The sequence below is a fragment of the Scleropages formosus genome, chromosome 7 (genome assembly GCF_900964775.1).
Source record: "Scleropages formosus chromosome 7, fSclFor1.1, whole genome shotgun sequence".
Classification (NCBI taxonomy): Eukaryota; Metazoa; Chordata; class Actinopteri; order Osteoglossiformes; family Osteoglossidae; genus Scleropages; species Scleropages formosus.
Genome location: NC_041812.1, coordinates 9,218,171 through 9,327,520, shown reverse-complemented (window position 1 = coordinate 9,327,520; position 109,350 = coordinate 9,218,171). Strand labels below are relative to the sequence as shown.

Here is a 109,350-nt window from a genome sequence, read left to right as displayed (position 1 = left end):
GAACTGACACTGTTTTACAAAAGCCACTGGAGAGGGCTTCCAAATGCAAATGTGCAGATGTCTCAGGTATAAACTACAGCCCACCACCTCCCTCCTGCAGTACTAGATAACTGGCTCAATACACAATACGTTGATTTTTTTTCTGTGTTGATTTTTTTTTTAATGAAAAATACAGAAGTATTTTCATTGATTAATGGTTTTGTCCAAATCGCTTTACAGTTTTTACCCACCGTTTTTTTTTTCTCTTTTTTTTTTTTTTAAACCCATTCATATTTCACTTGGCTCAGTGCTTTGACCAATGAAGGATACAACCCATTGGGCTTGAATTAGCAAATTTCAGGAATTAATATCATGTCTCAAAATGGTGCTCTGCTGACACACACTCTGATTAGTTCTGTGGCTTGTATAAATTTAAAGTCCCACCCTTCGGCTTAAAAAGTGCACCATATACGTTGAAAACTGAGGGGGTAACTGGAGCTCATCATATTTGGAGGGTGGGTCTGTTAATGCAAATGTTTTCTGGTGCATTTCAGTACTTTTTTTTTTTTTTTGGGACCTAGCACAAACCTTTGGCTGGCTGCACCCTGGCCAGTTGCACCAGCCATCCACTTGTCCAAGGTCAGCAATGCAACATGTGGGCAGCTGCCAAAGCCCTGTTAGTACATCAGTGCTCCACGCTAATGATATTATCAACATTTTTGTTCACTTATCAAAACACGCAGCGTTTGCATGACAGAGCTACTTGGGTTCAACAACAGGAATGTGTTCTTTGTGCAAGTATGCAAATTACGACAGCAAAAGTGACAGCATATAATTGTAATATTCACAATGCTCCACTGACAAAGCAAGTTTATTCACAAGTAGTTTTTGAATACATAGAGAGAACAAAAATATTATTCTGTCATTTCTGGTTGATATGTACAAACGGCTAGACAAAAATGGAGCGTATACAAGGGCAGCAGGCGGGGGAAATGGAATGGAGAATGAGCCGTCATCTGTGGGCAAAGTCAGACAGGCATCATAAAGTAATGATGATGGAAAATATAGAACCCACCGACGCCACCCCCTGCCCTTTGTGGTGGAAACGGTGGACAAACAAACAGCTTGACTGCAACGGTTGTATCCTTGGCTTGCGTGGAGAGGTCTCTGTAACGGTGAGTTACGGCTGCCTGTGTGTGGTTATTAATGGATTCGCAGCACCAGACACCGGAGAAACGATGGGCCGCAGCTCCGAGGTGAGGAGCAGCGCACGTCATTCGTTAATCCTGGCTGGAGTGATTTATCAGCATTAATAATTGCACATAGTACTCGCTCCCTGTCCTGGACCCTTGCTGATTTTTAATTCATTTTTTAACCAAGCACTATTATCTTTTTGAGCTTGACTATTACATTTAATAGCTAAAGGTACAATCTCCTTTTAAAGTTATTTTTAAAAAGTACATTTTTTTAGAACCTAATGTATGCTCCCAAAACAAATGACTATTGGACCTCAGTAATATAATAATTTATTACATTACTCAGCTACTGGAAATATATACATAACTACCTTGTATATAAATAAACTCTGTAAATAACCAACAAATACTTTATTACTTTCAGGGGTGCACAAATCCAGTTCTTCCTACTATAAACACGTCTCGCAAAGCGGCGTCGCTCACAATTACGTTGACACCTGTTAAATCCGTCAGAATTCTCTACACTTCCCCCTTGAGCGTTAATAAGGTTTTAGTCGGAGAAATCGGCAGTTGGTAACCAGGCTTGGAAAGAGCTGATCAAAACCACTTCTTCATGTAGGGTGTTGCTCCGCACCCTGGCGAAATGACCAACGAGAATTAGAAAAATCAGAATCAATAAATGTTTAACGAATTAAATGTTAATGTTGCTGAAGCATTTTGACTGCTTGTCGTTTTGATCAACACAGACAGAGCCTGTTGAAACTGGTACCAACGGCTCCAATGAGCCCAGCGGCCCCAGCTCTGCTCCATGTTCATTTTATCTTATCTTGAAGGTCTCATGGGCCGTGCGAATATCACCCCGCTGTTATTCTTCGGCTTCACTGCATAATGAAGTGAAAACCGTGGTTTGAACCAACAATGAAATGGCACGGTGAAGGAAGCCGTACATCACTTGAGAGAAGATTCCAGAGCTTTCAGGGTGCAGGGAAGAAAACGACAATAGTGCAGTCAAAGGAACCAAGCGGCAATATAACATCTGCAAACAAACCACCGTAATGGTTGTTACGGTCCAAATAATGTTCTACTTACACGCAGGTTCTCGTCCAAATGCCCGTTTACCAGGCTGCGGTCGAGAGCTGGGCCGCATGTTAACTGCTCACTATGTGTTCGATTGCACACGGATCCAAATAAAAGATTTCAAGATACGAAATACTAATTATTATATTGCTTACATTTCAATTATTACTGACATTTTTGTCTTATTCGTCACAATTTCAAACAAACAGTGATTGTGAAACGTGGTACACCTTGGAACTCCTGTACAAATGTAATATTTTATAATATTATGTGAAAACACGCGCGCCGTCACTTGGAGTGCTGCCTCCTCGACATCGTGCCGGCCGGCACCCATTTCTCCGACAAGCCAAGATTTATAGCTAGAGATCAGATAAATACACCAAAGATATGACACAGAAGAAACCAAGAGTCAAAATGTTCCTGGGTCTAAGTCTAAACAGGATACAGATTTCCTGACCACAATCATGATGCACACTCACAATCTAAATCCAGTTTTTTTTTTTCCTGATGCTTATTGTATTTATCTTACAGAACTAAAGTTTTCTAATAATTATTCTTCTTTAACCTCACAAGCTGTTCTCATTACAAGCAGTGAAGAGTCTGCTCCGAAGGAGGAGATGCACAGCTAAGAAAAGGTCAGGGTTCGACTTCCAGAGGCGGGCAGCGGGAGCGAGGGAGGAGGGGGAGGGGGCGGCCGTGACCCCTTGGGGGGGGAGGGGGTCCTCACTGTGGGAGGGCTTTCAGGATGACGTTCACCTCCTCGGCCACAGCTGTCAGCGCAAACTCAAACTGCTCCTGTGAGGGAAGAGTGAGATGAGCAAACACTTGATATTAGTCCTCCTCCTTTCCCTTCGTCTGCTTCCAGTGCATTAGGGGAGGGAATTATTAGAAACACGAACAAAGCCGGGGGCGGGTCGGACTCTGTGCAAAAGGAATAGGTGGAGAGATAAGAGGTGGACATGTGGGGCAGGGCTGAGGGGAGGGGAGGGGGGCTAAGGAATGAGAGCGCCAATAAAAGGGTGGGGCTGCGCAAAGGGCCGCACCCAGAGAAGGTGGGGCCTTGGGAAGGGAAAGGCCAACAAGAGGTTGAGCGCTGGGGAAGGGCCAAATGAAGGGCCACATTAAAATGTGTAACAAATCTGATTTCTTGTACCTCTTTGTAGAAACATATTAACAGGATTATTATCATCATTCTCATAAATTATATATATATCACAGCTAACCAAACGGCTTTCTTCCTTTGCAGAGAAGAAAAAAAAAGGTACCGATCACCAGAACTTTCCATCTCGGCTGAGGACTCCACCAGGGCTGAAGTTCAGACAAGGAGATCCATCAATATTTTATCTCCATATTTATCTTCATAAATTACTGTCGTTCTCCAGTCACTGTACTTTAGCATTAATCTGTTACGTGGAGCCCCTGAGGTGCGAAGCCCTCGCAGCTGAAGCGGAATCGCTATCAAGGTGGAAAGCCGACGTGTCGCTGACATATAACTGTTTATTGTACAATATGTGCCGCTATGATGCTACTGGATAATTAGAATAACACCACTGGGGGGAGACAAACAGCACATCTGGTGGTGTGTGTATGAGAGCAGCAGTGTCTCCAAGGTGTCCCATATGCATTTGGAGAGCGCAGGATGCTGTTTGGGATGGCACGTCTGGGGGGGGGGGGGGGGGGGGGGGGGGGGCTTAGTCTTCATTGTGTTATGAGAATTATAGAAATTTAACTGATTTACTATTAATTTAGTACTTCTCGCTGGAGTAGGAGGGGGCTGTGGCAGCGTGGTGGGTTCGGCCTGTGCCCGCTCTCTGGTGGGTCTGGGGTTCGAGTCCCGCTTGGGGTGCCTTGCAATGGACTGGCGTCCCGTCCTCGGTGTGTCCCCTCCCCCTCCGGCCTTTCGCCCTGTGTTGCCAGGTTAGGCTCCGGCTCCCTGCGACCCCGTATGGGACAAGCACTTTCAGACAGACAGACATTATTTTAACTGATTCCTTTATCCTGGGGACTAATGTGCTTTGAAAGTCATCTGGAAGTGGTAAACTGCTTTCCCTTGAGTACTCCATCGTATTTCTGTTTAAAATCTCCTCTGAGGAAAATGATCTGAGCAGACAACGGGATTCGGTAATTATTATCTGTCCCAAAATGCTAGTCGATTCTCATTAAGGCGGCATTGGGCAGCTATATGGGTGATGCGGAGGTATGCAGATATGGGCAGAGCTGGTGGCCAGAGCTGGGGGCCAGTGAGGGTTAGATGGGGGCAAAGTGCCAAAAACTCTTACCTTTGTCTGCACCATGCCCGGCCTCTGGTCCCGCAGGTGCTCCAGGGTGGCGGCAATGTCGATCTCCTTGGCCCCTGCAACCCAGCGGATCACGTCAAAGCCCAAAGTAATGCCGAGCCTCACTTCGCCCAACCCTTGCAGGAGCGGTGCAGCGACTGCGAAACCACCTATCAGGTCACTGCGCTGAGAGGCTCATGATCCTGTCAGAAGGACTGATGCGATCTATGGCACCCATGAAAAGAGGTGCACCCCGAGTTCATTTCCTCATTCTGCTTTGGAAACCCTCACGGTCACGCCTTAAACATTTACTCGACTGACATTTTTCTCCGATTTAGAATTATTTGCCCATTCGTACAGCAGGATCATTTGTACTGCATTCATTCAGGGTAAGTACTGTGATCAAGGGTAGTACAACAGCAGGTGGGATTCATACCCAGGTCCTGTAAGTGCAAGGTAGCAGCTGTAACCACTCCACCCCCTGCTGGCATAGACTGTACATAGCAACAGCATATTTTTACAGGAGTAACTGAGGCTGACGGGTTGCAGCTCTGAGAAAAATCAGTGCCTTTGCAATGGCAGTAAACGTCTTTTTGTAACAGATGCAAACGGGGACAAACGGACCGCGCCACCGCGACAGAACAGGCCTTTTCAGAAGCAAATACGGGAATAATCTTTTTTTATCGCTCCGTTGTGTCATTTTCTCACTTGGAAGCACATTTCTAACCGAGCGTTGTGTTCCGGTCGATTCTCCCCAGGAGCGAGCCCATTGTGCTCCCGTGTTCACGTCATTCTGGAGGAAACAATATGAGCAGCTCGGTGCTAAAACCGGGCGTCTCCCATGGAAAGAAAAAACCCTTTTGCCATCTTTAGTCTGAACAACTTAAGAGCCGGGCCATTATGGAGATTCTGATCGACGGGACTCCGCAAAAAACAATGTAATGACTCACAGGAGATTCACACACACACACACACACACACACACACACACACACACAGGCACACAGATGAACAAAGAAGCCTTGAAGAAGCAGTAAGAGAAAGGTCTCGGGAAGGATCCTTAAAGGCGTTTCGAAAGGCGGGAGAGTCGATGGGCGTACAGTAAGACTCCTTCTGGAAGCGTCTCATGCCGGGAGCCAAGCGCTCCACTCCGGGGCTCCCCTGCAAAGGCGTCCTTTTGGGACGAGCAAAATGGCATTCTCGCCTCATTTACAATTCATTCTGGCCTTTTGATCGCGCCGAGGCACGCTGGGGTCTCAGCCGGGGCCCCTCTCCTCTCAGGCCGAACAAAGGGCGAACGGGCCTAACGGCCCGGGTCCAGATTCCCCTCGGAACCGCCTCCCCTCTCAGCCCAACCCCGGCACCGGCCCCCCGATAGCCTGGGAACGGCCCGGGGAGCAGGGTGAGGATGGCCGCCACCCTTTGATCTGTCACCAAGGCAAGAAGCACGGGGCGACTCGGGAGATTTTACCCTCTTATGGACTCCCGGTGGTTGGAGGGGGGCGGGTCAGGGACAAATAAACGAGTGACCTTTGCGGATGGGGAGGGGCCTCCTGGGCACTTCTGGGGGGAGTTTCACACCAGTTACTTTGCATTATGCAACACCAAGCCCACGATGCGAGTGCAGCTGGACGCTGGACGTTACAATAGAGTTAAACAAATGGCTCTGCGTATGGGAAAGAGCTGCACGGAGAGCAGTGTGACGCCCGCCGTCGCTCTGGCATTTATAAATGAAGATGTAGAGAGGGGCACAATTACGCGCTTCACACACAGGTGCTCGGCCGATCTGTGTGAGCGGAATTTCTAAAGAGAGCCTTTCAGTCTGGTTAGTCTTGGCTTTGCAACTTCCAACCGTCTGTAAATATTGGTGCCAAATCTGGGTGCTGAGATAAAAAGGACTGAAATATAAACAGCGGAAAATCGGAACATTTTTCAGCCCCAGGATGTTTGCTCTGAGCTAACCTAGTAACATACTAACACATCTCCATGTGTTCTTTTCCACCCTCTTCGTACCCATTCAGCATGCAGTGAAATCGTCAGCCTTCCCATCATACACAGCGAGACCATTTTCCTTCCGAAAAAAACCCCAAGGTTTTAGCGTTGCCATGGTGACACCTCCACCCGAGCATCAAGAGGAAGAAAAGGCTGGTCTCCTCCCACCTTTAGCCATCTTGTTGAGGACCATGTCGATGAGAATGTAGGTCCCGCTCCTCCCGGCGCCGTCGCTGCAGGCAGAGGAGAGGTGCTGTGAGCGTCGAATGGACTTAAAACAACTTGTTTAGCAGTATATTTTTCTCCACTGAACTTTTTTGTGGGCAAACATAAGGGGCTAATGGGAAGGATGGGCCACTGTGAATGTGTGTTTATGTGCTCTTCATAGGTGTGCAAAACATCGCTGAAATGTGAGTATGGAGTTCTCCTTAGAATAATTCAATCTGAAAACATGTACGAAATATTTCATATACAAACATGAAAAATGAGTAAAGAGGGGTGCTTTGGGTGGGCCGTCTCTCCCAGATTATCATATGTATGCTGATGCGCTCTGCTCATCTTCTATTCTCCACATGCTTCTGGCTGGAGCTTAAATGACTTAAAACATCAGTGGCAACACTGTCCCATTCTCCATTATTATTACATACCACAAAGACACATATATGCACAGAACAAACAATGGTGATAATACAAAGATCATAACTTCCATATGAACGCTTGTTCGGCTAGATGGAAATTTCCCGCAAATGGGTGATGCAAATATCCAGTAATGAGGCTGCGCCACCTGCCTGGGGGGCGCTTTGGCATTAACTATTTATTGAACTGTGCATTAAGAACCAGAAACTCCAAGTGGCAGCGAAGACACTGTTTTGCATATAAATAAAGGTGTTGTTTATACTTGCCTGCAATGGACAATTATTGGGCAAGACCGACCCCTGTAGCACTTATTAACCTTTCTGCAAAAAAAAGAAAGAAGTCATGAGTTTTCTGTTAACATTTGAACCAGATACTCCTCAGATTCACCTTCATATATGACCTTTCATAAGAACACATAGTTAAACAAAAGCCTTGTTTTAAGCGTATTCAAACAATTGACCTACGGGTTTTTTTTTTTTTTTTTTAAGTAATACAAGCATGTTCGTCATTGTTTAAAAAATTAATTACAGATTCAAATTAAGAAAATCCATTAGAAAGACACTTCATCAGGGCTTCTCTTCAAAGCACTGGGGTGACACACCTTTGCATAATTTAAGACGCAACACACCCAACTATAGAATGGGTCCACGGGGTTCAGAAAGTGAGGATATTAATTTTAGCATTCTTCCGTTACTTTCATGGTGCTCCCATTTTAAGTGAATAAAATTACAGAGACGATTAATTAACTTTACTTAATTGTTCTAAAAACTTCTGGAGGTAAAAAATATGGAACCCAGCAATTGTAGAACAAAATCATTTCAGAAACAATTTTTTGGTAAACCCAATCAATAAAACATGTTAAATGCCTAAATTCAAAATGTAAAATATGGCAAATATATTATTTACAATATAATGACTAAATAAATTAAATTTTTTTCCAAAGGAAACTCAAGTTACTGAAAGAAAAACAAATCCCATTTTGGTTGGGTGCCCATTTAGATGCACCAAGGGTATATTAATCACCTTCCGGAAGAATCTATGACATAAACAGAGTGCAAGTCCAACCACACTGTTCAACAACCACGACTGGCTTTGAACAGCCTCAAATAATATAAGCGGAGGCAATTCACACACAATTATTTTCTTCAACCTTTAGTGATATCAAAGCTAGAGAAGACATACAAAAAAATAATTAAAGCATAAGGGCTGGTAAACCATCAAACGCACCCGGAAAAGATCACCCAAAGGCGCTAATTACTCATAGAAATTAGCTTTAGCTGGTAAAAATGCAAAGGGAAAATAATCATGCAAATCGTTAGCAAGCAAAAGGTCAGAGGTCGCCAGAGGCTGTAAAAAGAGACAGGGAATTCCCACAAGCCCCTGCAGCAGAGTTACAGTTTCCAATGATCACTTTTGTGACTATGCAACTGGGCTCATATTACTAGCTGCAACATCACAAAAATGACACTGGCAACCGCTAATTAGCTGGCAAAAAAGAGTCGAAATTTTTAAAAAGGCGTCCTTTCGCATTTGAGCTGTGTCAGTGAAGACTGCCATACACTTTGGAAAATGAAAGTGTGATTTATGTTCGTAAACGTTCTCGCTTGTACTTTTAATTGTGTCACAGCTTTATGATCTTACTTTAAAGTGCAAATTTGTTCCCTGTAGCCCTAAAAAAAATAATTGCGTATAACAAGTCATGACGAGCAAAGTCATCTACCGCCAAGAAAAAAAAGCACATAAAAGGAAACGGCGCATATGGTGGCGGACGGCTCGATTTATATAAAACGAATATAAACGAAACGTATAACTCGGTACTCTAACTATAGGAACCGTACTGGTACAGAACACAACCTGGGCAATGAGTTATAAATCGAAAGTTCAGCTGTGCGTGAGTGCAGTGTCTGTGTGTATGGCACCGGATGAAGCGACAGAAAGGCCTCTCTCCATCTGCTCACGTACCGCAGCCGCCCACAGAAAGTCTGCTTCGCTGACCCCCGTTACAGTCGCGACTTGCGCGAGCCGAGCTGCCGCCGAGCGTGCCGTAGCTCGTCGCTGCTCCGGCCCGTGTGTGTTTAGAGGCGTTTGAATCTATTTTGAGACGCTCGCCTCTTCGAGCTACGGAGCAGAGCATCTCTCGTCCTGTTAGCTGCGTGCAATGGACTTGCTCTTTCGGAGCATTTCGCATCCTTTCAAAGTTTTCAAAGGAGGACCCAAGATTCGAACGGGGCCGTCCGTTGAGGAAATTTGCGCGCTCGGATTTGAGCTCGTCCTCTCACATGCAACAGTGGGAAAGCTACCGGGCCAGCCGTCAAGTGATTAGCATTTAAAAAGCATCTTATACTTGAATGAGCAAGGAGGGAAGAGAAAAGAAAAGAACAAGAAGTAGAGTAAAGACCTCAGCGACTTGATTATTTCACAGCCGAGCACAAAAAAGCAAGCAAGTCATACTGAGAGACAGCTCTAGCTGCTGTACCTGCGGAAGTCCAGGAGAGTTCTACTAGATTCCGGAACATTCTGGTTCATCCAGGTCAAGAAGTGGAACTGCGTCACGGTGCGCGTCTCGTTGGTCTGCATGTTCTTCAGGTAGAAACTCCTCACGAGAAAGTCTTCACACCAAATATGCTCAGACACCAGGTTCACCTTTATGGGAAGAAGGAGGGAGAATTCTGTCCATTCATAGCTCTTATAATGAGTTCTGCAAAATTAACAAATATCTGTCGTTAATCATATTGGCCATCGGATCAGACATCTTACACAGGAGTTAAACTGTTGAGCCATTTTAAAACTTATGTTGTCAGTCTACTAAAAGTACAATCATGTTACAGAAAAAACTAAAAATAATGTACCAATACCTCTAAACAACAATAACACGTGGGACCAGTATGTTTCACTTTCAGACTGCGGTTCTGCGGTCCTTGTACGTTCACACACCTCGTAGATGTGATAGAGGTTCGAACCCTCATCAGGCCAGTAGTGGTAACACTGTTTTACTCCATTCTCTGTCAGAGATGTGAGCATCACGATCACCACACAGCCGTTCTCCCACACCATCTGTGGACGAAGAAGACAAGTGGTGCTCACACAAAGCTCACATGACATCGGTGAGACATGAACACAACTTCTCCGGTCACTTTGTTTTTGAAGACTTTTAAAGGTGATATATACCTGAATAAACCCCCTTAGTTCCGCTTTTGCCTACAGCCAAGGAATGGGGCATTATGCAAGGCCAAACAGTATGAGTTCCGATTGTAAAAGACCGTATTTTTTAAGATGCAACAAAGGTGTGGAGAATGTCCTTTTTCTCTTGAAAGCCATAAATGCTGCTAAAACTGGTCTGGACTCCAGCAGGAAAATTGAGAAAACTTGAATAGCTGTTTGGTAGCTTCAAAACCTAATTGTGACACAACACGAATCAATGTCTTCATCAAAATCCTGGTGCACTGTTGGCATTACTAAGCTATTCTAGCACATATTAAAACTTTACAACTATAATGACTATTTTCAGTTAAACAGTAAAAAACACAAATACACAGTGTTCAGCAGAATACTTCAATCGTTTTCTGCAATAGCATTGCTGCACTGATTTGTCTGATTTTGTAACATCTTAATGTACATTTTGGTATATGCAGAGAATTGCTAAGGTCATTATCAAAATGAGAGAAAACACTGACTTTATGAGTGCTATAAATGCAGTGGATGATTCTAAACCCAAGAGAGACATCTCAGTAAGTGCAGGCAGAGAGATTTTATATGAAATAATGAAATCATTCCATTACTGTCAAATGCTTTATTGAAAGCATTATATGTGTGTATATATATATATATATATAATGCTTTCAATAAAGCATTTAACAGTACTGTATATATATAGCACACACCACACACACACACCAGTAAGGATTTTAATGGACCTTTTGTTCATGTCAGTGAAATTTTATTTCCATGTTCTTTCTTTAACTTTTTAAATATACAGAATGCACCAGAGAGATGACCTCGGTGTGTAAACCAAAGTACACTTGCAACGTGATGCTGTGATATCGACAGTGCTGATGAAATAGGTTTTCACTCCTTAGTGCGGGAACTGGGGGTAATCTTGGGATTCAGAGTTTACCTGCCAGAAGTCAGCAACGGTAGATGGGAGGGGGCCTTGGGTAGCGATGTAAGCTGGGTTTCGTGGGTCATGGTCCATCTGAGGTACAGAAAAGGAAAGATGGGGCGAGAGTCCATGACTATTTCCCAGATCATAAAGCATGATGACTTACCAAAATGAGGTAGTGTCAAGAAAACAGGTCAGACTGACATTAGACAGTGTAGGCAGAGTCTTTTGAAGCTCGCAGTGATCATAAAACAACACCAACCGGCAACATGGGAAAGGATGCCAGTTACGCACTTCAGGAACACATCAAAGTCCCTGAGGGCCAGAACAAATGATATCCTCATTTTGAAAAGCAAAATTAACTATGAGCATGACCTTAACACATGGAAGGAACATTTTAAATTCAGCACTGTATGTTTCTATAGGATCAATGTCCTAGCCATAATGATAATTTTAGCAGAAGGCCTTTAAAGAAAGAGAAGCACAGAGAAACTCATAATCAGCAGCCCTTTGAAAGCACTCGCACTCCGTCGTCTGCACTTTTGGTTCATCTCTTTGGCTCTTTTGTTGGCAGGCTATCAACAGAGTGGCTGGTGAAATAAACCATTCTGTCTCTGTGTGTCTTTGTCTTTCCCTCGTTGTCCCGCTCTCTCGTTTCCTCTCTCTTTACCACTGACGATTTTATAATGGATTTTAATTATGATTAATACACAACAAGATTATTACGACAGGTCAGATCTGTGCATTTCCATTTAATTTTTAATAGTTCATTTAATGAGTCCTTTGCACCTTGCTTCAGGGACAAAGAAGACATGTTTAAGAAGTACATCATTATGGGCTGTCACTGTGAGTTAACACACTAAAAGAAAAAATTTTTGATTTTTCTTGCAGACTTGAGTCCTGGTTCACCATCTCACATCAAGAACAGTAGGATTACCAAGCATCAATGCTTAGAAGGATGCATGAAACACAGATCTGGTGGAGAAAGGAGTAAACCACTGTCATTAGTGCTGAGTTGAGCTCTCGGCTCAAGCAGGGACTGGTGTGAGTGAATCCGTCAATATTTAGTCAAAGAAATCAGTGCGTTTGGCTTTCATCAATTTTTGGTGGGCTGCATAGCACCTGCTGACAACCTGGAAACACAGCCTGACATGTCAACGCCTCCACACCTTGGGAATGCGGTCTGCACGTGGAGCAGTTCTGAGACATCACTTCAGCAGGAACACCTGGCCATTAGATGGAGGTGTGGAGGTGTGCAAGTGTGCTGGTTGGGCACGAAAGTAACCTACTGCCACACACACACACACACACACACACACACACACACACAAATGTGAAGTCCACCTATGGTTGCCACGGAGACGGGGGCGTTTACCTTCATAATTATATGCCAGCAATTCTGTTAACTGCACGGTTGTACAGAAACGGTTGAGGAACACCATCTGGTTCAGGGTCCATCTCCAGTTCCAAATGGAAAACAGTCATTATTGACTTGACAGTAGAAACAGTGTTGCGCACCGTTTGGGTATAGTTTCGGTCCCAGAGATTTGCAAAATCCCTTTCCTTCCTACTGAGGATGATGTCGAGCAGATGCTCCTGACATTCCCGAGCAACGGACGATAGCCTTTCTCTCTAGTTTGTGAAAGTTGCTTTTTTTCTCGTTAAGAGCAGCCACCACCCTGTTGTTGCTCAAGAACTGTCATTCGGCAGAGCGTCCCCGAGCGTCATCAGGATGAGATGAGTTTCATTGTGCAGAAAAACAGCTCACGCCAAAAGCATGTCTTTAGTTCAGCAGTGAAAAACAACAGGAGGATCCAGCCGGCTGGAAAAAGGAGACATCGCATTCGCTTTCACGCAGAGTCACCATTACTAAGTGCTGGACTGGGGGGGTGGGGAATGGAACCGGCAGCAGTGGTCTTTTTGCAGACAGCCTCTGTGAGCTGCTGTTTTCCTCTTCTGGTGGCGCTGAGAAAAAGCGGACGGCCGCAGAGCTGTTTGTATTTGAAATGCATGGTCTTCCAGAGCCTTTAATGGAATCCATCCATATCGGCCTCGAGGGAAATCATCAACCGCTGCTGCTCCGGAGCACTTAAATCTGGCCTTTACACCTTAAAAACCCAGCAGCCCAGGTGACCTCATGTTTTCAAAGAGCACATTGTGCCTCGTGATAAGAAGTTTGAATTCAAAAATGGCATTTAAAACAGGAAATTATGAAGGACTGAATTGAACACTGGTTCCTCAACTTATGAAGAAAACTGAACTGGAAGTTTGTTCATAACTCATTTTGTTTGTAACTCCAAAGTCACTTTTAATACTAAGTCACAATGCGTAAAATTTCAGTCACGCAAGACCTCCGTTTATTCACTGATTAGAAACAGGAAAAAATTCCGACATGGCCAGAATAAATAAAAATACTTATTTTAATATTCAAGTTAAATTAAAATTGATTTAAAATGGCTGAAAATTAAATCAATATTCCTGGTCTCTGCTAGCTGTTCACTTGCTCATTGTTGGCCAATTCATCCCGTAAACATGCTTCTATTGTCATCTTGTTATTGATCACAAGCACTCAAGAACACCACATATAAGTTGTAAACACCATGCAAGTGAGTTGAATCAAGGTGTTCCCAAACTCCTATCACATTTGGGTGCTCTGGTATCTACTGGCTTGGAGGTTAATTGCAGTCTGCATTTACTTCACAGCAAATTACAGTTTTAGGAAGTAGATAAGTAAATAAAATGTTATTTATAAAACAAATAAGAAATGGGAAAATGTTTGTGTCTTCAAGAATTCTTAACTTGGCCACCCGGAAAGGCAAATGCCGATGTATTTTCCATCCATCCATCCATTGTCAACAACTGCCTGTCCTGAGCGGGGTTGTGGCGATCTGGAGCCTAACCCAGCAACACAGGGCACAAGGTCGAGGGGGGAGGGGACACACCCAGGACGGGATGCCAGTCCATTGCAAAGCACCCCAAGCAGGACTCGAACCCCTGAACTGCCCCAATGTATTTTCTTTTTTAAATTTTCCCTGTTTTTTTACTAGAACGCATATGTACACTCTGGCATTTTCAAGTGCTAATCAGAGCCACAAATTCTTACCTTGGAGTATACTGTATGAAAGGATGCCGCTGCACCGAATGACTTTATTATGGTTCCGATCACCTGGCGCAGCAGCATGGGAAGAAACAAGCATTTGTGCATGCAGGGACACTCACTATTGGACTGGCGTTGATGTAGTCTGAATTGCCTTGGTTGTTTTCAACCTTCAAGGTTATCCTGGAGTGATCATCTGGAAAAAAGAAAGATGGAGAATATACAGTGTAATTTCCTCTCTGATGTTTGTTACATTGGTGACCACCAGAAAGGGTCTCCATGCATTAATACAGGGTGTCCAACACTTGCAGTTACAGAAGTGTCCGCACAGTGTCCATTGAGACAGAGCACACGTCCCAACAGCCTCCACATCATGGCTCTCATTCAATCATTTCAAATACTACAATGTGGAAAAAAGCTAGAGAAGGTACCAAGTACGGCTGTCACACACTGGTGAATTGTTCTGGACAGGGGTATTTTGGCCCCGTTGCTCTAAGCCCCTGTCTCTCCAGAAGGGCAGATGATGCAGAAGAGTTGGGACCAGCAGGACGCAGGGTCAAGACCCAAGATGGACAAAGGTGAGGAAAATGTAACTTACAGGCAACCACTGCACTTGAGCGGTTCTTCTTGCTGTTGCCATCCCTCAGGCCAACTGTGCAGGCGTTGGGCTCCGCCTGGTACGCACACAGCGCCTCCCACTCCTTCTCCAGGCGGTTCTTGTTCTTCAGATGGTCCTCCATGTAGGACTGGAGACACAACAGGAATACCAGGCGTTACTGTGTGTGGTGCCACGACCTGATCCATCGCACTGGTTCAGACCACACATCACTGTCCTGTTTCAGAGTGATCGTGTGTGTGTGTGTGTGTGTGTGTATACACATTACAAGGAGAGCAGAGAGGGCTGAATCATTGAGAATATTCTCCAGGCTAAAGACAAGAGTTCTGCCCCTTATCACCCCCATCGTGGCTGGCACTACAGAGATCACCACAGTGCTTTGGATAAGCAGCGGTTGCCTTGATTGCTCTGCCAACACGATGTATAGGAGGAACATCTCTTAGCAAGTCTGGCACCTGCTTGAGGGCATCTTTTCTACAGCTCGCTGGCAGGTGATGTTGTGGTAGGTGGTGCTGTCTTGTATTCAAAGGACCTGGGTTTGAATCCCACCTGCTGTAGTACCCTTGATCAAGGACTTAGCCTGAACTGGCACAGTAAACATGGCCTAGCTGTGTATATGGGTAAGTAGCTTAGTGTACAGACCTCAAATTTAAGCCCCCTTGGAGAAAAGCATCAAATAAATTAATAACTAATCTCAGGGGCTTGTTGGCGGCAATAAAACGTGTGTTACACATGATACTTTTCACATTTGCTACTAATGCCAGCGGTCGCTGATTCCCTGATTCTGAAGCAATGTAAAACCACCCGGAAATGAGTTATTTATGACCTGTAGAACAGCGATTTTAATGGTAAAGCAAATATACAACATTACAAAACAAAATACTGAATTACCAGTATTTATTTTGTTTGAAAATGTCTAACAGGCAGGAAAACAGAAACCAGGAATGAACTGCATACGGTATACCAATAGTGTTTGGGGGGCAAATCAGTGGGGCCTCTCCCCCAGTAAGGATGCAGTCTCAGTTAAAATTGAAATAAATTACGATTTAAAATAAATCACAATTTACAAAATTGCATCCCAGTTACAATAAAGTACAATGTATAAAAGTCTCCACTTTGAAATACAGCCCATCCAGAGGATTTGTCCATGCTGGAACACACACACACACACACACACACACACACACACACACACACACACACACACACACACACACACACACACACACACTTCCACAGTGCATTGAGGTCCTGAGCTACTCTGACCCAAACTTATTGATCACCTTGGTTTCTGAAATCAGTGTGTTTCTGTGAATGAGAGAAACTGAAAAGCCAGAAAGTGTGGTCCATTGTAATACTGGACTTTAAATTGGTGCGCTATTGATTGGGCGTGATGATTCACTGCTGCCCGGTTGGAGGTACGATACGTGAACTTTTCCGGCATCAATGACTTCAGCAATGTAGCCAGTGAGAATTATGGATCTATAGATCCCATCAATGTCACGATCCCTATACAACGGGAGTGTGTACTATACTCCCTCGGCTGTGTCCCTCAATTAGGAAATTCAATTTATATGACAAATGTTCTTATGGGACCAATAAAACATTTCAAATTAACATTTTAAATCATGGCCATTTTATTTTGAGAGGTTGACAGTGCAGAAGAACATTTTTTAAATGTTTATTTGTTCATCTGAATCTCTTTTCCAAGCCTTACTGTGTAGGGTCTGTACACAAAGCTACATACAATTACTTACGAATTCACACAGCAGGGTAATTTTTACTCTGTCAATTCAAGGCAAGTCTCTAGATTAAGAGTACTACAGCAAGATTCAAATTTGGGTACTTTGACCACAAGGTTAGAGCTCAAACCACTGCTCCACTTGCTGCCCAGAAGACAAATCTCCCACTCATTTGAAGCTCAGGCCCGATCAGCTGAGGGTTCCGACACTGAGACAGGAGAAAGGACCTCATCCGGAGGCTCCGATTCCTCTCTGTGTCACCGAACTGACACTTTTTTGCCGCAGGAACTTGCCACAGTGCGGTGCAAATGTTGCACTGATTGACCTGCTTGTACAGCAGGGTATTCTTGCTGTGTCAATTCAGGGTATCTGGTACCTTTACCAGCTGATAGCACTATGCCACCTGCTGGAAAAGATAGCTGTGAATGTAGCTGTAATTGTGCCTTGTACCTTCCATGACTGTTCTCACACTGATATTCTAACACGTGCGCGCGCGCACACACACACACATACACACACACACACACACACACACACACACACACACACACACACACACACACACACACAATGCCTCCTGCTATGGTTTACCAAGATAAGTGCAAAAGGGTGCGAACCACACTGCTATCTTCTTACCCAGACAGCACAAGGTGTCCATGAATCGGGGTTAAGGTGCACTTCCTGTCCAGATTGCCACTCCCCGGGCCAGCCGACAAACCCTTATTAAATTAGGTATCGAATGTATTGAGAAAGGGCTCCGTGTTTCTGGGGCCCGAGGTCCGTGACCCTTTCGCGGAGCGACGGCTCTTATCGGACTCAGGCTTTGGCCAGCGCCGCAGCTTCCCGCCTAACTCTGCGCTAATGCCAAATTAATGGGGTTTTGTAATGTGTAAAGGGATTAGCGCAAGCCAATCAGGGGGCTCTAGGATCACAGCGCGTTCGACAAACACCCCTAATCCGCCCTTGCGCTCGGCCCATAGCTGCCAAAAGGTGCTTGCCGCGGACCCCTGGGGGAACAAAGGCCGGACGACGGCTGGAAAGATGAGACTGCTGGGGACGCTGGGGCACGATGCGAAGGAAAGATATAGACCATGAAAGGATAATTCACACTCGGTACAGTTTCCTCCTCTTGGACTGAGTGCGATCACAAGATGGACTTCATAATATCAGCTGCACACACCCAGGCGACACACTGCGACACCCGGAGCTAATCTGTGAACAGTCCACACAGCAGTATCTACCACACCTGTCTGAGGGGGAGCAAAAGACCCGATAATGTCCTTAGTGTACACACACACACACACACACACACACACACACACACACACGCACACATTGTGTGCGTGTGTGTGTGTGTATGTGGAGCCAGTGAGAATGAGAGAAAGTTAATCCTCTTAAGACACTAATTCACAGTGAGCCCCTATGTGAAATCAGGTTATGAACAAGTCACATGGGATGAACCTGAGCCTTGTAATAAATAAAGCCCTCTAAAGCATATGGAACGTTTTCTGTAGATAAAATCTGAGGTTTAACTTGAGTTTTTTTTATATTTTCAAAACATGTCGCTGCATTAAATAGTAAGGCACAGAACTCGAACCCCTACCGGTTCTTACGGATGCCACGAATTAGGCAACCTCAGCTATCATGCTTCGCAGAGGTGGCCCTGCTCCACCAGTCTGTCCAGGTGCACTGGGGGGCTCCCTGATGGGATGTTGGCTGTACTTGTGATCGGGGGGGGCAGGTTTTAACCTAGATTCAGGAGCCAAATGGTGGGATCAGAGTCTAATTCATCAACAGCTAATTATGATCATGGGGCAGAAAAATTTTAAAAATCATCCAGAAAATATACCGTAAGTGTAAAGTGTATCTTCTTATGGGATTGCACTTGTGTTCAGTTTGGATAGCCGGAGAAGCCTGAAACACGGCGAACGGACAAACGCTTTTTTCCAGGGAGGGGTAACGGCTAACAAAGCTGTATAATGAGGCCGGGGGACACCATGTCCCCCGAGGGTCTCAGTGTCAGGGCACACGGAGCGAGCCGGGGGGGAATGAAGGGTTTATCGTCCTAGATGGTCATGTGGTCACTTCAGAGACAGACAAGCACAAGCGATCCAAGGTCCCGAAACACTCTGCCACTCACACACCATCAGGAACAGGAAGTAGAAGATGGGTTTCTCTTCATTTGCCTCTAGAGAAAAAAATCAGCAAAGACTTCTATTTGTGGCAGGAAAATTTCTGATTGCTGAGTCAGACTCTATAGGGGGGCGCGGTGGCGCAGTAGGCTTGACCGGGTCCTGCTCTCTGGTGGGTCTGGTGTTCGAGTCCTGCTTGGGGTGTCTTGTGAAGGACCGGCATCCCGTCCTGGGTGTGTCCTCTCCCCCTCCAGCCTTACGCCCTGAGTTGCCGGGTTAGGCTCCGGTTCCCCGCGACCCCGTACGGGACAAGCGGTTTCAGACAGTGTGTGTGTGAGTCAGGCTCTGTCTTTGTACAGCGGACAGAGAGGGGAGCCAAAGAATCAAAGTTGAATACGCAAAAATAGCGGGAAAACTCCAGAATCCCCAAAGGATAGCAGGTGAAAGCCCTCGTATGAGGGCTCGGAGTTCTAAGAGACACTGAGCTGAGAGTAGCAAGGACTAGACCTGGGTACTGAACACACTGGATCCTCACGCTACAAACAGTCGTGTTCCGTATTTTTGAAAACACAAAAAAAATTCCCATGAATTTTTAACTGCATTGTTTTCCAGTACTTTCTAGTAATCTAGTACTTTCAAAGTCTTTTGCCCATAACAGAGTCACCGCGACCGGTGTTTATCCCCCGAGCCAGTAGATGGCGGTAAAGAGCACTCGAAAGCGGCCTCCCTTCACCTCACTCCCACCGTGCTTACAGTTTATGTCTGGAGTTCCTCACTTTATTATATTTATTTAGCCGTATCAGAGACTTTTACAGAATTCAACCGAACCCTAACCTATAAGGCAGCTGCTGCACTGCAGGGTTGCTCTTGTGTTTTTACCCTCCTGTTCATTTGTCTGGTGTTTTCCGTGCCGCTCGCACAGCTGTACCAGTGGCCCGGTGAGTTTTGGTTCTTCTGCTTCTTGTGAATGCAGAGCGGCTTTTGAGCTGGTTCCTAGTTCTCTTCTCGTTTGGCTGCGGCGGGATGTGGATCTCGCCGAAGGCCGCAGCCGTGACAACGGCGGGGGTTTTACGTGCGCAGGGAGTCAGCTGCTGACCGTGATTGGGCCTCCTGTGCTTGTCCAGCAGAAGCTCCTGGACTCCTGAACTCATTCCGTTTGCCTCAAAGGCTCAAGGTAGATAAGTAAAACAAAAAGGAGCTGTGTTAGGATCTCCTTTGTCCGGAGAAGTCAGACATCTCCAAGGAAATGGGAAAGGCACTGTAAGTCTGAGAGGAGTCTGGGAAATAAATTTGTGATGATGAACCACCCATCACCCATCAGTGGGGAATCAGCTTTCATTTCTGAAAGGTCACTCATAGCAGGACTGCATCCCGTGTGTGCGTGCGTATCTGTGAGTGCGCGCGAGCGCGGTGGCTGCTCTTACCAGGATCATGTGACCGGTGGAGATGTCCATGTTGGACTGCACGGGTTCCTCACACCAGGAGGAGGTGCTGCTGCGTGCCGAAGGGCTGGGCATGGGCCCATCGCTGAACTGCGACGATACGCTGTTGATGCGCGACGCATGGGCTGCTTCCGGACGCTCCGACGTCTTCATGGCCATTCGCTGTCGACACAGCTCCTGGAGGGGGGGGGGGGTTAATACTGAGTTAAGGGCCGCGCCACACTACATTGTGGAAGGTCAACACTGTACTCTTTACCGTTCAAGACTTCAGGCAGTAATTCAAAGGAGCGCTGACGCACATCTGCAAACACCGGCAGACGCGCGCACACACACATACGCACGGCACATTGGCAGTTTAACACGTAGACAAAAGAAGAAATGCGTCATCACGCATTTATTACGTAATTATATATTCAGTTCAGGGCAAGTACCTTGATCCAGGGTACTACAGCAGGAGATGCGAACACAGCACCTTGAGAGTCCAAGGCAATGGCTCTGACCTTTATGACAACTCTGAAGATAACTGTCCCCGTTCAGTCTATTCTACCATATTTATGATTTATGATTTATGATTGTGAAAACAGAGCTATAACTCATTTCAGCAATGACACAGCGCAGAGAGAAGAGTGAAAAGGTAAAATAATTCAACAAAAGGCACTGCAGTAGAGACTCTTGGAAGGACGTGGACTCTTGAAGAAGGAGACGGACAGTGGATTTATCTGTTTAGCTCAGTGTGACGTGGAATGGAGCGTTCCAAGAGATCGTTTTGGAGGGAGCAGCGTGTCCACACAGAGATCATTCTGGAATGAAAGTTGTCCACACAGTCTCCACACAGAGACCAGCATGACCCCCCACCAGGTTCCAGACAAGCCCTCCAGACTCTCTGTGTGAAACCGACACGTCTCAAAGAACATCACCTCTTCGCAGACAAAAAATGGAAAAAAAAAATCAAAAGGAAAAAAAATCCTTCTGTGTTGAAGGTCAACACCACATTAAGCAGGAAATATTCATGCTTTGAAAAACAGGAGCCCATGAAGGGTGTAAGGTTTCATCTTTATTTATGATTTATTGATTTCCATCTACGCTCAGTTAGTCAGGTGATTATAGATCTTTAACAAATTTGGTTGTAATGTTTTCTTAGCTTGTAAATGAGGTTGTTGGGCAAGGTGAACAGTGACATGGGGGGTGGGGGGGGGGGTGGCTGTGAGCACAATTTTGTGGAGCCCTGGACTCCTTCAAAACACAAACACGTTCTTCTCTACTCAGCCAACATCAAACGTCTCTGTGCCGTATGGATGAGCAAATCAGACCGAAACTCCTTAACAAGCATCTTCTTCAGTGTGTCTCACCCTCGCTGTACCGCGGTGCAAAGAGAGGCGACTGCCATCGATTAAGAGGGAAACACGTGTGGAGGGCAATGCGGTGAGTTGAGATGGAGAGAAATGCAGAGTAACACACCTCCCTGATGCTTTTACAGAGTATCTATCAGTGTTTGCCAAGCATGAGGTAAATGGTGTGTGGTGCTCTGCGGCGCCTCCATCGAGACGCAGACCAAGGGTCACGTCGCTCCCGATCTGAGAGTTTCCGACGCGATGTGGTGATGCGACGTGATCTTTACACTTTAATTTATGACATTAATTGAAATTATCCATCCATCCATCCATCCACCCATCCATCGTCAACGACCGCTGGTCCCGAGTGGGGTCGTGGTGAGCCGGAGCCTAACCCGGCAAAAAGGGCGCAAAGCTGAAGGGGGAGGGGACACACCGAGGACGGGACACCAGTTAATTGAAATTATGACGTGATGCGTTCACCTCTCTCACTCACATGGTTCTTAACTTGTTCCACTTCTGGGTCTTATGATGAAAAATCACCTTTCAGATTACAGGCGCTTTTATTTCAGACCCCAAAAGCTGATCCCTTAAGACGTGGTATGATCAGCCCTGTACTTACTTAAAAAAAAAAAAAAAAAAAATTAAGAAAATAACACACAGAGACACACACTCAGACACATTCCAAAACTGAACAGGATGTAAATGTTAGAATTACAATTGCTCAAGCCGCTCACGTTTCCCACAAAGGCTGCACCGTCTGCATTCTCACCGCGCCGACGGCTCAGTCTACGGCACCCTTTCCTCTCACCTAGTCTGGTGCCGCGGAAAGCGAGTTTCAGCATCTCGTTAAAATACAACTTCAGTTACCCTGGTTTTGCTGTTACATCATTGTGTCTCAGATTAAATAATAAAGATGTATGCAGATTAATAGACTCAGAGAAAACTCCTCAACTGCTCCTCTACCCCTTGTACGCCGTCCAGGGACACAAACTGACAACAGCACAAGTCAGCACAGTACAGCATTGTACAGTACGGTACAACACGGTACAGTATAGTAGAGCAGCAACTCGGATCAGTGGACCTGCAGCGTTCAGCCTCGTCCCGGGAGCGTTTTTCCAGCAAAACGCTGATTCTGCCCTTTAATTACTCTTTTACGGTGCTTTGAAAAAGGTTTTACCTCCTTTTACATTTCCTTTTTGTGTCTTTTCTCAACCACTGGGAAAAGACCTTTAGCTTCATACTCTACCAGAAGGGACAAAAAAGATGAATCACATTTAATCTCAAAAGGCGGCAAAAGGCAGCCAGAGAAAACCGAAACACTTTACTTTTTAACAACGCTATTTCACAGCACTGTACTGTCAGGCTTTGGCTGTTGATACGCACCACTTTATCGGTGTATTAAAAGGAAATGTTTGCTAACTACAGTCGAGACAAGTCGTCCTCTTGTAACCACGACAACAGGTAACGGAAACAAAATATACGGTAGAGAGACCCTTTCGGCCCATTCCTTAACTCTGTTCTACAGAGCACCCTCTGCAGGCATGGAGACCTCCCATGGGTCCACTTTGAGCCCCAACACAGGCCTAAACCTACATTCCTCCTTTTATTTTTATAGGGGTGTGTGCCCGCAGCCACTTGTGAATGCAAACAGGCTCGGTGGTGATGCGTTCATCGGTACGTTGAGCGTGTGTGCTGCGCTTTCCCTCCAAGCCTTTCAGGGGTCGTGAGCCGGGCGTGGGCTCTCACTGCCGTCTGTGACAGCTGCGCTGGAGCGGCGGAGCTCATTAAAGCAGAGGGTCTTTAATTGACATTCCTCACCCTGAGAGTGCAACGCTGCGAGCGGAATGGAGAGGAGAGACGGCCGACGGAGGGAGCAGCATCACGTCATTAATGTGTGTGTGTGTGTGTGTGTGTGTGTGTGTGTGTGTGTGTGTGTGTGTGTGTGTGCAGACTCACTGGGAGCGGTCACCCAGCCGCTGTGACCGCACAGCTGTCTAGGCATCCCTCGGGCTGGCGAGGGAAATCCCTGTCCTCAGTTGACCCTCACCATGATGCAAAACAAAAACACTCATCGCTCTGTGATGTGTGAATATACATATAAGAATAAGTCCAATAAGGTATCTGCAATAATGTTTTAATTTTCTACAAAACATTATTGTGACTACTTTTCGACTTATCTTCGTATGTATACACCCACATCAGAGAGTGATGAGACTATGTTATAATGTTTTTACAACACCCTTGTGTGTGTATGTATATATATATACAGATACAGTGTATATATATATATATACACATATACACAGTATATACTCGGTATGTATCCATGTATTTGTTTTTCATTACACAGTAACTAAGTACTTTCTCAGTACCTTGTTTAAATGTAAACCTTTTATTCACTTTCACATGAAACACCGGTTCAATGCTGATCATTGACAAGTTTACCTTATAGACATATGCAGCGTTTCCCATCTTGTTATTGATCACTGAAACTCGGGAACACCAGAAACGAGCCGTAAACACTGCGAAACTGAGTTGTATTAAGGTGGTCACACACTCCTATTCTACTTGGGTGCTCTTTACTGCCATCTTTCAGACTGGAGCATAAATACAGATCATGTTTGCTCCATTTCGGAGGGAAATCTTATAAAACTGACAAGGGAAGAACCTTTACTAAAAACACACAACTAGATAAACTCCCTGTTGGACCACGTTTCAGAGTAATGTTTGAAAACCGAGCTGGGAAAAGAAATGGAAAAAGAGAAAATTAACAACAACTTTCCTCAGAGTGGCCACAACTTGTCTCTGCTGTCCACTAGGTGGCATAGCTGTTAAAAATGTATCAATACAGCAGTTACCTGCAGGTTGCTGGCTTCAAGCCCACTCTCAGTTAGTGTTTAATACCCTTGATTATGGTACTTGCCCTGAATTGCTCCGGCGAAAACCTGCTGTACGAACGAGGCAGATTCTGTAAAGTAAAAGGTTTGTGGCGCCCCCTACCTGGTAGGTGGCCGAAGGCCCGGAGGCGGTGTCTGTGGCCAGGCTGGTGAGCTTCTCCTTGAGCTTGTGGTGCGAGCGATGGCGCAGGACATAGACCACAGTGGAGGCCACTAGGACCCCGATGATGCACACGATGGAGATGACCGTGAGGATCAGGAACTTGGTCGACTCCGCTTGGCTGTTCCGTGTGGGCAGCTGGGTCAGCGTGCTCTTCTGGAAGAGCCGGAGAGAGACAGGAGTGTGTCAGTGTGCGTACGAACACACGCACACACGCGCGTGCTTTTGCTTCCACAAAGCTCTGTTTCAGAGCAGCTGTCTGAGACAGTGTTTCATATTAACACCCCATCACTATACGGGGCGGCATGGTGGCGCTGCCTCACAGCGCCTGGGTAGTGCGAGAGAACGTAGGTTCGATCCCCACTCGGTCCTCGTGGAGCTTGCATGTTTTTCCCCGTCCGGGGCGTACCCCCCCAGCTATGTGCCAGATGATGCCGGGATAGGCTCTGGATCACTGTGACCCTGCTCAGGACAAACTGGTTACTGAAACAGGATGGATGGATGAATCTCCTTCCAGGCTCTCAATAAGTGCATGAACATGTCAGGCAGACGTGGACCGAACATCACGTACGCGGTGATGCGATTGATGCTGTCGGTTAACTGAATTGAAAATTACACTTTATTTACATAAAAGAACCAAGGACAATAGGAGAAACTGACACGTTTCATTAAATGCAAACCATCGCAATTTCCCTTTTATTACAATGAGTGTGTGTGTGTGTGTGTGTGTGTGCGCGCGCGCAGCGGGCGGTGCGCGGCTCTGACTGTCGAGGACTGTGTGTTTTCGGCACATTTAACGACACTTTGTAAGGTAAATGTGGGAGGGTTGATTCGCTTGTGGCTGTGTGTGCATGTGCATGTACGCATGCCTGTGTGTGTGTGTGTGTGTGTGTGTGTGTGTGTGTGAGAACAATGTCCCCATAATTTACTCGTAACAAGCCCTTTACGAATTTCTGTTCAGCATCTCCTCCTTCGTGTGTCCAATTCAAGGTCCAGACTCCACACTTAACCATCCTACTTGGCACAGCAATCCATATTCATTCAGCCGCAAGGGTTTTGGTTCAAAGACCACTTCGGGTCAGAACCACAAGTGTGTCTATACAGCCTAGTGTGTACTGGTTCGAAGGCTGGCCTGGGGTGGACTGGTTTGGGTCATAACTGCTGGCTGCAGCCATTCACCCTGGTGGGTTTTGGTTCAAGAACTGCTCTGGGGTAGTGCGGTCCAAGTAAGAACTGCCAGCTGTGTCCATGACCTGACCCGCTCAGACGCCACACGAACACGTTACATAAACACACAACCTGTTGTGACACAGACTGACCAACACATTCGATTTCACGCATAAGCCGCACACTGAAATACCACATTACACACTTAATTCTGAACAAATTACTTGTCAGTCTCGTTTTGATTTATTCAACATTTTTAGTGTGTGGAGGGGGGGGGTTAGGGTTTTTTTAATGCACTTTTTACTTTAAATGAGATTATTTATTTACTTATTTATGGCCTTGCTGAAAATAAAAAGCTCCCAGTGGCCCAGATCACAGGGGGGAGTGTCCACATTCACACCATTTCACTGGACAGACGGCTCGCTGTGTTACTATAGTAACAGCCTGAGGTGGCTAGGAGTGACAGGAAGCCCTCAGTAGATACCTGGTTTACTGAGGTAAGGAGCAGCACACCAAATACAAACAAGTTGAACACGGCTGTACAGCATCAGTAAAAGGAGTAACAAATGGTACCAACGTATGTAAAATACCACACTGCATGTGCACATCATGTAACCCAGTTAGACATCTTGTTCATATGACTATATTCTTTTACTGTACCCACATCTTGCAATTTCATTCATATCCACAGCAACATATACGGGCAGTCACGTAACAGGCAGCACTTTTACCATGAACGCTCACTCAGACATGGTTGACAGTTATCTGCATAAATTTACATTTACATTTAATCATTTATATGACACTTGTCTTGAAGTTTTTACACTGAACTACTTACACCGATTTAGCCATTTATAAAGCAGGGTCATTTTCACTGTATCGGTGAAGGGTCAGTATCTTCATCAAAGGTACTACAGCAGGTGTGCGATTCGAACCCGAGTCACACAATTAACAGTTAAGTAACACTGGGCATGGCAACACATGGCAACCAGGGATGAATGATGAGTGTCTGTGTGGCTACAGGGATGGTGTGTTTTTTTTTTTTTGGGGGGGGTGGGTGGGTCAGCTGGGCTGTGAGTGTGCAGGGGGGTTAAATTCATCATCCCTTTCTGTCCCTACTTTGGCCTTGACAGCCTCCTGGACCCCGTACCTTGGACCTCAAACTTCAGGCCCCTGGGGAGAAGCAGATCCTCTCTTCCAAGGGAGTCCTCCAGGTGAGCCACCGGAGGAACAGTGTGAGGGACAAAACCGCCACTGCAACCCAGACCGTGTCAAACAAAACGTCAGAGGGTTGTTTCAGTCAATCCCAGTGTGTCTCAGGGTCCACCCCCTGCAAGTGTTTCGCTCCCCGAGTGAAATTTTAGGGGTTTTCGTTGCAGTTCAGTAGTCTGATGTCCCTAAAAATGCCTGACGATATACAGTACGTACACTGCATTAATAACGCGTCAGAAAACACGACAGCGGTGTCAGAAAAATACACACAGTGTGAGTGTATCCTGCGGGATTTAGGACGTATTTCGTTAAGAAGCAGGAGACGCCAACATCTGAGTAAATATAGGAACGACTAAAATCCACAGTGCAAATGATGTTCAACACAGAGTTTGACACTGCAGATCATCAGTCTGCTCAGTTTACACACACACACACACACACCTTGAAAGACAAGCCACATTTGTCCAGAAATGATCATTAAAATTCATAACACCTCTAACTCGTTTGCTCGGTCTCCCGGAAGGAGGAGCGCGAACCCTCTTCACGCCACTGGACTCTATTGTCCACCTGAATTTATGAGCAGTCTGGGAAGCCCGGTGGACAAAGAGTACTGCCCTCAAACCTGTTTCAAATTGACATGAACACTGCAATCACAGCTCATCCGCCCCTTGCCTGGTCACAGCTCCGTCTGGGGAGGGGGGGTGTTGAGAGGAGAGACACAGAGGGTCTCCCAAAGGCAGTACTGTGGCAAAAACAGTGTCTGGTGAGTCTAAGAGTGTCTACTCATGTGTGTAAAAAGGTGTGCATATTAATATGTACCAGAGTACGTATATGACTGTGGATATTAATCTGCAGCGGATTGTGTAAATGACTGTGGATTGCAGTGTGTTCCTACAGAAATGTTTATATGGGTGTGTAAGAGCATAAACTAGTGTGCATGTATTAGATTGTGCATATGAGTGTGTGTGTATGAGTGTCTCATTGTGGATATCGGTGTGTGGATGACTTTGTACTGAACTGTGTGTGTGTGTGTGTGTGTATTGGAGTGTTTACACTGTTCTCTCACACACATCTCTATCACACTATCAGATACTATCACACATTGTGTTCACATCATGTTCATCTTCAGGATCGTGTGACCAAATGTTTAATTTTAATATATGGTTGTATAATTTTTAAAAACATATAAGAACATATTATAGTCGATCCCCCAGGAATTAGTCAGTGTAAGTCGCTTACAATGATGAAACACACAGCGGTAACAAAGTGAACAGGACAGACCATATATATATATATAGATATATATACACACACACATATATATATATATATATATATATATATATATATATATATATATATATATATATATATATATATTTAGGTATAGTGGTACAAATATATACAAAATGGTAAATAAGAGAAAAGTAACTATAAATCTGTAAATCATTTTAATAACATGAGTGATAAGGACACATGAGGAAAAGGGTTGTGCTGTCACTCATTATCTCATTTTATTTTTTTAAATATTCCATAATGTTATCGGAGTGATATTAAATATGATTAAATATAAATACAGACTGACACCAGACCGGCTAATCCACTCAACGGAGGTCAAACTTTAGGTGCCTGTTTTAAAGCTTTATGTTTTTTAATTTTACATTTTTAAAAGGTTGTGAAGCAGAGGGCTTGAAAAGCTGATGTGGGGGGGGGGGGGGCCGGGTCAACCTCAGGGGGTCCAGGGGGGGTCCGGGGTGGGTGACACAAGTGCGGGACAAAAGGCAGATAGATCAGTGGGACTTGAGCTGATTCTCATCGCCGCGATGGTTCAGCGGCCGAGGAGTTTGACCACGGCACCACATCGCTGTCCTTCCTCTTAACACACAAAAATATGTGGCTGCCAAACACACACACACACACACACACACATATAGATTTTACTATCTGAATCCGAAATGGCCTCTTTGGGCTGTAAATCACTGTAAGACCATTAAATAATTGAAGTTGTTTCGGCCCACAAAGCTGTCATGAGAGGAAGGAAATCTCTAAGATTTTACAGCACCACAAATACCGCACTTAAGATACAGAGAATTGTGTACAGTCTGCAGATTTTGTAGTACCACAAATACCAGGGTACAGCTATAGAGAACTATGTACTGAAACTGACCTGTCAACCTTGGGTGCCCTGAATTTTGTCGTAGTGTCTTAACGTCGAATTAGAAATTATAAACCTACTTTACATTTATAAAATTAAAATTTATTCAATTCCTAAATGTAGTTCTTCATTTAAAAATAATTTCAGTGAAACAAATGTAGAACAGACTTATCTCACAGATGAGATGCGAACTAGTTTCCATAAATATTTAGCAAAACTGGAGGGAAAAATGTTTTTCATGTTAAAAGAAAAATATCTTCTTTCAAATTAAAGAAGTTTTTCCTGGAAAAAAAAAAAAAAAAAAAAAACATGTCTAACAGTAATATTTGAACAATACTACAAAATAAATTTTAAACCAGGGCTCACAGGGGAAAATATTACATATGGACATAAAATTTCCCGTTAAACCTACTGAGCTGCAGCACTTCTCAGCAGTTTCATAAACTTTCATATCCATTGGGGATAAATAAAAGTTCAAGAGTCGCGACCGGCTCGTGATCCAGTTTGTCCGAAAAAGACAAATAATAATTCATAAATGTTCACCGTTAACATATGACATTTCCACGCTAATTTCCGCACTGGTTTATAAATGTTCAGTGTTTTTTTTTTTAAGTAAATTGCTACGAAGAAATGTAGTGACAGCATAACGAGTCACATATATAGGTCTGGACTCTGGGAACCGCAACGTGACCGCGGACCCGCGATCCGCCCGATCGGAACCGTGAGCACGAGGGACGGAGAGGGAGGACAGAGCAGAGGAGCCCGATCGCTGACACCCCCTTACCCCACCCCCACCCCCGGCTCCTCAATGCGCCGGCCGCGCCAGGCCACCGTACACGGATAACCACCCCCCCCCCCTCCTCATGAAGTATGTACCTGGATCCATGCTGAAGCACCGGGGGGTTGTTCCTTCGAGGCTCCTGCGGATATTCCCTAGTCCAAATCTGGGCGTTGCTCGCGGTCCGACCGCTCCTCACTCACTCAGCCCCAGCCCTCCACACTCCCGCAGCCTCGGAGGCTAGCGACCCGGGACGGCCGAGCGAGCTGGGCGGGGGTGGGATCGTGCTGGAGGAGCGGAGGGAGGGGTCCGAAAAACAGCCAAAAAGGAAGAATAAAAAACAAGCCCACCAGGACCCCGAGTCAGAGCGCACGGAGATGGAGTCGTTTTTTTTTCCTGATCACCAAGCGTGAGCTCAGCGGCCCCTCCTTATATTGAGCGGCGCTCCGCTGCCTGTCTCCACCACATGTCACATCCACCGGTTGCCATGGCAATGCCTCCACATGTTGCCGGCGGTGACCGCCTATGGAGCGCGGCCTGTTAATAAGCTCGCGGCGGAAAGGGACAGTGAATGGACGCCGGTTTTGTCACTCATTTGTAAAGCTGCTCGGGGTTCCTTTTTTGCGTTTTTTTTTTTTTTTTTTTCCCCTCTGTGAATTGTTTTTTTTTTTTTTTTTTTTTAATTCTTCTCTCTCCTGCCTCAGTGCGTCACTCGAGCTCGGCGCTGAAAAGGGAAAAGGCTCCGCGCGCAGAGCGCACCGAAGGCCGGCAGAGAAAGACAGATAAATGATTTTAAAACGCGCCTTTCAAATCCTTTATTCGCTCGTAATTCTCTCCAGGGCCGTCACTGTGCGCGCCGAATTCAGTCTCCCGAGGAAAAACCTTTTATTCTGGGCTGAGAATATGAGCAATACATGATTATCGCGGGCAAGTTTTTGTTTTTGTCTTTTTTTTACCATTCTAGGCGCTCAAGGGAACCCAAGCACAGCGGTCAGGAAAAAAAAAAAAAAAACACCGCAAAAGTGTGAATTTTCCACCGTGTCTTAATCCAAAATTCGTTGTAGCGCTGATTAAACGCAAGAAGAAGCCCCCTTCGCGTGGAATATGTGTGAAACCATTTGTGAAAGCATGAAAAGACCAGCACGAGATACATATCAGTATCTCTAACGTGCGCACACATATATAATGATATACATAGAGAAATATAAGTTTCGCGGACACGCGCTGAGCAAGACCGCACGGTCCCGTGAAGGGAACAGCTGCAGCCGAGAGCGCGCCCTGGATTAAAAGAGCGCGTCTTGTCAGAGGCAGATGACAAGTCTTGGGGGAGCTCTTCAGCTCAACAGCCCCCCCAACCCCCAGCCTTTTGTGTTCTGCGCGCGGCAGCTGGAGATGGCAGACCGCCCCCCCTACCCCCCTCTCCCCCCTCTCCTCCAGCGCTCCGGGGTTATGGGTGATTTAGGCAGAGCCTTGCAGGGGGGGCCCACTTCAGATCTCTGAACGGATTTGTTCAGAAGGGTAGGGAGGGGTAGGGACTGAGGGGTACAGGTAGTCCAGGTATATGTGCTCCAGCAAGGCACCTGTGTCTGTCACCGAACAATATTTTATAGAACTGGGAAATACTATCTGGCCCAGCAAACAATCCTCTCTTACAGCCTAGCGCAGATTTTCCCTTTGCGGGGTGGAACTATAGTACCTCTTTGTTTTACAAAAGAGTGGAGATTAGAATTCATCATCAATAATAGCATTTTCCAGTTTATCTATTTTTAATTGTGTTTCCTTCATTTATCTCTTCTCTAAATTGTCTCTTTGTAGTGGAGTGAAAGCAACATTTGTTCACCTGCTCAAAAGACTGGTGGCGGTGAAGAGCGCATCCCATGCTTCCAGGATAGGCTGCAGACTGGCGTGACCCTAACTCAGATAAGCAGTTACTGATAGTGAGTGAGTGAGACATGCAAAGAATTTTTCATTTAATACAGTTACAGCTATATCCAAGGTTAACCCTTAAATAAATCCATTGAGTACTATTGCAAGTATTTTTGGTCCCTCAATATGAATTCCTAGTGATGAGAGGACAGAGCCCAGGGTATCTGTCACCAGGTTCCCATCCCAAATATCCAGGTCTTACATCCCACCTCTCCAGGTTCCCCATTTTACCCCTACAGGTTCCTTATTCCACATCTCCAGGACTTCCAATCCAAATCTCCAAGTTCCACACTCCACATCATCAGGCCCTACATTCCACCTTTCTATCTTCCCCATCCCATATCTCTAGGACCACCATGCCACATCTCCGGGTTCCACATGCCACCTCTCCAAGTTTCTCATCGCCCATCTCCAGGTTTTTCATCTCACAACTCCAGGCTCCCCATTCTACATCTCCAAGTTCTCCTTTCCATCTCCCCAATATTTCATATGTCAAAGTGGCCATCCCTCACCCTAACCATGCCAAAGCTTTTTACATAATGAGCAAGTATGTTTTAATAACCTAAACATTTGTTTTCCATTTTCAATTTCCTGACATTGATCAATGGTCTAGCCAGGAAAAACACGAACACTGCGTATTTTTCTGAAAAAATGAAAGTAACCTCTTAGATCTCATTAAACTAATTGAGATGGGATGGGTGTTCTATCTTTGCTGTCTCGACTTTGATCTATGGTTTCTCTCGATAAACATGTACAAGTGATATTTATTTTTGTAAAAATGCTGGACGAGTCAAGTGTTCAAACTTTCTATATTGATTTAGAAACCCCATTAATCATTCTTGCAGAGATTTATCACATTACATTATGTTACAAATGAGACACCTTATTATGTCATTCTCCAAAAATAAATCTGTAATAGCAGATTCATTTCAAGGAAAAAGTATCAGATACAGGAAATGGGGCAGCAGGAGCCGGAGTGGTCACCTTGTAATCGGAAGGTTTCAGGTTTGATTCCCCATTACTGCTGTAGTACCATAATGAAGGTACTTACCCTGAATTGCTCCAGAAAAAATTACCCAGTCATATAAATGGGTAAATCAGCGTAAGTAGCTTTGTATACGAACCTAATGCTGTAAGTCACCTTACAGAAAAGCAGCACAAAAATGAAAATTAATGATAATTTGGTGTGATGTATTTCTGCCATAACAAAAACATTGTGCGCTTTAGATTAGAGCCAAACACCCATCCCCACCTTGACACCCTTCGTACTGTGGTCCAAAGGACTGCAAGCTGACGACAGTCCCTTGTAATAGCTGCTGGGTAGCATGCTTTAAATTATTACTGCACGGAATCCATATTTTTCATGATAGCCTGAGTGACCAGCACACCTGAGCCCTAAATTACAGCTCTGGGTGCAGAAGGGTAGCTGATTATGGAGAGATCAGTAATGGCGGGCGAAAATGAAGAGCAGAAGAGAGTGCCCTGAATCCTACCATAAATGGCAAATAGCTAAATATCACAACCCCTTCAGCATGTAGAATCCATTCCCTCAGACTCATCCAATCCCTGAGATCCATAGAGTTCCCCAGACCTATCAAAACTCACAACCCATCCGATGCCATAGAGCCACCCAGTTCCCGAGACCCATCCAATCTCCATCCAATCCACTATTAGCCCATCCAGTCCCCATCCAAACCCCTAGACTTATCCAATCCTGATCCAGTTCCCCAGACCCATCAAACCCCCCAGATACACCCAGACACACAGCAAAACAGACAAGAATCCGTATCTCCCGGAATGCAGATTGCAGTGTTCTGTGACAAGAAGAAAAACTAAATTAATCCTAATGATAGGAGACAGACACATCATCTCAGGTGCGACTGCAGACAAGGAAACAATTCTTAAGATGCCATTGTCTCCGTTGCTGCTTTGCACAGTGAGATTGCATCAGGGCCACCGAGGGGAGATGGTTACAGATGGGTCAGCGGAGGAAAGATCAAGGAACATCCGTATGGTGGCTGAATGCAGCAGTCATTCGGGTGAAAACAGACAACATCACAGAAACACAAGTCCTCATCCTGGAATCCCACTCTCAGGGTTTATGGATGCTATTTAAGGCGCTCAGACACACTGCACACCTGAAAAGGCTGGTTTGGGCTTTAAACAAAGTGTTTCTCTGCCACACATACTAACACACGCAGCACTCTATCTCCTTTTCACAATTCACACTGACACACGGGGCGTAAAGATACAGCTGGAGTGTTCTTTCCATGTAATTTACACACACCGACAGGCCACTACGCAACTCACGCTGATTTACCCATTTAAACAGCAGAGTATTTTTTACTGCATCAATTCAGGGTAAGTACCTTAAACAAGAATACTATAGTAAGAGTGGGATTCAAGCCTGGGCCCTTCCAGTGCAGCGCCACGGTTCTAAACATTACACCACGTGCTGGCCAGGGCTCTCTTCAGTCTGGGGTGCAAAGACATCGATTTTAGATTTCAGTTTTTCAGCTGAAATAATCATTTGCAGTTTTTACACTGAATGTTTCTGAAAATTCTTTCCAAGACATGCACACTGAGCCATAGCCTGATCACATATTTACGGTTAACAACTTATTAACAAGTTTTTTAACCTGCATAAATGAATATCAACTAGGAAATGTACATAACGAATTTTATTTCTGACCAAATACCTATGAAATAGCTTTGCATGCTGCAGAAAACAGTATTGAAGTGACAGTTCATTTTAACCAAACTGCTGCTGTAGTACCCTTCGTGAAGGTACTTTGCTTGAATTGAAACAGTAAAAATTACCCCACTGTATAAAAGGGTAAATCAGGTGCAAGTGGCTTAGAGCACAAATCTCATACTGCAAGTCACCCTGGAAAAAAGTGTTTGATAAATGAATAAGTGTAAATGCAGAATTCTCTGTCTGCCGTATTATTACAGTAACGGTAAAACCACAGGGTAGGTGTTTCGCTTTAAAATATGACATTGTTCATCCTCCACTTATAACCAGTGGATCTAAATTTAAAAGCAGCCAGTTCTCCACTTTCTGGTCCAACATCAAAGAGATGAATATGAAACTTGGCTGTTTTATATCTTATACATCACCTGCACGTTTTCTGCTGGGGCCTGCTACACCTCCATGCTCTCACACACACACACACACACACACACACACACACACTGGTGATGACGTTCCAAATGTCAAAGATCAGAGTGCATGAATGTCATTGGAGGGGGGGTGGAGGGGGGTGGGTTTGCTCAGGACAAGAGAACATTATCGTCAAAATCTGATCAGGTACAGCAGTGTGTGTGTGTGTTTGGATACAGGTTTTCCACCCCCACCCTACTACACGGTAATGTGGTACTGTATACTGTATATCTAGTATTTCTCCTGATCTCTCTCTCACAGCTCTCTTGATCAGCAGCAGGTAGCGTACTGCTTAGTGCTGCCACGTTAGGTGTCAAAGAACCCCAGGTTTGAATCTCACCTCCAGCTGTAGAGCCCTTGAGCAAGGTATTCATCCCAAGTGGATACGATAAAAATCATACACACACACTTTCTGAACCGCTCGTCCAATACAGGGTCGCGGGGAACCGGAGCCTAACCCGGCAACTCAGGGCATAAGGCCGGAGGGGACACACCCAGGACGGGACGCCAGTCCGTCGCAAGGCACCCCAAGTGGGACTCAAACCCCAGACCCACCGGAGAGCAGGACCCAGTCCAACCCACTGCACTACCGCGCCCCCGATAAAAATCACCCCGCTGTAAATGGGCAAATCACTGTAAGTTACTTTGTCCACCTACTTCATTAGCTCCAGCCGTGACGCTCTGACTCTTGGTAAGCGTGTGATCCAAGCAGCGCGGCAGCGCCCCGTGCCACCCTGCGCATTTCTGGCACATCAGTGAAGCAGAACCGTGGCTCATTGTGTGTCGCCACTAGGCTACGTGTGTCACCACAGGGAGAGGAAAGGACACTGTCGCCGTCACAGCAACACCCTTCTTGCCATCTCTCCGCGTTTGGTGTGGGAAAGGCAGATGACGATACCACCAGTCCAGTCTCGCTCTCTTCCTGATGGCCGGGGCCAGTGGTACGGGGACACCCCCCTCCCCCATCCCCCAGGGGCCACCATGATCTCTCCTGATGGTCCGATATGGTGTCACGACTCAAGGTGATTGTCTCATTTCCGCTGTTTAATTACCACTAATGTGAGGAAGGTCAGGTGGTGCTAATGAGCCAAAACCACTCAGGTTAAAGGCGAGGGGGTTTGGATGTCCAGCCCCTCCCTCCCGCAGCAGGTCGTGATTCCACAACCCCCCTGACTCTTCCTCCTGTCTGCCCTCCACTCATTCGCGGCAGCTCGTAACCCTCTGAACAGAGTCAAAATGCAGCATTTGCATAAACCGAATATTTAATATTTTCCTGGACTCCGTTTTTCACATGGAGACTGTTTATGTAAGCGATTACGCAAGAACCATTTCTGCAGCGCGTGGAGGTGTTTGCATGTCACCTCCTCGCGCTCGCCGTTCCCCCCCCCTCGAACGCTAGGTCCCAGAGGCCACCCGCCGCCAGAGCACCCCCCAACCCCAAGTGACCGCACTTTTCGCGACCGGGAACATAATAAAAGTGTCACTGCCACTGAAGCATCACAGTTGTGATGTCCGCGTGTGCGGCGTCTCTCTGAGACCCTCCCCCTCTTCATCTCCCGGCACAGCGGCTATCATCTCCTCACCCTCAGGCATATTAATTCCACATTTAATAAGGAATTTTTAAATTCGTTTCATTTTCTTAAAGAAAAATAAGATGTCGTTGTCTATGTTCCTGACCTCCGGCAATCCAGTTGAACCGGGGGGCAAAACTCATCTTAAGTGCAGTGATCTAATGAGACTGGATGTGAACCTTTCACTCCGCAGGTCACTGCACAGGTAGCGCAGTGGGTAGAACTGTCAACTTGCAATCTAAATATTCAGGTTTAAATCCCACCTCTTGCCGTTGTACACTCGAGCAAGGCACTTCCCCTGAACCGGTACAGTAAAAATTACCCAGCTCTATGAGTGGGCAAATCACTGCAGTTTCTCAGGAAAATGGTCGTACGGAGATAATGTGGCATTTTCGTGTCGCTCTTCATAATTTTTCTAACTTTGTGCTTGTTTTGCTGACATTTTTCTCCAAACCAAGTTACAATTTTGAGTTACATAAACTTATTTACTCATTTCACAGCTGTTTTTTCCTTTCTATTATTTGAGGTAATTCACGGTAGGTATCTGTATAAAGGGCACTACAGCAGATGATGGGATTCAAACTTACAACCTCTGTGCCCTAAGGAAGCAGTTGTAACAACTATGCAACCTCACAATACTTTGCCTTGGGAGGTGGTTGCAAATAGCAAGTATTTTTTTTCTGCTGTTAGTGAAACTGGTCTCTCTCACACACACACACACACAGACTGACAAACAGAGACTTGGGAGAATCGTGTTGGAAAAACACACAGCCTTGCCTGCAGTTGCCACATCTGCTTGGCTGTCTGCGGGTTGACAAATGGCAGCAGGCGACGCAGTTTCCCCCCTCTGTCACGGAAGGCCGACCTGCGGCAGTCGTGCCAACTCACGAGCTGCTGAAATACCACGGTGCGCCCATCAGGGCTGACATTCACCCTGGAGCTGCTCCTCAAGCTGTGAGCCCTGCGGGGGTGTCGCGGTGGACGGGGAACCAGCGGCAGAGGCCTCCGCGTTCCTCCTCCGAGACCACCAGGAGGAACCCCCGGCGGCCGGACACGTTCCTCGCTCGGTCCCGACACGCGGGGCGACCCGCCCGCCTGGCAGAGCCTCGCCGGCGGCCCCCGGCAGCCCGCAACGCTGGTGGAGCTCCAGCTCAGATCGGAAAGGTCACGGAACGGCAAAAGGTCGCAAATTATAGATCCGGTGCCCCGCCGTTCCCATCAGGCTACCAGCAAAGGGCTCCGGGGCCCACCTCCTCATCGAAACGAGAGCCGCTCAGCCTCCCTCCTCACTGCTGCTTTCACACAAGGCAGCCCAACAGCGATAGCGCCACCTGCGGTACTGACCGGATTAATGGCTCATGTCAAACCTGAAAACAAACAGCCACAGCTGGAGAGAGAGCTCACAGCCTCCGAGAGCCACCGGCCGAGGAACCGCAGACCCACCTCTGCCGTTGCAGACCCAAAAAGGTCAATATGAATTCCCACCGGATTTCTATTAAAGCTGGGGTTCTTAACCCGGAGGCCCCTTGGGGGTCTGTGGATGGGCTTCATGGAGTCTGTGAAGAGCAGCCTTGCTTCGAAAATGAGTCTCACTAAATAAAACTTTAAAATAGAAATATTACCTTATTACTTTCTGCGGCATAATTCTGTGTGAAGGTTATCAGTTTTTGGTGAGTAAACTGAATGCTGTATTTTCTCTGAATCTATTTACAGACGTTTTTTCGCAAGGGGGGGGGGGGGCCTTAGGTTTCGGCACAATCTTAAAAGGGTGCGTGGCCCAGAAAAGGTTAAGAACGTCTGCAGTCGGCGCTTTTTTCATTTTTGCATCTTGTCACAAAAACTGAGACAGTACTGAGACAGCAGAACAGATAGTAACAGATAATAATGTATTTTCAATACTTTCAAAAGGAAATTACATTTCAAACTGTATTTATGACAGCCTTGTGGGCTCCCACTTAATGTAGACTTTCATTACATATTTTAGGAGGATTTACCGAAAGACTTCTTTACCTAATAAAAAAAAACCCAATTTAGGAATAAAAAATTAGGAATTAAATTAGAAATTTAAATGGCAATGAAACATTTGCGATGGAATGAGCTCCCGATGTCACACCATGCCATCTGACATTAGCATTCTGATTGCGTGACAGCATGGAGCTTCTCCTCGCATTAAAACCAAGATGAAGCTTTTAAATAGATGAATGTGCAATTAGCAAACTACTTATTAATAAAGCACATCACTGTTAATGAACTGCTTTTCAAAGTAAAAAGCATTTTCTTTTTCTGAAGGAAAGACAATAGCTGATGTTAAGTGCCTTTGAGTCAATGTTGACTCATGTTGACCATATATATGAGTCCTTCCAGAAAGTTCTGTCTTCCATTTGTAGCCATTGTGCTGTGAGGGTACTGTCCATTGTCACTGAGATTGAGTCCATCCATCTGGTTATTGCTGCTGGTTGCTGCTCATCTTCTCCTTTTCCCACTTTTTCCTCCACTTTTTCCAACCATCACATTTTTTGGAGAGACACATTTTCTCATGACGTGTCCAAAGTATAACAACATCAGTCTCCGTTTGTGTTTTCAATAAGATTTCTGATTCAACATCCATCTTCCTGACCATCCATGGTGTTTTTAAAGGTCCTGCAGCTCCACAGTCCAAAGAAGTCCATGTTCCTCCAGTTGGGCTCCTTCACTGTCCGCCTTCCACATCCATAAAGTGTTTTAGTAAATGCCATTGGTTAAACAATTTAGTTTCTCCTTCTTGGGGATCCATCAGCACCTTTGAGAACTTTTTCCAGATCTTTTGTTCCAGCTCTGCCAAGTGCTGCTCTTCAGCATATCTCTTGTTGAATATTGATAACTTCTACATCTTCACCATCGGCACTAAATTTCACTGCTGTTCCAGCTGTTATGGTTTTACTTTTCTTCACATTAATTGTAGCCCCATTTCTTCACTCTGTACCTTGACTTTTTAAATAGCATGTTCTTCATCCTCTGCAATTAGCGTGGTGTCATCAACATATGTAGGATTGCATGTTCTTTCCACCAGTTTCGGGTCCACATTTCTCTTCTCCAAATCTGGCTTCTCCCATAATGTGTTGAGCGTTCAAGTTATAGAGGTCAAAAGAAACTATGCAGAGGTGTCTCAGTCCTTTGCCAGCTGGACATTAAAGACAGTAAAAATATTTAATGAAGTAAATTTCCGTTGTGGGGTTAAACCGTGGTCCACAAAGACCCCATTCACTGCAGACAGTGCTCAACTGAGCCACGTTCATGTTCAAAAAAACTGAAACACCTTCTCATCACTTAAAAATCCTTTAAAAAGTCTCTTGCGGTTGGCTGATTCGAGTGTTGATGCACACTGTTATATAGGACACTAACAACACTTACGACCTCTGAACTTGGAGTTGGTTTTGCTCTCAGCATTAATGAGGATAAATGTAGTTTTGTGGCATCTTTCATGCAGACGGATCAGAGCTTTAACGGGGAAGGCCGAAATGATTGCCCAGTTGCACCTGAAATGTGTTGTGTCTGTCGCCTCAGGCCCTCCGTAGGTGCGGTGCTCGTCTGGCCCCTGGGGCGCGCACCGTGTTCCATACCCATTTGATTGAATCTGAGTTTTTCACACACATGCACATGCATTTAAATCAGAGCTGCTTTGTGGCGGGACGTTCTGCCGGCATTTTTCCCAGGGCTCCGAAAGGGGGGGGCGGGGTGCTCCGTCCTCACCGTGGTGGCGTTGCAATCCAGCCGATCCGCCTTGGATCTGTTCCTGAAGATACGGGCCCTTGGGATCCCTGGGGGGAGGACGTGCCCGTGGCTTTGGAATTGGTAAATACACGGAGGCCTGAAGAAACGATGCAATCGCAAGCAATTAGTTGATAAAAGCACCGAAGGTCAAGCGAGGACAGAAGGCTGTGGACACACACTGAATTGGGCCCTTAACCGCCCCCCTGGGGAGGGTGCCGTTCAGGAAGCGAAGCGTCCAATGAGGTACCACTCGACAGTCGCAACGAGAACACATCCCGCTGATTCCGATTGGCGAGAAAAGACACGGTCCGCAAAACTAATGCGCTCAAGGGAAATTAAAACGTAAAAACACACTCACACGCACACACACTTTAATAGCTTGGAAAACTGAGCACATCCTGATTAAAACTGACTCCATTTACCCACAGTGTGCAAAGCAGCAGTGCTCATGCAACAGCTCATCATCATTGAGCGGTGTATATTATCGCTTCTCAAATAGTTCTGCACCAGACCCGCGATGCCAGACAAGTTTTGTGTTTTTTTCTACTATGACTGCAAATAAATGATGATGTCATTCAATTGATCATTCGGACACAAGGGTTGGCATGTTCAACTGGGGCTCGGAAATGTTGCCCTGGACATGTACATCGGATTCTCCCCTCACAGACACAATTTGGACCAGAAGTCTGTTCGTAACTCGCACTGTTTGTAACTCTGTCACTTTTAGCACTAACGCACAATCAAACAAATATTAAGTGCATCATTAACCATCAGGTTAATAATACAGACATTGATCATGGATTAGGTTCTGTAAAAGTCTCAAGTCTGGATATAATAAGTACTGTACGTAATAATGAAAGCGCTATCCTGTGTAATGGAAGTGTGTGAAATCACTGCAAACAAAGGTAACCCATCAAACACACGCAGTACACTGTGGACCACAATCACCTTGTCACTCTCTTGTCAATCTCTTTCTGTCACTCGCCTCTTTCTAAAAAGATAAACCATCACTGAGCTGGACCACAAAATGATTATAGCAGTAATGAAAATGGTATAATTGACACATGCATAGAGCTTCCAAATGTTTTGGCTCTGTGTTTGTGTGTGTGTGTCTCTCTGAAAGATGGAGCAGTACGTGACCACAGCTGACCTCTCCTCTAAACATCTCCAACCATTTTGCAGGAGAAACTGTTTCCTGTTCCGAAATGACACTCGGTGCTCATCTCCCCACCCGACCGACGCCTGATGGGATTATATGCTAATTTCTCCGTCGCGAGCATCAAATTCCATTATGTGGCTGCGAAGCGCTGAATTGAAATCTGCAAAGGGTCCGCACTAGCAGCGGGACACAATTTCAAAACAGAGACCCTTGACACACGCCACACGCATAAACACACACATACACGTACACACGTACACACCCTCGAGAGCGTGCAATTGGCAGTGAGCCGCTATTACCGCATTGTCACAGTGTCCTGATTGATGCAGTGGTCTGAATATGAACATATCTTTATTCACTGAAAAACTGTTTTCTAATCATTTAATTTAGCTGGGCTGCACCCCAGTGACCTGAATTTTCAGGTCCCAAAGAATTTTAAAAATAAACAGAGCCAATTGTGTTAATAAAACATCTTATTTTACTTTGTGCATCTGTGGAAATTACAGAATTTTAAAAAGTTACAAATATTATTATTATTATTATTAGTAGTAGGAGTAGTAAAATTACAGTGATGTCCCTTATAATAATAATAATAATAAAAGTTTTATTGTTATATTGTGTTTTGCAGTGATGGCTTGTGGGTATGGATCTGTGATGGTAAGTGACACGCATGGGCGAGGGCTCTGTTTGGCAATACCACGGTGTGCATGGTAAATCACGTGCCTGGCTGCCATTGGACTAAATCATAAATATTAAATATAAACTTTTGTGTTACACTCCAGGTCCTTTGGTGCACTCTGGATCTCCCTGACAATGATGTCACTGTGTGTTTTCAAATCCCAGTTGACCTATGACCCCATGCTTACTATGTTTTTACAGATGACAGGTAAAAGTACCGTGCTCGAAGGACGTTTCTGTAATTATTTCATCAATTCTTATTCTAACGTATTAAAACTGACAGAAAGCATCTAGAATGACGGCACCACTAGAAGAGAAAAATTCACTTAAAGATCCATTTGGGGAAAAAATGACAGAAAAGAATGATTTGTTTTCTACTCTGCAGCCAAATGAAATTCACACTCACATCTAAATGAAAAACAAAATAAATAATCACTGTAAAAGGCCACGTTCCTTTCTGGTTCATCCCTAATTGTCTTTGTGTGCCTGAGCTGGAAACAAAGCGGAGTCACGGCTGATTCCGGCAGCAGCGCCACACGTCATCCGTCCGTTAACCCTTAACCGCGCGAAACGGCGCCTCTCGTCCTCCGAGATGCGAGAACGGGGCGGTTGAAAGGGACGGCAATACTGATTAGCGCTGCAGCTCAATTAATTTCTGCCATTTATGGACAATGGAAGTGTTATCTAACAATATCCCCCATTTAGTTAAAATAATAGACTCCATAGCCTCTGACAGCCAGTGTTTTCAAAGCAGAAAAAATTACTTTACATCCAAAGAGCACATCAGTTAATAGGAGAGATGTGTTAATGAATTGCGGGCCGTGTTGGATATAATTACAGCCGACAAACTCATTGCCCATTGCTGAGTTCCACCAACGTGCTGGAATGTTCTTCTGTTCCAGGGCCAGGAGGTTCAGGAGTGGTTCAGGAACCGAAGCGGCAGGAGGAGCCCTGTGAGTGTCAATGGGCCGCTGACGCCAAGCTTTGTGGATTGTAATAAAACCTGATAAATCGTAATTTATCACAAGGGGATAGGGAGAGACACACCGTGAAATGGAACAATAAGCGTTGGTGTGAAAGTGGCTGTGGACCATCAGAACTGACCAGGTCTCTTATAACAGGTAATGGTGCAAAAGGAGCAACTACCTTGTAGGATTAGCTCATCATGAATTCTGCATATCATTTTCCCAATGCCAGACTTTGTTCTTGTGTTTGCACTATGACAGAAGACAGTTCGGTTGCAAAAACCAGTTATTAATAATCTGGTACTTACACTCGCATTTTTACAGCGGGGTCAAATTTTACCGTGTCTGTTCAGGGTAAGGAACTAGATTAAAGGTACCATATTAGAGGTGGGGATTTGAACCCAGTTCCTTCACCTGGAAAGTGATGGCTGCAACCTCTATATCACCTGCTGCTCTTTTTTACTCATCAACAAATGAGACCTTGATGCCAGTTATTCCTAATGTTATTATCATCATTTATATTCTTTGCTAGTTGACAGCAGAACGCCAGCACTCCCCTCCAGTCTCCGACCTGCCGAACACAGATAATGTTCAATAGAACCTGAAGCAGCCGGAACAATTCAGACATTTAAAGAATGAATAAATAACTAATGTTAATAGTTTATGTTAATATAAGTGGTATATTAATTATAATAAATAATTTGTTTTGTGGTTCATAGACAACTTTTAGAAAAAGGGACAGATCCCTGAACCCGAGGCTTTTGTGGGGGCTCAGCTGACGAGAGCCTTTATAAGTTGTGTAATGCTTTGTATTTTGTAATGTTTTTTATGATTTGATGAGTGTTGCCGCTTAATAGCTGCATCCTTCCACTCAAAAGCAATATTTTCTAAAGTAATGTTATACAACCCTGACACACAGAGGACATTTTGTTCTCGCTGATGATACGGAATGATTTAACTCTCGGCAGCCTCGAGCCAACTTCAGAAACAACACAACTGCAATCTGCCGCTCTCAACTTCCTGTAAAGGTTGCCACAGTTACGCCCAACTTCCAAACAAAAGGACACACAAGTAGCATCACATAAGACCTACGCCATTTTATAGACGAGAGCAAGACCGAACAAAGGAGAGGACTGACAGAGGATGAGATGAAGACAGACTGGTTCGTGGCGTGAGCTGAGATGGTGGAGGGATACGGATGCATTTGTATTAGATGAGGGATGGGGTCAGCAGAGGTGTATGAGGTTGGTTGGTGGTCAGCTGGGTTTGTGGAAGACAATAGGGATGGTGGAGATCGGTGAGGCTGATGAAGATTTATTGGATTGCAGAGGACAGCGGCATTGGTGGAGGCCAGTGGTATTAGTGGAAGTCAGAGGCATTGGTGGAGATTTGTTGGGTTGGTGTAGGTCAGTGGAAGTGGTGGAAGTCAATGTGGTCTGTGGAGGTCTATGGAGCTGCTAGAGGTTCATCGGGTTGGTGGAGGTCATTATTGTTGGCAGAGATCAGTAAGTTGGTGGAGGTGGATTGGGATGGTAAAGGTAGATGGGGGTGGTTGACCACATGGCGTTGGTAGAGGTAAGCAAGGATTGTGGATGTCAGTGGGACTAGTGAAGAAGGATCAGGCTGATTGATGCAAGTGCATAGGGATGGTTGAAATTAATGCAGCTGGTGGAGGTCAACTGGGCTGGTGCGGTTCAGTGCAACTGCTCGAGGTTCACTGGTCTGGGAGAAGTCAGTAGGACTGATGGAGGTCAATGTGCTTGGCAGAAGTCAATAAACTGGAGGAGGTGGATGGCGATGGTTGACGTGGACGGGTTTGGTTGAGGTAAGTTGGGTTAGTACAGGTGAGATGGGGATTGTTGAGATGAGTGGACTTGGTGGAGATCAACTGAATTGTCAGAGGTCAATGGAGCTGGTGGAGGTGGCTGGGGTGGCTGGACAGCGAAGGTGACGGTCCAGACTGGTGCACACAGGATGGTAGATTGACCCCTAGAAGTGACTGAACCAGTTGGCTGCTGTCAGCAACAGCAGAACTACATTCTAGAAAAACATCTGAAGTGCCAGACACCTCCAGAGCTATCCCAGCATGCCTCTGGCCTCATTTCCATATCAAACCCAACTGGGACGTGATGTCTTTGGTTTAAAAAGCAGCCTACACATCAATAGCCCCTTGATTCGATTTTCACCTGAGAGTAAACAAATCTGAATATTTATCACTTCGAATGTAAATTTCTATCATCTCATCATCTATCATCAGACTGATGCTCAATATTACTTTTGTAATGAAAATTTCGGCTGCATAACAGCCATAAACAGATAGCGCTTTCATTGTCCCCATTCAAATAGGGCTCACAGAGCAGGTTCGAGCATTTTGTCCCAGTAATGCTCGAGCTGTAGAATAATACAGAATTATGTATATCAAAGCACCTTGGCCAGACATACATAATTTTATATTCAGTCCTAGAGAAATTACAGCTTGTTAAAGAATAAAGTGTCATTAAACATATCACAAGGAGTTCCTCTACAAAGGCACCACGGTTCGTTCCTGAAAGACATGAGGCGAGAGAGTTCTTGCGCACGGAGGTGAACGTGCTTTCATGAAAGGCCTTTTTTGCCTAAAGGAGGTCAGATCGCGGTAAAAGTACATCTCCTCCTGATTAATCTGAGCTTTCAGGCTGACCAGAACACTGCCTGATGACATGGATGGTGTTTTAAATCAACAGCTCTTTTTCTTCTCCATATTATTGCTGGTCCACAGATTTGGAAAAAAATCATAAACGGATCTTTATATTTAGGCGATGCGTTTCTGCAAAGCAGCTTACGATGATTTTTACAGCATGGTAGGTTTTACTGGAGCAGTTCAGTGTCAGTACCTTGATCAAGCGTAGTACAGCAGGAGGTGGGATTGAACCCTTGCCAATACAAAGGCAGCAGTGCTAACCACCACGCCACCTGCTGGCCCTTGTATTGACACCCTGAAGGGAATGGCTTTGCCTCCTGACCTCAGTGGCACTTGAACCCCAGTCCATCAACTCAGGTCACATGACCATGCACTTCTGAAAAGACCAGTCATCCTCCTAGTTATGAATGTGAATGCCGTTGCCGATGGCAGCGGATCGGTGCAAATTCCCCACGCCGCTCATCCGCGTGTCGCTGCTCCGCGCCGCCGCTTTGACTGACAGCTTCAATTGGACACACACGCACCGAGGCAGAGCGACTGCGGCGCCACTAGCTGGGACGGCACGCTCGACGCTAATCTGCTCGGCTGAGTGTGAATGGGCGGAAAATAAAGGATTTCTGCACTTATGACGGATGCTTGACATTAATGCTGAGACGCTGATCCTAAAACCTATGTTTACAAATGGCATCATCCTATATTACCGTGTACTACTTTTTATAGAAATGTATAGAAATAAAATGACAAGCTTTAGAGCTGCTCTTCCACAGATGCCACTGGTGTCTTACAATTCCTGTGTTGTGCCTTCAGATGAGGGTTTGAATAAATCTCAGTCTGCATAGAGTCTGCATGTTCTTCCTGTGTTCATGTGGGTTTTGTCTAAGTACTCTGGTTTCCTCCCACAGTCCAAAGTCATGTTTAAGGTGGATCGGTGAGTCTAAATTGCCCATAGTGTTTGTGTGTGTCTGCGTGTGGCTGCACTGTGATGGACTGGCATTCCATCCAGGGTGCACCCCGCCTCACACCCTGGGATTCCAAGACGGACTCTGGATCACCGCAACCCTACACTGGATAAGGCTTATTAATAATGAATGAGTAGATGGACTGATGTTCCACTCTATCTGCGGCTTTGCTTCAGCATCACAAAGATACGTCTCAAGGATTTTTCCTGGAAGACGGGCCTCAGGTAGACGCTCTTTGATGTACGAAATCCATCTTGAGTTTTACTCTTTCTTTACTGCTTGTTTTGTGTAAAATCACCACTCAGCAAAGGTCTTTAAAAAGGCAGAACATCAGAATTCTTTGTCCAACTCACATCGGTGACTCCGGCCTCCAGGATTCCCACTCCGGTTTCCTTCTCCAGGGCATTTGCTTGTTTCACTGTGGAAAAGAAGAGAGGAGTGGGTGTGACCAGGGACAGAGATTACAGGCTCTCCTCCCAAAGACAGACCACACAGGTGGAGGTGAGCTGGCCCACATATGAAATCCCACAATGAATTATAATTATAATTAACACACAAGTTCAGGACTCAACAGCAGCTTGACAAAACACAGCGTTTCTCCGTTTATTTTGCATGCACCTGGCTGGGACGTGAATCAGCAACCTACTCCCTGACATGCCGGTGCTTTAACCTCTATGCCAACCGCTGCTCAGGATCGGGGTTTCCGAAAATGATGCTCCAGCGAGGAGAGGGGCTGGACTACACGCAGTTCCACCGACTGTATGCATTATTCCTCGAAACTAATTTATTTTCAGTAATTTGCAAATTGGTTCATTATTTATGAATAAATCAACACCTACATTTCTGAATAAAAATGCATTAAACGAGGGCGTCTGTGATGTCAGACCTTCAAAAGCCTAAGAAATGAAGCTCGGCCTTTATGGATTAAGCACTACATAAGACACAATGGAAATTATTTATATGTGTGTGCATAATGCTGGGCTGTTTGTTTGCATGCGAATAAATTCGAGTTGGAAAAAAGCACCATTGTTGACACACTTGCCAGATGAAGAATATGCAAATCACCTGAACGTGCTGAACCCTGTAATGTTCTCCGAACTCCACGCTAGCCCACCTAATTAGTATTTTAATCTATCAGAATAATTCTATGCACTTGAGAATTTGTATGCAACATTCCATGTAATTATGCACATTGTGCGGCATCAGATGAATAATTTGATGGAAGCTCTCAAAGGCGGTGCTTCCGGCCGCAGAGGATGTGTGCCTGCAATAGCCGTAACAATGGGATGTCCTGATGGGACTGGACTGTCGCAACTTCAGTGAGATGCTCCCATAGACCCATCAGGCTCCACACAGCAGGCCACGCCCACCAACCCTTACCTAGGCTCTACCTCTCCGACCCCATCCATCAGTCCCCACTCACACGCCCCACCCAAACCCCACCTTACAGTCACACCCATCAGGCTCCAACCCCCACTTGTGAGACTATGTGCAGCAGGCTCTACCCATCAGGTTCCACCCATTAGGGTAAACCAATGGTAAACCCAGTAAGGTCCACCCTCTGATTTCACACTAGGTACCAGAATTTAACTCCAGGGACATTCGGAGATCTGCTAACATTCAAGTGACTTGGTGTACACCTGGGACTTTGGTGGTGTGGACACATGTAGGAGGATGGGTCCAGATCCTCTGAAAGGACAGCTAATGGGGAACAGTGGCATCTACCCAGAGGCTGAGATGTTCCAATACCCTGATGCCCCAATACCCCTGTGCCAAAATATCCAACATGTGCACCATTGGTGCAGGCGAACATTGGTACACTCCTCCTACCCCGTTCTGATACTGCCGAGGATTGTGTAGCGGCTCTCAGACCTAGAAACCCTGTCTGTCATCATAATTAACAGCAAGAGATGGCGTTTCCACGGCGACAGGCCACGTTACTGGTCCTGCTTGATGAACGTTCAGCCTTTCCTCCGGATCTCGTCTTCTCACCCGTGTTCGGGCTCCAATAACAGCGGACACACATTCACTTCTGTTATCAAGAGGGAAGTGACAAAGGTCCTAATTAGGCCTTGCTGGGGACCAGCGGGTCCATTAAACGGTCGTAAAGGGCATGACCGTGTCATAATGAAGGCGCCTTTGAGAACGATAACAAGATCTCGTGGACAGCGAGGAGAAAACGGGCGCTGCGCCACACAATTAACGCCTGCGCTAATAGGCAGCTGTAAAAGCCATTGATTTCTGCTTCCTTTCCCCAGTTTAACTCCATATTGATCTCAGACTAATTTATGAAATTCTGTGAAAGGAATAAGAAGTGTTTTTACAGATCTCCCACACAACTGAACCTTTTTACACTGTGTCTGATATGTCTGACTCAGTAGGGACCGTCCTCAGCCAGCGGGACGGAGACGGGTCCTCGTGGGTCCCCTATACCTCCGTAACTCACTCCAGAGCTGCTCAAACGGTCACCCACAGGCCGAGTCAGCAGCCGTCTGTTTGGGCTCCTTCCGGTCACGCGTGCCCAACTCACAACCCGGGAGAGATGGAGCGCAACTTCGAAAATCCTCACCACCACGGGGCAGCCGAGTTACACGGACGTCTTGCTGGTCCCGTTCAAACCGCTATAACCGCTGACCGCCTTTTTCTGTTTTGTAAGATTTTTTACATTACAGTCCTTTTCGGGGTGAATAACATGTTAGATGTGACAGTAGATTGTTGTTTACAAAATGGTCAAATTATCTGCACCCCGACACCTACAAGACCTGATTAGCCCCTGCACCCCACCAAGAGCGCTGTGACCCTCCGCCTCCGAACCTTTGATGGTCCCACTGACAATCGATCCAAAAGTGAAAGTCTGTTGATTTTCAAATGAGTCCCCAGTGTGGTACAATGAGCTGCTGTGGCCCTCGGAGCTGCTGAATTCCTCCCAGCATCCAAGAAGGATCTCGAACCCATCTCTTTCAGAGCCACTTCTCTCCTGATCTCCACCCGCCTACATAAATAAGTCCAACACCATCTGCTATGATTATCTATGTATTCGCTTTTAAGGTGCACAAGGGGGTACTGGAGTAACAGCACAAACAAATATGGCTCACAGATATCAAACATATAAATCAATTAACTCACATGCTAATTGAGGAAACCAGTCGATAAACGCTCACAGCCCAACTCTAACACCTCACTGGTCATTCTGCATTCTCTCACAGCGCTACTGACTCCTTTACAGCTTTCCAAAGTCTCTCTCTCTCTCTCTCTCTCTCTCACATACACACACACCTTTGATTAAATGCCCTCAATAGCACCCAGATATTCCCTGGCAGAGTGCAGAGGTGTGGTTGCTCTGCTGGACTGCAAGATCAGCGATGCTTGTTTAAATGGCTTCACGGTCGACTTTCAGAGCTGCTGTAGGGGGCTGATTGAGACGCCCCGTTGCTGGACAGCGAGGACAGCGCCATCGTCTCCGTGACTCGTCTCCCGGAGCGCCGAAAGTACCCTGACGTCCACGGATATTCATGACAGCCTGTGTAAACTCCGGTGTCAAAAGCAATTTCCAAGTCATTTTTCAAATGATTTTAATTAGATATTGTTTTGGTCTCACTTGCATTAATTTAATCTCCGATATCAACATTTCACCGTTCAATCTGTTGAGATGATTTTTTTCACCCTGCCTTATTGGCTGCACTAATTTGAACGGCAATATGAGGCGCGGGCCATATGAGCCATGGAGCTTCTGAGGTGGCTGATGGGTAATGACATTAAAAGCAGGGGGTGGAAAAGCATCTGCACACACCTGGGGCTGGGTGCGAGAGGGAGGGAGAAAGTGAGGTGCGCGTGCGTATATACACACACACACACACACACACACACACACACACACACACACACACACACACACACACACACACACACACACACACACAGACAGACTCGATTACATTCTATCATGGTAATAATGATGGAAAGCAAAGCTCTGAACATTTGTCGAACCTCCATTTGCACCTCATCTGCACTCATTTGAGTAAAGCTGATACACCCAGATGTATAAAATGTAGGCTGTGCAGGTCCCTTTGGATAAAAAGCAACTGGTAAATAATGCAACAGTGTGTTACCCAAGCTGTACTGCACTTTACCATAGTGTGCAGCCTCTAGCAAATCACTGCTCATAACCAAACTGTCTTCATGTTGTCTGCAATGTTTCTATAGTCATGGGACTACACAGATAGATAGATAGATAGATAGATAGATAGATAGATAGATAGATAGATAGATAGATAGATAATTTAAAGTGTATAATACGTGAAGTTAATAAAAATATAACAAAATCCTTTTATATAACTTTGCATTCATTCGTGTTAACTGTATACAAATCCTTATTGTTCATGTTCTATAAAAAGATTTCTGATGTACGATGGAGTTGACTTGTGACAGGACTATCGGAGCAGAACCCTGCAAGCCAAAGACCACCTGTACCGATATCTTATTACCACTACATACTGTATTATATGCTCAAATGTGGAAAGTCATCCACAATTTGTGAGAACCTTCAGATGACCTTAGGGGTCAGGTTTTGACTACATTGCCATAGTTAAACCCCACAGATTTCACGGCTCTTTCCAGGCTGATGGTTCCAACAAGCGGTCTGGTTCATTTGCACGTTCAACTGAATGTGTCGTGAGAAGAAGCTACTTGACCGACGGCCTTGCGGGCACACATGTCCGTTTGCTTAGTATCGACGCCAGCAGATGAGGGTAACCATGGCTTTCCAGTTCATTGGAAGCAGCAGCAAGTCCTGCAAAGATCTCACCATCATCACAAGAACTGCGGCAAATCTCTCGGATGCTCCCTCCGAGTATGTATGCCGCGTTTGATGACGAGACCCACAGAAGCTCTTGAGTTGCCCTCTCAGACGTCAGCTGTCAGACGTCCGTTCCACCGCGTTTCAACGGTCGGTTGCGAAGGCTTGGATCAGCAATTAGGTACCCTGAAAATGGATCCCACGCGGGCCTCGGCGCATTTCCCACAAGCTCCTGGACTGATCCCTTAATGCCGACGCAGATCCCTCCCACTCGCAAGGTCACCCACTTACTGAATCAATTCCACCTCTCCGCCGGCAAAATGGGAATATTTATAGCGAAACAGAGCGATAACGCAGGGCCCCTATCAGCGCCGATCGCTCTCGTATTAAAGGGGCCATTCTTGCACGTTGTTCCCCCCTCAAATATCAAGCAGCCCGTTTCCAATAAGAAACGGGCAAGAAGCAAATAAAGAAATGAATAAACAAGTGACTGGAGATAGTAGGTGACCCGTGATGGAACAGACACAAACAGGAGCGCTCTCTGCCATCACCGCTGCATAACCCGACCCGATCCAACCATTCCACACACCCCGTGCAAGTGGGAGCTCAGCGAGGGCCAAGTCGTGATGAGCGGTTCTGCAGCTCACTTAAGGAGACTTCATCTACTCCACAGGTCTGTAATATCATAAGGATATTCTCTATGTGGTGGGGCTCAAACTGTTAATAAAAAACAAGAAGAGCTCACACACAAAGGCAAATTTGTTCAATCTTTCATAATTGCCACTGTCATACAAGTGTTTAAAAAGCTTGGCTTCTTCTATCGGTTTTCCTCCCAATGTGGTGGAATGAGCTCCTGTTGTCCCTCGGAGCTGCTGAATCCCTTTCAACATTAAAGAAGGGTTCCCAGACCCACTTTTCTTCGGCCTCCTCACTGCTCCATGAAGTTGCATCACATTGGTCAATATTTTTATACACAGCCTATGCATTTATACAGTGATCTATGCATTTGTGCCATTTCTGTGTGTTTATAGACTGTCTCTTTGAATTATACACTGTTCAAGTGGTTGGTCACTGGTTTGAATGTTCATGTATTTATACAGTCTGTGTTTATACACACTACGAAAAAAAGTACGATGAATCATAGGATTTACATTTATTAATTTAATTTAATAATCTCTGCACAGACCAGGACATGATGGAATAAAAGAATAAAGCACGATGGGTATCACTGCCTCCAAATTATGAATAAAGACATCACCAGCAACACCCCTCGAGCCCGACTCTGACGGCTTTCTAAAAATCAGAGCTGTAAGTATCTCCATGAAGATGTTCCTTCACCTCCCTTCCCAACTATACAGCAGGACACCCACCACCCAGCAGAGTGGAGATCCACCCTACTAGAGCGATTCACTTCTTCCTGCAGCCCATCACCTCCACATGTCATCTGTATCACAGGTCACAAATGGCTGGAGCTGTAAACCTAACAGAACCCCTCGCAGCTTATTAATGAAGGATACCACATTGACACCACGTGCTTTTTCTGTCCAGCAAGCAGTACAAGAGGTACAGCTGGCTATTTCACCAACACCAGTCAAACTGAACGCCTCTTAGGCTGCCAGTACCGGGACTTGAACCGGCAACCAACCGGTCACATATTCAGCTCCTTAATCACTGCACCCCCTGCTGCCTTCTAGAGAAACACCACTGCCAGCTTGTTTTATTGACTAAAATCCGGGAGAACACGGTTAAAGGAACATTGTGAGCGCCTGACAGTGAGCCGTGCACCAGATGAGCCGTAGAGGAGAAACACTCTCGAACCCACAAAGCTCAGCCCTGCAAAACTCTCCGGCTTGTTAACATGACAGGAGAGCAGCCGGCATTGAAGGTCAAGGCTCTCGGAGGAGGCTGCGGTCAGGATGCCAGGCTGACAGAACTGCTCTTAGAACCACTTAAAGCAGCGCCAGGTCCGTAACCAGAGAGTGGGTGAGCGAACGAGAGAGAGAGAGAGAGAGCGAGCGAGAGAGCGAGCGAGCACAAGCACTAGGAGAGGTGCTGCGCCTTTCAGGGGAATAAAAAGGTCTGCTTATTGTTCCTGACAGGAAAGAGAGCGCGGGCTGCCAACACTTAACGCCTCCTGTCCCCCTGACCCCCCCGGTGGGCAACCTTTGAGCCTCGGCGGTGCGCTAAGTGGTCTGAAACCCAGCGGCCGGACGGAGGCCGGCTGGAACCAGTTTGTGTGCAATGAGCCACCCCGCCCGCCGGTCCTGCCGGGGAGCAGTGCCGCGGTTCCTCCTCCCGGGTCACGGCTCATTTTCGCACATTCTTCTCAGCGCTGTAATTCGGGCTGTCACAATCGACTCTGTTACAGAGCCCAATTCCAGCTCGGATTATTTGCACAGCGGGATTTTTTCACTGCTCAGTTTTTACACTTTTCCCAAAAACCAGTGAGAGCTACGGTGATCTCCGAACCCCACTGGGATCTGTCCTAGGATCACGTGACCACCGACCTTAAAAAAAAGATCACAGCAACGACACCTGTAACTGAGTAAAAATGCCTCTCCTTTCACAGTCATGAACAAAGGCCACAAAACAATATTCAATAATTTTGTCTAGAGAATGTTGAAAAAAGACGAAATCATACCAATTTTCATTTACCATTGATATAAAATATACCAGCTCCTCACCTTACAAATACAGCTGGGACTGGAATGCGTTTGTAACTCCGTTTGTTTGGAACTCAAAAAATACACAGTCACAGTCTATAAAAGGTCAGCAAGACCGACATCTCTCTATTTACAGGTGCTCCCCAATTTACGATGGGGTTACGCTCAGCGAAACTCATCAGAAGTCGAAAAAAATCGTAAGCTGAAAATGCATTTAATGCACCTAATACACACCTGTGTGTGACAGACTAGGAGATGCGGATCACTGCCGCTGCCCAGCATCGCAAGAGAGTATCGCTCCACATATCGCTTCCCCAGGAAAAAAAATCTAAATTCAAAATGCGAAGTACGGTTTCTACTGAATGTCTATCGCCAGCTCACCATCATAAATTCGAAAAATCACAAGTCGGACCATCGTAAATCAGGGACCACCTGTACTTGCTGGTTAGGATCTGTAAAACTGCTCAATATAGTGGTAATAAATAAAAATGCTTAGCAATAATTTTTATTTTCATATATTGTTAACTTTGAGATACATTAGAATTAAAAATAATTTTAAATGAGTGAAAACAGAAACCTGTAGACTCTACAAACTATTCGAAAAGGATTTTTGACTGACTCATCCCATAAACATACATAATATTCCTCAAGTTGTTATTGATCAGAAACACCAGATATGAGCTGTGAGCAGCGTGGACATGAGTTAAACTAAGGCGGCCCCACACTCCCGCTCTGCTTAGGTGCTCTTTACTGCCATCTGTCAGTTTGGATGGTAAACGCAGACAAATTTTAGGAAAACTGAAGAAAACTCGATTTTGCGAAAAAGGAAAAATTTTTGTGTCTGAGATTTCTTAACTTGATTGCTCATAATATGAGGAGCTGATGAATAAAACAGTGAATTTTTTAAATGCTCCAACTATGGTACCAGTCTCTTTTGCCGCATCTTAAATTTTGCACAAAAACCCTGCAGAAAACCTCAGTCTCTCACACACAGACACACGCACGCACACAAGGATGCTGTGCAAAGCCTCCCGCTGAATGTAAAGAAGGTTGAAGACACGTTCTGATGTGAGATCTTAAAGAGAACGTTGAAAGGTCACATTCACACACCTCCAGCTTGTTTGGTTGGATGAGTGACACACCGACAGGGGTGAATATTTACTGCGCATTCAGCCCCTCGTTCGTCTTTGTGCTTTTAGTGTCTTTCTTTCAGGCGTATTAACATTCAGAGTCCAAACGTTTGTTTCCCTCTCCATCTGCGGTGGCCCTTTATTCTGTGTGTTTCTCATTACGTGCCTTTGTGTCGCACGAGTGGCCCACGGCGCACGACTCTCGCCGTCCCGTTTGTCTCGTCGCCTTTGCCAGCGTGGCTGAAGGTCACCCGGCATCCTCTGGGCCTTGGGTACGAAACGAGTCCCCCGCGCTACGCGCCCTGGGTTCACATCAGTGAAGAGGGTTTTCTGCCTAAATCCAGTGTTTTAAGTGTTCACAGAGAGGTGGCCAGTAGGAGGCGGAGCGGCGCAGACACTTTCTTCCCACTTTTACCCTGTTTGCGACAATCCGACTGATCAAACCTGCCCTTTACCGCACTGTCACTCTGACCACCGACTGGGCTGCACTGGCAGCATGTGGTACAGGCTGATGTGGGGGGGGAAGGGGTGCACTAACCGCTTCAGTTGTACCTACATGGGCACTCACACGCCCCTCTGCTGCCCCCTCTATCTCGCACTCCCTTCACTCCACCTCCTTTTTCCGACCCCCCTCCCCATCTCTCTCAAATCCGGGATCCATTTCAAACCAAAAATGCTTTACTTGCATAAGCATAAGGTCCTTCGTACAGCAAAAAAAAATAAATGTATTGATATAAAAAACAGAAGCAAAACAAAAGGCTGAAGCCTCCCCTCCCCCATTTCTCCTTTTTTCCCCGTTCACTAGTCTCCTAGTCTGCTTTGCAGGGAATGACTCCGGCATTCAGCCAGGGCAGAGAAAGAATGTACACAATGAAAATAATTCCCCGTTATGTTAGATGGTATTTGTTCCTCATTAGTGCATCAGAAGAACGACGCCCGAATTCCATCTCACACACGTAGCTCTTTGATCAGAGGTCCTCGGTCACAGGAGAAACCCATGTGATTATTCTCAGTTAAAATATTAATATACACACATCCGATCGCACGCGTACAGGAACCTCCCAGCATACGTCGACACCCCTGACCGCAGTGTTCCAGTAACTCTCCATTTTTCGGCATTCCACACCTTGCCCCGGGCTCAGACACTCCGTAAGGATGTTGTGTCTGAGCGTTGCCCACGGCAACCCGCGGGAGCAGCTTCCCCCCACAGCTCAGGGGACACAGTTAGCATCAGGTGATGAGGTGCTCCATACAGCAAACTGGCAAACGGCTCACTGGCAGGAGGAACGCCGTTCTGACCGAGGGGTCATTTTCACCAACAAACAAACACTTCCACTGGCTAGGAGGGGCAGGATAAATCCAACCGTTGCGCTCCTCTTCCTCTTTTCGTCCTCCGGTAGCATTTTTGGCCATTAGCATTTCACCGAGACGTCTGTAATTGTTCCGCAGAAGTCATTTCTAGCGGAAACAGAAGCCGGACGAGATCGCGGGCACTCGGTAGCCTCATTAGCGGGATTTGTTCCGGCTGTCGTCGGGAATCACACGGGGGCACCCCTCGGAGGAGAGAGCAGATCAGAACCCGTGACACAGAACACCTGTGTGCAGATGCATGGGCTCCGCATGACCCGCAACCCTAGGGGGTGCGAAAGGACCAAGGACGATGTCTGACACGGGCCGGTCTGGGATTATCCCGACCCGATCCAAATGTTTCGCCGATAAGACAGAATGTGCACCTAACGGAGCGTGCAGTATTGAAAACAGAAAACGGAGTGTGTTGCCCCTCCGTCTTAATATCAGACTCCCCTGGACCTCGTGGGTGTCAATGCATGTTTGACTGGTACGGCATTTTCGAAAGCGTTCGACATCACGCGTCCAACCAGTAATTCTGTGACACACTTCTCTGCACCTGTTAATTGCTTTTCGCTGTGTTTCTCACTATTTGGAAGCTTAAAGTTCTTGTGATGCCAACATCACGTCGGCGAAAACCTGCTGCCGCAACCCCGCGGTCCCCACAGATGAATCAGCACAGTGGTTGGAGATCACTGGATTTACATCCCACCTCCCGCTGCTGTGGAAAAACTAAAATGTCTAAAATCAGGAAGCAGTCGCTCCATCAGGAGTGACAGGCCCAGGTCGGCAGGTGGCGTAGCGTTTAGAACCGTGTACTGGAAGGAACCGGGTTTGAATCCCACTCCTGCTGTAGTACCTTCGATCAAGGTATTTGCCGTGAACTGATACAGGGAAAATTACCATGCTTTATAAATGGCTAAATCGGTGTGAGCGGCTTAGTGTGCAAACCTCACATTATAAGTGGACTTGGTCAAAATAATGGTTCATTGTAATGAATTTTTGGTAGGATCTACAGATCGTTTGGATGGTGGGGACGCGCGCTGGGCACGTGCCACTTCCGAACCCGAATGACTCTTCACAGAGACTGGGCCAGCGTGGGGACAGCGACCCGATGGCCAGTAGCCAGGGCACCATCGCCACGGCAGCGGCTGACATTAATTACCTCCCACTTTGTAGCGCTTGTCGGAAGTGTGGCACGTTGCCCATGATGGGGATTTGGCCTATCACGGAATGAAAAACCCAACGGATCTGAAGTCCGTTTTTCTGGGGTTTGGGTTCTGAGTTTCCCATTAAAAGGATCATTTCGGACGTTAATATATTATAGAACGGAGGTTTTTAATATGGTGAAATGTTATATTAAAGGGAAAACCGGTCTGCTTATAATTCCATTAAAATCTTTCAAAGTCCTGTGCCAGTTTTTTTTATTTTTAATAAATTAATAGTATTTTGCTGTTGTAGTCTATACTTGTATTTCTCCGTATATATGGAGGATCCTAGTGATGAATTTTCTTTCATCATGTAAAATTATAATTTGATCTGAATGACAGCTCAGGTACGTACGCATTTGGACAACAAGCTTGCACTCCTGAGGAACAATGTAATTTGCTGTTCTTGATTTTAACATATACTATAATAATACAGTGTAAATCTGTGTTGCTTCCTTTGTATCGGTGTGTCACCAGCGTGCTGTCGCTGCACGGTGGCACAGCAAGTAGCTCTGCTGTCTCACAGCACCTGCGTGGTGTGAGAGAACGTGGGTTTGATCCCCACTCAGTCTGTGTGGGTTTCCTCCGGGTGCTCTGGTTTCCTCCCACAGTCCAAAGACATGTTGTACAGGTTTACCAAAATGTGTAACACAGAGAGAGTGTGTCCCACTGATGTAGGGATGATTGACCTATTGTAAGTAGTGTATCTAGCAGTGTAAGTCACCACGGTGAATACGGTGTGTGGGCTAGTAACACTACATAGTATCCAGTGTAAGTTGCTTTGGAGAAAAGCATCTACTAAGTGAATAAATGTAAAAAATGGGCGGCTGAGCACAGAAGGAGATACGTAGTTCTGCTGATGATCATACATGTACAGGGAATTCCAAACAGGCAATAAAATGAATAAAAAATGTGTCAAATCAATTTATTCAAATGTTTTATTTATAAATCTCTGCTGTTTATTTTTTTGTACATTTTTTAGTTTAGCTGATGCTTTTCTCCAAAGCAACTAACAATGTTAAGGTTACAATTACTTACCCATTTATACAGCTAGGTAATTTTACTGGAGTAATTTAGGGTAAGTGCCTTGCTCAAGGGTACTACAGACAGAGGTGGGTTCGAAGCTGCATCCTTTGGATCCAAAGGCAGTGGCTCTAACCAGTACGCTACCAGCGGCCCCTACAATGAGCGTCACGCAGTAGGATGAAGGTGCTCCATGATTTGATTTAAACAGATGATATCAGGGAACAATCCACTGTCATCGTACATCTGAGACGAGTGATTTCGAAAGGGCTGATTTTGCAATGACTGCTCGAGGCTCCGCTCCCGGTTCAAAGTGACTGATGCGAGGCTGACATTTCGTGTCATTTTGTTATTATTTACACGGACTTCCGAGTGCCACATTTCCACCTGTGTTTTTACCTGATTTTACCATTTCGTGTGCAACCTTTCTAGGGAACCTTACTCATTTTCAGTGAGTCACGATGCAGCCGCACACGTTTACTCTGAGGTGCTAATGTGACACGTTCTAAACAATATCGTCGAAAGGAACGTGTTGACGGGGACGCTGCTATGTGAAATAACAACAATAATCCGGAATGTGAACGGAGAGGCCTTGCAGAGCCTCCTCTGGCAGAGCCATCTGTCAATAAAGGAATAAATGAACGATAATCCCCGATCGGTGACACACAGTACTAAATCCCAACAAGCGGCGCCTCTTATTACTCTCTCTTCAACAGGAAAACACAAATAAGTTCACAATGATCCCCTGCAACAGCAGCATGTGAAAAGATATTTACATTTTCATATTTATCCGAGACTATTCTTCAAAGCAGCTAACGGCGTCAGGTTTGGACACCAAGCTGCTTACACATACACACCCATTTCTACACTTGGGTCGTTTTTACTGCATTCATTCGGAGAAAGCGCCTTTTGCAGCGGCAGCAGCAGCACGGAGCCGAACCTGCGTCCCTTGACGAGAAGGCGACGGCTATAACCACCGCGCCACACGATGCAATGAGGAAAAGGACGCAGTTGTAAAGATCTGAAACACATTCTGTTTCATTGTGATCGCAGTGCTGTCGCAAAAAAAAAAAAAAAATCTTGCTATGAAAATGAAAGGCACATTTTATCAGCTATTATGCTTCACTCACTACGTCGAGGAATAATTATGTGCAAGTGGCAGAAACTGAGCAGTGAGACACAGTATACACTTATAACATGCTATTACACCGGGGTGCTGACGGGGTCCCCTCGACGACTCGGGTCTGTGGGTGGAAAACTGGTTTCCGGCAGCAACTGAAGGCGACAAACTGAGCGGTGCCGTGCAGAAAGGTACTTGTCATCCTACACGAGCGGTCCACATCATTTACTGTCGCCCGAGACCGGCAGACATCAGTCAAACGGGAGATCGCCTTCCGCGGCGTCTTAACCGTGACGAAAAACACGACTCTTGATTGTGTGCAATGCAGAAAAAAAGCTCCCTCAGAACTGCTGAGTCTCCCTTAGCATTCAAGAAGCGTTTCAAAATCCATCTCCTTGGAACCCACTGCTCTCCTCACCTCCTGTCTGCTCCACAAAGTTGCATTATTATAGTATCTGTTTAAAAACGCTGCACTCTCTCCAATCTATTTGCAGCTATTTGAGTTATGTGTGCTGGTTAAAGTGTGGTTTTGAACTAATTGTCTGCGTCCGCATCTGTCTCTTTCCATCTGTTCGTCAAATGCACTTTTTGTTGACTTGTGTGCCACTTTGGAGCAAAGCATCTGCTAGATGAATGAACATAAATGTAAATGCAAAAGAAAAGCACTGTCAAGGAGAGCACAGTTTCTGCAGAGCCTCCTGGAACTTAGCAAAGATAGGGCAGCTGTGAGACGCACAGTCAACGAGGGAAAGGAGCACAGTTGTGAGAAACACCTGCGTCTAGTTGCCATGCCTCCCAACAGCCTCTTCAAAGCACCGCTTTCCGGAGAGGAGCAGCTGGCCGATGGGAAGGGCAACAGAACCTGACATCCTGAACCTGAATCACCTCTCTGTCTTTGCTCCGTCTTCCCCATCACCTTCCTGTCATCTAAAATCTGTTCCCTCACTTGAATTAATTATATGTAATATTCTCCCAACAATACCGACTATACATGTAATATCTCTAATCACAAATTACTTTTACCATTTCTCAGTAATTTCTTTGCTCTTTTCGTTTTCTGCACTTTCAGTATCATCTCATCTTTTTAAACTGGACCCTCTGCAGACTTTCCCCACCTAGGATTTTGCACTGCACCGGCCACAGTGTTTGCTGCTACTGTTTATTTTACCAGTTATTTAGATTTTTTTTCCACCATTTATTTTGGTCTTTTGCAGCACTGTACATTCCACATTTGTGTGTTCCACCACACTCTGGGAGTTGCAGAAATTGAATTCCATCAATAGAAAGTGTGTGAATCACACAGGAGGCTGTCAGCAGAGCTCAGCATCCAGCATCTGCGCAGACCTGGACCGTTCCGACTGCTCTGACTGCAGCTGAGCACAGTTACATCACATCTGAGACCCACGAGAGCCAAAATCCTGAACAAAGCGCCTGCATTTGTCAAACGTGCGAGGTACGAACGGAGCCCTTTCGGTGTGCCAAAGACCCCCCTTGGATGTCAGCGTCAGTCAGGTCATAATTACAGATGGGATATTAAATTCAGACAATAACAGAAAAGGATCTGCGGGCTGACTTTCATCGTTCTCTCCAATGAGCCTGGGTAAAATTTCGACCTCAAACACATCTGGTTTATCTTGTGAATTAAGATGCGTTATTATAGACCCTCATTCGTTGGACTCCTTTCTCCAAGGTGACTTACGGTGTTGGGTTTATATACCAGGCTTGGGTAGAGCAGGATCCGTCTGGTTGAATTAGACTCATAGCGACGACTGTTGCAGTTTTTACAGTAAGGGAGGGTATATAGGAGGTTTATTGTTGCATTGTCCATTGACAGTGGGCAGTGATTTGAACCCATGTCCAAACCCATAGCCCAGATGCTGTGAGGTACCAGAGGCACTTGCTATGCCACCACACCGCATACCTTACACTAATCTACATACAATAATCCACATATTTATACAGCAGGGTCATTTTACAGTATCTCTCCAGCTTACCACCTTGATCAACGGTATTACAGCAGGAGTGGGACTCAAACCTGAGTCTTTCAGTTACTAGGTCACAGCCCTGACCCATTTCACACTAAAGCATGTGCAGGGGATGTGGTCAAACACATTGATCTTCATCCTCTGTACATGTGCATGAGTGAATCATACATGCAGAGAAAATGCACCTTTGTATCGGTGCTTTAAAGGTTTTGCACATTATGTTCAATCACTAATAAGAAGGAAAAATGTGATAATTATAGATCGCTATGCTAATAAGCCATGGCGCTACAAACCAGGTGACAGGAAACCGGCGGCCTGTGAAACAGGACGGTTGTGACTCCAGGGAACGCAGGAATCATTGAAGTCCTTATAGAACGGATACCAGCCTTCACCAGGGCCAAGCAGGTCCTCTGTGACTGAATGAATACAGCTCTTCTTTTCTTTAAAGGGATGAGTATGTCTCAAGGATGGCACTTTTCAAAGCCGGAAATTCAAACACAGGTTTTTTTTTTCAAATTATTATTTTGAAATGTGCGATGGACTTACAAGCAAATCCTAAACCATTTTCTAATCCGACTGAGTCAAACAGAAAAACATATTAATTATACTCAAAGAGGAGCTACAAACGCAAGCGAGGCTTTGAAGCTGGAAAGCCCGAAATGTCATCGGCGCTTTGAAGATCCCTGGGCCGCCTTTGTCTATCACTCATAACACATAAAACAGCGCCCAGCCGACCGTTCTTTTAAGGATGTTTCACGTGGGCTTTGCTTTCAGAAAGGGAAAGCGAGATGCCCCTGCTCTACTCGGAGCTCACCGGGGCTCAGCCGTCCAACCAGCTCTTCGTCCAGCCATCCACCGCACCACCAGCTCAACGATACAAACAGTTATTCACCCAACTGTCCACTGTCTAGTCGTTCAATCGTCTCAACCACCCAACCATTCACCCAGTCAATAAGCTGTCCCAACCACACAGCCATCTACCCGGTTATTCACAGAACTATCTACCCAGCCATGCCTGCGACCATCTACCTAGTCATCTACCCAGCCATGCCTTTGACCGTCCACCCAACTACCCACTCAGTCATCCCTGCAGCTATTCACTCAATTGTCCACCCAACCATCGACCCAGTCATTCATCAAGCTGTCCACCGAACTGTTCATGCAATCATCCACCGAGTCTTTGACCCAAACGTCCATCCAGCCATCCACCCTCTCCTCCACCCAGTCTTTAACATAGCTGAAGGTGTCTTCCAACCCAGCAGTACACCTTCTCAAACCTGCCGCTTCTTAGAGAGCCCCGGGAGGCCCGCATATCCACAGCTGCAGGGCTGCAGCAACACAGGATTCATTGGTTTGATGTGGAGCACATCAGCGTTGAAACGTGTGTCCTCAGCCTCGGGACTTTATTGGTATGAGCAGCACCTTCCCCACCAACCTGCTTACAGTTATTTCAAATAGAGACCATTTTTGCTCTTGAGACCTCTTCTCCAGAAAGGAGTCAGTGAGCTCGCAGGAACAAGAAGACGAGTTCTCAGTTCTGAACCTCCCTCGGGCTTTGAACCATCAACCTCCTGGCAGTATCTCCAAATCCTGGTCCACCACGCGGCACAGTGCCCGACAGCACTGTTCTGCCCTTCCTGCCAGACTCCCACACGGGAGACGGCAGACCGCTCCACGAACCTCGCCGCCTTCGCCGTCTCCGATGACTCACCGCTCGTGGGACGCGTTTTCAAAAAGGGGAAGCGGAGCGCAGCAGTGAAGTGGCAAAGTTTCCAGTGTTCTGCTGCTCTAAAAACATCACGGAAAGGACTGAGGGGTTCGAGAGGTGAAGGACGGCGCCCGTTTTCCCCGTCAGCTTTGAGCACAACGATCAAACGCCGTTTCCATAACCCATCGGTCATACTGAAAAGCAGACCGAATCCCAGCTCAGGTTATCCTGCTGCTACAGCTGTGCAGCTGTGGCTCGGCACAAAATTAAATTTACTAATATATCTCGGTATATAAATGTGAAAAAGTGAGCGGTGGAATTCGCTTGGGGCAAAAGCATCTGTTAAAATGCTATAATAATGTGCAATAATAATGAGCAACAAAGGGAAGTTTGTGTGTGCGATGCAGCGATGGGTGCGTTGCAGTCCAAACACATCACGTATTTATTAAAATGTTCCCACCTGCCTCCAGGTATCGACCGTTCAAATGCATCTAACCACGCAGTGCATTTGGAAAGAGAAAACGGTTGGTAATTACAAACACGGTTGTTTTATGGGCGGTTAATTGGAAGCTGGCAGCACTAATTGCCGTTTTGCTATTTCATGCACTTTTCTCTGTTTGTTTCTCCCGTGTCTCATTGTTACATGTTTCTGTAGCGAACCTCCAATGCAGTTTGCTGGTTTATCTCCTCCTGAGGATGAACGCAGCTTGTTCTCTTCTAATTATTTCTGGTTTTAAATGTCTCCCAGCTTTCTGAAGAAGCCCTGGGGCTGGAAGACGAACAAGTTCTGCTGTGATGATTGCAGACGCCAAAATATCAATGTTTTTATTCCAGGTGCCTCTAAAGCACACAAAATGTTCTGTGCAAAAAAAAAAAAAAAGGGGGGGGGGTTTTTTGTAGAGGTGATGAAATCCGAACCCTCCGAAAGATGCCCCCAAGCTCAAGGAGTCATAACTCCATCCCTGACACTGCCTTCTCACTCTGTCCCTTAACTGCTACACTACACGTGTGTAGGAGGGTTCTGGAAGGTGCCGGACTGAAGGTGAAGGACTCCCCAGGGCCTTTGGCTGAGACTCCTTTCAGGGGAAACCTGGAATACGTTACAGCCCAAGCAACTTACCACCAGCAGGACTTAGGACAGTCTTCCCATTAACTTCGCTATTTCATTCCCTAGTCCCCGATGTTTGGCGGTAATGTCTAACAACGACCGCTCCATCCGCTGTACGATAACGTCAGCCGGCTACGCCATCGCAAGACACCCTATCTCTTACCCTTTGGGTCTCAGTCAATGTTTAGGTGTCTAGCAGCGATTGCGTGTTGTTTACAAAACCCCTCGTTTGCAATCCCCCTAAAGTCTCTTTTTATTTCAGACGGCCAGCAAGCCCAAAACTGAGTGTTCTGGTGGTGCTGAAAAGAGAAAGTAGAAGACAGTGGATTTACAAAGGAAAGTGAGAATAATAGGGCAGCATGAAAGCATAAGACTGGAATGCATTTATATTATTATTATTCTATATGAGTATTGGACAATGTGTGAAAGTAGTGAGAAAGTATAAAAATCACTGTTACGCATTTATGCTTGTTAATCGTTTATATATCATTATGGTTCGCATCACATAGAGGGATTTTCGACTTACGACAGGATTGTGGGAATGGAACTCTGCCGTAACCTGAGGACCACCTATAACAATATATTAATTCATGTTCAGCCAGAGAGAAACGTTCCTCTTTTTACCTGGAAATTTAAATAATCTTTTGGCTCGAAACTGATTTACGTGAAACCTTGAGCCAGATAAAAATCAAACGCCTCTGTCAGAGAAAGATGCGGACATGGTAAACAGCACTGCGCTTCCTGCCAGGGAAATCAATGAGCTCCTTGGAGCCGGGAGTCCAGCGCAGCGGCCGTCTGTCTCGGGACGGCGCCGTGGAGAACCGGTCGATCTCCCCACCAGTGGGTTTCTCGCCGACTACGCCAGACCCGCGGACCTGTCTGGACACTCCGTGGTGCCGGCAAGCAGGTCGGCCTGGGCCGAACACGGGGAGAACAGTCTGTCCTGCTCCCACGGCCGGACAGCGGGATTGATCTCACCCTCACAGGACGTGGGGAACGGAATTATTCCCACAGAAGACTGGAAAGATCTAGTGATGTTTCAGACCATGACTGTCTGATACGTCATCCATTTCTGGCGTTTATGTGTGCCTATGGGTCCGTTTGGGTTCATGCTTGGAAAAGGTACAAGAAGAAGAAGATTAGCAGCCTGATGGATCCTGGATCCAAAGGAAGCAGAACTGTCGCTGGAAGCACAAATGATGGACTCATCATGAGAAGGATGGCTTCTCCCAAAACGGCAGCCATTGCAGCAAAAGTCGTAGGAAAGAGAAGAAAAGGACGACCGGCAGCCTCACGGATGGAGTGAATGGCGGTAACGGCGGACACATCCCCGTCAACACTATGGACACTGCGGGATAGAACGTCCCAGATGAACTCTATACTGGGGACAACAAAAGTGGGCATTGACTCATCGCCACTTGACAGTCACACCTGTTTTGTGTATCGGGGTCTGAGATCACTGCCTTCCACACAAAACTACCTCCATGGGACACACACACACACACAGACCAGACCCCTGATATGAGACCAAGAAACGCCGCTTTTCACCTGAAAAGTAAGACCCTCAAAGATGATTTATTCCTCCATCAGTTTCTCCACTTTCACACCAACTAGCGCTGGACGTACTATGAATAATCGATTTGGCACAGAGCAGCTGACCGCAGGGAAAGTCACCGGCAAGGTTACGTGGGACGGAAGATTCAGCCAATGAGATGAGCACAGTAACGGCGACACATTTCAGTTTGTCCAAATCTCACACGAGTTCTACAGCCTCCTTTCCGCTCGACATCCCGGAGCCCGTGAAACGAGGCCCTCTAGACTCGCTGCGGCTTCTAGTCCGGTACGCAGGACGTTTCGTAAGTCAAGTCTGCGGATCAGACATAGACGATCGCCTTCGGAGCAAAGTTTGAATTAAGTGCCCAAGAGCGTATATTTCTACGCTTCTTCTCCTCGGACTAAAACAAAGCCCCACTTCCCATCAAAGTTCGGTATGGTCATCGGTGCAGATGATGTGAATCTGTGAAGAAACCACAAAGAGAAAACGCCCAGCCCACCTTCGGAGTGTGTTACACAGTGACCGCAGCGGGACGCGCTTAGTTCCACCCGATTCAAATTATTTTTGCACATCCTCCTTCAGAGCACTTAGCGCAGACGTTGCATAACGTAAATGTCAAAGCCAGTGCGACGAAGCTGTTTCACGCTCTGCGTGTGTGTGTGTGTGTGTGCGCGTGTGCGTGGGTCTCAAAGGGAGCACCTCTAACCCAAATGACCCTCCGTGACCTCCGGCAGGGGCTCCCCGGTCTCTGCGATGCGCCCACAGCCCTCTCCCCTGAGAGATGGGGACGGTGGGGTTGGACAGAGCCCATTAGCGTGTCCTAAAGAGCCAGGTAATTACATCTGGCATTTTGACAAGTGTTTGCAGCAGAGAAGGTCAGAGCTGTCGGCGCACGAGAGCCATGCTAATGCGCTCAGCTGGAAAAAGAAAGGAGCGCCGCTGCCGCGAGGACAGCCGCGCCTGGTGCTCGTCTCCAAGCCCGTCGGTCTTCGCGGAGCAAGCGGACGCAAGGTACCGATGTCCCAAAGACGGCCGAGTCTCACGTTTGGCTTCGGATAGAGGAACGGGAAGGTTAACGGCACAGAGCCTGTTCCCCACTTCCCCACACACACACACACACACACACACACACAAGTGCACAGAGCAGGAAAACACAGAAGTGCCACATGTGTCAGGTATCCAGTGACAGGACAGTATTAGTGACTGCAGAACCGCAGGGGACCTCAGTGGTGACCAGTTTCTTCAGGGTCACGACACAAAGGGACAACCATCGCGCACCAGCACTGACTACTGTTGTCATGGAGAAGGACGTGTTTCTCCGAGAGTCACACACACAATGCTGACTGTAGCATGCACAAAACGGGCACTGGACCACACACCTTTACTTCATTTAGGAAACACTTTCGTTTAAGGCGACTTCCAACAAACTCTATGGAGTACCTTATTCACCGTAGTGACTTACACTGCTAGATACACCCCTTACAATGGGTCACTCATCCATACATCAGTGGAACACACTCTTTCTGTCACTCACACACTATGGATGAACCTGAACAGCATGTCTTTGGACTGTGGGAGGAAACCAGAGCACCCAGACATGGGGAGAGAATTCAAACTCCACACAAACTGAGCAGGAATCAAACTCACATCCTCTTATACCACCCAGGCGCTGGGAGACAGCAGCACTATTTGCTGTGGCACCGTGTCAACCACACAACCAGCCTGCACAACTTTTACCATGTATTTACTATCCCATACCCTCCCCCAGCTCACAGATGAGCCTCATGCTGGGCGCTGACCCTGACCCCTTCCCCCTTTCAAGACCCAGCGTTCTCACGCCCGCTAGCCACAGCTCACCATGGCTTTTAGGCTCAATCATAACCCATAAACAAGGCAACAATGGCTGACATACGAGGGGAAGCCGCAAAGGCCGCCCTCGGGAGACCCCTTACAAAGGACCCCGAAACACCGGGACGACAAAGGGGCCAGAGAGTCACCCAACAGCCTTGTTCACACAGCCGCCAACAACTGAGGGTATCGACCAAGTGTCTTTGTGAGCCTGCGACAAAGTAAAAAGTGTGGTGACCACCAACAAAATGTGTTTCTCCAAGACCCTTCCCATCCGAGGAGACAAACCTCCAGACGGAATGCGGCTCTTCGCACCGCGAGGCCCCCGAGGACTACACATGCGACTGGGATTTTGTCTCTGTGACTGGGATTGTTTCTGTTTGCTAAAAGGGAAAACAGGTTTCCTTCCATTGTGCATATTGAAGAGCATGGTAGCGTAGTGGTTTGAACTGCTCCTTGTGGACCCCAAGCTCGCAGGTTTGAATCCCTCCTCCTTCCACAGTACCACTGAGCAAGGTACTTACCCTAAACTGCTCCAGTAAAAATACCCAGCTGTATAAATGGGTACATAATTGTAAGCATCTTAACACGGTAAGTCGCTCTGGAGAAAAGCGTCAGATAAATGTCATGGAAGCCCCAAAACTTTAGGAAGCAAATTTCACAGCTCACAAACATGTCTCTTTATGACGTGCCATCGCTCATGTACGTTTTATTAGTCACATTCAGGTGCTTTAAATCCACCCCCCGAAACTAGTGGTAAGGGGTTCTTCACTGGTGGGGCCTTGGATTCCTTGTCTCTGGACTAGTGCCACCTGATGTGGGGCTCCAGACACAGCTCACGCGTGTCCCCTCCTTGTCTCTCTCTACTGCCTTCCTGTAACTGCTTGTATGAAGTTCAACACTGGTTACTCCCCGCAAGATGGTCAAAGGATCTCAACCCCAGTACCTCCAGGACCATGCAGGACTCCAGCAAGAGCACTGTGATCCTCCACCTCTGGCTGTTTGATGGTCCCACCCACAAAGGTCCAAATTCGAAAGTCCATGGGTTCTCAGTTCTAAGTGTTGGTCCAGATGTGGAGAAGCAAACTCCCTCTGTCCTTCAGAGCTGCTGAATCCCTTCCAAAACTGAAACTCCATCACGTTCAGATCCATTTCTCCCTCATTTGCCAGACAACTATGTTCATTTGCCTAAATTTGCTTGTGTGGTGTGTGCCAGAGCCAATTGGAAGTATGAAACAGACAAACTGTGCTTTAATAATCGTTTGTGTCAAATGCTCTTTGTCGGGTGCTGATCCACTTTTGTTGGCCCCAACTGCACATCATTTGGAGAGAAGTGTCTGATAAGGGAATAAATGTAAATGGTACAATGCTGGAATGTAATGTAATAAGAATGGCCTCCGAGTACCTCCCACGGGGGCCTGCCAGGGATGTTCCACTAGGAGGGGAACCGGGACCAGAGCAAGACAAACAACAGGAATAATCTCTCTTATCTGGTCTGGGAACGTTAGGAGATCCCATACGAGAAGCTGAGGACTGTTGCTATGGAAGGGATGCACGGTCTGTCTTCCTCGGCACATCACTACCGTGAACCTCAGCAGGACAAGCAGTCAGAACATGGATGGATGGAATAAGTCCAAGACCTGCTTCTGCATGTTAAAATCAAGTGCTGCCACACGTCATGCAATCATCTCGCCCCTCGGAGCCCCCTGCGGAGATCCGCTCATCCTCGCCTGTCTCAAACTGATGCGTAACCCTTCTGTCCCCTTCTCTGCCATTTCCACAGAGGACACGGGAGCCCTTGTCCTGCCCAAACGGATCCGGGTCCGGAGCCGCTCATTTGCAGCCGGGGGCCTCCGAAACGCACCTGTCAGCGGAGCAGCCCGTCTCCCTGCCTGGACACGTCCTCCTGTCTCACGTTTCATAAAAAGTGAGAATTGAGCCAGAGAATGACCACGGTGTCTGTCTATGTGGAGCACAAGTACCAGCATGAAGGGACTGCAGGCCAAGTGTTACCGTCCATCAGGCGGCGGCGCTGCGGCTGTTAGGATATAAGTAGGAACGTTGGAGGAACGCTGATTTTACATGTTTTGTGCGATACAAGAGACTTTCACAGGTAAACTCTACCGCGCCCATTGCGTTGTAGTCATGATGAACTGCCATTTACACATTTACTTCAAACCTTTGTCTAAGGCTACTAACAATGTGAGGTTTGTATACCGACATACTTTTACTGCTGTACGCATTCATACAGAAGGGTAACTTTAGCAGATCATTTCAGGGTATTTTAGTCAGTGTTATTACTATGGGGATTATAAACCCAGGCGCTTTGATTGTAAGGCAGTTGCTCAAACCACTGCGCCACCTGCTGTACCAGACAGGTTTAATACTGCCTGAAACTGACTTTATTGTTGAGAGTATAGTAGGGTAAACACACACACACACACACACACACACACACACACACACACACACACACACACACACACCATTTGAACCGCTTGTCCCATACGGGGTCATGGGGAGCTGGAGTCTAACCCGGCAACACAGGGCGTAAGGCCGGAGGGGGAGGGGACACACCCAGGACGGGACGCCAGTCCATCACAAGGCACCCCAAGCGGGACTTGAACCCCAGACCCACTGGAGAGCAGGACCCAGTCCAACCCACTGCGCCACAGCGCCCCCCGCAGGGTGAACAAGCATTCCCATTTTATGTCTAGCATCCAACAGCCACCAGGAGCTCGTATTTGGCGCCTGTGTGTGTGTGTGTGTGTGTGTGTGTGTGTGTGTGGGTGAGAGACAAGCAGGAGGGACAGTGTGTGACAGAAACAGAGACAGAGCGGAGGGCTGTACTCCTACCTGCCACGTGTGCCACGTCGGCCGTGGTCAAGTTTTGGGCGTTCGGCCGCACTTTGAAGGTCACCACGGGGCTCACCACCCTGCAGGCAGGCAGACACAACACAGGTGCGGCCGTCAGGAGAGGGCGGCGGGAGCTGCTGCGCGCCCGGGTACGACCCTAACCCACGTTCAATCAGGGACCGTGGACAGGTTCCGATGAGCCCTGTTCCCCCTCTCCAGTGTTTCGCAACCAGGTACAGCCCTCGCTCACACCTGCTTTGTACATGCAAGGCTGAGATTGCCGCAGGTTCGAAAGCCTTTACACACAGATAGGTATAAAAGACATATATTGACCAACTTTATTCCTCTGGTTTGGGAAGTCTGGACAAATTCTAAACAAGTGAGAATAAATCTCTACTCTTTTGTAAAAAGAAACTGGATCATGGTTTCAAAACATCTCCTTCAAAGCAGTTTCTGGAAAGAAATAATGCAATAATACGCAGTCTGTCTTTGTGCTGGGACAAATAAAAGGGTAAGAATGAGTCTGTGACTCAACTGTCCACTGCATGGTGGAATCCTGCCACCTGCTGGACACACAGTGAAACATACACACTCGGGGTGCAGCCACGACACCGGTGACCCAACCGCAGGGCGTCGAACCGGAAACCGTCCGGGTCGAGGCGAAGATGTGCCGATCAGATTGACCAAATCCCTTGGCGACGGCGACCGCGGGGACAGCAATGAGGAGCCCTGCTGGAGAATGAGACGCCCCCTGCTGGGTGAGGGCAGCTGAGTGCGAGCAGTAGAGCGTCTTCAGCGCTCTTTAGACGTCTTTGGCTTTGACACCGCGCAAAAAGACCAACCACACAAGGGTCATTAGCTGACTTCCTACCCTGCCAAAAGATCCAGGGGGAGACCGCAGCGAGCGGCGGGCTATGATAAATAAAAATCATTCGAGAGACTATTTTTAAGCTTCGCAGCACATTCAAATTTAAACTAATTAAAAATGACTGAAAATAAAGTGCCTTGACTGCACGAACGACTATTTAGTGCTGACTGGTGGCCCCAGTCGTCCTGTAAACATGTGCAGTGTTCCTCGCCTGGTCATTGGTCAACAGGACCGCGCAAGAGCTGTAAACACTGTGGAAGTGAGGTGAATTAAGGCGGTCCCGCATTACTCTTCGGCTTAGATGCCCTTTACCGTTCTGTGGGTGAACACGGGTCACGCTGGCTCCACTACACACTGAAATGTTAGAGAAAAGACAGATAACGCATTTGAGAATGAATCAACAAATCAGAAAGTGTTCGCGTCTTCAAACGTCTCGTCCTCCAACGCTCCGTACTACGAGGAGCCGGTGTCCCGTACGAACGGCGAGGTTCAACTCCGCACGCGCGTCTCAGACGAGAGGCCAGAGTGGCCCGGATTCACCGAGCCGCTAGTCAATGACGCGGCGAAAGGCGTCTTTTCGGCGAGAGCGCCCTTAACAAGAGCAGAGCGGCGGCGTCTCTGCGTGGGAAGTAATTGCGTGTAGATTTAATAAGAGCCCGTGGGAGGGTGACTCAGCACGGCGGATCAATAGAGGCTCCTACAGATTTCCTGCAGGATGAGATGCGTCCCTGACGTGCCGTCTATTTTCAGGGGCGAAAAACAAGAGTTCTGCATTCTTCTCATCTCGTCTGTCTGTTTGTTTGCTTTTGGCCCGACTCGTCACTTTCGTTTCCGCGAGGTGAGGCGAGGCTCGCGGACGGGTCTCGCGCCGCTGTCCTCGTTGAGGTCTTAGACCCCCAACCTCGAGGAGGCGCAGCAGAGCGAAGCGAAATGCTGGCAATTAAAAGCGCTGAGGCGCAGGCGCTCGGAAGGGACACCAAATGAAGTACGACGGCGCGTACGTACGAGAGTTCGAGGAAGTCGTTCATGTTGAGCTTGACATAGCGAGCCAGGACCTTCATGAGGTGCAGACCCTGGTCGGTGGACAGCGACCTGCAGAGCGAAGGCGGGAGAACGCGGTTAGGAAGGGGATTCGAGAATGCGGCAGAGGCCAAAGGTCAGCCCCTTGTCCTCCTGCTCCGCGTCTCACGCGCACCGAGTCCGAAACCGCCCGCAAGGCGAGGGGACTAAGCCGTGTTGCCTGGCAATCAGGTGCGAATGGGCGTGTCTGTGGGGATTGTAGCCCCGCCCCCACAACAGCTTCACAGCCCAATAGGGAAACAAGATAATCAAAAAAATTAAACCCAAATTAAACCTCAACACACAGCGACAGATGACTGATTTTAGATCTTTACTGGGTATATTAAAAACTGACAAAATGGAAATTTCTCAAATGTACTGCACTGTACCTGTATTAATTCAACAATATCTACCATCATACACGCAAGTTAATCGTAAATAAATGAAGGAATGTCTGTAGTAGTAATCCTTTATAGTTTAGGCTTGAGCATTAAAGGGAAAGGGACTTTGGTTAACAAACAAAACAAGCTCTGAACAGGCGTCATAAGAGAAGGCACTGAGGATTACAGCCTTTCATTTAGGGGTTTGAACCTACAACCTGTCGATGTGGCGGTGAGCTGCCCCACCCCGCACAGGAGGACACTCACTCCGAGTCAGTGATGATGTAGCCGTACAGATCCTCCTTCTTGGCCGCCGAGACGGTTTTAACATCGAGCTGCAGCTCCTCCTCGAAGCGCATGTCCTTCTTCTGAGGCTCCTCCCACTCCGTGGAAGGGGCGTGGTCAGCAGAGGGCTCTGGGGGCGGAGCTAGGGCGGGAGCCAGAGGCGCGGCCTCCTTCTTCTCCACGGCGATGTCCGTCTGGGTGATCCTGCTCTTTACGGTCTCCAACCCCACCGCTGGGGCCCCTGCAGTCCCCTGGCCCGCCTCCTCCGGGGCGTTCCTCCTGGGCTCCTCTCCGTAGGAGTTCCGGTCCAGGTACTCGAGCAGTTTGTTGACCAGGCCCGCAGCCTGCACCTGAACAGGGGATCGAGAGCACACCAGTAAACAGGGTGCTCTGCACCTTCCCTGTGACGCCCCCTAGAGGTACCGCTGAGGTCTGGAAACACACGCTGACCTGAGGACATTGAGTGGGGTCCAAACCACAGTGAGACACACACTTCAGCTAAAGGTGTGTTCATATACTGGCGAATGAGTCTCGGTTCCTCCAAACGTGCACAGCTCACAATACCCACTTCCTGGTTCATCTGTCAAACGTCATTTGATTTGAAAAAAAAAAAAAAAAAAACACGGACCCCAGTTTGACATTTACTCGTTGTGCGAAAACACTTATCCTGTACCTTGTCGCCGGGCCGATCCGTCTCCCCGCCACCTGTGTGCCGCTCTGTAGGAAAGAAGACGGCATTTCAACACAACAACACACATTTCCATACATGGCACAAAATACCACGTTTCCAGTCACATGGGCTTGCACTTCTATGGCATCCGCTGTCACGTAGGGTTGGAAAGCAGGTGGAAAAATGTTTAAAGCTGTCGTTTTGCAGGGACCCGGGTTCGAAACCCGCGTCCTGTTGTGGTACCCTTGATGCTGAATTTGTACAGTAAAAATTACCCAGCTGTAAACAATTCATCCATCCGTGAATGTAGATTAAAATTACCAGAAAGACCAATGATTTTTAGAATTTTCAAAAATAAAAAAAAATCAGACTGGAGCACAAATCACTTTATTTCAGTATGTGAAGTGATTTACTCACGTTAAACCATTAATATTATTACAAAATTCCTATACAATTGTCTATAGTATTGTCTCATTTTGGCTTATTATTCTGTGTTTCTCTAAAATGAAACATTTCATTTACAAATGACAATATTATTATGATGTCAAAATGTTTTTAAAAAAAATCACATATCGCATGGGCATATTTGTGATGTATTAGAACAGCTGCATGACTCCCTCCAAGTTACAGCTTAACTGCAAAGGAACAGATCAGCTGTTGGCTAAATTTCTGAGTTCCTTCCTCAGATCTGAACCTAAAACCCTGACAGCAGTTGAACACCTTAACCGTCGCGCCCTCTGCCGGCCAGTATGGGTACCTTGGAGCGGGGCAGCCTTGGCAATTGGCACTGGGAGTGCAGGCCCCGCCTTCACCCCCCTCTGGTCTGCGGAGGGTCGCAAACCACGGGTCGCCTCGGCGTCCACCACCTGCAGGGCGTCGGCGATGGAGTCGGCCAACTCCTCCAGGTCACGGCCGCTCAGGGAATCCACGTTCACATTGTGCCTGCTTAGCTGCGCCACCACGTTCTGGATGAACTCCTCTGCGAGGGGAAGAGAAGGGAGCGTGAGCACCTCCGTCACCGTGCTCTCCGTTCCAAAGCTGTGTCGCATGACCTCGTATGATCTGGACCACTGCGGTCGCAGGTCTCGGACCATCTCCATTACCATCCACCTCGCTGAGGGGCTCTCTCACTGTGGATCCGCCTTTGAAGAGGAGGCGGTCCGTTCTGGATTTCTGCGCCGGTGTCTTGGGCGCCGACCCCAGCCTGTGTCCGTCCGGGTTTCCCGTCAGGACCGGTCCAGGCGCTCTGTTCCCTGGCAGCCTTGCCCTCAGGTACTGCTCCAATGCGGCAACAAGCTCCCCCCCCACCCCTGCCGCTGGCGACTTGGCAGGAGGAGGTCCGACGTGAGCCGGGGAGTGCAGCGCCACCTGGGACGCCCCTTTGCCCTGCGGCTGCAGATGGAACCGGTCCACGAGGAGCTGTGGCTCACCCTGTAGAACACACCTCGGTTTAACAACGGAAGCGGTTAACGCTCCGAGTTTAACCCCAGCAGCCCTGGGCTCCTCACCTTGGGCTTAGGCCTCTGGCCGGTGGGTGTGCCCTGCTGGGGGAGGAGCCCCAGGTGCTGCAGGTAGCTGTGCAGTGATCTGTCGAGCTCCACCTCCATGGATCTCAGGTTCTGATTGGGTGCCCTGTCACCATGGAAACCAAAATATACCAAAGTGATATTCCTATAAGTTAGTTAGGAACTATCACTGTAAAAAGAAGCAGAGAGCTCACAGTGCCCCTCCCCCTGACTCGGCTAAGATATTCATCTGGTTTATTTCCGCAGATGAGTCCATTTGCAGAAGGAATACACGTTACTGTATGATCTATTCTAACAATAAAGACGTAACAAAAGAGCATCGAATTGTTAACCACGAACCGCCTCTGTTCAGTCCTGACTTTTGTTACTGTGTGTCCACTGTAGTGGATGTTTGCTGAAATATTAAGATGCCACATAAGCGATTTCTAGCTCCAACCTGGACTTGGCGCCGCCGTCCACTGAGCCGCCGTCCGGGTATCGGTAGGACACTTTCCGCAGCTTGGACAGCTCCTGACCGATTGCCTGCTGGGTGGCATCATCTTCCCAGGTTAACCCTAAACAGGAGGAGGAGGAGGAGAGGCAGCAGTAACCCTGAGATGTGGCTAAAGACTCGACTGCGATTATACAGACTGTGCACGGATCTGTTCAGTGAAAGGGCCCACTGTGTGGTATTTTACCATATAGAGCATTTAAAAGAGAGTAAAGGATCGAAATGTGCTTTGATCAGTTTACCGACTCCTCAACTTACAAACAAAACTGGACTGGAAACGTGTTTGTACCTCGTTTTGTTCGTAACGCCAAATTCACTTTTACCTCTAAGTCCCGATCAATTAAAGGTTAAGAACACAGACATCCCTCCGCTTATTCACCGGTTTATTTCCGTAAAAGTCTCAGATACGGCTGGAAAAAATGGCAAGGCTTTTTATTTCGATTTTCACGTCAATCGACGTTAAACCTAATTTATGATGACTGAAAATAAAAATACGCTGCGGCCACAAACTCCTAATCGGTGCCAATTGTTGACTGATCCATCCCACAAACATGTGCGACGTTCCTCATCTTACTACTCATCACTCAGTAACACAAGACATGAGCTATAAGCACTGTGGAAGTGGGTGGAATTCACGTGTTCCATCATGTTCTTGTTCCACTCAGTTGTTCTGCTGCCGTGTAGCGGCCGAGAGGGTAAACGCAGGTTGCTTTTTTTTCAACCGAGAGAAATTTAAGAGAACATAAAACGTGGATTGCGGGGAGAATATGGGCCGAACCTCCGGCTTCCCAAAAAACACGCACGCGCGCGCTGACTGAAACCGCTCGTCCCAAGCAGGGCTGCGGCAACACAGGGCGCAAGGTTGGAGAGGGAAGGGACGCACCCAGGGCGGGATGCCAGTCCGTCGCAAGGCACCCCAAGCAGAACTCGAACCCAAGACCCTGCAGAGAGCAGGACCTGGCCAAACGCGCTGCGCCACCGCGCCCCCCCGAGAAAACACATTTTCGCAATTTATTTCTGCTTTCAGACCCTTAAAATGCATTATTTACATCGTCGGCTCACAGAGGCCTCGCTGCCCGCTGCGTCGAGAACAGAGATGTAAAAGGAAGATCCGGATACGTCCTCATTAGCCCAGGTTTCCATCCACGCGCACAAGTATGCAAATGAGCTTTCACGGCCACTAGAGGAAAGTCTGCGAGGGACACGTACGCAGAACACAGAAGGTGGAGACCAGGAGTCTGGATCGCAGCCGAGCAGACTGACCCCGGCCCAGCGGGAACGTTCCCTTCGTACACGGATGGAAGCGCGACTTGGGCCGGATGGGGAGAAAGGCGGGTGAAACCGTGAACCGCGACCGTCCTCGTGGGACGCGTGACCGTGGAAGCGGGTGGCTTGTGACAAGCAGGTCAGATGAGCTGCAGAAGAGACCTCCCCCGCATGGAGCAACCGCGGAAGAGGAACATGGTCCGTGGGGACGGGAGAAAGAAGAGCGGCTCCTCTGCTTGTTTCCATCAACAACGTCTCTCAGAATTTTTTACTTTCCGATGTTTTACCATCAAAATGAACATTTCATCTGTATGATAATCCGTAGGAATGCCGGACACCTCTTCGGACACCGGTAGCTGACCGCATTTCTGAGATATTGCAATTTTTGTCCTTGTCTTATTTTGTGGGTTCCGCAGCTGCAGCTAGAATTAAACTTAAAAACAATATCTTCATCTCGTCACGCTGCACGGAAAAAAAAAACTAATTCATTGATTATTTCAGTCTTATTTAAATAGCTGCCTACAGGTGATGTAGTAGTTAAAGCCACTGCAGTTTTACATGGAGGTGTAAACCTTATAGCAAACGTAGCCCGTAGGTGTTCGTGGGGAGGAGGGGGAATGTTCTTCCCTCATCTCCAACACAGCGGTTTCGAGGGCTCGGCATAAGATTGATTACCGAGCAGCTGTCTGGCGATCATTTCGGTGCCTTTCCATTTGCCATCGATTCATTTTCATTGTAACTGCAGAGCTCTAGGTGCTTGAGGAAAGCAGGTAGATGGTACAGAGTTTGGAGTGTGTTTTCTGAAATGAATGGAGCTGTCGCCCGCTCTCCGTAACGTATCTATCTATCCATCTAGACCTGAAGGTCACAGGATGGACAACCTGAGCATCAGTAACGGGGCTCACGGTGAGGATGATGAAGCTGACAGGGAAGGAGGCTCAGAACCTGGGAGTCACAGTCTGAGAGCCTCCCAGGGATCCTGAGACCAGGAAGCAGCAGCCAGGTGGGGGCAACACTCACCTCTGCGAGCCAGCTTTTGTAGAAGACTCCTGAGGCGTTGCAGGACACTGGGGGACACCTGGTAGACGTAGAAGTCCGTCACCGGAGCGGACTCGCACCTCCCAAACACGCCATCTGAGGAGGAACGGACGGAGAGGGGCACTCAGACTCGTCACTCTGCGCCGACGGTGGGAGAATGTTCCAGCACTTTAACACACAAGGGGGGCATGTCTGGGGACATGTCAGTGCCCCACTGTGGTGAAAAACACAGTAAGGTGGAGTTTTTAAAGTTCACCGCCTGCATGTTTCCTAAAAGAGAGCACAAGTACTTTGGGAAGTTGCTGTTTTTTTATTTCCCTGGCAGATATTTTCATCGAAAGCAGCGTATGACGTGTCTGATTTACGTAACCGGATCTTTTTCCAGCACGCCGATCTTGCGGGTTCGACTCATTTGCGTCAGATCTCGCGGCCCTTCGTTCGCCGCCACCGTCCCGCCTGCTTCTCCGATTGTGTCGCAACCCTCGGGAGCAAACTGACACTCGTAAAAAGGATGTGACCCCCACGGCCTACAAGCCCCACCCACCTGTCATCCCCGACCTGAAGCAGCTTTTCTCTAAGTCCAGCCTCCCTCCTAATCGCACGGTTTCTGACAGTATTATACGGCCACTGAGATAAGCAGTAAGACATCAATAACGAGGCTTTATCTAGAGCCGCTATCTCACCATCGGCAGACTCGGGATCCGCTCGGAGGCGGTTGCTAGGCAACCCGAGCAGAGGCTGTAATCAGACACATAATTCAATGGCTATTTGCAGGAGGGAGAGAAACAGAGCACTCTGGGTCATCATTTGCCCCGAGGAAACAGCGCCGTTCCCTAATGGCACCTCAATGACCCGTAATCTTCTCTCAGACGTTTTATTTTTAGAGACATCATGCTGCGCCGCATCGGATGCAAATCCCATAGCGAGCATGCGGCAGTTAGGCAGTTGTGCTGAGGACATTGGGTGCTATTTCACCTTTACAGATGTGATGGGAGACACAGGGTCACATCCCCTCCACCATCCTATGACACTCCGCTGACAGCCAAAGGGGCTTCTGTGAAATCCTCGGGACTGCAGAAACCCAGAAAGCGATGGAATATTCTAGAATGTCTTCCCGCCGAGTCCTGCGCTGCCGTGGCGATGAGGCGAGAGGCCCCGCTGACGGAAGAGGCCAAGCAGAATGCTCACAATCAGTCTCGTTTCAGGCCTCGCTCCGTTTTAACATATTTTTACATGCTGCCGACTCTAAGCGTCGCTACGCAATCAGGGGCACAAGGGTGCCGCCTGCCAGACAGTTAAAAACAGGAAATGGCAAAGGCCTTCCGCTTGCTCTCGCACCTACGTCTGGCGAAGCAGGACGACGTGGCGGCCGCCAATTTCAAATAACCCGAGATGAGGAATTTGACAGCACGCTTAATTATAAACAAACAAAACATTCTGTCTCATTACAAAAGTAATCCTGTAGAATCGCAGCTCCGCGTGGCTTCGAGTTAAACATAAACTGTGAACCATCGATCATAACCAGGAATTATAATTACCTACATGCATATTTAAGAGCAGAGAGGGTTTTTCTTCCTGGAAGGAGCGATTTGATGCCCGGCCACCTCACCGAGATTTATGGCTTCATTTACAGCTCACAGACCGACCGCAACGCTTCCCTATGCAACGGGCGAGATGCTCGTTGCCGAGCAACAGAAAAACAGACAATCTGTCGTATTTTGGAGGGGTTCCTAGCCAGAAAGAAAGCAGATACTTCACTTAACATGTTTATAAGCATGTGCAACATTCCTCACCTTGCTATTGTTCAGCAGCTCTGAGGAACACCAAACATGAGCTGTAAGCAGTGTGCAAGTGAATTGATTGAAGGTGGTCCCACAATGTTGTCCTGTTTTTGGTCTTCCTTACTTACACCTATTGGCTTGGAGGGTAAACACAGTTCACGTTCACCTCGTTACAATCATAAATAGGCAAGGAAAGTGTAATTAAAGACAAAGAAATTCTAAAAAGTTTGTTTCTTTAAATGCCAGCCGTTGTTAAGATGAGGAACCAGTGGACAGTGATGTCAAAGTGGAGCATCAGGTCTCCTGTCTATTTAGAGGAAGAGGAGTAACGGGCACAGCCAACACGCAACAGCTGACAGAGTGACTCACAAAACATGTTTCCTTTTTTAACTTCTCACGCCGCCCGGTTACAGCGTTAGTCAGAAAGCGAGACGTTTCTAAAAATCTAGAAATATGGGAAAAAAGTGTTCTCTCTTCCCGGGAAGCGGGAGTGTGTGATCATCAGTGTACACGGCCCACATGTGTGTCCTCAGTCAATGAGCTGCACGTCATACACCACACATCACACACCGGGGTTCGTGGGTAAAAAAAAAAAAAAAAAAAAAAAGTACCCGGTTTCAGCACCCTTGCCTGAACACCTACAGCATCCCTGGGCATCCGGAGCCTCTGTGACCCCAGCGCACAAGTCCATCAAACCGCGTAGTAGATGGCAGAGCAGCGGATCCGGCGAGCGCGTGCGGACCAGGGTGGGGCCGAACACTGAAGAAAGCGGAGTCGGAACAAGGAGACCTCGCACAGCATGGGGGGTGTAGAAATGAACATCTCTTGGGAATGCAAAACACATGAGGGACACACCAGGCTGAGGGATTCAACCCCGAAACCACCCACCTGCCTGCTCCTCCCACCCTGGACTTTCACGCGATCGATCCCCCCGTAAAATGCTGGGCTGCTCCATGACCCCAGTCTGTGTCTAGTCTAGTCCCTTGACCATTATCATATTATTATTATTTTTATTATTAGTGTTGTTCTTCTTGGGAGCTGATATTAACGAGTAATAATCCTGCTAAGCAGCAATAATAATCATGCATGGAGGTTAGCTCTTCCACAGTGTGAACGATTATTACTAATTGAATTATAAATGCTGCAGCGTCTCATCTGGTGTTCAAGATCAGAGGTTTCATTTACAATTTGTAAATATGCCAATTCGTAAATGCGTGCTCACCCAGCAAAACACACACCGGCCTGCACACCTCCACCGCGTACATGCAGCTCTGACGCATTAAGCCCGCCCCTCCTGTACAAATGATGGAGGAAAATGTAATCGGTCCGGGTTATTGATGACACATGCGCTGGCCGGCGTCCCTCTTTTTTACACTAAAACTGTATTTCCATTTCACCGCTGAGTGAACACAACATCCCCCTGGAAGCAGCTCAGATAATGAAAGTGGTGGGGGGGGAGTGTGTTGCTGACTAAGCATTTTTTATTGGGAGCACTTATTACATTTTGTCCGTGGCAAACATGGTGCCGCACTCTCCACAGAGTAAATAACTTTTACAAGATCTAAACACAACTTGTGCAAAGTGTTTTTTCCCCCCATCGCTGCATCAGACATCACTCATTTCATTTAAAGACAAATAATTCTTCTTGTAATTTAACAAAAAAAGTTTCATATTAACTCAATCTCTTCTTTCGGAGAGAGGACAATGAGCATATTTTTACACACGGTGCAGTCAGAAAGTTCTCAGACTGACCAGCGTGTGGCGCTGTTGCTGTTGCCAACTGTTGGTTCAGAGAGTCCCTGGTTCAGGCACATACATATATATATATATCCCAGGTGCCAATCGTTTAGGGTGAAACAGAATACAAACAATGAGCTTTCAGAACATCTTTTGCGACACTTCTTATTTGCTGTAACTATGGTACTACACCTTCTTCATGAAGCATGACTCCTTTCCAGCAGATTACTCACAAACCAGCCCATCAATCTCATCGTGCCCCAGAGCTGCAGGTCGTTTTCCTGCACCTCGGACCCTGGACCCGGGCGTAGCGATCGCACGCAGACGTACTAGGACCCGACCGGAGCCCGCTCGGACACACGAGCACAGCAGGCAAAAGGGGCTGAAGGTATCTCCATGGCAACCGCCATGTGTCCTCTCTGCGGTTGCTAGGCAGCACATCATCCCAATCGTATCATTTTGACAGCACGTGACAGCGATACAGTTATGTATCTCTGAAACACAAGCAGCGGATGATCCAGACGTGAAGAACAATCAGGCACCAGAACCATCGCTCCCCTGGGATTCACTCCCGCTTCGCCGTTAAACTCTCCCTTCAGCACCACCCCTCTAATTTACATAAGGCTGGCTGACAATTCGATGGAGGAGCGACGCAGATCATTAGTCTGTCTCAAGAGTCTGGCACCGAAACAAGCCCCGTACCACACGCAGATTCACAGTTTCTGATGACTTCATATGCATACGTTTATTTATCTCATGCTTTTCCCCAGTGGTGTAACGTGTCCCCCTCTGCTCTGATGATGGACGCACGAACACATAATAATACTCCCAGCTGCCCCAAGAGGAAAGGCCACTCTCAGGCAGGAAATGAGCAGACAATTTGGTTGGACTGGGAGTCGTGACCCAGTCGGCTCACGGGAACAGCAGCGGGAGATAATTTTGTTTGCCGCACTTTGCTCGCAGTTCTATCTGGCCTCACATCTCCAGCGACCACCTCGCCTGCACATGCCATCCTCAGACTTTCTCCTTCTCTCTCGGTAACCATGGCGCCGGAGCCGTTTGTACATCTCGCAGCGCCGAGTCGCCGTCGCCGGAACAATCACGCAAGCCGCTGCTCCGAGCTGACACCAGCAGAGGGCGCTCTCTGTGGTACGCTCGACCGGAAGTCCGATACCACGTTTACCCCATTACGCTGCAATTTAAAACTCGGACGTACCGTTGGCGCAGATCTCGTACGGTTGGCACAGCTCATTCTCAAAAGCACAACCTGCAGAAAGAAGAGAGAAGGAGGAGATATATTAGAGACCAGAGAGCCAATGACAGCACTGCAGCAGCGGCGCCTCCAAGAGGCCCTCATTTGAAAGTAATTGAGCAACACACACACACATATATATATATGCACAGGTATACCTGTGTATATAATGAAATACACACATATATATACAGTACATACAGTACTGTGCAAAAGTTTTAGGCACTTGGGGGAAAAAAGCTGTAAAGTGAGAATGATTCCAAAAAATAATGCTCTTAATTAATAAACTTCCTACAAAGCTCAGTAACCATCCATCGTCAATAACTGCTTGTCCCGAGGATGACCACCTTGCGTCTTGTTGCCGTACTCACTCTTGCCATGATCTAAGATCTGAAAGTTAAACTGTCGCATCTGAGAAAACCTCACATTTTCAGTATGGTTGTCCCTCGCCCAGTTTTATTGCCTCTACCCAAGTCATCATGTCATATACATGCATCCTTCAAAACACATAAAATACTTCTAAATTACAGTATAAAACTTGATAATACCCCTAAAAACAGACAAATAAATACAAAACAGACATACACATGAGTAGTCATCTATATAAAAGCTCAAAGTGCACAGAATGACCTGATAAAACAAGGCCATTAAAATCTGTAGATAAAACGCTATACAAATAAAACCCACACAAGTTAAAAGAAAAGTTAGTTAAAAGTGCACATACAAAACCCTTTTTTTTTTCCCTTAAACTTTACTGTAATACTGCAACTTTTCTGCAAAAGGAATGCTTGGAAATCTAAAATATGCTCTTTCCCGCACATTGACTGAAACCGCTTGTCCCGAGCAGGGTGGCGGCGAGCCAGAGCCTAACCTGGCAACACAGGGCATGGGGTTGGAGGGGACACACCCAGGACGGGACGCCAGTCCATCACAAGGCACCCAAAGCGGGACTCGAACCCCAGACCCACCATAGAGCAGGACCCGGCCAAACCCGCTGCACCAATGCGCCCCCATACACTTTCCCATTGACACCAATGCGAAAAACATTAAATAACCATCTAAAACAAATATTTTTGTGAAACATCTAAGTGCCTAAGACTTCTACACAGTATTGTATGCATGCATCTGTACACACAGTATATTGTATTATATATTATATATATAGTAGATAAAAGAAGCTTGTGAAACACTGCCTCCTACAGGGTGCAGGAGGACATGACGGACACTGACCTCAAGGGCCAAACACAATCCGAGCTGATTGCATTTTATCCACAGTATTGCAGTTCTGAAAATGTGTGTGTGTGTGTGTGTGTGTATTTACAATTTTACAGGTGTTGTTTTTAATCTTAATAATATCCAAAAAAAAACCATTTATTCGGACCGGAGTGAAAGCAGTGAACGACTGATACGTTAATTGATCATTTTTAGCAGACAATTTAAACAACTAGGGGACAGCTGGCTGCGTAGCGGTTAGAGAGACTGCCTTTGGACCCAAAAGTTGCAGGTTCGAGCCTTGCTGGATATAGTACCCTTGAGCAAGGTACTTACCCTGAATTGCTCTAGTAAAATTACCCAGCTGTATAAATGGGTAAATAACTGTAACCTTAACATTGTAAGTTGCTTTGGAGAAAAGCATCAGCTAAATGTAAAAAACAAATAAATAAGCTGTTAAGGAGAGCCCAAGGTTCAGATGACTGCGAGCGTGTGCTCCTTAGGCATGGTGTATCTGGAAGCGTTTTGTTGTATCTGACAAACGGCTCTGCAGCCTGCTGCTACAGTCATCTGTCACGTTTGCTCTCGAACCCTGCGCACCATCCTGTAATATGAGGCTCAGCGCTTCGCTCACCCCGGGCCCGGCGATGAATTCTAATCAGCGCCAGGCGCCGAAGCACACGGGAGCCGAGCGAGGTTTCGCTCCATTATTAAATCTTTTCAATATTCCCCTTCCTGCCTCGCGCTCCCGCTTCCCTCCCGATATGCTAATTCGTCTCCCAAGCCAGGTGCAGCCTTGCAGCATCGCGGCCTGTTGTCAGCGGCGACGGAGCGGAGTCGGTTCCCATGACCGCGGCGGAGCGGCGCCATGTGGGCGGGGATGCGAGGAGGGTGGGGGCGGTTGCTCCAACGGGAGGGTGCGCAACGAATATTAATCACCCTGGCGCTGGTAGGGGAGCGAGGTGCTGCCGAGCGTTTCTGAAGGTTCGGAGAGGTGGAGCGCAGCGCGTTTCGTGCGCCGTCTGCTGGAGGGGCCCCACCCCCACGCAAGAGCTCGGTTCCCTCGGAGAGGGACGCGGCTGCTCCGAGGCGCCGCGGAGCTGCGACCGCACCGTTCCGACAGCTCACACACACACCACGCTCTTGGAGAAACTCCTACCGGGTGCTTCATCGCGAGCGCTCCCGAAATAAAGGCCGCAGTGATCACCAGGCCGTGAGCGGTGACGCCGCTCCATCACACACATCTGAAAGAAACCTTCCTGGGGTAACGTGGCCTTCGCACCATGCAGTGTGTGTGTGTACCTTTATATTTACATTTATTTAGCAGACACTTTGGTCCAAACTCTATGTAATGTTATCAGCCCACACACCTTATTCACCGCGGTGACTTACACTGCTAGATGCAGTACTTACACTGGGTCGCTCATCCATACATCAGTGGAACACACTCTCTCTGTCACTCACACACTCTTTTGTCAGCTACACAGAGGAGTTTGTTGACCAAGCTTTGGAAATACAGGGGAGTGAGAGAGTGAGTGAGTGAGTGAGTGAGTAGAAGATGTTATGGAAGCAGCACAGAGGGTCAGGCCCGGTTCTGCAGACACCTCCCAGTGGTTATATAAGCTGCTGAAGACCAGACTGTTCGGTGACTCAGCAGGATACCCTGAGACCAAGGGTGGGTGTGCGTGCGCGCACACACACACACACACACACACACACACACACACACACACACACACACACACACAGAGGTTAGACTCTAGGTTTTAAGCCAAGATGTTGCAACAAAATAATTTTTTTAAAGAAGAAAGGAGGCAATGCATTCTGGCACAAGACTACAGAGAGGTATCTGAGGTCCATCTAGGTGTGTGTCCCCGTGTGTGTTTGCGTTGCTAGATATAGAAGATATGAAAAGCCACATTACTATAAGGCTTTATTTGGCAAGCGCTTTTCTCCATAGTGACTTACAATGTGAGGTTTGCTCTCTAAATTACATTTATTTGTTTTTTCTCACACTTTTCTCTAAAGTGACTTAAGAGTGCTGAACTACTTACAGCGATTTATCCTTTAATACAGCTGGGTAGTTTTTTACTGTATCAGGACAGGGTAAGTACCTTGATCAAGGACACTACAGCAGGAGGTGAGATTCAATCCCAGAACCTTCTGCAATAATTGCAAGACAACAGCTCTATTCACCATGCCACCTATTGTCATATTATAACTTTTAAGGAGCTATATAATATCCAAAATATTTTCTGATGCAGAAAATTGCTACTTTCCCATTTATATTGTAAATATGCTTCACATTTGATATTTGTTGTGTTAAAGAAGCAGCAGGAGGTATAGTGGTTAGCGCTACAGCCTATAAACCTGGAGGTTATAGGTTCAAATCTCACCTCCTGCTGTAGTCCCCTTGATCAAGGTACTTTTGCTGATACACAAAAAATTACCCACCTGAATGAACAGGTAAATCACTAAAAAATAATTTCGTAAAACTTTCTGAAAACCCACATCGTGGGAAATATTACTGATATATTACTGACAGGGTTGTGCAGCTGGCACTCGAACCAGAGGCATCTGACAGCGCTGCGAGCGAGAGCGCGCTTAAAAACACAGAAAACACAGGTCTCAGAAACACGTCAAACACGCCAACGTGCCGCACTCACACAGCAGAACCACTGGATCAACGTCATTTTCATTCATAAAAAAACATTCCCATGGAAACAGTGACTTCGTCCTGAAAATCACAGCAGCAAAATACACAAGCGCTGGAGCGTCAATGAAAAGGTAAAAACGGATTATTACAAGTAAACCCCAGCAGTGGCACATTGATTGATATAATTTATGTAATTATTATAATTTCATTACATATTCATTTATCTAACACTTTTCTCCAAGGCGACTTACAGTGTGAGGTTTGTACACTAAGCTACTTACACTGATTTATAAGTGAAAGACAGCGTCTGTCTGTCTGTCTGTCTGTCTGTCTCTCTGTGTGTGTGTGTGTGTGTGTGTGTGTGTGTGTGTGTGTGTGTGTGTGTAGTAGAGAAACTGATGGACGTAAAGCCTTGTACCACGGTTCAGAACACCCTTCGTCCCACAGGTTCACTTAAGCACGGTAAAGGGCCGCTGTGCCACACACACACACACACACACACACACACACACACACACACACACACACACACACAACGCGCACCGGGCCACACGTGTAAACACATGCCTTGTTTGCACACTTAGTCAACGTTGCGCCGCTGTTTGAACAAGAGGCCGCGCACACGGTGTCGGTTTCCACCGCAGGTCACACCGCGAACACATCCAGCGTCGCTTTTACTCCATTCACGTGTCCCCTGCAGTTCCACACTTATTCCTCCACTCCTTACTGTAACACATGACAAACACTTTACTAAATGAGCAAAAGCTATGAAAAGATTTTAATTACACCACGAATTTCATTTTATTTTATTTCGTCTCAGAGGGCACGGTGGAGCAGCGGGTTTGGCCGGGTCCTGCTCTCTGGCGGGTCTGGGGTTCGAGTCCTGCTTGGGGTGCCTTGTGATGGACTGGCACCCTGTCCTGGGTGTGTCCCCTCCCCCCTCCAGTCTTACGCCCCGTGTTCCCGGGTTAGGCTCCGGTTCACCGCGACCCAGCTCGGGACAAGCGGTTTCAGCCTGCGTGTATTTTCTCTCACAAAGTCACATTCAACCAGAAAAACGTGGTGAAACGCGAGTGCTACGGTCCCCTTTGGGGCGATTTTTAATAAGCAGCGACGTCGCCTGGTTATCGGACCACGGGGCCCGTGTTTGCCAAAGGAAGTGACCTCCTCCGTCTGCCACCTGGCACCTGGTCGCAAGCGACGGGTCCTGCTGAAGACCATGGCTGAAGACCACGGTCACCTGGACGGAGTAGCTCACCGCTGCACCGACAGTTGGAGACGCACTACGAGGTGGCCGCACCCCATTTTCCAGGGTAATTTGCGGTCCGTGCGAGGACGCACACTGGCCCCATCGCGTTACAAATTTTTGAAGACTCAAATATGACGCGCTGTCCGAAATCTGTGCCTGGGTTCAACCTCTAAGTGCGCAGATGGCAGTAAAGAGGAAGAGGGCGGGAGATAACAGGAGCTTGGATCCGCCTTCGTTCGATTCACTTTCGCAGTGTTTACAGCTCGTGTCCCTGATCAGTAATAAGGTGAGGGGTGTGAGGTGTTTTATGGGGCGAGTCGGCGAACGATCAGCGCCAAACACGAGATTGCGACCAGCGTCGCGGGTTCGAGCGCAACGGGCAGGCCAGGCGTGCCTCCGCGGAGCCGAGCGCTCGCCCCTCCGACAGGCACGTCCCAGAGTGGCCTGCCGCCTCCGCTCCCAAGCAACCCCGGTTCGCGTCCTCGGGGGCGGCGTGACGCAGAAGGCGGGCGACGTCACGCGGCTCAGACGAGCGCGAGACCTGCCAAGAGGGACCCCGTTTCCTCCGGTGCCTAAAGCTATTCTGGGCCCCGGCTGTCGCTGCCGAAACTCAGATTTGTTCGCTTCCTTCCTGCGGGTCCTTGTGTGCCGTTTAATCAAAGGAGCGAGTTGTTGTAATTTCCATCTCCCCTGATGCTCCCAGGACACAGCATGTCAGCAACTCCCCGCTTTTCATGCGGCGACGCTCAGAAGAGGTAAAACACGGTGTAGCGCGGCTCATTACCATACGCTGCGCTCTCAGTTAGTACTTCCTTGGGACGCGCCGCACCAAACATCGGGCGAAGTGAGATTCGTTCCTATTTATAAACCAGGCCTGAACACACAGGATGGCTCCGCCCGTTTTCCTTCTGTCTCCTCCTCCACCCTGGAGCTCAGCTTGGGGGTGGGGGGTGACGGGGGCAATACCCCAGCACCGTGGTACACGTCAGACCCCTCCCCAGCTGTGAGAACCCCCAGTTGACTTAGTGCGAAATCGCAAGCGCTCGGTAAAAACCCGACGGCTCCGCGACCCACCGCACTGCACGGACCGTGGTAAATTATTACTACGGTTATTAATTTGTACCATAGCTAATGCTTTTTTCCAGACGCGATTTCATGGTGTTTGACCCATTTCTATATTTATACAGCTGGGTATTTTAATGCAGCGATTCGGGGTAAGTACTTTGCTCTCAGGCACTAGAGCAGCAGCGGGGAGCGGAGCTCAAACCAGCAACTTTCCGGTTACAAGTCATTTCGGCTTGCGGGCTCCGAGGGCCTTTCCCGCCACCTCCTCACAGGTGGCCTCCGTCTCCGCGGTCTTCCACCGTCGGCACGGCACCTGAAGAATCACAGTGAATTAAGCATGCTAAGTCCTGTTGCTATGGAAACAGGCGTGAGGTTAACCTTTTCTGTGACGACATCAATGAGTCAGGCCTGTGATTTCCTCCACGCTCTGCTCTAACTGATGGACGCGGGACTGCTGGACACGAGACGGGTCTCCCAGGAGACGTGCGATGTGTGTGATCGCGTAGATCGGCTGCAGCAATATAGGAACAGCAAAGAACACACACGCAGAGTCTGAAACCGCTTGTCTCAAGCGGGGTTGTGGTGAACCAGAGCCTAACCCAGCAATACAGGGCGTGAGGCTACAGGGGGAGGGGACACACCCAGGACGGGACGCCAGTCCATTGCAAGGCTCCCCAAGCAGGACTCGAACCCCAGACTCACCAGAGAGCAGGACCCAGCCAAACCCGCTGTGCCACCACACCCCTCAACAACAAAAGAGCTCAAGAAGAAGAAGAAGAAGAAGAAGAAGTGGCAACAGTGCTGTATATCACTCATGACATAGACTTTATTTCATCAATATATCCCATAAAAATCTACACTGACCATCTACTGTCATCACCGAAGGATGACTGGAAGGTCTCGGGTTCAAACACCAGCACAGTTTGGTACCCAGGATGCTCGACCTAAATGGATTCAGTAAATGTCAGCAGCGCTGTCTGATAGGAATATTAAAATGTGATCACGTAACCTGCCCTACATTCCGGCATCTGCTGAGTAAACAAGGTGAAATTCAATTGCTTTATTAATATGATCACGAAGAGGCAGATTTTTTCACTCGGCATTTTGAGCGGCTGAGCAGCTCTGAGAAAGGCCACAGAACAGGGCGGGACTCCTTACGCTGCGGACGTGGCTTTTTGAGGTGAAATTCAGCCAGGACTCGAGAGCACCATGTGCAAACTGAAGGTTCGCTCAGGACATGCAATGTGACTGTTTACATTTACGTTTATTACATTAATTTATTTTCTGACACTTTTCTCCAGAGCAACTTACAGTGTTAAGCTACTTCCAATTATTCACCCATTCATACAGCACGGTAATTTCTACTGTACCGATTCAGGGTAAGTACCTTGGTCAAAGGAATTACAGGTGGGATTTGAACCTGGGTCTTTTGAGTGCAAGGCAGCAGCTCTAACCCCTGTGCCCCCTTTTATAAACGGCAGGTGTTCATCCTTTGCTGCGCAGTGACAATAAAACACCATTAATCCCCCATCAGAACCCGAGGATTGCTTTGCTGTAAATTTACCCAGGCACCCAGACGGTCATAAACGTGACCTGAGTGCTCAAACCCGCGTAAAGCACCCCTCATCATTATGCTGGAATACACAAAAGTGTGAAAACTTGCATGAAACTGGAATAAAAATGTTCAGAGTGCTGAACTGAACAGGTGCCTCCCAGGTTCGCGTTCGACGCCTTTCGGTTCGGGTGCGGACCCCACGCCCCTGGTCACCTGAGCTATGAGGGCCTGGCGCTTCATGCTATCGCTTTCCAGCATGATCACCTCGAGCTGTAGTAACACCTGCGGTCCAGGTCGCAGTGACCGCAACCTCCACAATAAAAGACACCACGGTGGGAAAGCAGTTCAGAGTGAGGAGTGACGCGACCGACCTGCATCGTACTGTCTGGACTAGAACCTTTCAAAGGGCTATTTTTAGGCGGCGCGACCACACGCTCAGTCCCAGCGATGGGTGGACCTGGGTGTCTCAGAGGCACCGTAACAGGCAGCGCAGAAATCACGTAACCCCACTCAGCGGTTGCGACAACCACGCTGCCCAGTGACGAACGTGTTGTGAGTGGCGGTCGCTCGGAGGTGAACGCGCGGTCCCGTTCATGTATCAACCCAGGGTGGTACGCAGGCAAGATGCAGGTCCACGACAGAGAAACAAATTCCCAGGGATTAAAATGCACGGTTTCTAAAAGGCTAATAAATTGGCCAGCAGGTGGCGTAGTCATTCGAGTTGCCACCATGCACTCATAGGACCTGGGTTCCAATCCCACCACCTGCTGTGGTACGCTTGATAACAGTATTTATCCTGAACCGATATAGTGAAAACTACCCAGCTGTATAAATTAGTAAATCAGTGCAAGTCTCTTTGGAAACAAATGTCAGAAAAATAAATGAATGTAAATAACGTGAACGCAATACAGTCACCCGCCTCTGAGCGTGATCCTGATATTTCCACCGTCAGTCACAAACGCGCTCGTTAAAATAGCCGTAGATCCAGGAGGAGGCCCCGCCTGCAGAGTAACAACCCACTGACTCGCCAAGGTAAAACAGGGTAAAACCTGGCCTCTCCATAGTCTGTGAACCACGAATTCAAACCGCAAGCAGCGATCGCAGCAGCAGTTCCTCGGAGTCGTAGCGAATCACGCTGAATTCGCCCGACATGCTGCAGAGGCCAGAGGGCTGTGCGTCTTCCGAACGTGCGAACAGCTGTTTACATGTGCAGGGGAACAAGCAGCGCTGTGTTTTTCGTTTAGCCTACAGCAGCTGAACCGAGAGCATATAGTATGGACTGAGATCACAGCCCGCAGAGGATGAGACTTGACAACGCGCCCATGTGCCGTGTGTGAATGCGATTGTGCATGAAGAAGGACCCCATTTCCTGTCCTGCAGCCTGCCGTCACGGTAACTGATACTGTCCGGGGGCCCATTGTTAGAGGGGTAACCGTAGCAACCGCATCCTTTCTGGGAGGAGGATGCTCTGTGTCCATCGTCACATCAACGGGATTGTTCCCGCACGCAGCGAGAACCGATCTAACACCAGGGTCGAAGCTTCAGGAGAATCCACCCGGCGAGGAGGGTCCGGGCCCTCGGTTCGGCTGCCGCGTGTCCTGTAAACCGTGTGAATTTAAGAAAAAAAAAGAAGAAGGAAAACAAAACACTGCTTGTTCCCCTGCGCTGGTGCGCATGTAAACAGCTGTTCAAAGGATCAGAACACACACAGCTGTCCGGCCTCTGCAATATTCATCTCCGTTTCTTCTCGAGCGGTCGCTCACACACACCAGCATTACATAAGGTGTGCAGGAGCGAAGCCCAGTGCAGCATATTGACACGGTGCGTTGGAATGAAATCCCACCGAGGTGGGAATGAAGTAGGAAAAGGTGGAGAGTGACGTGTTTGCTGTGCCAGTGTGTGCGTGTGTGTGTGCGTGCGTGCGTGCGTTAGAGCCCTGCCAACAGTCCCAGGTCCCCAAACACACACAGCCCTCCTCCAAAACCACGAATCGCACATGAATAACAATTAGGGAGAAGATGTCAGAAGGACTGGAGGCTCGCGACGCCACTGATCATCATGATGTTTATGATTTATTATGTTTTCCATCACGATCTCAAAAACAGGTGCAGAACGAAGAGCCCCGCGCTGTCCCGCACTCGTGAGGGATGGGTGGATGGATGAATGAATGAATGAATGAATGAATGAATGAAGGGACGTACCGAATCTGCCGTCGGCCGAGGCGGCAGCGCGCCCGCGCGACCCCATCAGGACCAGCAGGTCCAGCAGCAGCAGAAGGACGGAGGTCCGCGGGTCCATCGCTCGGTCGGTGTGACAGTCCGATCCGCGCCGCTAAGAGTCCATGCTGTCCTCCAGTCCTCCTGTCCTTCGTCTCCTTCGCTTCTCCTGCGCGGGGACGAGCAGGAACTCGGGAGCGCGGCGGCGGGGGGTCGGAGGATGAGCGGACGAGCGGGTGATGCTCCGGCGACTCCGCAGCGAGCGGCGATCACAAACGGAACGAAAGGAGAGGGCGGAGAGAGAGCCCCGCCCAGAGTGACGTCAGAGTTAAACACGCGCGCGCGCACACAGAGACACACGCAGACACACACGGGCTGCCGAAATCTGCGCTGCGCCTCGCAACGTTCAAACCCAACACAAGTATGGACTTCACTTTATTATTATTATTATTATTATTATTATTATTATTATTATTCCCTGTACAGAACACCAATCCATCGCAGATCAATCATACACACTCACACAAACACTACGGTCGACAATTAAAAGTCATCAGATCCTCCAAAACATGCCTTTGGACTGTGGGAGGAAACCAGAGCACAGAGTGAAGCCTATATAAACAAAGGGAGAATATGCAGCTTGACTCAAACCCACAACTGAACCAATAACCCAGGAGATATAAGATCACATAAGAGTCACACACAGATTTTCCTATCATACGCCCTTCAGCACTGGTTACACCCCTTCACTTCCCCCCACTGACGTGTGATTGCACCCCGTGCCGCGTGCTGCTCGGCAGGCCTAGAGCACAGTTTGTGCGGTGCAACAGGCCAGCACCCCGGCACGCGTGCTGGAACACACCCGTCGCACGCTTATTCCCATATGCGCAGCAGCCCATGAGGAATGTGACTGTTCGTGTTTATAAATCAGGCCAGTTTCACTGGAAAAATGCTGCTCCTCATAAAGACGATTGTATCGACTGTAAAAGTGATGCCCTTTACACCACACTCGAGTATCATCCAGTGTCCAGCATCCAAGGACCACTGTCCATCATCCAGTGTCCAGCATCCAAGGACCATTGTCCATCAGTGAAGTGTCTGGCAGTCAAGGACCATTGTCCAGCATCCAAAGACCATTGTTCAGCATTCAGTGTCCAGCAGCCGAGGACCATTGTCCATCGTCCAGTGTCCAGTGGAAATTCACCGGGCTCCATAATCGCAACACTCCACACTCACACGTGATGCACCAAGATTATTTTTATGTGACCGGGCAGTGACCACACACAAGGGTTGAAGAGTTTATTACAGGGGTTACAGGTTTATTATTATTACAAACAAATCTGGTGTCACAAAAACACAAACAAGACACCTTTTAATTTCCACACAAATCGTACACCTACAGCTGACTCTTCTCTCCAAAAATAGCTCATAATGTTAGACTATTTGCCTACCCATGTAATTGAGTAATTTTTACTGTATCAGTTCAGGGTAGGTACCGTGATGAAAGGTACTACAGCAGGGTGTTAGGGTCCACTTTGGACCTGGGTCCATTGCATACAGGATACTGGTGTCCTCCCTGAAACCCCTTCCTTCTGCAGTACCCTGGATCAAAATACATACCCTGAATGGCTACAGTGAAAATTACCCTGTTCTATTAATGGGAAATCCACTGTAGCTAACGCTGGAAGCGACCTTGGAAAAATAAAAGTTGACAGCAAGGAAGAGAAAAATGTCATTTAAAAGCGGAAATATTATGTCAAGGCAGCGTTCTAATCTCCTGCTGAAAATGCTGCTGGTCACCACTGCTTTCATTTCCTTGACACAGTGACACGGTGACACAAAATCTAAGGTGCGTTGGTGGTGTCGTGTTTGTTTAAGCCAATGGAACAGCCATCAATATGAAACGGGACAGATGGGCTGCGACTCTGTGCTGCCGATTAGAACAGGTAACCTACTTATTTTCTCGTTCATTTTGCTGACACTTTTCTCCAGAAGTGACTTACTATGTCCTTTTACTGACTGCGTACAGCAGCTAATTTTGGCTCTATAAATTCCCTGAGAGTCAGGAAAAGCGAATATCAAGGCTACTGCAGCAGGCAGTGGGATTCGAACCTGGGTCCTTGCAAAGTGCATCTTTAACTGCAGCTTCATCTGCTATTTGTTCATTATTATCACCTTCAGTGGGGAATTATAACAGTGTTCTGAGTGTCGGGCCCCGTGAACAGAAAGTGCCGGAAAACACCGGGGGGGGGGGGGGGGGGGGGGGGGGGGGTGATCACCGAAGACCAGGAGCAGCCGTCGGGGGGGGAGCTGTTTCCTGCACTAACTGAAGCACATTTTGTCTTCTCGATTTACTGTAGTACTTTAGGTCATATTGTCTTAATAGCTTAATAGCGGAGCGGATCGTCACGGAGGGGAAGGACCACGCGGCACAGACACGCCTGATGAGAACGGACAGGACACGTTAATTTCCATAACCGTTTAGGCATCCGGAACAATCTGATGAAACAGGAAAGTGTTTATTCGTGCATTTTATGTCACTTGTGGAAAGATCTGTATAAAACAGAATAAATACATGCAAATTTGTGTCAAAGGAGAAAAGCTGGGTGTCCGCTGATTCCCAACACATTTTCTTTTCCGTTCAATACTGCACTGAGCCATCATGGGAAGGAAACCTCTATCCATCACCAACAATCACTTGTCCCTAGTCGGGTTGCGGTGAGCCGGAGTCTAACCCGGCAATGCCGGGCGCAAGGCCGAGGGGACACACCCAGGAAGGGACGCCAGTCTGTCGGGGGGCACCCCAAGCAGGGCTCGAACCTCAGACCCGCCACACAGCAGGCGTCGGCCAAACCTGCCACACCGCCACGCCCCCCAGGAAGAAAACAGCGACGCCCTAAAAATGAAACCCAAAAGACAGAGGAAGCAACATTTTTTCTACATTCCAAAGTGATCTACAACTGAGAGTCAGCAAAAGTGCATCACCAACAGACACAGAGCTTCAGACCCAGGATTTTTGACACTCAGCTTGTCTGTCTGATACCAGTCTGATGCTGGTTCACATCCCTTAAGTGACGTTCAAATAGCAAATACGTAGATAATCATAGCAGGTGGTGTTGGACTCATTCCTGTAACTGTCAGGAGATCAGGAGAGAAGAGGCTTTAAAATAAATGGGTTTGAGGCCCTTCTTGAATGCTGGAAGGAATTCAGCAGCTCTGAGGGACTTCGGGAGCTCTTTATTCCACATGAGGGACTGAGAATAGATGGACTTTTGATTCTGGATTCCTTGTCTGTGGGACCACCAGGGATCAAGAGCTATAGGAGCACAGCACTTTTTGAACGGCAGGGAGTGATCAGATATTTAAGGTATTGGGGTGCAGATCCTTTGACCGTCTTGTGGACCATAACCAGAGTGTTGAATTTGATACAGGAAAGTACAGGAAGCAAAATGAGAGACGGAAGAGCATCCGCTAATGAAGACATAACAGGAACTGGACACACGACTACAGCGGAGTCACTTCTATAATAAGACAAGATGTAAAAGAATGGAGAGGATGAGACTGATGAACACGAGATGCACCAGTCTGGGTGTTCAGTCTGTGTTCCTGGCCTCTTGTAAGAGTTTGCGGTCATGAAGAACAGTCAGGTGCGCACACACGCGCACGCACACACGCACACAGAGCTTCACATCAGCCTGTGAGGAGAAGTACATGTGGAATATCAGTGCGATGCTGCCAGTGCCAACGTAGAGGACCCAGCAACCCTGGTCGAACCCCGGAAAGGAATTTCTCTTACGGACAGCTCTGGGGGTGGGGTCTCCTTCTTCCTCACAGCCAGGTCAACGGTCAGGAGACCAGGGCTCCGTTCTAACTGTTCTTCAGGGCTCCGACGGAGGGATCGCAGTGTTTTTCCGTTCCTCGTAAGAGCTGCATGAGACCGTGTCCAAGGCGCCCACTCTGCACACCAGCAGCTCTGTGCTGATGGGACTCAAGCAGCAGACGCGCCGGGGGGGGGAGGGTGGTAGGGGGTTATGTAAGAGTGTCTCGACACCGTCTACGCTCAGAGTCCGGAGCCAGACTGTACGCAGACCAACACACTGGGTCTCCTGCATCCCATCAACTCCCAGGGGCCCTTTGGCAGCTCCGATGGTGAGCATCGCAAGCGCGTCACCTGAACGCACTTTTTGGAGCACCGACGTGGCCCACAAAGTTTCGATGTTATTAAAACGCGCCGGGCGAACGCAGCCCACCTGTTAGTCATCCGTCTGACGCCCATGCCGGAAGCGCACAGTATAAAAATGGTCGCGCGCAGGGACTGACGTCCGCGCCGCAGATGTGCGGTTATTAAGTGATATTAAGTGTGTGTATGAAGGGGCTGCAGGCGGGAGCACAACGTGACCGCAGCGTTTCCTTCCAAACTCTTTCGTTTGTTATTTTCACCCCAGTTCAGTTATTCCCCATTCATCTCCAGTCCCACAGCAGGCCGCTTGTCTGCCACACAGGGCCCTGACCAGGGTTGTCGGGGTCCCAGGTTTACGTCTTGGGGGAGTCGGGCTGATTGGTTAAGCCTTAACCGTTAAGGGAACAAACAGAGATACGCTATTTACTGCAGAGACCCGCAGAAAATGTTTCTTACAAAAGGTGCAACGTTTCAAAGACACGGGACGGCGATGCGTCATACCGTGTTCATATAATGTGTACGGTGACATAATAAAACCGATACTGCACAGGAGGGGTGTGACCCCTCTGTCCGCCAAGTTGAGCTCGGTTCAAATCACGAGGCAGCAGCGCTACGACTGCGCCACTGTGTCCAAGTGATCAGTGATCTCTCCCTAAACCTCAGCAAGTGTGCCTTGCTCCTCCCCCTCTGGCCTCTGACACCTCTGACTGGTTGGCAGTCCCAGTCACAAGGGTCCAAAAGCAAAGTCCATTTGTTTTCAGTTTTGACTCCAGTGCGGTGGAATGAGCTCCCTGTGCCCCTCAGCACTGCTGAATCCCTCATTCAAGAAGGGTCTCAAACAAATCCCTTTCAGAGGCATTTCTCTCCTGTATGAGTCCAACACCATCTGCTGTGATTATCTATGTATTTGCTATTTGAATGTTACTTCTGTGGGCAGCTTACTTGAGAGATGTGAACCAGCAACATGATGGTATCAGACAGACAAGCTGCGTGTCGATAACCCTGTGTCCGTATCTACGGCTCTTCATCAGCGTCTGACGAATGTAAAATGGAAATGTATATGTTATGAAGCCAGAGGTCCACGTGTTCTCGCGGAACTCCTGTCAAGGTCGTTATCGAAGCGGGTGACAATGTGTGGACATACCGCAAGCTCACAGCTGGAGCTACGGACACGTTTTCTAAACGGAGTCGCTGCAGTGCCTGGGCAATGGGAGACTCTGTTCAGACGATGTTCGGCACCAGGGGACGGTGCTGCTAGGAAACCAGTGTCCCCGTACCGACACGCTGCTCTTCAAAGCCAGCGTCCGACGGCTTCTTCTGTTTTTGTGCCGTCATCTTTAGATCACGAATCATACAACCCTTTACAGAAACGCAGATCCTGCAGCCAGGGGTGGCTGGGGAACGAAGGACTGCTCATGTCCCAACCTCCATGTGCCACTTCCTTCACTTTTCCCGTCACATGGACGCTCACTACTGGCCTTGGACATGTTTTCCCAGACTGGACAATCGATGTAAAAAGACATCAGAAGATAAAGTACAAGACTTCACTAATGAACAGAGAATTGCAGCCCTGTAACCGTGTTCGTGAAAGGGTCTAACATGGATGCGATTATTCTAGAACCATCCGTCCTGGAGGAAAGGAACTGAGAAATCTCCAGGTAAAAATAGGGTAAAAGGGCAGTGCCTCATATGGGGAAAATGTTGAGCTACTGTATGTATAATCAGAAATTAACGACTATATGAATGGGCACAAACTGGTCTATTTAAATATTTTCTTCTGTTTTTAATACAAAATGCTGCACGTTCAAGATGTGACCTTCCTGCATTGGGGGTCCAGGATGGGCTTCAGGGAGTATGTGAAGCTAAGGCTTGCTTTGAAATAACACTAAATATAAGCAAAAAAAATTAATAAAAATATTACTGTGCTACATTCATCTATTATCTATTTCTATGCAAGTTAATACATTTGTAGAGCAATAAGGAGAATGCAGTATTTTCTCAGAATCTATTGATGGACGTTCTCCAGTGAGGGTCAGATTCTCAAAGGGTCCGAAGCCTAGAAACACTTAAGAACCTGTGGTATACTGGAAGTTAGAAGCACGCACCTGGAGGAGAATCTCCGCCCGTGTATTGGTGGTTTTCGAACCCACGCCTGCATGAGCGTAGACTCCGTGTTTAGCGCGTCGCAGGCGGCACCGGCGCAGCAAACGCGGGGGAGGGCCTAGCAGCCGCTCTCCGCACCTTCAGGAGCGTAGGTGTGCGCACGTAGCGCCGCGGCCCAAATGTTTCTCACCCTATAGTGTGAACAGGTGCGAGGGTTTACTGACGTTCATCCCACGGCAAGGGAATGGGGCGAGGGGGCGGGGCCGAGGGGGACGCCGCTCACACTGCACGATTATCAGGAGGAAGGAATTTTTTTTTCTGATTCTCGTCCAGTGTGGACCGGGTGGAGAGATCCTACGGCTGGTGTCCCCTGCTCTCCCGTCCTGGGGCTAGCAGGTGGCGAAGTGGTTAGAGAGTCCACCTTGCGGCTAGAAGGTCCGAGGCGTGAAACCCATCTTCTGCTGCAGTGCCCTTGATCAAGGTACTAACCCTGAATTGAGGCAGTAAAAATAATAAACAGGTAAATCACATAAAGAGGTAAATCATTGTAATGCTATAAGGTGGTGAAAAGTACAAGGGGGATAAATGTAATGTAAATACCCACTTTTGCATACATATGTAACGTGTTAGGTCACATTTACTTACTCATGAATAATTCCAACAGTAATTTGCATACTGACTGGCTAATGACCAATCAGATTGCTCCCTTGACCGCAGGTCCACATCTTTGCCGTCGATTGTGTTCCCATCACTTTGCTCAAAAGCAGCAATAAAACAACACATGCACACACACACAATGTGTACAGATGCTTGTCCCAAGCAGGATCGCAGCAAACCGGAGCGTAACCCGGCAACACAGGTGGGAGAGGGGACACACTCCAAACAGGACTCGAACCCTAGAGCCACCACACAGCAGGCCCCGGCCCAGCCCGCTGCACCACCACATCTACCTGCACCGATGGAACTCTTACCTCTAATGTTTTACTGAGCAATGGCGCCACCACCAGGAGCTTTACCAAACACTTGCACCGTATATCAGACAGGCTCTGCCTTGTCCGCCTTCTCCACCCACCAGCAACCACCCGGAGTGCGATTGGCACACGGTCACACTGGTGTTCTCATGCCAACCTGGAAACTCGTTTATAGCTCTATTAGGGTTTACGATTTTTTTTCAAAAGGCTCTGATAAACAGGGGCATCGTGTTCGTTTTGCAGGTTCAGCCTAACCAAGACTGTCTGTGTGGGCTTCGCAAGGTCTCCTCGCGTCTCCGTGAGTTTCCCCCGGCTACTTCACCCTTTATTTGTGAGCGAATGTGAGTGCGCAACCTGTTTTATCTGAGCTCCCTGGCTGAAATGGAATAACCACACGTACCATAACCCTGAGTGATTACTGATGAACAAAAAAAAAAAAAAAACTCACAAAAGGGTCAACCAACTGCATTTACATTTACATTTATTCATTTAGCAGACGCTTTTCTCCAAAGTGACGTACATCTCACGGAAAATATGTGTACATTACATTAGCAGGAAGAGAGACTTGGATGCAGACGTGTGATTCTTAAGTGCAGTTATTTTGATACTTTCCACCATATGACCCAATGTTTATCACACGAGTAGCTGCGTAAAACTTTATCAGAATATCTACGATTCCTGATCGCCTTCCTAATAATAATATATATATTTTTTCATATATAAACATTTAAGTTACATGAGTAGCAGCGTGAAGGTTTTCCGTCGTTCAACAGTTATGATCTCAAAGTGATAGAGCTTGAACGTTTGGACACGACATAAATTGAAGAGACCCTGGGAAAAGTGAGTCTAGAAGAGGTGACTTCTAAGACCCTTCTTAAACATAGGGAGAGATTCAGCAGTTCTGAGTGAGAGGGGGAGGTCATTTCACCACATCGGAGGCAGAACCAAAAATGTTTGTGCTTTTGATTTTGGGCCTTTTGCTCGTGGGACCACTGAGCGGACAGAGGAGGAGGAGCGTAGCAGTCTGGTTGGGGTGCGGTGGATGATCGGGTCTTGTAGATATCTGGGAGCAGCGTCGTTGATGGTTTCGTAGGCCATGATCAGAGTGCTGAATTTGATCCGGGCGGCTACAGGAAGCGAGTGCAGAGAGATGGAGGGGAGATACGTGGGAACCCTCTGGCAGGTCAAACAACTCGTGCAGCAACGTTCTGTATCAGCTGTATCAACTCGTATCGACTAATTTTATTTTCGTTCCGCACCCTTCGAACGGGTTGCCACAGAGCCTCACGACCACTCCTCCGTTTCCACACCTTGGTCTCCCACCACATGGCCAACTGTGCCCACGTGAGCAGGAAACGGCCCTTCGCCAAAACACATGACCCTCCAGAGCCCGACAGCGCAATGAGAGAAGCGGCCACACGATGGCGCCATTGCGCTGCGGCACAAGAGGACCGTTGGCGCACAGATACGAACAGGTGACACCGACAAACTGCCAGAGGCGCCTGTTACCTTCCCGTTATTTTGGTGTTGAATTGTAAATCTCTGGTCTTATGAGTCACTCGGTTTGATATCAATACCGTTTAGCCGCTGTTTTACTTTGAAAACAATTTTTCATATTAATTTACATCTATTTATTCACATGTTGCAAGCTGCCCCATCTGGGACGTCATAGGAAACGAGGACTGAACAAGACACAAAAACAGCTTATTCCCTTCCTGAAGTCTCCTTTTAAACATCTGTATGCATATTATAATGCATATCCACAGTAATATTTTATTGACAGTAAGATGTAGCTGTTGGTATTCGGCTCCCCAACTACAACAAACCGGTAATCTGGACAGGAAATTAACTCACATCCTGCCGCCAAGTTGCATTTCTACATCTCCTACATCGACAAAGAGGTGCCATAAAGTTCCAAATCAGGGAGGGGGGGGAAATGTTATTTTTGAGCATTTAAATGTACGGTGCAGCAAAAGGGTGCCTCTGTCTCCTGTTCCCATGGCAACCTTTCCATACTGTTCCTGTAACTCCCCCCCCCCCCCCCCCGTTTCAGGATCCGACTAGAAAGGTTCAGAGGACATCCACGCGTCCAGCAAGAACGACTCCTCTCGCATCATGTGAAATATTCACCGTTCACGCGTCACGTAAACGGAGGATGCGCTGTTGTACCTTAGAGCATGGTACCCAACCTGCGGCTCCACGAAGAGGTGACGGGACGCCCTGAATGAGGAACGCAGACCAGAGCGCTAGTACAACAATAGCTCTTTATTATTTAAAAGCTCTTAGGAGACATTCTCAAATATGGAAACTTTAAAAGCATTTATATGTTTACATAGTTGAATAGTGTGATTTAAGGCACAAGATAAATAAATTACATGGGGAAGGCGAAAAGGCGCGCGATGGAAGGAAGGAATCGCTGGCTGGACAGCTGACGCACACCGCCGTCTTCCCCCTTTTTGTCTCAGGGAGAAGAACGACATTTATGCACTTTTGACAGTGACAGATTGCTTATGATCGACCATTCGCAAGCGAGAAAGCGCCCGATTCCGCTCACCGAGGAGATTGCAGGGCATCGTCTCGGGCCTGGGCTCATATCAGTGTGGGAACCGTTAACACTTCCACCCAGTGTCCCAGACTATTAACACTAAGCAAGGCTCCGCCCCCAGTAATCTGCATGCAAATCAGGGAGGCATGTGAAGACGCACATACAAAAATCAACAGGATCAAATAAAGTTTGAGTAAAATACAAGAAAGGCCGATGTTACTGCAGAAAATACATTTTTTTTCTTTTCTTTATAGAAAATCAGCAACTGTCAACCCAGTGTGACAGGTCCACTGTTGTGCACAAAAATTTAAAAAAAAAAAAAAAAAAATCATAATTTGGAAATCACCATGTGACCAAGTACTTAAAACATAAAACAAACGTGACGGAAACGTACAGACACAAGCGAGGTTCGGCCCACGTGGGCGAGTAAATGGCGCGTTCGGCTCTTTGGTTGGCTGACGCTCCTTCGCTACTCGGAGAGGTGTCACTGGTTTCCCGGTCACCATCGCGGTGTTCCCATGTTCGCGACCCAAATGCAAAGAAAGTCATTTTGGCCATGCAAATGGAAATAAGTGCACGGGAAGTGACATTTTTACAGTATTAGGAGATCGCGAGCAGTTTGCATAAAAGAAGATCCGTTGGTCGGAAACGTAAAAGAAAACACTCGGCGTGCTGTGTGGAAACGGGGTTACGCTCGTGCGCGCTCGTGTGCGCTCTGCCGCATTCTCCGATGGGCCCTCTAGCTGTCCCGCGCTCTTCTCGCCCCGTCTTCAGTGAGGTCATACCTGCAAGGGGGACACAGCAGTACTCGTACTTTACACACATGAGCAAGAGTAGTGCGCGACTCTGCGAGGAACACGCATCGCAGGCAGGACGACGGCCTTCTCGAGAGGACCCTCACCACTGCGTCCACCCTTTAGAGACGTCTTCGGTCGTTAGGTCCACCAGCACCTGGACAACAGGCTGGGTTTTAGCTTCAACAAAGCTTTGGATGGATGCCAACACGAGAGAAAACCTCCACCGCTAGGGGGGGCGAGAGCGGCGGCCACACCTTTCCCAGAAGCCCTTTGTGCTTGGACAGCAGGCCGCCCCCATTCTTCACGGCCACGTCCAAAGTCCTCCTGTGCAGCTCGGCCAGCGAGACGCTGAATTCGAACCTGCGACAAAGGCGTGGACAAGCGCTTACGGTCAGTGCCCATTGCTTTCTGGAGAATGCTATGACCAGGAGAGAGAGGCCAATAACTGGAGGGAGCGGGACTCACGTCTGGTCATAAACCGGGTTCAGCGTCTTCTTCATGGTATGAGTCTTCCGCCGGCCGGAACGCCTCTTGTCGGGTAGCAAGTAGAGACGCACGTAGGGGTCCGAGCCGCTGTCCGTGAACGCGATGAGATTCCTGGGGGTGGAGTCACGGCGGATGAAAAGGGGCAGAGCGATACAAACAGCGGGCAGCACCAGGAAAGCAGGCTTGGGGTAGGAGTGGGAGGTACCAGGGACGAACACGCAACTCGAGCGGGCGATACCCGAGGAGACTTGAGGGGCCGGGCTGTGCCAGGGGGAGGGGATTAACTTAAGTGGGTGGTGCCAGGGGAGGGAACTCACTGAGTGGGTGGAAATTGACAGTGAGGAGTCTCATTGGCGCACGCGGTGCTAAGGGAGGAGACAGAGTGGGCGGAGCCAAGGGAGGGGACTCATTTAAGGGGGCAGTGCAAGGTAAAGAGGCATGAGTGGGTGGTACCTGAAGACGAGACTCAAGAGAGTAGGCGGTGCCGGGGAGGGGACTGTCAGCACAAGCGGGCGGTCCTGAGGGCAGGGACTCACCTGCAGGAGTGCACCACCACGATGAGTTTGTTCCTCTGGGAGCTGTGTCGCACTGTCAGCTGGATCTCGCCCAGGGGGAAGCTGCTGGGGGCAGAGCCGCTGCAAAGGGACAGGAGAACGTGAGCCAATTTTCGCCACGATGGCATCTCTGTGACGGGGGGCAAATTCCGGCAAAGGAGTCGCCTGTCCTCACTTCTGCAGCTGCCGCAGCCTCTGCTGGAGCTCCTGCGTGGCGAAGGGGTTCGAGATGTCCGAAGCGATGCTGGGCGTGGGTTCCTTAGCGGCCAGCTGTTGCTGGGAGCCCGACACAGCCAGGCTCGAGGTGCTGCGGCCCACGTCAGCCAGCGCCGTGGGACTGCCCGGGGCTTCGACGGGGCCCGGGGTGGAAGGGGCCACAGGAGTGGATGTGGAGGCAGCCGGGGGAGGGTTGGGTTTGGGGGTGCTGGGGGTGTCTCTGCTGGAGTTCACGCTCATGCCGGCCTTCCTCACCTGGACGGAGGACGGCTCCTCTGACGAGCTGAGCTTCTCCAGACACAGCACCTTTGGAAGGAGACCGTTGTAAAGAGCCACTTATATAAATTATCTGTAGCAGGGTGAATGACACCCACATTTACCCTCTGAGCCAATAAATGGCAGTAAAGAGTACTCAAACAGAATAGCAGTGTGTTACTGCTGTAAATCAGCTCACTTCCACTGAGTTTACAGCTTGTGCCTGGTGCTTCCAAGAGTTGGTGAACAATATCATCATTGGGAATATTGCACATATTAATGGGACAAATCGGTTAATCAACGCTAAACAGGAATTTGTGAATAAATTGTGTACATATTTCTATTTTCATTCGTTTTAAATTTTATTTGACGTATTAAATTTTCAAATAAGCTGTCTATTTTTAGCAATTGGTTATATTCAAGGTTTCTTCAGAACCTAAGCAACAAATAAATTGAGGTGAGACAATGTTTTTTTGATTTTTTTCTTATTGGTAAAAATGGATTTAGAGTTGTGAACAAAACAAGTTATGAACAAACTTCCAGTCCAAACTGTGTTCACAAGATGAGAAGCCAGTGTCAGAGCATACAGCACATACGCACATGAATTAAGCACCAGTTAATGAGACTGTATAGCACCCCGTTCCCACCCAACACCAAGAGGTTCTTCCTCACCTTCAGGACCACCTTCATCTTCAGGCAGCTCTCAGGAGCCGAGTTGCTCAGCGGGAAGCGCTGGCTCAGAGTCATGTCCTCGGCCTCCAGCAGGTTGCTCAGCGGGATGGACAGCGTTCCCAGGGAACACGCGTGCTTCTCGTCTTTCACCTGGAGGAAGACGAGGCAGGCTGGACTGCATGTACAATCACATACGCACGCACGCACGCACGCACGCACAGCCAGACACACGTAAATACCTCCACCTCCAGCTCTTGGCACTTGGGGTTGTGGATGAGGAAGGTGAAAGCCTCTTCCCAGACGGGCTCGTTGGTCTTGTGTCGGATCTGGAGCGGGGAGACGGAAGGTCAGCGTCCACAACACACACGCGTCGACTGTTCCAACACACTTCGCGCATCGAGGGCCAGCGCCTGCCCACCTTGCTTTCAAAGCTCCTGTGGCCCACAGTGAACTGGACAAAGGGATTGGGGTCGCTGCTCACCTTCTTGCCGGACTGCGAGGCAGAGAGAGACAAGGTGAAGGAGGAAACCTCCGGCAGTGTGTAACAGTAACCGCACGTCCGCTGTGGACAGTCTCCTTTGGAAATGCAACAGTCACACATTTGTTAGAGAACATTCTGCACCGTGGTCGTGTCATTACCTTTGGGGTCAATAATTTTTCAATCCACTCATCACTGTTTCTCTACCTATCATTTATTCATTCATGTATCTATGCATTTATACATCTGTTAAATCTATCCATCCACCCATCACTATGTCCACTTATGCATCCATGTATCTGTCCATCCAGCTACCCATTTATTCATCTATGAATGTATAAATTTCTCCAACCATCCATCCATCCGCCAATCAGCTTCTCCTTCAATCCATCTATTTATCCATCTATCCATTAATACCAATCCATTCATTCATCAATACAAAACCATCAGTTAATCCTTCTATCCATTCATCCATCTATCTGCCCTTCAGTTGCTAAGTTCACACTGATGTCCCCCATCCTTAGAGAGAACTGATGAACTTAGATGAATGTGAAGATCAGCTGATACAATGACCTCTACATTAAATGTAAATTACTCTCAGTAATACTGGACTCATCTTTTCAGAGAGATTACTGACACCTTACCGCACAGCTCATGACAATAATGTAAATATATTGATGGGATATATAGACCTATATATAGATATCAATATATTTATGACATACGACATTAGGGATGACGCGTGTCGTAGTGCTCCTCTGGATCGTGGGTGGAGCCGTCGAGAACCCCGTTATCCGGCCTCGCGGGTCAGATGAGTGCACTGTGACTCATAACAGCTGTCTGAGAGGTGGCAGACACCACATGGGGGGGACATCACACACACCGAATGTGTTTGGGTGCTGGGAATAAGCTAAATATTGACATCACGCATCTAAATCCAGGTAAAACTGGACCGGGGCGGGGAACTGTCTGGACTCGAATTGCTGGACTCAGACAAGGGGCTCAGAAGGCAGACTCATTCACTCATTCGTGGATTCAGCACTTCATTCGACAAACACCAGGGCTGGTCGGTGTCTGATGAGGTTTTGTTAATAAACCACAGGCGAACAAGCCGGCGAAGCCACCATCCTGAGGTCTGGACAAGAGGCCGTGGCGGCGGTGAGGAAACGTCAGCAGGAGTAACTGTTTTTACCTGCTTCGGGGAAGTGGCGACTCCTGAATAGCAGAAGTGAGATCCGCCAAAAAGAAATACGTGATTTTTCAAAAATTTTTTATTTGTAGGGCAGCAGGTGGCATAGTGGGAAGGGCCAGTGCTTTGCAATCAGAAGGTCCTGGGTTCGAAGCCCACTTGTGCTGTTGTACCCTTGACCAAGATGCTTACCCTGAACTCACACTGTAAAATGACCTTACTGTAAAAACGTGTAAATTAGTGCGAGTAGCTTAGTGCACAAACGCCATGGTGAACGTCACCCTGGAGGTAAACGAATAAATGTTCCTGTTGGAGGAGTTTGGAGTCACTCGCTGAGATACAGCGGGTACTGTGAACAAAACCCCTACAAGGATAGGCAAAGAGGTGTGTGCATGCGCGTGCGTGTCTTAGTAAGGGTAAACCCTGTGTGTGGGTGTGTGTTCCGGTACTTTACCTTGAGCGCCTTATTCATGGAGGCTCTCTTCAGCCCGTGGGAGTTGAACGCTAATGGATTGCGCTTTTGGGCAGGAGAGAGCGGCGACACGCAGGGGTTATTGGGGCATGCGGCCATGAGCGCGGTTAGGTCACGGCGCAACACCGAGCATTCCCCACAGCCAGGCAGACAAACACACAAAGACACGGTTAGAACTGACCACCACCAACAGGTACAACATGAAAAGTTCACATTACAAAATTAGCATAAAATTACAAATGATGACCAGTCCACCAATGAGAAAGCAGCACGATTGGAGTGTTTCTGGAGGTGAGAATGAAGAAGAGCCGCCCGGGGGGGGGATCAGAGAGGGTTTGGAGCTTCCAGGACTCAATTTACTGCCTTTTTGACATCTACCATGGTAAAAGCAGCCACATGGCAGCAGCATGTCTGTTGTGACAGGAAGATCAGCACAGACAAAGGTGACCATTTCCTTTTGAGTTACGAGTGCAACTGCTGAGAGGGCGAGCGGAGCTCAGGTGGCCAAGTAGACATTACCCATCATGCAACAGGGGCCACGCAGAACCCAGTTACATGGGGAATGAGATGCGGCTTGGGGCCCAGGAGATGTACGTGATTGGCTGAGAGCAGCACGGGGCCGGAGAAGGCAGCCAATGAGAGGGAGGAATGGGAATGATGCGGTCTAGAGAAGGCTCCTACAAGGCCTTAACTATCTCAACTTTTTAACTTCCACATTTTTCATTCATTAACAGGTTTTACACACAGATTCCACTTACTGCAGAACCACTCAGACGTCATTAGACACCACGCCCGAGAGCGTCACCAGTGGGTCAGTGAGTTTAGCAGTTCAACCGTGCAGACAAGGCATTTTTGCATGCGTCTCTGTGGGTTCGGTTGCCATGGCAACACCCGATCACACCGTAGCTAACGCTAGAAGACAAAATTGCAGGGGGGGACTCAC

At 47.6% G+C, this 109,350-nt stretch overlaps 2 protein-coding genes across 3 annotated transcripts in view; both read right to left on the bottom strand.

The window, feature by feature from the left end:
* Positions 1 to 834: 834 nt before the first annotated feature.
* Positions 835 to 93,787, bottom strand: ptprn2 (protein tyrosine phosphatase receptor type N2). The gene is made up of 23 exons (XM_018757902.2): positions 93,475 to 93,787; positions 83,501 to 83,551; positions 78,749 to 78,862; positions 76,409 to 76,526; positions 75,955 to 76,078; positions 75,550 to 75,877; positions 75,204 to 75,425; positions 74,450 to 74,493; positions 73,759 to 74,126; positions 73,058 to 73,144; positions 71,185 to 71,264; positions 47,192 to 47,256; positions 24,619 to 24,831; positions 20,267 to 20,461; positions 14,951 to 15,098; positions 14,475 to 14,548; positions 11,271 to 11,348; positions 10,091 to 10,210; positions 9,633 to 9,799; positions 7,423 to 7,476; positions 6,689 to 6,753; positions 4,532 to 4,605; positions 835 to 3,047 (listed from the first exon to the last, which is right to left on the bottom strand). Exons 1-23 carry the CDS (start codon positions 93,569 to 93,571, stop codon positions 2,976 to 2,978), a joined length of 2,958 nt encoding a protein of 985 aa, XP_018613418.1. The 5' UTR covers positions 93,572 to 93,787; the 3' UTR covers positions 835 to 2,975.
* Positions 93,788 to 103,009: 9,222 nt separating this feature from the next.
* Positions 103,010 to 109,350, bottom strand: part of LOC108937713 (extended synaptotagmin-2-like) — a 25,391-nt gene continuing 19,050 nt past the window's right edge. Inside the window, exons 15-24 of one of the 2 annotated variants that reach the window (XM_029253385.1) lie at positions 108,390 to 108,452; positions 106,687 to 106,761; positions 106,508 to 106,594; positions 106,269 to 106,418; positions 105,301 to 105,647; positions 105,108 to 105,206; positions 104,551 to 104,682; positions 104,340 to 104,445; positions 104,190 to 104,239; positions 103,010 to 104,073 (exon numbers count right to left, since the gene is read on the bottom strand). In XM_029253385.1, the coding sequence (XP_029109218.1) occupies positions 104,028 to 104,073; positions 104,190 to 104,239; positions 104,340 to 104,445; positions 104,551 to 104,682; positions 105,108 to 105,206; positions 105,301 to 105,647; positions 106,269 to 106,418; positions 106,508 to 106,594; positions 106,687 to 106,761; positions 108,390 to 108,452 (1,155 nt within the window). In that variant the 3' untranslated portion in view covers positions 103,010 to 104,027. The remainder of the gene's footprint in view (positions 104,074 to 104,189; positions 104,240 to 104,339; positions 104,446 to 104,550; positions 104,683 to 105,107; positions 105,207 to 105,300; positions 105,648 to 106,268; positions 106,419 to 106,507; positions 106,595 to 106,686; positions 106,762 to 108,389; positions 108,453 to 109,350) is intronic. The other variant, XM_029253386.1, reaches the window with a different exon arrangement.

Coding starts and splice junctions, on each gene's coding strand:
- ptprn2 (XM_018757902.2), bottom strand. CDS start 93,571: ATGGACCCGCGGACCTCCGTCCTTCTGCTGCTGCTGGACCTGCTGGTC. Junction 74,494..75,203: donor CAAGGCTGCCCCGCTCCAAG/GTACCCATACTG, acceptor TCTTTCCTACAG/AGCGGCACACAGGTGGCGGG. Junction 6,754..7,422: donor CCAATAATTGTCCATTGCAG/GCAAGTATAAAC, acceptor CTCTGCCTGCAG/CGACGGCGCCGGGAGGAGCG.